Here is a 144,179-nt window from a genome sequence, read left to right as displayed (position 1 = left end):
ATTGGTAAACGAGATTTTTGACACAATATTTGTGTCAAACGGTATTGCTTACCTTAATATTGTGTCAGTAATCGGTCTAGGATGCTCGGAAGTCAATGCTGAAGAAAAACCTGACAGCCACATCAACTCAACTCAAAGAATCCAGAGCATCCGTACAAGAGCAACTGCTGAATCTAATTCATTGTATTGTAGCATGTATGTAACACTTCATACCCTACTGTGGGATGCTGATGCACATTTTTGGATGGGTAGCAGGCTTCAACATGGGATATAACGTGGTTGCAGAGGGCCTTAATATGACTTTGGCGGTGTGGCAGTAGGACGCTACACCAGCTCCCCGCTGTTACACCGCCAAAGCCATAATGCAACCACTCACCGGATACCAACAGGAATCTAGGTCAGGTGGTCCTGCGGCGGCTAGACCACAGCGGTGCATTATTAAACTCATATGTGAGCCTTAGCAAGGCACCACAATGGGAACACCATTATACTGTCTAGTCCATGTCATGCAGGAACTGGGTGTACATGCAAACAGGGGGCACACCATGTGCCCCTCTGCATGCATCCCTTGGCGCAGAAGCACCAGGGGGCCCTGTAGAGCCACCTTTGTTTCCTCACCACCACACTTTTCATGGCGGGCTCACCTCCATGAAAACTGTGGCAGTGAGGAAACTCCTAATATGCTTGGCGGTGCCACAGCGGCATCACCAGCATATTAGGGGCCTCAGACCTCTGTAAGACTGCCAGGGATTGCGGATTCCTGGCAGTAGCAGCGGTCCCATGGCGGTCTGCCCACCGAACTTGTTATAGGGTGGTCGGGCTGCCGGTGCAGCGGTAGCCGCACTGCCACCGTGGGTTTGGCGGTCCATCAGACCCAAACTCAAAATAATGCCCAGAGTGTCGTATATTTTGTGTTCTTATATGGGAAGCATTTTGGTGTTCTGCATGAGTGACCACGGAAGTGCTCTTGTCTTGTTTTGGTGAACAGCACCTATCAGTGTGATGGAGGAGGGTGCATGAGTGATAGGTCCGCAAAATGTAATTGTCATTATCTGACATTTATAATTTACTCTGCTGGCTCCCAGATATGTTTCATGGTTTGCATTATGCTCGAAGAAGGAATTTACCTGGATGGACTGTGTTATAGGAAGCCCAGCTAGGGGTTGGGGGACTAAAACATATAGGCTTCCTCATAGCATCAACCTAGCCAGAGGGACCGTGGGGTGTTTTATGCGTGACACCAAAAAAAGGGCTAATCAGAAAAGTCTCAGTAATCCATATGGCAACATGCGCAAGAGATACTATCATATGAATAAAATGATGCCGGAAGAGCAAGAATGGGAGTTGGTGACATGAGCAGTGGCCATGCACCTTTTTTAAAGGCAGGAACACTGCCTACCTCAGTACAAATGCACCTCATGTGCGAGGAAAGAAGTGAAAAGTCAAATGAGAAGACTCAAAGACTGCCTAGTTGAATACACCTCTGGGAAAACTGTATCAAAAGGTGAACCCGTTCCTTTTAGGAAAATATCAATTCTCATTAAAAACAAAAAATACTTTTTGGAATTTTGTGAGACCACTTTTTCCTTTTTAGGTCTCGCCTGAGCCAGCGCTTTAGCGCAGCTCTCGCGAGAGCTTTTGTAAAAGGGGGATCTGGAAGTGCAAACTAGTGCTTTTCAGGCCTCCAAATACAGTGCATGTGCGCCGGGCGCGCGCACCATTTGGCAGCCTGAAAAGCACTGCCTGATCACTTTCGCGGACACAGCCACCATCTGTCTCCTCCGTCACGGGTCATTAAGTTGCATTCTCCTCTGCCTCCGCCCGATCACTTTAACTTTCACTTTCGTGGCTTGGCTTGTTCTAGTGTTTAGTCTTCCGTTCTGACAGCACATAAAGTAGATATATAAATAGGTGGCAAATATTTAGCAGGATTATTACCGTTTGTCAACACTTAGATTTAACATCTTTCTGGTTTTCGAGCTGCTGTTATTTTGAAAGTGAACATGATAAAATTAAGCTCCAATTTGTTCGATACTAAGGCCGCATCAGCAAGATAGCTACCGGTTTTGTTTTTTGAAGGTAAATTTCCCACGTCTGGGTATCGGGTTGCATTTATCAATCCTAAACTTGCATGTTTCCACCACTAAGCTGTTATTTGTTCAGCTGGATGACTTTTCATTCCTTTGTCTCGGGTAAATAAAACCATGAAAAAAGTATCAATTTTATAGTTGGCCTGTTACTAGTAGCATAATATGCTTTTATACAGGACTGTATTTCAAACTGGCAATTGCTTTGCAAGCCTCTCGGACCCCCATCCTGTTAAGAGTATGATTCTTAAGGCTTTGGTTTTCTGTAGAACCCCAGTTTTGCGTTTAATTTTTTAAATTTCTCTTGGTAGTAAACTCAAACCCATAGATGTACCCCTCACCCGGAGATGGCTTTCTTGTACTGAACTGTAATTGGGGGATTATTGATGGCTTAATTTGTAGGCGTTATTTTAGATAAAATACTTAACCTACAGTGACTCTGGGGCATATGTATCAAACTCCCCTTTAGCGAATCTCAAATTGCGAGATTTTGCGATTCGCAAAATCAGATTCGCTAAACGGGATGTATAAAATAAATCGCTAATCATTTGCGATTCCTTAAAAATCGCAAATAATTCGCAGAATCCCGTATTGCGATTTCTTAATAGCGAAATTCGCTAAATAAGAAATCGCAAAAACGGGAATCTGCAAGCCTGGTGCAGGCTGATGACATCACAAACAGGAAACTGTAGTGATTGCCTGCACCTGCTCACCTGAGCCACACCCAGAGGCTGCTTGTGGAGTGTGAGGAGGCTTTCCTGGAGACAGCAACCAGCAATGGATCCCAAACAAAACCAGCAGGGCAAAGATGCAGAAAAAAGAAAGAGAAAGCACAAGTTTTCAGAAAAGGAGCAGGAGGTCCTCATTGAGGAGATGGTCTGCAGCCATGAGCTCCTGTTTGGGAAGAAGGCACTCAAAGTCCCAGAGGCCAGGAAGAGGAAAATCTGGCTGGAAATACAGAGCAAGGTGAATGCTGTTGGAGTCACCACACGCACCATCGAGGAGCTGCGCAAGCGGTGGTATGATATGCGCCAGAGGTCCAAGGAGAGGGTGGCAGCCAGACTCAAGGATGCCACTCAGACTGGAGGAGGACCATCCACTGCAGAGCAGCCAACCCCCCATGAGGAGCTCGTGGAGTCAACCCTCCTGCCTGAGAGCGTTGGTGGTGTGGCTGCAATCGACAGCTCCGACCCCTCATCCAGCAGACAAGGTAAGATGCATGCCAAATCACCCTGCACTCCTCCCCATCCCTTGCACACTCCCCCAAATGCGCATAGTTAACTCCCAACATGCCAATCCAGCCCAGGTCTTACAGCACACCCAGCAATGCATCATGGTACTCGTAGTACTGTGTCTGACTGTGTGTCCATGACACCATCACAAGTAAATGCAACATATGTGTTTTGGGGATCATTGAATAGAAATGTGTCAGAAGTTAGCCGTCAAAGATTTGTAACTTTATTGAGTGCCACATGCAGACAGTAACACAAACTCATATAGTCCCCTTTACATCCACAGCACACGCCATGCCACAAGAAGACAGCGCTGAGGGAGAGGAGCCTGCACACCCTGCGGACTCCAGCGATGAGACAGAGCAGCAGCCAATTCAGCGCAGGAAGCGCGCACATGTGCCCCCACTGCCTCCATTTGAGGATGAAGTCCCAGCAACAGGCGATGACACCGACAGGAGAGAGGGGAGTCAGGGTGTGACAGACATGCCCCGTCATGACGCACCAACACCAAGGCAAAGGGAACAGGCCATTTCCAGGTCAAGGCCACGGAGCAGCACTGCAACAGAAGGAGAAGGCACCGTGTTCTCCGGCTTGGAACAGTGCATGTTGCAGGAACAGCGCCTGCAAAGCAAGGCAATGCGGTCAATGAATCGCCAGCTAGGCCGCCTACATCAGGACAATCGCAACATGGTAGCGGCAATACGAGAGCTCTGTGCCACTTTGAGGGACACCCAAGCTGCCAATGACAGGGCTGGACGACGTGCCAATGCACGGCTACACAATTATACCAAGGCAGTCAACCGCCTCTGCACCACCACCAGCGCACTCACACGCAGAAGCGTAACCATGCAGGTGGACATGGCACATTGCTGCCAGGACATAGCGCGAGGGCTGGCGCAGGTGACCACTGCTGTGGAACAGCTGCAGACAGCCAATGCAGGTGGCAGCGCACTAATGGCCTCTGCTGAGAGTGAGGACACATCGAGTCGCAGCAGCATCACTCCAACCTTGCCAGGTGAAAGACGCCGCAGTGGCAGACAGGTAGCAGGCCAAGGGCGCACCATGGGGGTCAACCACCCTGGACGGCACCGACGGAGGTGATCATCTGCGGGGACACTGACTGCAACACGGGTGCATTAACCCGCTAAAGGCTGTTTGCCCTATTTCTTGTGCCTTCTCTGCACTGTGTGTACAACATGTGCTGGGGACAATTACAATTTCTTTCATGTTAAGTGTGATTAAACACTTGACACATCATCAGGCTTTGTAGTCTCATTTCCTCAATACTCACCTAAAAGTAGTTTTGTGTGATCTCAGTCCGTCTCTGGCGTCCAGCAGCTGCCCCAACTCCTTGTGCTGGTCTGGCAGGGGGAGCAGGGCGCTCGTCATCCGATGTGTCTGTATCGGTCACATCAATTGTGGTGCCTTTCCTCATTGCCATGTTATGTAGCATTGCACAGCTTGCCACGATTTTACAGCAGGTCTCAGGGCTGTATTGCAGTGCGCCTCCACTCTTATGCAGGCACCGGAAGCGGCTCTTCAGGATTCCGAAGGTTCGCTCAATGACACAGCGTGTAGATCTGTGTGCCCTGTTGTAGCTCCTCTCACTTGCATTTGCAGGATCCAGGTATGGGGTCAGGATGAAGTCGCGCACTGCATAGGCACTGTCACCTGCATGGAAAAAAACACAATAGGTGAGTCAATGTCCCCCCCCTCAACTGATGTAGTGGATGTATTGATGTGTGCAATGTATTTACCGAGCAGGTACCCCTCCCCAAACTCTCCAGCACTCAGACGTCTGTGTATTCCACTGTGTCGGAAGATGAAGGAGTCATGTGTACTGCCGGGGTATTTGGCTACGATGTCGGTGATGTGATACTTAGCGTTGCACACAATCTGTATGTTGAGGGAATGGTAGCATTTCCGATTCCTGTAGACATATTCAGTTTCTGCTGGGGGTGTGATGGCCACATGGGTCCCGTCAATGCAGCCGATGACGTGGGGGAAACGTGCAATCTGGTAGAAGTCCAGTATCGTTTGTTGTAATGCCTGTTGGGTGGTGGGGAAGTAAATGTGATGTGGGAGCCTCAGTAGAATTGCATCTAGGAAGGCATGGAAGAAGCGCGAAAGTGCACTCTGTGACACCCCACCAACCTCCGCTATGACCCGTTGAAAACTCCCTGACGCGAGGAGGTGCAGGGAGCACAGGACCTGCACATGTGTGGGAATTGTTTGTGTCCTGCGAGTAGGGTGCTCCAAGTGGGGTTTCAGCTCCTCAATCAGGTCCATTATGGTCTGTGGGTGCAGTCTGTACTTGTCATAGATCTCCTCTTCAGTGTTCTGTAACAGGGTGATGCGCAGCCTGAAGATACGTTCCTGTCTCATTCTCCTGTGTGCAAGGGCCCGAATACGCAGCCTCCTGGCTATCACGTACATAGCAGCCATTGTGGGTGTGTTTGTTGCATTGTGGGCTGGTTTTTGTACCTTGCACCAGTTTACCACCTGCAAGCAATTGGTGTTAATAGCGATTTCTTAATTAGCGAATTTCGTGAAATCGCAATTTGCGATTTTTTCATACATGTGTTTGCGATTTCTTAGCTAGCGATTTCTTGTTAGCGATATTCGCAACGCTAAGGAATCGCAAATTAGGTATTCGCTAGGAAATTCGCAGTTTTCTTGTTTCGCAGCCTAAGAAATCGCTAATTTAGCGATTTCTTATTTTTCAGTTTGGAAGTGTGTCATACATATGAAATAGCGAAAAATCAGTCGCAAACGCTGTTTTTTGCGAATCGCAGCGTTTGCGACTAATTTTTGCTTTCATACATATGCCCCCAAGTGCTTAATAGCATATCTTTCCTAATGAGACTGTTGCATGGAATCAGTCCATTCATGCCAAAGCCGGACCGAAATGCCTTACTACAATCCCCTGTTCTCTTAAGACTTGTGTGACAAATTGGCAATGCCCGTTTTCCGACCTGCAAAATGTGCACCCTGTACCGGTAGAAGGCAGCTGTGCATGACAATTTCACACTGGGGAAAAAAACTTCGAGTGAACGTTAGATTTATTTTCAGGATGTTCTCTATTGATGGCATAATTGTACATACAGCTAGCTTACTTGACTTGAACAAAGAAAAACTTTGTAGGGCACGGATCTCTGGAGCTCAGATTCAGTCTTGGACCCGCTGGCCTTCTAAAGATTTTGTACTCAGACCTGTTTTACTCTGGCGTGTTATTAGACTTTGCAAATAAATTATTCCTGTTGTATATAGCATTACCCCCATGTTACGCTCAAAGGCGACCTTAAACAGCTCATTTCTGAAAGGTGTTTTCCTACTCTACCTTTAATGTGTTTTGCCTACCACCTTCAGCTCTCAATTTCATGAAGAACTTTATTTATGATTGACTAGAACATAATTAGTTATCGACCATGACTTGCATACATGACTTTCTGTAATATAAACTGAGATTACAATCTGTAGTTATCTGGGTGTCATGACATCTCTCAATTCTATAGAGTGGCTGTACATCCTATAAAATCTACTTTTAAACTCTTCATGTTTATCTTCCTTTCTGAACTTTGTCCTCCTTTAGCCCTGCTTCCCCCCTCTTTATTCTTCTCTGTCTAATTTGGTACAGCTACACTACTTTTCCTCCTCACCTTCAAATTTCTTCTTGCCTTGCTGAGTAAGCAGTTCGTTAGTGCAAGGTTTATGCACTCTGTAAATCATGTGTAAGTGCCGCGCCCACTTGAAGAGTTTTGCTTATTTGTTAGTCTTTCAGCTACATATATTTTCCCCAGTATTTTTGCTCCCACAATTGTACCTTCGTTGTGTTCTCTGGTCTGGTATATTTATTTGTTATGATTTATTTGCATTGTTTTCATTTATATATGCATTGATGTTCGTATAATGCTTGCTTGTAAATTGTTCTCTGTTGTAAAGCACGGCAACATGGAGGTGACATTTTTGAACTATATATTGTTTTGCACATAAAATAATTTGTTGTGGCTTATGAGTGCTACACGCCACACACTGCTGCACACTGCTGCATTACTCACTGCTGCATGCTGCACGCAGCACACTGCTGCACGCTGCACAGTGCTGCATGCCTCACACTGCTACACAAAACACTGCTGCACGCCGCACACTGCTGCACGCCACACACTGCTGCACGCTGCGCACTGCTGCACGCCGCACACTGCTGCACGCTGCACACTGCTGCACACCGCACACTGCTGCACTCCACACACTGCTTTAATGCGAGTTTATGCTACTGACATTGTAAATGACAATGCCTTTTATTTGTTTTAAAACCAAAACATAAATAAAAGGCATTGTAATTTTACAATGCCAATAGCTCAAACTCTTATAAATGCGAGACCTATTGCATTGCAAATGCTTGTTTTAATCTTGTGATGTTTGCTATAAAAGACATTAACCCTCATTACGATGTCAGGCAACTTGCGTGAAAACGCCCGCAACACAAGCTCCCAGTATAAAGCGGCAGTTTGTAAACATCCCTGCACCGTGTGACAGGCACCTCATGATGCCTGCCACATGGTGCAGGGATGGTGAAGGGGCTCAATAGATGCCCCCAAGCCCAAATGCGGAAGGCCGGGGGAAGGGGGCCCTGATAGTGGCCCCCAAAGTCAGTTTCTGACAACCAATCTATGTCGGAAAGGCTGACCTTGATTGGCTATCGGAAACTGACATCATAATCCCGATGGCGGAACCGCCGTCCTTAAGGCATTATGAGGAGTTTCTGACTAACCGACAGGCTCCTTTAGCCCATCGCAAAGAGTTGGTCAGTCCCCTCCGACTTCTGCCTCCGACCGCATGCATCTTAATGCGTCGGTCGGACCACAGCAGCAGATGATGGTCGGTGCGACCGCTATCGTAATTAGGCCCATTGTGGTTTGAACAATTGGGTTATTGCATTGAAGGGCACCTGTAACAAAGTCAGATTATGATCACACTTTTACCAGATGGACAAGACAGAGGCTTTTCCTTATGCATGATTATTTCTAAATTATGATTATCTTCTGATCATATTGATTGCACATTTAAAATCTAATAAAATGCTTTAAAAATACATTAACATTGTAGGTAGTGACACATTAGTACAATCACTTTCAAGACCACAAAGTTCGCTTCTTCAGATGTAACAACATTTATATGAGGATAACAAGGACCAATGTGCCCCTCTATAGGCTACAAGGGCCTATCCACGCCAGATTTTTAGAATATCAAAGCCATCAATGTTCATACAACGAATCTAAATTTGAATCATTTACATAGGTAGTGGTTATCCTGTGTTCCTGGGTCAAGGACGGATCCCCATGTGTTAAATTAAGTCTAAGTTGTGTGACCAAAAATATGTTTTTACATCTGTAAACCTCTTCTCCAACAAAGAATAACAGAAAAATGATCTGCTCCTTATATCTCAGACAACAAAGATAGGTTTTTGGTTTCTGTGTCTTTGAGGATCCACAGACAACAGACATCACTGCAGTACATGCCAGTGTCACCTTCCAGTGGGTGCTTCAGTAGCTCATTGTAAAGCCTTCCCCAAAATGCATTCTAAACCCTCCAGTTCAGTCAAGAGGAGAGCTGTAACTTTCAGCATTTATACGCAAGCAAATTCACAAATTAGACGACTGTTCGTGAAGGTCTTCACGAAACAAGAGCCAAAGAAGTTGAAAAAAGTGGCCCCGCAGGCTTATGACTATGATTGGAACACATTTTGACTTTTTTGAAATTCTCAAGAGATTTGAGTACTCCTAGGAAGTTACAACTATCACAGTTTTCTAGAGGGACTTGCTGGGTTTGAGATGGTATGTAAATGTAAAAGGTGTACATGTAAATGAAAGTAAGTATAACACACAGAAACGAACCTTTCTAAACTCTTCCATCTGACTCTTCCCCTCCAAAAACCCTTTTTACTCATCCAAAAGCCTCCTCCTACTGCTATGACCTAAAAAAGAAATCCTTCACTCGTCTATCCCTCGACTCTCCTTTTCAATCTAAATAACAGACTAACATGTTCGCTTCTCTAATTCCATATTCTACTGTACTGATACACCACTAATGCTTTATGGGTTCCAGAGAAGCGTGCTGCTCGCCAACAAAGCGTTTCAACACCTCCTCAGACTTACAAGCGCTATATAAATGCAAACCTTTCTCCCTTTTTTACCCCTCCCCAACCCTTCTGAATCCAAATAACTGACTAACATATCCAGCACTCAAATTACTTCATATTTCACTATACTAATTTTCAACACTAATCCTTTATGGGTTTCCGGAGTAGCGTGCTACTGGCCAAAAAAAGTGCTTCAACACCCCATCAGGGTAGCGCTATATAAATACAAACCTTTTTTCCTCTTCTATCCTTCTGCTATCCTTCCGAATCCAAATAACTGACTAACATATCCACCACTTAAAATTTACGTGCATGTTTCTCTCTACTAATTCAACACTAATCCTCTATGGGTCCCGGAGTAGCGTGCTACTCGCCGAAAAGCGCTTTGACGCCTCGTCAGGAGTAGTAAGCGCTATACAAATGCAATTACAATACAATACAATACACAGTACATTTACACTTGTTAGTAGAGGTGAGCACAACAATTTTGCGAAAAGCAAAACAGGTGAAACGAGCCTTATGTTTTTGATTCGCCCGTAAAGCAAAACAGGGATACAGAAAAACTCCCAAATTCACTATATAGGTGGACCCGAGAACCGGGAGGATTCCATGGTTCATGTTCTTTGGCTCTTCCTATCAAAACGAGGTTCAGGGAGAGCCTCACACACTGCCCATGAACCATTCTGTTCATGAGGTTCAGGTATTTCTCAATACACCTCGTTTCATTAGAGGGAAACGCCCAAACTGCTTGGATTAATCGCTTCTTGTTTGTAACCATTTTTTTTCTGTGGTAGGCAGAAGCAAATTTTTGTGGAATTTGTCAGAATGGCCAAGAAGTCCTACTTGGTTGCTTATTTTTCATTGTGGAGAAACCCTCATCACCCCCATCAATTTCTTCCATATGCCTACCTGGAATAGCAATGTACGTCTGCCGTTGAGAAGAGTAAATCTGTCTTACTGATGCCTGATGTCTCTCATACTGCCCATCAAGGAGATTCCTCATATGGTCCTTCCGCAGACCTTCATGGTTTCTGACAATATCCGATTGACTCAGACTTCCCGGACACACATCACACCTCAAGATTAATTCAATGATATGCATCATTTGATTTACACCTACTAGTTAGCATCTCATGAGTTGTGCTATTTCACCCATAGTGCTAACGATGGCTTCAATAACAGTCGATTCTATGGGTGCTCGAATTTCATCGTTATAAATTATTTATGCCTTGATAAAGTCCCAGTAGGAGGGACAAAACACATTTCGGCTGCCTCAGACTGCTCAACCTGACCAATTTATTTGTACATTTATTTCAACAGCAATTTTTGGCATGAATAACATTTCTAAAGTGCATTGGGTAGAATTAAGACCAGATAATTCTGATGTTTTTTGTGCATTTACAAGGTGTGCTGCCAAACATTGGTTGTTTCTTGTGAATGTGGTGTATGTTCTGACCTGCCAAACATGTTTGGCATCTGTGGTAGTGTGTGGCATCTGTGGTAGGAAGGTGATGCAGTGGTTTTATTACCCACATCTAATTAATGACATTATTCAGTTACATTACATACAGGGATGGTATATCGATATGCGATAGCATTTAACTACTGCTACCATTGAAAAGTAAATCTTCGACAGGATTCATGCTGAGAATTTGCAAATACCCACAATCTCACAAGGTTGTGGCATTTCACCTGCTTTGGCGGGCTCAAATTGAGCTGCTGGTTACAGTTGGATTCCACCAGCACTGTTTTGTGGCTACTGGGGCTTATTTTTAATCATCAAACTTTGGCCCGCAGCAAAAGAGAGACAAGCATTGGCATAGCCAATAGGTCTCGCCTGTGGGACCTTATAAGTGTTTTGCCAGAGCGATTGGCTTTGTTAATGTGTTTAAGCTGTGTTGGAGAGCACTTGTGACTGCCTGTTTAGTAGTAAAATATTGCAATAGTTGGTGGTTAGAGGGGCTCCTAGAGCTTTGGGCCCCAGTGTCACTACACCTGCTGCACCATCTAAATAAAGCCTTTTTCAACTGCAAGTTAACTGCAATTTGACTGCCCGTTTAGCAGTAAAATATAGCAATATTAGGTGTTTAGAGGAGTTCTGACAACTTTTTGGCCCGGTGCCATTGCACCTGCTGCACCATTCAAATATATATAAAAACAAGTGTGGTTATTACCCTGTTTAACAGTACACAATTTATTAACCTGAGAAAGATGAAAGGTGGAGATGGCCCACCAGATTTTGTACTTGCTTTCTGAATGAGGAAGAGGCAGAAAGAGGAAGGGACATGCCGTTGGAAGAGAGGGAGAGAAAAACTGGAGTATGCATCAATAAAGAATTCTAGAATTTGCAAGAATTAGTAATAATCTGCAGAGGCAAAAGACATTAAAAATAACATTCGGAAGTACGAACTTGATCATGACAATCACTCAACTTTTCATCGCTCAGGATCCCTTTCGGGGCCTGTGAATACATGATTGCTGAAAACATATTTTAATCCAGGATACCCCGCATTTCTACACTCATGCGGAGAATCGCATTACGCGCACAATGATTTAGGAGTCACTGTAGGCTCACCTGAGGCATTGTGTGTACATTTTCTATTTCTACTGCTAATAGGGCAGTATAGGCTTCTCATTAACACCTCCACACCCCAGGATGAAGGTGTTCTGCAGGCTTGAAAGGCTTCTGGGGGCTTACTGGTGCGTCACTCTCTCCACAGGGGACCACAGGGCACCAGGAGGTTTGTGAACCAGCTCTCTGCATTAACAGTTTAACCAAGACCTCATTAGTGGATCCCCCGCAGGGTCATCTCTGGCAGGGAAGGGGTGTAATGGCGGACCTTGCGGAACCGCCAAAGCTGCGGTAAACAACATAGATTTAATGTAAGAAGCTCAGAGTACTGTATACAAGAGCTCAATTTAAAGACGTCACTGCAGAACAGCTTCTATTGCCTGAATGCTGAACCCAGCATTGTGGGCAGGCTTTGAGCACCTGGGGATGTGTTACACAGAGTGCCCCGAATGCACACTGGACGTGTGCACCTGTTTTGTGCACCCTGGGGCACTATGGTATTACAGAAGAGGCCGCAGATGTTTGCACGGTGATAATACGGACCGTGCTGATGCTGTATGCCTGTCGATGTGATCCCAGGGAGCGTGACCTAATTTGCATGGAGCCGTGTCCTAATGTCAGTGGGCGGATCCCTTGCCTCTGCAGACATGCCATATTACAAACAGTGGTGCAGAGGCAAAAAAACATCAGGAGGTGGACCACAGCCGGTGCACCCCCTCAGCGCACCGCATATGAAGGGGGCAAGGGGTTTCCTGGGACGCCCCCACAGCAATCGCTTGCAGGTGGGTGCAGTCATTCACTGTGCCCGCCTGCAAGGGAATTGTTGCTCCCCTTTGAAATAAAAGGTGGTCACCGGCTGCAATGAAAAGCAGACCAGTGGCTTCAAAAAGCCAGTCTGCCTTTCACTAACGCACTGTTCGCTATGCATTCACAAGTTTCTGTTCTGAACCACCCATTGGTTGAATAGGGCACACTGTTCCACTACTCATTGGTGGAATAGGGCACACTGTTCCACCACTCATTGGTGGAATAGGGCACACTGTTCCACCACTCATTGGTTGAATAGGGCACACTGTTCCACTACTTATTGGTGGAATAGGGCACACTGTTCCACCACTCATTGGTTGAATAGGGCACACTGTTCCACCAATCATTGGTTGAATAGAGCACACTGGTCCACCACTCATTGGTTGAATAGGGCACACTGTTCCACCAATCATTGGTTGAACAGAGCACACTGGTTCACCACTCATTGGTTGAATAGGGCACATTGTTCCACCACTCATTGGTTGAATAGGGCACACTGTTCCACCACTCATTGGTTGAATAGAGCACACTGTTCCACCACTCATTGGTTGAATAGAGCACACTGTTCCACCACTCATTGGTTGAATAGGGCACACTGTTCCATCACTCATTGGTTGAATAGGGCACACTGTTCCACCACTCATTGGTTGAATAGGGCACACTGTTCCACTACTGATTGGTTGAATAGGGCACACTGTTCCACCACTCATTGGTTGAATAGAGCACACTGTTCCACCACCCATTGGTTGAATAGAGCACACTGTTCCACCACTCATTGGTTGAATAGGGCACACTGTTCCACCACTCATTGGTTGAATAGGGCACACTGTTCCACTACTCATTGGTGGAATAGGGCACACTGTTCCACCACTCATTGGTTGAATAGGGCACACTGTTCCACCAATCATTGGTTGAATAGAGCACACTGGTCCACCACTCATTGGTTGAATAGGGCACACTGTTCCACCAATCATTGGTTGAACAGAGCACACTGGTTCACCACTCATTGGTTGAATAGGGCACATTGTTCCACCACTCATTGGTTGAATAGGGCACACTGTTCCACCACTCATTGGTTGAATAGAGCACACTGTTCCACCACTCATTGGTTGAATAGAGCACACTGTTCCATCACTCATTGGTTGAATAGGGCACACTGTTCCACCACTCATTGGTTGAATAGGGCACACTGCTCCACCACTCATTGGATGAATAGAGCACACTGTTCCACTACTCATTGGTTGAATAGGGCACACTGTTCCACCACTCATTGGTTGAATAGAGCACACTGGTCCACCACTCATTGGTTGAATAGGGCACACTGTTCCACCACTCATTGGTTGAATAGAGCACACTGTTCCACCACTCATTGGTTGAATAGGGCACACTGTTCCACCACTCATTGGTTGAATAGAGCACACTGTTCCACCACCCATTGGTTGAATAGAGCACACTGTTCCACCACTCATTGGTTGAATAGGGCACACTGTTCCACCACTCATTGGTTGAATAGAGCACACTGTTCCACCACCCATTGGTTGAATAGAGCACACTGTTCCACCACTCATTGGTTGAATAGGGCACACTGTTCCACCACTCATTGGTTGAATAGGGCACACTGTTCCACCACTCATTGGTTGAATAGGGCACACTGTTCCACCACTCATTGGTTGAATAGGGCACACTGTTCCACCACTCATTGGTTGAATAGGGCACACTGTTCCACCACTCACTAGTTGAATAGGGCACACTGTTCCACCATTCAGTGGCTGAATAGGGCACACTGTCCAAGTCTGTGCCCGGCACACCCAGTCGAAGAGGTATTGTTGATGACCTTGGTGCTCTTGGCTTTGCTGCTGGGTGATATCTACAATCAAGCTGCGAGAATCTAGCCTGAGAAGTGTCACCGCCTGCCACAACATTCGGCTACAGGTTCACCACTATGTGCACTGTGTGTGCTGTATGACACAGCAGTTGAAGGTGTTCCCTTTAAAATGAGTGCCCTAGTGGAAGAGGATGGAATGGTTCAAACAACAAAAACTTGTTTCAGCAGGGAAGCATGAGGAAGGTGGACTCTTTTCTTTGCCCAAGAGTTTGCCATACACTGCTTCCACAGAAGGCAAACTCTCTTCCACTGGGCCAGACGCAAAACAAAACAATAAGGTCCATGTTACAAGTTCTCAAGGAGCTAAAAGGATATCATCAATTCGAGAAACGCCAAGAGGAGCTGAAGGAGGTACTGTGAAGAACTATGTACAAGGCAATTCAGGAACGATTGGGGTGGCCAAGTTAGAATGGATGTTAGAGGTCAGATTCCTTGCGCAGTCGTCACTGGGGTTTCGACTGTGGCCTAGAGAATTGCTTGCTTGCATTGTGGTGACACACTTTTTACACGGTCCCTTGAGTAGGTGGAGTCTTCCCACGTTGCCTCCTATATAAACCCCGGTTAGCCACGAATCCGGTGCTTGGCTTTTGGTTTCCTGAACCCAGGTCCACGCCCCTTTGTTTCCTGCCTGAGCGTTTGCATTGTCCGTTAGAATCCATACTACGGTAGCGGTGCAAGCGGTGTTCCTGGTTGATTCCTCTGTGTTTTTGGCCCTGGCTATTGCCGCTAATATAAAGGCGGGTGAGGCGCTCCCCTTTGACAGAGAGGTTTCGGAGTATTCAGTGATTGCAGAGAAGACGCGGTGTGCCTTCTCCGGGCTGCGCGTTGCTTTATTTGATTCCTGCTACGCTGTGGTTATCCCCTCAGTCCCGTACAGCGTTATTCACGGCAATCGATTCTTGTTGTTAGTATAGGGGTAAAAATTACTATTCTAACTCCAGGGGGTGCATCAGTAGGGTAAGTGTTGGATAGTATAGGGGTAAAAATTACTATTCTAACTCCAGGGGGTGCATCAGTAGGGTAAGTGTTGGATAGTATAGGGGTAAAAATTACTATTCTAACTCCAGGGGGTGCATCAGTAGGGTAAGTGTTGGATAGTATAGGGGTAAAAATTACTATTCTAACTCCAGGGGGTGCATCAGTAGGGTAAGTGTTGGATAGTATAGGGGTAAAAATTACTATTCTAACTCCAGGGGGTGCAACAGTAGGGTAAGTGTTGGATAGTGTAGGGGTAAAAATTACTATTCTAACTCCAGGGGGTGCAACAGTAGGGTAAGTGTTGGATAGTGTAGGGGTAAAAATTACTATTCTAACTCCAGGGGGTGCAACAGTAGGGTAAGTGTTGGATAGTGTAGGGGTAAAAATTACTATTCTAACTCCAGGGGGTGCATCAGTAGGGTAAGTGTTGGATAGTATAGTGTAATATTATGCGTTGTAATGGTATGCGTTGTAATGGTAGTATGCGTTGTAATGGAATGCGTTGTAAAGGTAGTTTTTAAAAATGCGTTGTAGTGTCATGCGTTGTAATGTCATGCGTTGTAATGGATTATGCGTTGTAAAAAATGCGTTGTAATGGTAGTGCGTTGTAAAAGTTGCATTGTAAAGGTTGTTCCCCAGATCCCCCTGAAGAATGTAACGCGTTCATTGATTTGGTGGTGAAGTTGAATCACCGGGTAACAGAACGAAAAGGAGACAAATCCCGTGGCTCCCTAGCGCGTTTTTGGATAGTCAGAGGAGATAAAAAAGAAAGTAAGGATCCAAAAGATACTAGCGAACCAATGCAAATAGGTGGAATGAGAAACCCATTGACGACAGAAGAAAAAGAGAGGAGACGAAAGCAGAACCTTTGTTTATACTGTGGCAAAGGGGGCCATTATGCCAGAAGTTGCCCTGCGAAAATCAGTCCTGGTAATAAGATAGCAGTGAGTAGTCAAGAGACAGAGTACCCGAAGGGAAACTAGAGAACTTGAAGAAGAGCGAGACCGTTTCTTCAAGTTGTTCTCCAGTTAAGGTCTCCTATGATGTATCCAGTGTTAACGCCCCTGTAGCTCGGCATTTTACTATACCTGTTACGCTCATTGTCTCAGTACAGAGTCGCAAAACACTACCCATCCTGCTTGACTCAGGAGCTACGGGTAATTTTCTTGACATACAACTTGCTCGCACCTTGAGAATACCTTTTCTTCCCAAGAACAAACCTAAACCCATTCGAGCTGTGGATGGAACCGAGTTGTCTTCTGGGTTAATAGCTCACCATACACCCGCATTAACCATGGTATGTAGTAACGGGCATTCTGAGGACATCGTGTTTGATTTAATTGATACTCCCAATTTTGGAGCTATTCTTGGGGTGCCTTGGTTGCAAGTTCACAACCCGCAGATAGACTGGAATGCACGGAAAATCACTTTAAGATCACCATACTGCATGTTGCACTGTTATCAAGATGCTCAAGAGTGGGAGACCCCTTTATGTTGTGCCCTAGAAGCTCCCGAAATGGAACTCCCTTCAATGTATCATGAATTCCGTGAAGTATTTGAAGTGGAAAAGGCGTCGGCCTTACCTCCACATAGGAGTTATGACTGTAGGATTGACTTGATTCCTGGGGCAGAGTTACCGGTGAGTCGAGTATATGCCTTGACGGAGCCTGAGACGGAATATCTCCAACAATACATCTCGGAGATGTTAGAGAAAGGGTTTATCAGACACTCCACCTCTCCTGTGTCGTCCCCCCTCTTCTTCATTCCAAAGCGTGAAGGAGGGTTGAGAGCGTGCCTCGATTATCGCGCCCTAAACAAGGTGACCATAAAGAATAAATATCCATTATCCCTCATTTCGGTTTTACTGGATCAAGTGAGAGGGGCTAAGATATTCACCAAGCTCGATCTTAGAGGGGCATATCATTTGATACGCGTCAAGGAGGGGGACGAATGGAAAACCGCCTTTCCTACGAAATTCGGTCTCTTTGAATACTGCGTAATGCCGTTTGGCCTCTGCAATGCCCCTGCGGCCTTTCAGTTTTTTATCAACGACATTTTGCGTGAATATCTTAATCTCTTCGTTATTGTGTACATAGATGATATCCTGATTTTTTCTAATTCAGAACAAGAGCATGTGGAACATGTAAGAAAAATATTGTTGAAATTGAAAGAGCATTGTTTATTCGCTAAATTGGATAAGAGCACCTTCCACAAGGATCGAGTAGAATTCTTAGGATTTGTCATTTCGCCTGAAGGAATCCACATGGATCCAAAAAAGATAGAAGCGTTGGTCTCATGGCCTAGTCCTACCACGGTAAAGGAGGTTCAATCCTTTATCGGGTTTGCGAATTTTTATAGACGCTTTATCGACCATTTTTCAGATCTGATTGCTCCTATCACCAGATTGTTGCGTAAGGGTACCGTCTTTCACTGGTCCAGTGAGGCAGAAAGTGCCTTCTCTCAGCTCAAGAATAAGTTCACTACAGCTCCTATCATTAGTCATGCGGACAACTCACAACCGTATTATGTAGAGGCTGATGCATCACAATATGCGGTGGGAGGTGTCTTGTCTCAAAGGAACCCAACAACGGGCCGATTACATCCTGTGGCATACTTTTCTAAAACACTTCTTCCAGCGGAACAGAACTATACCATAGGAGAAAGGGAACTCCTGGCCATAAAATTAGCCTTTCAGGAGCGGAGGCATTATTTGTTGGGTTCTCCACATACAGTTACTATCTATACAGACCACCGTAATTTGCAATTTTTTAAATCCGCTAAAGCATTAACACCAAGACAAATGAGATGGGTTTTATTCTTTAGTGAGTATGATTTCGTTATTACCTATCGTCCAGGGCCACAACAAGGAAAAGCTGATGCGTTGTCCCGTTTGGGAGCTGACAAAAGAATTGTTGACCTTGAGCCTCCCCCTCTCATTCCTTGCCATAAGATTATAGGAGTCAGTGATAGGGACAATTCTCCCACTTCCTTCTTGAATAAATTACTGACAGCCTATGAAGACATTTCACCTCTGGAATGGATGAAAGATCCCCTGCACACGATAAGAGAAGGCTTATATCTCCATGAAATGAAGATTTATGTGCCCTTAAAAGTTCTACAACTAGAGATAATCAAGTGGTGTCATGATAACTCATTGACAGGTCACCCCGGGAGTGAGAAGACCATTCAACTTTGTCAGAGATGGTTCTGGTGGAAAGGGTTAAGTCAAGATGTGCAGACGTATGTATCTGCGTGTCCTGTTTGTGCCAGACAAAAATCGGTGCGAAATGCTCCTGCAGGATTATTACATCCTACACACATTCCTCCAGTCCCTTGGCATACGTTGAGTATGGACTTTATTACGGATTTGCCGCCTGTGCAGGGTTACACTACCATTTTAGTGGTGGTAGATTTGTTCACTAAAATGGCCCACTTTATTCCTTTGAAAAAATTACCATCATCCAAGGAATTGGCACAAGTGTTCATAGATTACATTGTTAAATTACATGGGATTCCCTCGGTGATCATAACGGATAGAGGTGTTCAATTCATTTCCCGTTTCTGGCAAGGTTTATGTACAACTTTAGGCATAGATCACAGACTGTCCACAGCCTATCATCCCCAGACGGATGGACAAACAGAAAGAACAAATCAAACCCTAGAACAATTCCTTAGATGTTTATTGGCCACTATCACATCCAATTGGGTTAAGGCTCTATCCTTAGCAGAATTTGCATACAATAATTCCACACATTCTTCTACTGGGGTGTCTCCCTTCTTTTTTGCTCATGCACATCATCCTCGATTCCTCCCTTTCCCAGCACCCAGTCATTTAGACAATATTCCTGCAGTGCAACAACACCATACCACCCTACTAGAGATTTGGGAAACTGCCACCAATGAATTAAGAAAAACCAAGGAAGCCATGAAAATACAGTCAGACAGACACCGTCGGCCTGCGCCCGATTATCAAGTAGGCGACAGAGTTTGGTTGTCTACTAAGAATTTAAGATTAGCGGGTCCAAAGAAGTTACATCTCCGTTATGTGGGTCCGTATAAAATCCTGAAATTCATCACTCCTGTGTCCCTTAAACTTGAGTTACCAGAGGACATGCAGATTCATCCTGTCTTCCATGTCTCTTTACTCAAAGAATACAAACCCCCTCTAAATCCTGAACAGCCACCTCCTCCTCTTTTAGTGGGTGGGAAAGCAGAATATGAAGTTAAACGAATCCTAGATTCCCGTAGATTAAGGGGTAAACTACAGTACCTGGTTGACTAGGTGGGTTATGCACCTGAAGACCGCTCTTGGGAACCTGCTGAGAATGTCCACGCCCCTGTCTTAGTACGAAGGTTTCATGCCCTCAATCCCTCCAAACCTCGACCTGTAAGACAGCCTTTGGGTGGGAGAACTGTTAGAGGTCAGATTCCTTGCGCAGTCGTTACTGGGGTTTCGATAGTGGCCTAGAGAATTGCTTGCTTGCATTGTGGTGACACACTTTTTACACGGTCCCTTGAGGAGGTGGAGTCTTCCCACGTTACCTCCTATATAAACCCCGGTTAGCCACGAATCCGGTGCTTGGCTTTTGGTTTCCTGAACCCAGGTCCACGCCCCTTTGTTTCCTGCCTGAGCGTTTGCATTGTCCTTTAGAATCCATACTACGGTAGCGGTGCAAGCGGTATTCCTGGTTGATTCCTCTGTGTTTTTGGCCCTGGCTATTGCCACTGATATAAAGGCGGGTGAGGTGCTCCCCTTTGACAGAGAGGTTTCGGAGTATTCAGTGATTGCAGAGAAGACGCGGTGTGCCTTCTCCGGGCCGCGCGTTGCTTTATTTGATTCCTGCTACGCTGTGGTTATCCCCTCAGTCCCGTACAGCGTTATTCACGGCAATCGATTCTTGGCTATGATGTTGATAACGTTGATGTGCTAGTGCATTTCCCTAAATACCCGAGCGCTCGCCTTCCACTCTAGACTCCCTACGCGGGCGCGTTACCTTTTATCTCTGTAGTGAGATACATTGTTTCCTTTCACCCGTACCTTCCCAGTACAGATAGAGTTGGTGCTGGCGCGGTTGCGCTTGTAGACTCCCTGGGAGAGTAGTCAGAGACTATAGCTATCACGCCTTTTTTGACCATCGTTAGGCGTCATCACTAGTCCCCAGTCCCTTCCCACACCGCTGAGTGTAATAGTTGGTTTACTCCCTGAAAGTTTGTTCTACAACCGAAGAGACCTACCGAGTGCTGACGCTTTGTTCATAAGCGTGATACCTGCCTTCCTGCTGAGTCATTCAGATCCTCTTAACACTTTAGGAGATGTTCAGTTGGTAAGAGACCGTGTGTGGTGTGTCATACATAACGTTAGCACTTGTAAATCTCTTGTGTGTTTAGTACTAGGGGAGGGGGGCAAGGTTAATTAATGGTGTCTTCCTTGTTCTTTCTGTAGGTTGTCCCATTCTGTTCCTGTGGCCAACAACCAACTGGGGGTTCCATACAGCTGCCTTCACCTTACCGCCCCACATCTCCGTGGGCTCCTCTGTGGGTGAGCATTCCATTTGCATATGGCTCGCCCATAGCGGGGCTTTAGGAGTGTGGGGACTTCCTCGTCGCTCCCGTGTATTGAGCAAGCAGTCATCGTGGTGGATCGGCAACAATGGACACATTCCACACAGTGGCCCTGATAAAGCAAGCGAGGCAATATTTTGGGAATTGTATACTCCTACAAAGACAAGAGGCCTACATGGTCAAGGTGAAATTTGGAAGGGAGTTCTCATACAACAAAGTGTAGATTCCGATGCCATCACATGGACGAAATCAAAGGGGCTTATTTACAAGCCTAGCACGCCACTTTGTTTTACGTTTCGGTGGCGCACTGGGCTTACCCATATGTACGAGGCCACAGAAAGCCACTCTGTGTGGCTTTTCGTGGCCTCATAGATATGATGTAAGGCTACACAGTGCAAGTCGATGCGTTGCCTCACAATGCACCAGGGAGGCGTGCCATGAGCATTCCTGTGGGTGTTTCCTCTCAATGCCCATGGTTTTTGACACATTCCCAGATTTGCAACAAACCGTAATTTTGGGAATGTGGCAAAACCCTGCGCCTCCCCACGGGTGGCGTAAGGGTTGTTTTTGTGAAGGAAGGTGTCCCTTCCTCCACAAAAAAAACCCCTAATTTCAACGCAGACACCCTTGCACCATGGTGCTAGGGTGTCTGCGTTGGCGCATGGCAGCCATTTGTGCACCAGCGCTGATAAAGAGGATAGGAATGAGCCATATCTCATATGGCATAAGGCAGGAAGCTTTGCCGTGCTGCCCTGCATCAAATGCTGTAAATGAGGCCCAAGGTCTTTAGAGACAGATTATATGAGAGAAAGAAGCCACCAATAGCTAATGGAAACCTTTTCCCATCATTTTCAAATGGGTAGGGAAACAACACTCTTCAGTATAATCTGAAGAATCATGTACCATTCTTGGCATCAACGCTGATGCCTACAGAGGGACTTCTTAAGATAAGAGACCAGCATAGCAGGGGCAAGGGAAAACAACAATTACAACAGTCATTACAATGCACTACCTTTACAATGTGGGTGTTACAATGCGACTGCATTTACATCGCATGCCATTACAACGCAGACATTACAACGCATGCCATTACAACGCATTATAAGGTAAGTAATGGAGTTTTTTTTGTTTTAAGGTGGGTTTGGGTTTGGGGGTACATGGGAATAGTAATTTTTACTCCTACACTATCCAACACTTGCCCTACTGTTGCACTCACTGGAGTGGAAATAGTAATTTTGCCCCTACACTATCGAACACTTACCACACTGTTACCCTAAAAGTATTTTTCGTTGTAAGGGTATGCGTTCTAATGGTATGCGTTGTAATGGAATGCGTTGTAAAGGTAGTTTCTAAAAATACGTTGTAATGGCATGCGTTGTAAAATCATGCATTGTAAAGGTAGCTGCGATGTAAAACCCGCGTTGTAAAGGCATGCGTTGTAATTGTTTGCGTTGTAACGTCATATATTGAGACGAGAGAGGTTGCTGGAAGATTCCATTCACCACTATAAAAGTACCCCAGACTCAGCTGAGGACCATGAAAGCAAGAGAGTAACTTTAACATCCACACAGAATGAGTGAAGACAAACCCCCAGTATTCTGATCCGAGGGTTGGAGGGATAGCTCTGCTTATATGCTTTCTGGAACTGTGATGATGCAAACAACAGGGGAAACCCGTAAACCCAGTTGAGACCTGAGTGAATTATTATATCAAATAACAATGTCTCACAGGGTAACAATAAAACAAATAATTCATAACTTGAAGACTGTGTATTAATACACAGTCTCTAAGTAGTTTTGGTGCTTTTTTCAAAGTCCTCTTAATTATTCTGGAAATATATTCAAAAAACATTTTTCGGGTGCCATATGCTCTTTTTTTCATTATAATTAAGTTATTATTACGAATTCATTTTTGTATTGTTACCCAGTGAGACGTTGTTTGATGTTGGAACTGTGAGGCAGGAACTCCAGCTATCCTATATTCATTCAAGGCTGGGATTAGCAGAGTGCCATCCGTGCCGAGATGGAAAGAGGCAAAGTTTGTTGCCATTACTACTGCAAAGTCTTTAAGCGCAGGATTAGCACAGTGCTGTCCACGCTGAGCTGTAAAATGACAAAAGCCTTTTACCACTCCAGGCACAGTATCACAGCTCTGGTCTGGTAAAATATCATCAAAGCCAACCTGCAAGTGCATTGCTTTGACTTACACTGGGTGCTCGCTTGTGTTAACTCTGAAGAGTACCAGTCCAGAGTTACAATATTGTGCCTGGACTGGTGAAAGGCTTTTAGTCATTTTACAGCTCGGCATGGATGGCAAATAATAAAAAAGAAAGCTTACCTGCTGGGTGCCGGTCGCCAGACGCCACCTCGCCTCTGACGCAGGGGCTGCATAAACGATTGAGGGCTCTGCCTTAGGGGTGACAGGTGGCTCCCTCCACGTTCAATTTGCTGGCAAGAGCAGTTTCTGCTCACCTTCATCTGTTTTGTCCCCCCCCCCACTTTTTGCCTAACAAACTTTCCTGAATCGGTGCCCTGCATCTTTATGGCGCAATTCCTCTCTGAGCACGACTCCTACAGGGAGGACAGTGAATTGCCAGAATAACAGGTGGAAGAAAGACTAGTGGAGGCACTGGACAACTCGGTGTAAGAGTCAGTAAGGTACATTTTCACAAAAGTCGCGCAACGCAGCGCAACCCCCCGCGAGGCAGCGCCGCGTTGCGCGACAGGGAGGGAGCAGGAGAGCGCCATATCTTCAGAGATATGGCTCACTCCTCCCCTTTCACTTGCGCCGGCGCTGATTTCAGCTGCCCTGCGCCATGCACACACCTTAGAGCCGCAGCGCTAGGGTGTGTGTGTATGAGTCCAGCATAGGTTTTGTACAGGAAGGGTACCCTTCCTGTACAAAACACTATGCAAGGCACAATGCAAAGCTTTCCCCACTTTGCATACGTGTTACAGACTGCAGCACGCATGGAAAGTCGGAAAAGCAAGGAGAAATTAAAACATTTCTCCTGCTAGCGCCTCCTTTGAAGGGACGTTAACTTTTGGCGCAAAACCATGTTTACAAACCTTTGTAAATATAGTTTTGCATCAAAAGGCATCGGCGGTTGCATGGGAACGCCCACGTACCACCCATGTCACGCCCCCTCAGCGCAAAGTAACGCAAAGCAGTGCTTGGCGCTGCTTTGCGCTACTTACAGGGTAATTTTCAGCGCAAAACAAGTTTTGCGCTGGAAAGAAAATAGCAAAGCAAAAATATGCACTGGTTAGTGTCACTTTTGTAATGCTAAACCAACGCATACGTTTTGAAAATCTGCCCCAGTGAATAGAGCATTAATTTGACCACTTTGTCCCTTTGTACAGCCCACGTGCTGTAGCAGGAGAGAGCTGAGCGCGGGGTCCTCGTTGGATCCTCCTCCTTTGAGACAAGATCGACGGAGCATGCTATCCGCAGAAAGGAGCATCTGGGTGGCCACACACTGAAGCGCTGGAACAGATCTCTAACTCCGCTCTGTTGGACCATGAATATGGCATACCAACAGCGCTGGGCCCTTTGAGGTCTTCTCATAGGACAGATCCTTGCACCGATGACCCTTCCTCTCAGTCTTCCAGGTCTGAACATTCTCATGATGAATCACTACCCTCAGCTTTTCAATGGAAATGCAAATGTCAACATAGGTGAGCTTCCTGCGGGGATTCAGAACAGAACTCTGGATTTCGATCCAGATCAATCAATCAATCAATCCATTTGTAGCGCGCACTACTCACCCGTGAGGGTCTCAAGGCGCTAAGGGGGAGGGGCATATGACATCATTCACCCACGTGTGGCAGAGTGGGCCCCCTGCCCAGAGGTGGCAGATTATGTCCAGGCCTGATGACGCAAAGGTTTCGAAAGAGAGGTGTGCGCAAAACTGTGTTTTGAATACCCTAGACTATCTCTCCTGGGTAAGGTTGCTGACTTTCCTGACCCATATCCCAACATGGCGGCATTTCTGAAGAAATATGTCAGAGATCCCAAAAAGGGGATTGACCACACATGGCGCAGTTGTTAGGACAAACTACTGGACCTCTACGGTCTCTTACCAAAATTCTGGAGATGGCGGTTCAAGCCAAGGAGACAAACACCCCCATTGATAACGTGTTCTGCTAGGTTGTGCCTCCTCTGCAATGCCAAGTGCCATTTCGTTGGAAAAACACAGGTCCCTGCTAATGTGGATTGATCCAAAACTGGCTGAATCAGCAATTTTGGAGTCGGGGCCTATTTGGTGATATATTTATAAAAGATCTGGGGAAATATGTAGCCACTTTCTCTGCGTTGGATAATCCCATCCTCTTTAAAAATGTTTTGAACACCAGGCATTTTTGCAAGGGTCAGACGCTTCAGAGGTCATGCACCGGGTCATGGTTTCTAGCAGGTTTCTCCCCAAGGTTACACCGACAGAGGAAGAAGAGCAACTTCCTACTCTGGCTCAAATACCTTCTACTCCTCCAGAGCTCTGGGGGGCAGTGGGCACTCCCAGAGGAGTAACTATTATGGGGGAAACTCAACCTCAGATTCCTCTTATGCAGGTAAAGATCATTCCATGTTCTGATGTTATTCTGGAGGGCAGAGCCAGGCACTTTTTGCGCAATTGGGAAATGGTCACGCACAATGCTTGGATTTTTGACACAGTGCAAGGGTACAAGCTGGAATTTTATGGGACTTCCAAACAGGGTTCTCTCCCCTCTCCATTTTTCTTAGACAGAAAGTCATTTAATGGACTTCAAGATCCAAGAACTTTATCAAAACGGAGGCGGTAGTCACACTCTCCAAAAATCCATGGGCTTTGTCAGCACTATATTTTTTATGCAGAAGAAAGGGGGAGACTTCCACTTTGCTCTCAACCTCAGGCCATTCAATTCTTGGGTGGTCTTTCACCACTTCAAATGGAGGGTATTCCTCTTCTTCAAGACCTCTTGCAATCAAAGGGCTGGATGGGGCGACTCCACCTAAAGGATGCTTACTTGATGGTTCAGATTTTCTTCCCTCACAGGAGATTTCTCCAGTTTTACTGGCATCAGCAGTGGTATGAATTTGCAGCTCTATCATTTGGCTATCCTTAGCCCCTTGGTGCTTCACCAAGTTTTTATGACCAGTAGTGGAGAACCTCAGAGAGAGAGGGGTGAGATTGACTGTCTCTCTAGATTACCTTCTTATCATGGCCCAACACCAAGACACGGTCCTTCTTCTTCTATCTTGGTCCATTCAACTTCTCCAGGACTAAGGGTTCATCATCAATGTCATGAAGTCTCTCTTAGTTCTATCTCAGTCTGGAATTCCTAAGGATACAAGTAGATTCAGTCTTGGCACACCTCAAGCTCTCTCTCCCAAACATGGTGTCCATCAAGAATCAACTGAGATGAGCTCTCGCCTCTCAGATGATCTTGTTGCGGATATTAGCCAAGTTAGTGGGCCTTCTAGCGTCATCCACCCATGATATATTCCCGGGTTCTCTCCATTATCAAGCTTTGCAATGGCTCTATCTATCGATCTATTCAGAACAGATAATTTTGTCGGAGGAAGCCAGAAATTAGATCTCCTGGTGACTGGATCACATAGATGCCTAGAACGGCAAGGCCATATTCGCCAACCTTTCTGAGGTGATCATAGAGTCTGATGGCAGAAGATGGGGCTGGGGTGGCCCAATTGCCATGGAAGGCAGATGGTCTTCAGTAGAAATCCACCTCCATATCAGTTGCCTCGAGCTTCTGGCGGGATGCTTTGCTGTCAAGACATTGTCTCCTCGCAAGATGAAATGTTACATCCTTCTTTGGATGGACAATACTTCGGCAGTGAGGTACATCGGCAAGCTGGGGCGTACACTTGCGGCTCCTAGCTGACATTGCCAAGGATTTCTGGCATTAATGTCTGAAGCATCAAATAGCAGTGACAGCAAAATATTTTCTCGGTCTGATAATCATAGTGCCGGACTGGAAGTCTCAGTTCCTTCGCAACTCCAGCATCTGGGGACTTCACCCTCACATAGTCAGGACCCTGACTCAGTTGTAGGTGCCCTGTGTAGGTGATCTGCTTGTGTTACATCTGGATGCGCAATCTGATATTTTACAGTTGGAGTCCGATCCCCCTGTCTATGATTCTAGATGCGTTTCTTCAGTCGTGGACGGGGAACTTTCTTTCTTCCATTTGTGATGATTCAGAGGGTTCTCGCCCAGGTGTGGTGACAGAAAGCGGAGCTGATTATGGTGAATCCCTAATGGAAAGAGCAACCGTGGTTTGCGGTGGCGCTATCATGTGCCATACCGGTGAGTATTCTGACCTGCCAGGACATTCTCTCACATCCAATGGGGCTTCGTCAACCACTGATAATGGAGGGCGGCTGCCTCTCATGGCTTGGGGGTTTCAGGAAAGGATGGCAAGTGGCAGGCATTTAATTAAAGACGTTTTCTTCCTCTCCCAATCTTGGGCTCCCAGTGCCCATAAAAGACATGCTACCGCATGGTGATGATCGGTTTATTGGTGCGGTGAGTGGAGTGTGGTTTCCTTAGTGGCAGATTTACAAATAATTGTTAATTTCTTCTCCTAACTTGCTGTCTATGGGATGGCTTACAGGATGGTCAACAAATTCCCCTCTACCATCTCGGCTGGGCATCCCCATTTAGCAAGTAAACCAGTAGGGGAACGCCCGTTGATTTGCAAACTCCTTAGGGGTATCAGGATGGTTCTCGCTCCCAACCCTAAGTACTCGGTCTTGTTGGATGTTCAATCAATTAATCAATCAGGATCTATAAAGTGTGGCAAATCACCTGTGAGGGTCTCAAGGCACTGGAGTTGGTAACTTCTTCGCAGGGAAAGCAGTGAAAAACAATGCAAAAGCAGTAGGAAGCACTCAGAAAAATCGTTGGAAAGGCAGTGGCTTAACATAGGCCCCCGCAGCCCCCAAGCTCCAGCGGCACCCTCAGCACAGTACCCTGACCGAAGAGTTCCTGATTAAGCCCAGAGGGGGGCCCTCCATGTACCTTGCAGGGGGTTCTCCTCATGTGTCATTACGCTACTGGGGAAAGGATGGAGAAAGCAGTAAAAACGCTGCAAAAGCAGGAGAAAGCGATGAAGGAGAAACCTGTGAAAATCGAGGCAAAGGCAGATGAAAGCACTCAGAAAAATGGGGGAGAGGAATGAAAAAGCAGTAAAAAACAAGGGAAAAGCATGAGAAAGCATTCAGAAAAAGGCAGAGAGGAAGGAGAAAGCAGTAGAAAACAAGGGAAAAGCAGGAGAAAGCATTCAGAAAAAGGCAGAGAGGAAGGAGAAAGCAGTAGAAAACAAGGGAAAAGCAGGAGAAAGTGCTCAGAAAAACAGGGAGGAAGCGCAGCGGTGCAGCAGCACGGGAGAGCTAGTCCTGAGGCCTTCTCAATGGTGTCGCACTGCGGTCTCCATTAACTACTTCCTGGGAGGAGGGAGGGGTGCCGGGAGATGTTGGACAGGGCTAGGTGAGAGCATAAGATGAGGAAAAAAACAAGGAGAAACAGTGAAAAACAAGGCAAAAGCAGGAGAAAGCACTCAGAAAAACAGGGAGGAAGCAGAGTGGTGCAGCAGCACGGGAGAGCTGGTCCTGGGGCCTGCTCCATGCGTTCGAGCGGCGGCCACTATTAAGTAGGTCCTTGGTGAAGGGAGGGGCACTGAAGGGAGGTGAGTGAGCTACGCTGGAGCGGAAGATGAGGATATAAACTAGGAGAAGCAGTGAAAAATGAGGCAAAAGCAGGAGAAATCACTCAGAAAAACAGGGGAGAGGAAGGAGGAAGCAGTGAAAAACGAGACAAGAGCAGGAGAAAGCAGTTAGAAAGATGGGGGGAAAGGAAGGTGAAGGCAGTAAAAATGAGGGAAAAGCAGAAGAAAGCGCTCAGATATACGCAGAGTAGTGCTGCAGCACAGGAGAGCTGGTCCTGGGGATGTTGATGTGGTCCTTAAATGTTTACGATCTTGGTCTGTGAATGTAGATCTCGCAAAGAAGCCATTGTCGGCTAAATTGACTTGTGCCTCATTTCATGGAGGTGGGTGTCAGATGTAAAGGTTCTGGACATAGCAGGTAGAGTAATTTCACCCCGGGGAGTCTTTTCGGATTTCTAACAGTACTAAGACTAATTCACGTTGTGTAAGCTATGCAGCATTTCCAGACAATCAGAAATTGGGTGGTTAAATGTCTTAAAGCTTATGAGGATTGTAACCGCGAGCTTCCCAGGGACCAGTCTGGTCAGTTATTTATTTCACTCCAAAAACCTTTGTGACCAGTTTCTTCAGCGACTTTGGCCAGGTAGGTCAAGTGGCTTTTAGCTGAAGTTGGGATTGATGTATCCGTCTTTGGAGAGCACTCAGTTCGACGTGCCATGGATTCTAAATTATTCAATGGGGTCTTGGTTGGAAGACATTATGGCAGCTAGGGATTGGTCCTCTGATTCGACCTGTAAAATGTTTTACCACAAACCTATAGTGGATGTAGCTTGGTTGATGGTGCCACAGTTTTAAACAAGCATATCCGAAGCCTCAGGTCCTAACATAGAATACAAATTCTTCTACCTAATGTGTCAAGAATTTTCAATCCTATTAAGGACATGGAGGCGAGGATTATCCCACCTGGAAGTTACAATGGCATTATGTGATTCAATTAATGATGACTCATATGTTGTTATGATTAGTTGCCCACCCGTTGATTGGTTTCTTCAGTTATAATAAGGTTGTATGATTGATTCTCTTGTTTGAGAAGCACAGATACCAAATTGACTTAGACATTTTCTGGGTAACGTTTGCTGAGTTGCAAGGATAAAAAAATGGAATGGTGTTCCTGGATTCCTGGACGTCGAGATGAATGTCTGGAGTTGGTCAGCTGTTTGGAGTTGTTCCTGGATTCCATGTTGGAGACAGGCCATTGATGCTTGGTTGGAACTGTGTTATATTTTGCAAAGAAAGAGGCAGGACTAAAGGTTCATGGGATTTTAAAAGGGCTTGTGGGTCCTGATTGGTGGGGCAGTATTGATAACAGACAAATGTCTCATGGGAAATGTAGTTTATATGTTTTTTTCGGCTTAATGTTGTGATTGGCTGCTGTGTTTTCAGTAATAAAGAAAGAGAAGCATAACCCTCGCCTCTGTGTCCTTAATAGAACTGAAAATTCTTGACGTGATAGCTAGAAAAAATGTATGCCTCAGCGGGCTTCAACAGGGGCGGGTTTTGCATGACTTGGAGTTTGCATTGCTTATAACCTGCTCCTGCAGGTCAATGCACAACGTTTTAGTCACACTCTCTCTGCCTGCCAAAGCGCTTTCTCTATTTATTTATTTATGCTTTTTTATATAGCGCGTCATTTACCCAGAGATACTTTACCCGGAGCGCTTTACAATAAAGCGAAGTTAATTGCATAAGGAATGAGAGTAGCATGGAGGTACGTACAACTACTTATAGGTACCCGTGGGGAAAGTTACAACTTAACAAGTTATAGATACATTCAATATTATAAAATACAAAAAGGTGGTGCAAATAAGCTAAGTTACAAATAAGGTTAGTTGCAAATTAACGAGTTACAGATACATTATAGATTATAAAACACGAACAGGTGGCACGAATATGGTAATACAAGTACAGAACAAACACAAAATGATGATGGATGGAGCGCTAAAACTTTTCAGACACTCACCCCCAGTCACTATTAGATCTGGGTTAAATCCATCATCGTTCTTCTGCTCACTTCACCATCCCAGTTCAGACCCTGCCATATGCAAATCAGTCTTGACCCTGTTCCTCATGGGAACAGTCCAGCCTGAACTGCAAGGTCAGGCCCTCCCTGGACTGGAAACAAGCATCCTGGGACCGGTTTTGGGGTAACACCCCGCATCAGCCAGGCTAGCTTGAATACAGCAGCAAAGTGAGCAAGGGACCCACATCTGGGCTTACCCTGCCAACTTAGGGTGTACAAAGCTGTTGGAGGGAGGACCACCGGGGAGTCGGAGGGACTACTCCGGCACCTTCCTACCGCCAAGTTATAGCCGAGCACCGCTGAGAAGCCTCCTAGGAGAGGTCCTTCTCCTATAATCGTACTAGGCCCAGTAACACCACCACACAGGACTCCGTGTCAGTTGCTTAACTTGGTTCTTTATATATCAAAAAGGAGCACGTTCAATATGTACAGTGGGATCGAGAGATCCAGCAAGAGTCTCAATGTCTTTGAGGGAATAGGGTAGCGGGACAGTCTTAGTACCAACCAGGTACGGGAGGGCTCTGCGCCAGACCTTGGATGCTGGTCTCAGAGCGGCTCGGACGTGGGGAGCCGCGACGGCGTCAGCAGGGCTCGGGTGGTAGTTCCGCTTGGGTCGAGCCGCGACACAGTCAGCAGGGCTCCGGTGGTAGGTCCGCTTCGGTCGAGCCGCGACGAGGTCAGCTGGGCTCTGATGGTCGGTTGCAACAAGGTCAGGCCGCGACGGCGTCAGCAGGGCCCCAAGGTTCGTGAAGGTCTTGTAAGCATGAGGGAGCCGCGACGTCGTCAGCAGGGCTCAGCAGGTAGTTTCAGGAAGAGTCTCTTCTCCGTAGGGTCAGCCGCGATCCGATCAGCAGGGCTCTTGACTCCAGGATACAACTGACTTCTTGTTGTCGGGTCGCCCCAGATATAGGTCTTGAGCCCTTTGATGTCCGGACCCTTGCGCCCAGGAGGGCGGAGAGGCCGGGTAGGGTGCGGCCAGACGCCCAGCAGGAGAGGCGCCAGGCCCCAGAGAGCTGTGGGGCGGTCGCACCTAGGTGTGGAAGGACGGTTGGGGGTCCCATCGATACTGCCCTCCGCCGGGAGTGGGAAGGGCTCACGTGGTATCCCCCGGGCCAGGGGTGGGCGCCTCGATGTCGGGCCTCGCTGGGACCGAGGCCGGGTAGAGCAGGGTCACCAAGGTGGTCACGTGGGGTGACGTGTAATCCAAGATGGAGGGGCCCCGAGGTGCATGGGACCTCGTGCAGCTGAGCGAGAGGGAACAGGACCACGTCACGAGGCCGGCTCCAACACGCGTCCCCCCACAGCTGAAGGCAGGGAGAGTCACCCATCTTCTTGGGGGTTCTCCTCGCCGAGGCGGAAGAACCTGGACAGGCCGTCAGCGTTGGCGTGGTCGTTGCCGGGCCGGTGTTCCACGGTGAAGTCCATCCCTTGAAACGAGATGGACCATCGCAACAGCTTGGGGTTCTCGCATCGCATTTGCATAAGCCACCGCAAGGGCCGGTGGTCAGTCTGGACCCTGAAGTGGGTGCCGAACAGGTAGGGCCGGAGTTTCTTGAGAGCCCATACCACAGCGAAGGCCTCCCGAGAGGGAACAGGACCACGCCACGAGGCCGGCTCCAACAAAAGCAAACACAATAAGATGATAGACGGAGCGCTGAAACTTTTCAGGCACTCTGCCATCTTAGGGTGAGCAAGAACAGACTTCATATAATTCTTTGAATTTCTGGAATCCGATTGTTTTCAATGGCTGCTGTGAATTTTGTGGTAAAGAAAGAGTTGCATAATCCTCACCTCCATGTCCTTAACACAAATTAATAGAATTTAGAATTCTTTAAGCAATTATAGCTAGCCCTTTTAGGTTCCAGCTCTAAGAGGGCACGCATGCGTTGTCTCGAACCGAGACATGGTGTATCTACATCGTGGGCTTCTGCTCCACAGTCTTGCCATTGGCTGGCTTGCGGGCTTGTGGCTTTTGCTGGCTTCCCATTTGCCAAGGACATGCATAGGGCATGCCTCTTTCGGTTTTTAGCCTTGCCCGAGCCACCGCCCCAACTAGTGTTGAGCATACTCAGTGGTCATTATGGGGCTTTGTTTCAGGACTACTTTTTTACTGGCACCGCACTGATGCAGGGCATTCTCGTGGCCAGATGTTGCTTCTACTTCGGAAAGGCAAACATCTTGCTTGGCAGCCGCGGTCCATGCAGGTAACAGCGGTGGAGCCATGTAAGGGGGGATTCCGAGGGACAATGCCGAGGGAAAATTAAATAAATAATTAATTTTCTCTCTGCATCGTCCCTCAGAATCCCCCTTTACATGGCCCCACTGCTGTTACCTGCACGGCCCGGAGCTGTTGCCTGGAGATGTATTTGAGGGATAAAATATAGAACGATAGATGGTTAATTCATTGTGAGAGAGACAGCAGTTCACAGGCACACTGACCACCGATGTTCGGGGATCTAGTAATGACGTGCGTGCTTAGGAAGTCACTAGATAGATTGCATAGTGACCCTGCCAGTCGCGTGCACTGTACCTCCGGTGACACGCCGTGCCACTGACTGGAATGCGTCTTAGCTCAATTAATCCATTGTACACTGGAAGGCTGCAAAACACAACTGGAAGCATTCCACTTATCGAGCTGTCGGAGGCTCTGGCAACCTTTGAACTCCCTGGTTCATTAAACGTAAAGAAAGATGCAACTAAGGTCCGACGGGCTGTTTCAAGTCAAAGGTTGCTAGATTATCATCTCAAACACACTATGGCGACCAATGTGTAGTGTCGCGGTCTAGTAGACCGCGCACTACGTAAGCATGCAAATGCGCGTGGTGGCCATTTTGGGACGCTACTGCGCATGCACGAGTAGCGCGAGACGCGCGAGGCGATATTACAGCGATCGGAGGCTTAGGCCCAGCGCTCTTAGGTGTTACCAGTACCTAACCAATAAAGAAAGGTTAGATCACTACTTTGGCTCCTGTCCTTCACTGGGGGGAAACCTACAACTTTACAGTGGCGACGTGGCTGGGACGCAGAGGAACCTGAAGGACACCCAGGGGAGGTGAAGCCCCCACCAGCAGGAGAGCCGGAGGAGACGACGTCCTACAGTGGCAGGTACACCAGGGGGTCACAGGACAGACACCAGGACACCGAGAGAGCGCGGCAGTGGCAGACAGAAGCCAGAGGGAGGCACGAGAAAAGCAAGAGTGCCGACCAGCTGCAAGGAAGCGTGGCAGGCAACCCAGGGCGAGATATAGAAGAGGCCCTGGCGGAATCAGGGAGGAACGGCGCAGAAGGTACTGAAGAGGCCCAGACGACAAAGAAGGGGAGAAGGGACGGAAGCGCCAGGTAGTCCCAGAAAACAGGCGGAAGCCAAGATGTGCGCACAGGCGTCAGCACTAACGACGCCGGTCCCGTTCCAACCAAGACCAGGGGAGCCTCAAATGAAATGGGAGGACTGGAGAGAATACTTCAAAAATTACCTCGAAGCATTGGAAGACGAGAATGAAGAGGCGTTCTCCAGCAGCCGGAGGAAGAGGATACTCTTACATAATCTGGGACCAGAGGGCATACGAGTATTCCAAAACTTAACACCGGTCACCCGTCCAGCAGCGGACAGTGACGTGTTCAAACACGCCATTGAAGACTTAGACAACCACTATCGCCCCGCAGTCTGCACATCTATCGACCGCTACAATTTCCAGCAGAGGAAGCAAGAAGCGGGGGAAACTATAGACTACTACGTTGCGGCACTGAGGAAGCTGGCGATAACGTGTAAATTCGGAGCTCTACACGACGAATTTATAAAGGACCAAATAGTAATGCACACAACAAGCAAGACAGAGCAGGATAAATTGTGGGCAAGTGGAGATGCTATGCTAAAAGACGTGATAGCCATCGTGAAAAGGGCAGAACTGACCAAGCGCTGCGCAGACGCAGCGAAGAGAGACCATGCCCCGAGACCCACGATGAACAAGGTGGAGGACGCCGACCAATATGGAAGAGGAAAACCGGCGCCAGGAGAAAAAAAGGGAACGTACAAGGGGAAAGGAAAACCGGGACCAACGTGGAAACAAGACAAAGAAGGAACGTCGAAGTGCTACAGGTGTGGGAGCCCGAACCATGCGGCACATGACAAACGATGTCCCGCCTTCAGAGCAAAGTGCGCGTTCTGCGGCCTGGTCGGCCACTACGAGAAGGTGTGTCACAGGAAGTGGAAACAGCGCGCAGTGAAATACGTGGCGCAAGACCTAGGAGAGGAAGAAGAGGGTCAAGAGGAAGACGACGAGGTCCTTTGCGTGGAAGACCAAGTACTAGGCATTGACTGCAGAAGGTCTCGCAAACCCCAGTGCGACATCCACATTGGAGGAGTGGAGATCACCATAGTAGCGGATTCGGGGTCCTCCTACACGATTGTCCAAAGATCAGTGTGGAATGCGAAATTTTAACCGAAAGTAGGCCCACATCTGGAACCGCCCGACATACGACCGGTCACCTACACGGGGGAACCTATCCCAATGGTTGGATTTAGAAGACTGCTCTTCCAGTTCAAAGAACGCAGCGCCCAGTGCAAATTGTACGTTGCAGAGAAAGGACCCTCGGTCCTAGGGTGGATGGACCAAGGAGAATTGGGAATGCAACTGAATCCTGGAGGAGACACCCAAGTGTTGGTAACGTTAGAAGGAAAATGGTCCAAGGCAGCGGGACTGCGAAGCGAACACCCGAAAATATTTGGGGACAAGATAGGGAAATTGGAAAAATTTACCCACAAAATCGTGCTCAAGGAGAACGTCCAACCTGTCACACACAAAGTGAGGAACATACCGATCGCAGTGAGAGAGGCAGTGCAACAGGAGCTACACCGACTGGAGAAAGAAGGGATTATTGAACCCATCGATAGCGCGGAATGGTTGGCACCATTAGTGGTGGCCATGAAACCATCAGGCAAGGTGCACTTATGTGTGGACCTCAGAGAACTCAACAAATGTATTGTGGTGGAGAAGTTCCCGCTACCACGCATAGAGGAAATGCTGGCACGAACAAAAGGAGTGAAATGGTTCTCCACCATCGATCTAAAGTCGGCGTACCACCAGGTAGTCCTGCACCACACGAGCAAGAAACTGACGTCATTCATAACTCCATTCGGGTGCTATCAGTTCTGCCGCATGCCCTTCGGTCTGGCATCGGCAGCGGCAGTCTTCCAAAAGCTAATGGCCCGCCTGTTCAGGGACATAGAGGGAGTACAATACTTCCAAGACGATATCCTAGTGATGGGGAAGGAACAAGAAGACCACGACGAGAAGCTGGTGGTGGTACTTAGGATCCTGGAGGAAAACGGACTAACAGCAGAGTGGGAGAAGTGCCATTTCGGCATGTCATCAGTCACCTACCTAGGGCACGAAATCGGAGAGAATGGAATAACACCAAAAAAAGGGAACGTGACAGCCATCTGCGATGCTCCTCCGCCCGCCACCAAGGAAGAAGTAAGATCCTTCCTAGGGATGGCGGAATACTACAGTAAGTTCGTCCAACACTTTGCCACGAAAACGCACCACATGAGGTAGCTCACGAGGGAGAAAACAGCTTTCGCATGGACGGAAGACACGCAAGAAGAGTTTGACACAGTCAAACGAGAAATCAGCCAGGCTATCCTGTTACAAGGGTACGATCCCCTAGGAAAATCGATATTGATGACAGACGCCAGCGAAAAGGGGTTGGGAGCAGTGCTCATGCAAGAGAGACAAGACGGCAAGAAGGAGACGATCAACTTCGCGTCCAGGTCACTAACGAATTCAGAACAAAAGTTCAGCGTGATTGAGAAAGAGATGTTGGCCGTAGTATGGGCCATGGGGAAGTATCGCCCGTTGCTGTGGGGCACGCGATTCCTGCTGAAAACGGACCACAAACCACTAGTGAAGGTACTAACGTCAAGCGGTCATGCCGGCGCGACACCCCGCATAGCGAAGATGACACTGAAACTCTTGGAATATCGCTATGATGTGGAATATATACCAGGCTCAAGAAACAAGATAGCTGATTATCTCAGCAGGGCGTCAGCAATGGAAAGTGCCACCAGTGGCACAGAAGAAGATGATGAGATGGTAGCCTTGACTGATGATCCGGAACGGGCAATAGGCAGGCGAGAATGGAAGGACGCGTATGGAGCAGATAGAGATCTGGAAGAAATCAAGAAATGCATAGTGCGAGGGTGGCCCGATAGGAAACAACAGAAGCCCCAAATTCGGGAATTCTACGAGGTCAGGGACGAGTTGTCGGTGGGGAATGATGGAGTGTTTGTATACCGAGGAAACCGAGTAGTACCACCAGCGAATATAATACCATATCTTTTGACTATAATACATGAGGGGCACCTGGGAATCGTGAAGACTAAAGCAAGAACCAAACAAACGTATTGGTGGCCAGGTATGGATCTACAGGTGGAGAGACATGTCAGAGACTGTGTGCAGTGCCAAGGAGCTGACAAAATCCTGAAACCTATGAGACCTGCTCTAGGAAGGTTTTGCTTTACCGGGAATTGCATTTTAAAACCTTTTAGCTAATCAGGAACTATTTTTAACTTACTTACTGAACTTTGATCCTACGGTGGACTCGGGGGGCACGGGGACGAAGGCTCTGCAGGAAGCGGGGCCGCCATTACTGCAGCACAAAGGTCAGCGGTCTAGCGCCCTGACAGCCTATTTAGGGACGAGCTGGCGCGCGCGCTGCGCTGGCGCGCCGCTGGTGCGCCTAAGGCAAGCCCGTCTGCGCCCGTCCGCGCCAGTCCAGCGCCAGGCACCAGGGACCCTGCCAATTTCAACTTAACTGTCAGTCCGGCGCTCAGGTATGATTCTGTTGCCTTGCGGAGGCTTCGGAAAGAGAGGTACCCCTCCTACTGTATCTGCCTCCGTCCAAATGATTTGCCTCTCACCGCCCCGGACTACTGTCCCGGATGTCTGTCCGCTATCCCTAGGATCCTAAATCGTCCTATTGTCACTAAAGGAGTGAGGGGAGGAAGGGCGAAAATCGAGAAGGATCTCTCGTTAACATGTATTTTGGTTAATGCTAGATCATTGGTCAAACACAGTAATGAGTGCGCTAGACTTATGGAAGATCTTGAGGCTAAGGTAGCGTTTGTCACAGAAACCTGGACCGACCCGTCTGCGGGGCCAGATATGGTGGCGGCGACCCCCCCCCAGATTATCTGTACTTTACACAGGATAGGCCTCTTAGGAAAGGTGGAGGCTTGGCGGTGATTTATCATCACTCATTTAAAGCCTCCTTTCAGTCTATACCGATGGCCACCTGTGAAGCTCTTTTTTTCAATCTAATGCTCACGCCTCATCAATCTTTCAGGGGCTGCTTAGTCTACAGGCCACCAGGAACCAGAAATGCTTTTCTGGCATCCGTCGGTTTGCTCCTGGAGAAGGGGCTACTCTCGGATGCATTTACAGTTCTAGGGGACTTTAATTTTCATTTGGAATGTACGGAAGATCCTGACACTAGGGCCTTGGAGGAACTGATGCTGCCTTTAGATCTTAAGCAGCAGGTAGTAGGCCCTACGCACAAGGGAGGTCATACGTTGGATGGGATTTTCTGTAACCAATGTAATATACACTTTAAGAGCCTCCTTCCCCTGGCCTGGTCAGATCACTCCGCTGTCCAATTTGAAATCGTATTAAATAATCCAGGTAAGACTCTGTCTGGATACAAAAATAGGATAAATACTAGAAGCTGGAATAGGGTGAAGGGAGACCCCCTGGTCAAATTGCTGTCCTCTTCAGCGGTCGGTACGTCAGGCTGTGGAAATTTAGCTTGCAAACTGAACATTATCTGCGCCATCTTGCCTCTCCCCAGCGCCACGCACAGCGAATGCACGACCACCATTTTAGGCACCCCACTCTCTCCCCGCTCATTGTCAATCGCCAGCGCGGTCCCCTTGGCGCTGCGAGCATCCCCCACGCGCTGGCCACCCCCGCTCTCTCATACAGGCCATAAACCCTCTCTTTCTGCGCGGCCCTGCTACGGAACCACTTCCGACCGACAACCCATACATGGTCATGCCTCTCCTTTGATAACCCCCTTCCTCTGCGCCCCATTGTCTGAACTGGTCCCAGGCCATCACCTAGCCCTGCGGATGCAGTTTATTGCCCCTACTGTAAGGGAAACACCCCACATCAAAGGGATTACAGTAGATCAAAGCCCCTACTCCCTGAGACCCGACCGGTCACACACCCCCCAGGAATTGGCGGAATACCCTGTTGCGCAATAGCCATCTCCTACTGTGGATGGGGTGGGAACTTCTACTGTATCTATGTGTGGGATCGGATCTGAACCGGGGCTTCAGGGGATATTTCCCCCGTACATCAAGGGAATCTCAAGAATGTACTATGTGTAATAAAGCAATAAACCAGTGTATAAGAGACCAGGTCTCAGAGATGCAGTTAGAGCACCTCGTGACGATACCTTGCTGTCTGATCTGATGTGTTCTGCTCCGACGGAATAAAACTTTGTTTCCTGCCTTCCAGTCTCCGGCGCCTGCCTCTTTTATTGGTAAATTATCGAGTGGTATGAGAGGCGATTACCGCCGGGCAAATACTTGAAAGGTTATCGACTGAAACTGCCGCTACCATTTAACAATTGGCGTCCCAAACGTGGGGCCCATCAGCGACACGTGGATCCAGTGGGAGAGGTCCCGACGACAGAGTGAACGACTGCAACGATCGGGAGAGCTCCTGCCCAATAGACCCTCGTCTGGCAGCCGATCATCCGAACTTCACTGGTTCCGAGCAGACCTCTCTCGAGTGATCTACGGTCCTGACTGGGAACCATCAGGAGTGCCGCGGCAAATACGGAGAGTAGAGGACGATCGGGCGCTGGAGGCGGAAGACGAGAAACTGTCCACGCGGTCCGGGTAAGGTCGTGATACACGACAAATTGAGAAATAATTGATTGATTGTTTGAAGCTTTGGAAATTCTAGTATTGCTCATTGATTGTTCTTTTTGAGATATTCGCTGTCTACAAACGGGGAGGAGTAGAAATACTCTCTCTCTCTCTCTCCCTTTGCAGATAGTGAAGGGTAGGTAACGCAGACTTTTGTCCCCGTTGAAACCCGTCGTGCCTATCTTTATCTCCCCATTGATTGATTGTCCGAACATTGATTGTTTTGAAGAATAGTGCTTTTTGAGATATTCTCTGTTTGCAAATAACGTAGAATAGGAATATTCTGTCTAGTCTTTGCAAATAGTGAAGGGTAGGTAACGCAGACTTTTGTCCCCGTTGAAACCCGTCGTGCCTATCTTTATCTCCCCATTGATTGATTGATTGATTGTCCGAACACTAGTTGTTCGATATTGGTTCTTTGGAGGTATTCTCTGCTTACAAATAACGAAGAATAGAGATATTCTGTCTAGTCTTTGCAAGCAGTGAAAAGATAGGTAGTGCTGACTTTTGTCCCCGTTGAAACCCGTCATGCCTATCTTCTCCCCACTGATTGGTAGTTGGTTCTGCCCGGACCGCTTATTAGAGGTGAACCACCCGGCTCCACTGGAAGGCACCCCTAATAAGGACATGTTCACTAAATATGGACTAGTTGCCGTAGCTTATAGCAAACTGTGGCATAAGTATACCAAGAAGGACCCCGAAAGTCAGTGGCCACTGATGGGATCCTTCGACGACCATAAGATAGAAGCGCTAGAAATAGCTCTGCGTAGCAATAAGACGACGCCTACTATGCTTGACAGTATTGGCATGTGGCGCAAAGAAGCGACGCAACGGAAAAAGAGGGAAGAAGTAAAAGCAGAAAAGGAATTACGAAAGGCAGCTCACCTTGCCGCTAGAAAGTTAGAAGAAGACATAAAGGAGAGAAGGGAAACTAAACTAAGACAGGAGCCCGAAACCTCAGGCCAGTACGCTGTTAGGACCCCTTCTTTGCTCTACCCTGAGTTGTCCTCCAAGCAGCGAACGAATGACGAATTACTGTTAGGTCCCCCGATCATTTACATGCCCCCTCCGTATGCACCCTCCCAATCAATAGTGCAACACCCACAACCCCCGAACACGAGCGAAAGCAGTACAGGGGCCTCGGCCCTCACGGCCTCCGCGCCGGCTGAGCCTCTTGTGCCGAACCCAACGTCGACTACAACGCCAGACGACCATGAGATAGGAAAGAAAGAGTCCACCAGAATGAATCGATTAACTAAGGATGAACGAGCAGGAATTGACAAGATAGTAGGGACGCTGGTGGAGCGAAAAGAAAGTGAGGAGTATATAACAGACGTGTATAACTCGTATGCCGACAGCCGCAGACGACACTTCGTCGTACGGCTCTGTTATCACGCCCTGAATGCATACGAGGATAGGTACCACGATAAAGGTCCCGAAGGCTTAGCGGCCCTATATAGGAAGGTAGACATTGGGGAAGAAAGAGAGGGCGATGTAGCGAACCTCTTCACTCGTACACTCGAGGTCTACCGACACCTTAAAGAACATGGACAGACCACCAAAACAGAAACCCCCATAGCAACTAAGCCCCAGGGAGGAAGGTCCGATGCCATGATGCCCATTAAAGAAGCTGCCCCCTACTGGGTCCCCCCACGGGGTCAGGGAACACACGACGACATCAACCACCAAGATGCGAAGGGAAGGGTTGTATATAACTGGGTCTACCAGCCGTGGGACCGGCAAGATATTTTGACCTTTAGAAAGACTCTACCCGACTTGAGAAAGAACCCGACTGCCTTCTACACTGAATTGGGTACAGCCTTAGGCTCAACGATAATGACGTTAGCAGATATCGACTTGTTCTTTGGGCTATGCCTGCCGGCTGATGTGTGGAAACAAATCCGGAAAGTTGACCACGCTGAGCCGTTCGGATATACCTGGGTACAACTCGATACCATAGATAAACAGCGAGAACCAGGACAGAAACCCCCGAAGGCCATCTTAGAGCTCCCAGACAAGATTGTACAAAAGCTGAAGACTCTAATCCCAGAAAGAAAGGTAGACTGGTCGATAGTGACGGCTTGCCGCCAGAAACCCCAGGAGGATGTGTCTGAATACTTCTCCCGATTCGAGACTGTGTTCTCCGATTACAGTGGCCAAGACATGACCACCGCAACCGGACATCACCTCTTTGTCCAGAATTATGTAAAGGGTCTGTCGCCAGAAGTTTCCCAGAAACTACAGACCAGCGAGAGTAGTTGGGCAGCCTCCAAACCCGCAGCAATTCTCCAGATGGCCCAGTACTACGAAAACCAGAAGAACGAGAACGATAGGGCATCAGAGAAGAAGAAAAAGGAATTAAAGGAGAGGGTGATGATAGCACAGTTGCAAGGGGTGACCATAGGAAGGGAACCCCCAAAAGAGAATTACCAACCAACCGCCCCTAGAAAGCTACCCCCTAGAGACCATACACCTACACCCTACAACGGACGGAGAGACTTAGATGGGAATCAATGTGCGTTCTGTAGAGGGTTCGGACACTGGAAGTCCCAGTGCCCGGCCCTTCTGGAAATGAACAAGAATAGGGACCCCAGAGACACAGCCTATGACCCCAGAAATAGAGGACAGGGACGAGGGCACACGAACAACACCATCAACGACAGGCCAGGCAGACCGAACACCTTTGATCGCCCCCGACAAAACCAGTATCAGCAGTCCGACTACGAGAGCACCCAGGACTTCGCATAGGACCGCCAGGGACAAGGGAGGGATCCAGTCGAACTCCGTGTTGACCAGCAAGGTCCTTACGTCACCGCTAAGGTCTTGGGCACAAAATCTCCATTCCTGGTAGATACTGGGGCGACACGTAGTGCGTTATCTAAACGACTGATTCCTAGGGCACCCTTGTCTGGCTCACACGTAACCTCAATAGGCTTTGACGGAACGCCCTCCACTAACCCCTTATCAGCACCAATCTCCTTTGACTTAGAAGATAACATCACTGACACGACCTTTCTGCTCTCCTCCAACACCCCCGATGCTATTATGGGGCTCGATTTGCTAAAACATTTTCGAGCCACCATCAGATGCTCCCCAGACGGAGTTCGAGTCATCCTACACGATAACCCAGATCTATCCAGACCCTGTCACACACGACGTATGCTCTCTATAACCGATGCTGATACGTCCCTACTCGACACATTACCTTCACATCTATGGGCTAAAACCGACTCAGATGTAGGGCGCATGGTGATCGACCCGGTACACATAACCGTCCGACCGGATGCAGTGCTCCCAAAGCTTCCACAGTATCGGATATCACCCGAAGGCGAGAAGGCATTGGTGGAAATCATCGAGTCCCTGGTCGAGGCAGGAGTGGTAGAAGAAGTAGTCAGTAATGTTTGCAACAGCCCTATCCTACCCATTGTAAAGAAGCAAGGCGAGGGGGATGAGAAAGCCTACCGTTTCATTGTTGACTTGCGAGAGGTTAACAAAGTAGTCATACCCCAGTACCCCGTAGTCTCAGACATCACCACCATCCTCACCCTGATTCCATCTACTGCCACCATCTTTACTGTTATTGACCTCAAGAACGCATTCTTTTCCATCCCCATCCACCCAGACAGCCGCTACCTGTTCGGCTTCACCTTAAAAGCCCGTTCGTACAGATTCTGCAGGGCACCCCAAGGCTACACTGAGAGTCCCAGTATTTACAGCCAAGCCCTCAAGAGACAACTGGATGCAGTCCAACTACCCGATGGAGTGGTGTTGATACAGTACGTCGATGACATTCTTTTGGCGGCCGACACCACTCCTCTTGCCGTCACAGCCACCATTCACCTCCTCCGCTTCCTTGCGGAGAACGGTCACAAGGTCTCCAGAAAGAAATTGCAATTCTGCCAGCCCCAGGTAACGTATCTAGGCCACCTACTATCCAAAGACGGGAGGAAACTTACCCCTGACCGAATTCAAACCATCCTAGAAACCCCCGTTCCCAAAACTCAGAAGCAAGTACGATCCCTAGTGGGCCTCACCTCCTTTTGTCGACAGTGGTTGCCAAACTTCAGTCTTACCATAAAGCCTCTGCTTTCCCTGCTGGCTAAGGATGTCCCCTTCCCCCTCCCCTGGACACCTGAATGTCAATCCTCCTTCAAAGAATTACGAGACGCCCTCTGCTCGGCCCCAGTCCTAGGAACCCCAGACTACACTAAACCTTTCTCCCTCTACACCCACGAAAGGGAGGGGTGTGCGTTGTCTGTCCTAACCCAGTCCATAGGCCCTAAGCAACGCCCTTGTGCCTACTTCTCTGCCACTCTCGACCCCATAGCCAGAGCTTTGCCCGCCTGTCTTCGAGCAGTAGCCGCCGCTGCTGTCTCTATCCGACAAAGTGAGGGGATCGTGCTCTCGAACCCCCTCACGGTATTGGTACCCCATGCTGTTGACACCCTCCTGAACCAAACCAAGACTCAACACCTGACTAGCGCACGACTGACCGGTTATGAACTGACTCTGCTTGCACCCCACATCACATTGAAACGATGCACCACTCTGAATCCAGCTACACTACTGCCTCTCCCTGACGCTGACCCCAATGCATCCCCTATACATGATTGCGTGACCCTCACCGACGAACAAACCAAGAGTAGGGTTGACCTCCGGGATACTGCCTTCCCGGACCCTGACGGAGAACTGTGGGTGGATGGCTCATGCATCAAGCTCCCCGATGGCACCACCTCGGCTGCCTATGCAGTCACCACAGCCCGAACAGTTGTTGAGACAGCCCGCATCACACAGCGATCCGCACAGGCGGCGGAACTAATTGCTCTTACACGAGCTTGCATCCTGGCAGCAGGGACAACCGCAAACATTTACACAGACAGTCAGTATGCCTTCGGGGTAGTTCACCACTTTGGGCTCTTATGGAAAGAGAGGGGATTCTTGACTTCTCATGGCACACCCATCCTGCATGGAGATCCAACACAACCCTGGGAAAGGAACTGCTGTACCCCGGGGAGGGTTTGGGGTCCCCAATCACCCCTTTGAAGTCCTACAAATGGACTATGTCCAGCTAGAAAGGTGCCAAGGTTTGAAGTATGTACTCGTCATTGTGTGTGCCTTCAGCAAGTGGGTGGAAGCCTACCCAACCCATGACAACACCGCTATGACTACCGCAAAGGTACTACTGAAGGAATTCTTCCCCCGATACGGCCTTTGTCGAATTTTGTGGAGCGACAATGGCCCCCACTTCGTAGCCGAAGTTATCCAACTCATCTTAAAAGGGTTGGGTGTAAAACAGAAGTTCCATGCGGTTTTCCATCCCCAATCTGCAGGCCTGGTTGAACGACACAATGCCACATTGAAGCTTAAGATAGCAAAAATAGTCGCCACCACAGGGCTAAGATGGCCAGACGCTCTCCCACTAGCCTTGCTATCAATGCGTTCCACCCCCACCAAACACCACTTAACCCCCTACGAGGTCGTCTTCGGGCGGCCCATGAACCTTTGGACTGCACCAAAACCAACATCCATCCACGACGTCCCGGACGTCCTCATGTCTGATTATCTGTACAATCTAACTAAAACGTTGTCTATCATCCACCAGCAGGTGCTGCACGCCATTCCCGATGTTTCCAGGGGCCCCGGGCACGACATCCAACCAGGTGACTTCGTCTTAGTGCGTAACTTCCAGCGCACCAAGAGTCTGGAGCCCCGGTGGACGGGCCCCCTGCAAGTCCTGATCACCACCCGAACAGCTCTTCGAGTGGAGGGGAAACGCAATTGGCTGCATGCACACCACTGCAAGAAGATATCACCGACCCTGACAACCACGGACAACGTCACCGCCCAAGAGGAACTCCTGAACAAAGACCGACCATCCCTGAGCCGCTGCCCGGATACAGAGACACTTGAATTGATTGAATATCCCGATCCCACTGTGCCATCCAAAGAAGGGTATAACTTGCGACGAAAGGAGAGAACTTCGGCTAAGCAGACCACAGGCTAAGTGGAAATCTCAGAGCGGTAGCCTAGTCACTTCAAAGGCCACCAGGAGAGAAACTAAGCAAAATCTGTGGTTCTGCCCGCTACCGAGTCTCTCGAAGGTGATGGAAGCGCCCGACATGAAGGTGATGGAAGCAACCGGACGTCCGAAGATCCCCTACAGAAACCCAAAGACTGACCGAATGCACAGCTTTAAGACTATAACACTTTTTATTACCCTTCTCTTTTGCCTTCTCCTCATGGTCACCTTCTGGATCATGGAGGAGAACACACCCGCTCATAAGACATTGCTGACCACCGTTCAACCTACCACCACGAAGGAGCACCATCTGATCTCACTTTCACCCCAACTCCGAGAAAGGCGTAAGGAGTTCTGGAATAACTCTTTTGTGCAGTTGCTCCACCAACACAATCTTGCCACCAACGCCACTAACTGCTGGATCTGTGGATTGCTACCGCATGCCACTGGGCACTCAATCCCTTTCATCCCTTCACCTTTTTCTGTCCATGGTTCCTGCCTCGCCTGGCTGATCCTTCTGCAGGAGAGCTACAAGGACAATGCCACTTCCGGCAGAACCATGTCACACTTCTACCATGGGTTCTGGATGAACAAAACTGGTAGAACTTCCGCCCTCTTCTGCCCTCTGAGATCGAACACTTCCTTTCACATGGACATCCCTGCCAAAGAACGAGTTGAAATGCAAGTGTTCAACAATCCAGCCAGACCCACCTTCTCTTACCTCCGAAAACGGACGGCCGCCACCCTAACAGTGGCCCTGTCCGTCATCAACATCACTGGATCTGTATGCCTCGAAGGCCTGGGGGCACAGCTGGTGGGCCACAGCTCCTGCCTCATCACCCGAACATTGGATTCAGTTGACCCACCCTCCTTTGTTGCCTCCCCGAATATGTACTTCGTCTGTGGTACTAAGGCCTACACCTGGCTCCCGAGAGGTTGGGGAGGCACTTGCTACATCGCCTTTGTCCTTCCTCCGACGTATGTGGCCCCAGCAAACCATCACCGACAGAAACGGGCCAAAGACATTGTACAGGCCGACTCCACCGGAGCACAGTTCATGGACGCAGTCAAAGGCCTTGTTCCACTCTGGGGCCCAATGGCAAACAGCCGTGCCATCCGCCACTTAACCCAGGCAGTCGAAACGGCAATGAACATTACGGCTGGCGCCCTCGCCAACAACACCGCCGAGCTCCAGGCCGTCCGCTTAGTGGCCCTTCAGAACCGCCTCGTTCTAGATGTGGTTCTGGCTGATCGTGGAGGAGCATGCCGCATCATTGGATCCAGCTGTTGTACCTACGTACCAGACAACTCACCCTCAGTCTACAAAGCAATTGAACACCTCCACAGACTGTCCACAGAGGTCCATCAAGAGCAAGAAGAATGGTCGCTGGGGAGTTGGTTTTGGGACGCTATTAAAAGTTGGGGATGGAGGCTGTTTTAATTTATCCTAATACCGATTGTGATACTATGTGGATGTTGCTTGGGGATTCAGTGTCTGCCACCTTTATGTTCGCTTTTTATGAACTGCATCTGCCCTAAGACTTTGAACTTTGAAACAGAGCGGATGAAAGCCCTTTATGAGGTGGAGGTCCGTAGTATTATGGGGATAAATCCGAACTAGACAAGCTGGCGAGATATGTTAAAAGGGAGGACTGTGGAAATTTAGCTTGCAAACTGAACATTATCTGCGCCATCTTGCCTCTCCCCAGCGCCACGCACAGCGAATGCACGACCACCATTTTAGGCACCCCACTCTCTCCCCGCTCATTGTCAATCGCCAGCGCGGTCCCCTTGGCGCTGCGAGCATCCCCCACGCGCTGGCCACCCCCGCTCTCTCATACAGGCCATAAACCCTCTCTTTCTGCGCGGCCCTGCTACGGAACCACTTCCGACCGACAACCCATACATGGTCATGCCTCTCCTTTGATAACCCCCTTCCTCTGCGCCCCATTGTCTGAACTGGTCCCAGGCCATCACCTAGCCCTGCGGATGCAGTTTATTGCCCCTACTGTAAGGGAAACACCCCACATCAAAGGGATTACAGTAGATCAAAGCCCCTACTCCCTGAGACCTGACCGGTCACACCCCCCCCAGGAATTGGCGGAATACCCTGCTGCGCAATAGCCATCTCCTACTGTGGATGGGGTGGGAACTTCTACTGTATCTATGTGTGGGATCGGATCTGAACCGGGGCTTCAGGGGATATTTCCCCCGTACATCAAGGGAATCTCAAGAATGTACTATGTGTAATAAAGCAATAAACCAGTGTATAAGAGACCAGGTCTCAGAGATGCAGTTAGAGCACCTCGTGACGATACCTTGCTGTCTGATCTGATGTGTTCTGCTCCGACGGAATAAAACTTTGTTTCCTGCCTTCCAGTCTCCGGCGCCTGCCTCTTTTATTGGTAAATTATCGAGTGGTATGAGAGGCGATTACCGCCGGGCAAATACTTGAAAGGTTATCGACTGAAACTGCCGCTACCATTTAACAAGGCGATGTGGATATGGCCTGCCACAATTACACAAGCTGGCTGCAGGACGCCTGTGATATCGTTGCCCCTATAAAAAGTTTGCGGCCAAAGAGAGCACTGCCTTCTGCTCCATGGTATTCACAGGAAATTAGAGCCCAAAAGCTTATCTGCAAACAGCATGAACGCAGATGGAGGAGTAATTACAATGAATCTGACAGAAAAACTTATAAATCCAGCCTTCTGACATATAAACAGGCAATTTTCAAGGCGAAACAATCTTACTTTGCAACACAGATTGCAGACTCCAGCAACTCCGCTAAGGAGCTATTTAAGACAGTGGCCAACCTGGTAGCCCCAAAGCCATGCCCAGTTCAACCCAGCCAACAGCTGTGCGAGGACTTGGCCAAATTCTTCTCCTCAAAGGTGGAAACCATCTTTGATGTTTTTAAAAAGAAGAATTTCTGCAGCCCGGAGACTAGAGGGGAGGGTCCCAGCCAAAAATACGTCTCCTACCCAACACTGGCCAAATTTTGCTCAGTGTCCTCGCTAGACACGAAAAAGATCCTGCTGGAAGCTAAGTCCGGATCACCTTTTGATCCTTGCCCTATTAAGGTGGCCAAATTAGCTGCGGGTCCGATTGCTGAGCAGCTTTCCAGGCTATTCAATTTGATGTTTGAAACGGGACTGTTTCCTTGTCATTGGAAATTGGCTTCCATTCTCCCATTAATTAAAAAACCCCATCTCCCGAGCAGTGACCCCAACAGTTTTCGCCCTATAGCCAGACTTCCGCTTCCAGCTAAACTCGTGGAAAAGGTCATGAATAGACAACTTAGTCTTTTCCTGGAAGATTCCCAAGCACTTCATTCCACGCAATATGGTTTCAGGTCAGGCCACAGTACGGAATCGGCTCGAATTAAAGCTACAGAAGAAATCAGGGAAGCAGTAGATCAGGGCGGCAAGGCAGCGTTGATCCTGCTTGATCTGTCCGCGGCCTTCGATACGGTTCACCACTCTACTCTTCTGAATCGTTTAAAAACCTGCGGGATTGTTGGGAAAGCCAGGGACCTTATTAAATCCTTTCTAGCCGAAAGAAAACAAGTGGTGACCTTGGGGGACTTCCATTCGAAACCTTTCTCAACACCATGTGGGGTCCCTCAGGGGTCCTCACTCAGCCCCACTCTTTTTAATGTGTATGTTAGTGCGCTGGCACCCGTCATAGGGTCCTATGGTTTTGGCATTACCTCCTACGCAGACGACACGCAAATTGTAATACCACTGACCCCAGGGGGAGAGGTGGACGTGGAACTGCGACTGCGGGAATGCATGGTGGCTGTGAGCAGTTGGATGTCCCTAAATTGTCTGAAATTAAATACGGACAAAACTGAGGTTATCTTGTTTGGCAATTCCTCCAACTTTTGGACCCCAGCCTGTTGGCCTAACTCCATGGGCACCCTTCCAACTCCAGCCACCCAGGTTAAAAACCTCGGTATGATATTGGATGATAAACTTACCATGGAGCGCCAAATCAAAGCATTAACATCTAAAACCTGGTATGCCATCAAAATGATGAGGAAAGTGCTTCCTTTGCTCCCTCAAGAGAGTAGGCATACCGTGGTAAGGGCCTTAGTTACTACAAGACTGGATTATTGCAATGGCTTATATTTAAATGCTCAACAAAGCATATTGAATAAATTACAGACCCTGCAAAACGCTGCAGTCCGTCTGCTGTCAGGCTCTTCCAGGTTTTCCCCGGTTACGCCAGAAAGAAGATCTCTTCACTGGCTCTCTATAAAAAGCTGTATACATTTTAAGGCGCTGGCCATGGCATTCAAGGCCTTGCATGGATTAGGCACGGACTTTTTAAAGCAACGCATACACTGGTATGTTCCAAGCAGATGCCTTCTGTCGTGACCCGGAATCCTCAGGATCGTGCGTTGCTCAAAAGGGGTCCACCTCTCGACACCCTCAAGGTCTGATTAGATATTCACAGACTCAGTGAGGTGGTCCAGTGGGGGAAGGAAAGGATGGGGACAGCAGGGAGGGAGACCTGAAACGAGAAAGAAGAGAAATATCAGTACTCCCCTCCCTACAACTCCTTCTTGCTCAGTCCCTGCCCCTTCCCACTCCTAGCGCCCTGGCCCTACCTGTAAAGGAAAAGAATGCGCTGCGCTGGTTTACACCTACAAGACGTAGGGAAGCCTTCTCTGAGATCTGAAAGAAAGATATAAAGTGGTATGAGAGTTGTCACCCACCCAAGGGCCTCACTCGCACTAAACTGACAATGGCAGAAGGGGTGGCAACGTACCATACACTAGAGGCTTCTGGCAATACAGGGGAGCGGATGAGCGAACCTCCAGCTCACTCTCAAACCCCTGCTACAATGACAAGAAAAGAAAACAGTTAGCCTTCTGGCCTAATGCCTAATCTCTGTCTCCGGAATCACACACTGGTTTTTTGCATACATATTAGCATTACTTCATGAGAACATGTTGGAGCATACCCAGCGTTGCAATGACAGAGATTTCAGCCTCAATAACAAAGTTTCCTGCTAGAACGGAATTCCTCTCGTAATGCAGGTCACATGAACTACGTCCTTTCTCCCCGCAAGAACCGGTTCGCCAACGCGGGAGAAAGGCGCACAGGGAGTACTGGGAAACGTAACCTCACGGAAACGATATAGGATAAATATACTACGCCTTTTTCTCCCCGCAAGAACCGAGGAAATATCGGTTCGCCAACGCGGGAGAAAGGCGCACTGGGAGTACTGGGTAAACGTAACCTCACGGAAACGAAATAGGATAAATGTACTACGCCTTTTCTCCCCGCAAGAACCGAGGAAATATCGGTTCGCCAACGCGGGAGAAAGGCGTACAGAGATCACGGGGAAAAAGGAACCTCAAAGGCTACCAATGGTTGCTTCGCATGGAAACCCTCCTGGGAAACCGCCAACGAAGCAACGGAGAATACCACGAAGGTATGGCCACAATACCTGAGCTGAAGAAGTCCTCTGATTAGAAAGCGCGGTGCCACAAGCACCCTTACCCGCCTTCTGCTCGCTCTTGATTCAGCTCCCGGCATGGAGTAATCGGCACCGTGAAGGTGTCCCGGAAGCCCTATGTCTGCTTCCGCTACCGTGCGTCATGACGTCACCGCCGTCTGCAGCCCGCAAAGGCTCTTGGGGATTGTAGTTTCTGTATCTTTGGCAGCGCTCTCGCGCGGGTCGTCAGTGTTCCTTGGACCCTCCTGACATGAGCCCTGACAGTACATCCCCTTCCCGAAGAACACTGACAGAGGCAGGGTTTCCTGGGATAACGTAGATGAAACAACCTGACACACCGTGGGGCACGAACCCCTTCCGCTGGTTCCCAGGAGTTCTCCTCATCACCATACCCCTTCCAAGCTATGAGATACCACAACTTAGTGCGGTGGATCTTGGAATCAAGAATACCCCTGACCTCGTATTCTTCTTCCTCGTTTACCACCCCCGGGGGAGCCCCCTGATTCCTAGCTGAACGCGCTGGTTTTAGCAAAGAGGTATGGAAAGCAGGATAGATTCGTAAAGAAGAGGGTAGATGTAATTTGACCACTACGGGATTGATGAGTTTTACAATGCGATATGGACCAATATATTTGGGGTTGAAGATGCTGTACTTTTTAAAGCGGATGTTTTTGGTGGAAAGCCAAACGTGGTCTCCTATTTTATATACTGGCCCTGGGCGTCTGTGTTTGTCCGCATATGCTTTATATCTCCCTTTTGCTTTTCTCAACCTGTTCTTCACGAACTCTAGAGTTTTCTGAATGTGTCTAACTCGTTCCTGTACTCCCGGGATGTTTCCCGCTTTCCCAGGGTGCAAAAAGGGGATAAACCGTGGATGAAACCCGTATGTGCAGAAAAAAGGGGAAACCTGAGTGGAACTGTGTGTTGCCCCATTATATGCAACCTCTGCTAACCATAAAGAGTCTACCCATCTTTCTGTTGTGCGATCGACGTAACACCGTAAATACTGTTTGAGTGTTTGGTTTACCCTCTCCGTCTGACCGTCGGTCTGGGGGTGGAAACTGGTGGAAAGGTCCGGAGAGATTTGTAGAGTAGCACACCATTCTTTCCAAAATTTTGCAGTAAATTGGGGCCCCCTGTCCGAAACCACCCTCCGAGGCAACCCGTGTAACCTGACTATATGTGTCAGTAATAACTGTGCTAACTGACTGGCGGTGGGGAGTTTTTTACATGCTACAAAATGTGCCATCTTGGTCAGGTAGTCAACTACTACCAGAATCACCGTGTGCCCCTGATCACTGGGCATGCCAACGATGAAATCCAGGGAGATGTTCTGCCAAGGACCTTCTGGAGTGGGCAGGGGTTGTAACAGTCCTGCCGGACGGGCGTGAGAGGCCTTCATTTGTTCACAGATCACACACTCCTGGACCCATTGCCGTATGTCGGCATGAATCGAAGGCCACCAAAACTGGCGAAGAATACGTTTAGTGGTCTTTTCAACCCCGGTATGACCAGCGCTTGGGAGAGAGTGACACCAGCGAAACACTTGTTTCCGGAGGGTGTTGACAGGAACCAACAGCTGTCTTCCCCGAAGAGGTAGCCCGTCTTTCATTCCCCAATCTGAATGTTGTGACAACCATGACTTCCACTTGTCCGTTGTCATCGTTTTTGCTACGCTTTGTAAGAAAGGTTCGGTAACTGTAGTACATATGACCTTGCTTGGGTCAATAATGGTTTGTTTGAGCGGTTCTTCCACGATCTCGGAGACGGATTGTCGCGTTAGGGCGTCTGCTTTTTTGTTGTCCTTTCCGGGACGATAGGTGACCAGGAAGTTGTACTCTGCGAAGAATAGTGTCCACCGCAACTGACGGGGTGAGAGATGTCTAGCTGCCTTCATGAATTGGAGATTGCGGTGATCCGTGAACACCGTTACCACGTGTTTGGCTCCTAGGAGGTAATGTCGCCACTCCTCAAAGGCGTCTTTAATGGCTAGAAGTTCTTTCTCCGCAATAGTGTAGTTGCTTTCTGCAGAGTTCAGCTTGCGGGACCGATAGGCCACAGGGTGTAACTGACCCGTCGACGGGTGGCGTTGTGACAATACCGCGCCCACCGCATAGTCAGAGGCATCCGCCTCTACGATATATGGTTGGTCCGGGTCCGCATGGACCAACACTGGAGCCGACACGAACGCCTTTTTGAGTTCCTCAAACCCTCTCTGGGTTTCTTCTGTCCATTGAAAGGGGACCTTCTTTCGCAACAATCGTGTTAACGGGGTTGCCAAGCCAGAGAAATGCCCAATGAACCTCCGGTAGAAGTTGGCAAATCCGAGGAAACATTGGATATCCCGAACGGTCTTGGGGATGGGACAATCTTTTACTGCCGCTATCTTTCTTTCTGACATCTCCTGGCCGTGGGGAGTGAGCATCACCCCTAGGAATTCGACAGTGGAAACACTGAATTCACATTTGCTAATCTTGCAATAGAGGTGATTCTCCTGAAGGGTTTGCAAGATGGCGCGCACGTGATGTACATGGCTCTCCACAGAGGGGGAATATATGAGAAGGTCGTCAATGTATACCACGACGATACGATCAAGATATTTGCGAAGGACGTCGTTTAAAAAGAACTGAAAGGCCGCGGGCGCGTTACACAACCCAAAGGGCATGACGAGATATTTGTATAAACCGTACCGTGTTTTAAACGCGGTTTTCCACTCGTCGCCTTTGCGCATTCGCACCAAATGGTAGGCCCCTTTCAGATCCAGTCGGGTGTAAATGACGGCCTTCTGTACTTGTTCCAGGAGCACCGGTATTAACGGGAGAGGATACCGGTTCTTGACGGTAATGGCGTTTAACGCCCTGAAGTCTATGCACGCTCTTAGTTCTCCGTTAGCCTTGGGAATAAAGAACAACGGAGAGGCTGCAGGAGACATAGAATTCCGGATAAAGCCAAGGGCGAGGTACTTGTCCAAGTATTGTTTCAGAAAGGTGTTCTCCGGCTCTGTCAAGGCATATACTCTCCCTGTGGGTACCACGGCTCCCGGGATTAAGTCAATCTGGCAGTCGTATTGCCTATGAGGAGGTAACCTTTCAGCCTTGTCTTCGTTGAACACATCTTCGTACATATGATACGCCTGGGGTAACGTAACCGGGTGTTCCGCAGCGGTGGCTACATGGTGGACGACTGCCAGCGTCTTCGCCGGGCGGAGGTCTTGGGGGAAGCAATGCATCCTACAATAGTCTGATGTAAAACGCAGTTCTTGGTTCACCCAATCCACGAGCGGATTGTGTTGTTGTAACCAGGGCAACCCCAATATCAGTCCGTATTGTGGCGCCTGGATGACATTAAAAATCAGTGTTTCGACGTGTGCCTCTCCTAGGCATATTTCCAAGGCTTCCGTCTGAAACCGAATTGGTCCAGCCTCTAACAGTTTTCCATCTACTGCATAGACGTTTTCTGGTGTCTTCTTAGTATCAAGGGTTATGCCTAAACGAGATACCACGGTCTGATCAATGAAACAACCCGTGGCTCCAGAATCCAACATGGCCGTCTCATGGTAGGACTTTCCTTTTACAAATAGTGAGAGGACCAAAGTGAAGTGAGAAGTAGGGATCGGTGTCTTCGCACATAAGGAAGGGATGTACCACTGGCTTAAAGAATTCCCTTCTTCCTTCCTTAAGCACGCTCGTTTCCCTGGGGTTCTTCGGAAGTAGCCGCGAGCTGTTTGCGGGGCTCTGCGCGGGGATTTTTGCTTCTTAGGCTGCATTCCCTTATAAAATGCCCTTTCTTCCCACAATATATACACAGGCCTTTCTTCCTCCTGTAGTCCCTCTCTTCACTCGTGAGGGCAGAACGGACCGCGCCTACCTCCATAGGTTCCGCTCTAGTAGTTGGTGTTATCTCTGTACTACGGGGAACATCCGCCCTCCACGACCCACGGTCCTTTCTTCTAGTGTCCACCTTTCTTTCGCTGAGTCTATGATCCAAGCGGAGGACCAAAGATATCAGCTCTTCGCAAATAGTTGGCTGGGGGTCAATTTGAGCTAAGATGTCCTTCATCTCCTCCCTGAGCCCTCGATGGAATACTGCCAACTGCTTTACTTCTGGCCAATCAGTTTCTGCGACTAAACGCCGGAAATCGTTCAGATACGCGATAAGATCGCGATTCCCTTGCCTCAGTTCTAGAAGATCTTTATCCGCCGACAGAGTGGCCGCCCGGCGGTTAAAGGTTTTCTCGAAATCCCTGATAAACTGGTCCCAATCATATAATAAGGGATCATCGCGTTTCACCAAAGGAACTGCCCATTGTGCTGCGTCCCCTGCCAAGTAAGAGATCAAAAAGGCTACTCTCGCATGATTGGAGGAAAAGGCCTTAGGTTTGCAAGAAAAGTGCAACATTATCTGCGTAAGGAACACTTGAACCTTACTCCCTTCTCCATGGAATCTTTCCGGGGTGGCTAAGGGGACTGGGGTGGGGATCTCTACTACTAAAGGAGCCGAATGAGAGGCTCCAGGGCTCCCGATACTAAAAGGGTTTCTTTGAATTCGGTCTACCGTGGCCTGTAATGCCGCGGTTTCCGCTCGGGAGGCAGCTAACTCTGTTTGGACTAACTGTAAGGCAACGAGGACGTTTTCCAACGTCGCCATTGTACCTATCAACCAACGCACAACCGGGAGGATAAGAAATCGTGGGCCGATTACTCTGTCGTGACCCAGAATCCTCAGGATCGTGCGTTGCTCAAAAGGGGTCCACCTCTCGACACCCTCAAGGTCTGATTAGATATTCACAGACTCAGTGAGGTGGTCCAGTGGGGGAAGGAAAGGATGGGGACAGCAGGGAGGGAGACCTGAAACGAGAAAGAAGAGAAATATCAGTACTCCCCTCCCTACAACTCCTTCTTGCTCAGTCCCTGCCCCTTCCCACTCCTAGCGCCCTGGCCCTACCTGTAAAGGAAAAGAATGCGCTGCGCTGGTTTGCACCTACAAGACGTAGGGAAGCCTTCTCTGAGATCTGAAAGAAAGATATAAAGTGGTATGAGAGTTGTCACCCACCCAAGGGCCTCACTCGCACTAAACTGACAATGGCAGAAGGGGTGGCAACGTACCATACACTAGAGGCTTCTGGCAATACAGGGGAGCGGATGAGCGAACCTCCAGCTCACTCTCAAACCCCTGCTACAATGACAAGAAAAGAAAACAGTTAGCCTTCTGGCCTAATGCCTAATCTCTGTCTCCGGAATCACACACTGGTTTTTTGCATACATATTAGCATTACTTCATGAGAACATGTTGGAGCATACCCAGCGTTGCAATGACAGAGATTTCAGCCTCAATAACAAAGTTTCCTGCTAGAACGGAATTCCTCTCGTAATGCAGGTCACATGAACTACGTCCTTTCTCCCCGCAAGAACCGGTTCGCCAACGCGGGAGAAAGGCGCACAGGGAGTACTGGGAAACGTAACCTCACGGAAACGATATAGGATAAATGTACTACGCCTTTTTCTCCCCGCAAGAACCGAGGAAATATCGGTTCGCCAACGCGGGAGAAAGGCGCACTGGGAGTACTGGGTAAACGTAACCTCACGGAAACGAAATAGGATAAATGTACTACGCCTTTTCTCCCCGCAAGAACCGAGGAAATATCGGTTCGCCAACGCGGGAGAAAGGCGTACAGAGATCACGGGGAAAAAGGAACCTCAAAGGCTACCAATGGTTGCTTCGCATGGAAACCCTCCTGGGAAACCGCCAACGAAGCAACGGAGAATACCACGAAGGTATGGCCACAATACCTGAGCTGAAGAAGTCCTCGGATTAGAAAGCGCGGTGCCACAAGCACCCTTACCCGCCTTCTGCTCGCTCTTGATTCAGCTCCCGGCATGGAGTAATCGGCACCGTGAAGGTGTCCCGGAAGCCCTATGTCTGCTTCCGCTACCGTGCGTCATGACGTCACCGCCGTCTGCAGCCCGCAAAGGCTCTTGGGGATTGTAGTTTCTGTATCTTTGGCAGCGCTCTCGCGCGGGTCGTCAGTGTTCCTTGGACCCTCCTGACATGAGCCCTGACACCTTCGTTCAGAAAGCACTAAACAGGCGCATGTTCCTCGAATCAGGAGGGCCCGATGGGGAGGCAGAAGTTTTGTTCATGGAGCTGTTAGGGCGTGGAACTCTCTTCCTCTCTACCTTAGATCCTTGCCTGATTTATTGTCCTTTAGAAAGGATCTCAAGACTTGGCTTTTTCTGCACGACTGATTCCCTTCATTATGGACCCCTGACAGGTTGATCCTCAGGACTTCTAGATAGCGCCAGGACACCTCCGGGTATTTGTCGCGCTTAATAAGTTTCAATAACATAACATAACATAACGAACCCCAGTAATCCCTGGGAAAAAGTGGCAGTGGACATCTTGGGGCCGGTGCTTGACAACCAGGGTATTCCCAAGTACATATGTGTGATAGTGGACAAATACTCAAAGTAGCCAGAGGTACACATTCAAGAAGAAATGGACACTGACACAATAATTCGATTCCTCACAACGGTATTCCTCAGGGAAGGCATCCCCAGAGCCATAATTAGCGACAACGGACCCCAATTTACTTCGGACAAATGGACCCGATTTGCAGAAAGAAATGGCATCCGACTCAAACATACGTCGGTATATCACCCTGCCAGCAACGGCCAAGTAGAAAGGTTCAACAGGGTGATAATGGGCTCCATACAGGCAGCCATCTCCAGGGGCAAAGACTGGGAAAAGGAGGTACAAGCACAGTATGGGCCTACCGCATCACCCCCACTAGCACGGGGTACAGCCTGTTTCAAATTTTACGTGGAAGGCAACCCTTCACCAAAGACAATTTTGCGTGGAAAGAGAAGACAATCACAAGCAAATGGTCTCCAGCAGTGGTGCAACACAACCTGGAGAAAGCACAGAAGATATATACAGAACATTACAACCGCAGAAAAAACATGAAAGAGACAGTTTTGGAAAAAGGGGAGTGGGTTAGAGTAAAGTTGGCAGTGCTCAAGAGAAAGGGAGACAGCAAATACTCCCCACCCCTAAGAGTGGAAGAGGTGTATGACCGAGCGGCGCTGCTCAGTGATGGAAATGTATGGTCCCAAGACCGCATGGCCAAATGCAACAAAATCCTACAGTGGCCCCGCGAGGACAAGGAAGGAGTGACATCACCAGAGGACACGAGGAACGAAATAGGAACTCCGAATGGAGAGAATGAAGAGAGTATGCCTGAAGATCATAACAGCGAGAGGGAAGAACGAGAAGGACCAACTATGGAAGAAAGGACCCGGGAAGTGGGCGAGAAAGGAGGAAGAGAAGGAAAAGGTACCCTAGAAGGAAGAAGGGGAAGCCCTGTCGCAGAAGGGGGTCGAGAAGGACACACTACCCCGGTAAGATGCACCTGAGTTGGGCGAGCGGTGGTGAGACCATCCAAGTTTAAAGACTATGAACTGGAGTAACAGACTATGAACTGGAACAACACTCTCAGTCATGTAATTAGTTTTGTGTGATATAAAAGGAGGAGATATGTAGTGTCGCGGTCTAGTAGACCGCGCACTACGTAAGCACGCAAATGCGCGTGGTGGCCATTTTGGAACGTTACTGCGCATGCGCGAGTAGCGCGAGACGCGCAAGGCGATATTACAGCGATCGGAGGCTTAGGCCCGGCGCTCTTAGGTGTTACCAGTACCTAACCAATAAAGAAAGGTTAGATCACTACTTTGGCTCCTGTCCTTCACTGGGGGGAAACCTACAACTTTACACAATGAGGCATGGCACCGACAGAGGAGAATGCAGAGTGAATTTGAAGACCTTTGGGTAAAGTAATAAAACATTGCTCAGTGGCCCCAGGGAGGTACTGGGGCCTCACGTGTGAATTATCCTAAGAAATATTTATATTGGAAATCAGCATGTTATCTTATTTTAATTTGTGAATTGTGCATGCACAAATGGCATACTGGTTAAACACAAGAAGCGGTATTATAAAGCATTGTGTGCTTTGTAAAACTGAAAGTGCTTCTTCAGTTATCACTGCTGAGTGTAGGTGCTCTATACCTCATCATACATGAACTTTTTCACTCACCCTTGCACACATGCATCCTTTCATACACCCATTGCCTCGTTCTTACATTCATCCAACCGCCCCTCACAGTAAAATAAACACACAAACTCAACAAGCACTTTCAAAAATACAACGAAAAAAATGAAAAGTCCCCTCTGTTTAGGTCTCGCCTGGCGTTAGCAGAGCACATGAGCTGCTCTCGCCGTGCGAGGGCCTTTTGGAAGTAATACGGATTCCAAAGCGTGCACGCAGACGGACAGAAGATGTGCACGCGTGGCGTGGGATTACACGTGACGTCTCTGCACAACGCATTCATGGCTCGCTTTCACTTGTTTCGCTAATTGCTATTATATTTGCTATTATTGCCCAATACTGACTTAACAAGCATTGAAAATGCAATAGGTCTCGCTTTTAATTAAGTCAAAGCCATTTGCTTTGCTAATTGCTATACAATACCATTAGCAAAGCAAATGGCTTTAACTTAATCAAAGGCGAAACCTATTGTATTTTTAATGCTTGTTTTTTTAGGTCTCGGTTCTAAAACAGTGCACATGCTCTGTCTCGAACCAAGATACGGTGTAACTAAATCATGGCTTTCTGCCAGGCCATAGTCTATTGAACCTTTACAAAGGAGGTTCCACTGCGTGGTAAGACATGTGGCTGGAGGGACTGTGGGCGCATGCAATTCTTTTTTTTTCTGGAGTTTTATATAGCGCAAATTTGATCCGAAGGTATCGGGTATCAGAGAGGTTTACATGAGCACCAGTTTTGTTACAGACGGCCGCATTCATTTTTGTTAGGCACAGGAAGATTAAGCGATTTGCCCAGAATCACAGGAAATTGAGAGTCATTGCCGAGACTCGAACCCAGTTCCCCAAATTTGAGGTTGACCACCCTAGCGGCTAGGCCACATCTTCTCCCCAGTTGATGATGGCATGCCTGCCGGTGGTTCCTGCTGAAATACTCTGGTATTGCCCTGCGCTGACCTCCTTTTCTTTCTTTTTGACTTTTTCTCCGTTTTTTTCTTTGTTTTACTTTGCTTCTGTGTTTGATGGGTTATGTCTGTTGCACATGCGCTATGTTATGACTGCTCGTTGTTTCTTTTCAAGGGATGTTTGCCATTGTGATTGCTCCTGCTTCGACGACTATGATGGGGTATTCTTTCAAATGGAGGGGATTGTATATATAGGGGTTGGGTGGTGTCGGTTGGGTAACAACGGGCTTGCCTGGCTTGGTGAATGTACGGCCGGTTTGCTCCGGGAATAAACAACTGGATATATCTTACTGAAGTTTCTTGTGATCCTTGCTGCGACTGAAGGTTACAATTTCCAGCATTTTCTACTGAATCCTACAATGTCCTACCTTTTTTTTGACTGAAGGTTTTGTTGCGCCTGAGGGACTGTTTTGTAAGAACAGGACTGACAAGCTAACTTTTACATTTTTATTAAACACATTTAAACCAAAAGAAGGAATTCAAAATCGACAGAAGCAATCTGGTGTCCTGCTCTAAAACTACATTGTCAACTTAAGCCAAGCAAATGGGAAAGGATAAATACAGGTCTTGCCTGCTCTAGCACGAATACAAAAACATTGGCAAAGCCTAAAGGTGTCAACATATGGCTAAAAAACATTCACATTTAACAATACTGCCAAAAGCTCATAGCTCTGCAGTTGCCGAGACCTATTGGCTTTGCCAATGCTTGTTTTCATTGTTTCACAGTACTAAGGGATGTGCTCATAAGACGTCCACCTTGTTGCCTGGTAACGCGTCACGCCATTCACGTCCTTCTTTTGTTTTTTTTGTCTGTATACTTGTAGTCTCTTTTCTCTGTCCACGGCACTCTGTCACTGACAGCAGATCCGCGTGGCCCTGGCCTTTGACGTCATCGCGCGTGGCCCTCCGGCTTCAGCTAGACATGGCGGCCACTGTAGCAAGTCGGGGAGGGAAGCGCACGAGTACCGGGGGCCGGGGCCCGGCTGAGCAGGAGGAGGAGCAGCCCCTGCAAGCCGTGCTGGTGGCGGATAGCTTCAGTCGGCGCTTCAGCCCCGTGAGCAAGGACCGGGCTCGGGTGAGTGGAGCTGGGACAGGAGGATGCCAGGCACATATGGTGGCGGGTACACAGAGCACTGAGTTTAATTGGGGATTTGGGCTAGAACTTTAGCTTAACGTGAGAGGGGCTGGGAGAAGTGAAGTCCTGGTTGGAGGAGCTGTGAGAGGCGCAGGAGATCCCGCCCAGACCTCTGCCTGTAGGAGATAAGGACTATTGCAAACTTAACCCTTAAGAGGCTATATGAGTTTGGGATTCTGCAGGGCACCTGGGCTACATTAAAGCTGCTCATTATACTACTAATCTGTAAACTTTAAGATGCTCAAACACAAGGGATGCTTTTGTTTGCGATGGAAGCTTGCGCTGCTGCCTACAATGTACCAGTTCTGTGTGTTAGAGAACCTTGAGCTGCTAACCGACCTCTACCCCTACTGTGTGTTAGTGAAGTACTGTATAGTCTGGTGGCTATACTACGATTGGTGTTGTGTTTACTTGTTTACACTTGCAATTCTTTGTAGACTTCGGCGCCTTTCACTATTTGCACCGAGAGTTTTGTCTCTGTAGCCTGCATTGGCAGGTGGTACCTCGCACAAAGCTTAACTGTGCAGGAGTTGTCTTGCAGCCACCAGTAGTGTGATGAATGTTTTGTCTACATCTTTTACATATTTTTTAAGAGCATACACTTAAATTATTCTGAGGCCAATATTTTAAATGTCTGACATGCTATGTTTTGTCTTTTTAACCCAAAAGCGCGCACACACACTTGCCTCAACTTGAATAACTGCATGGTCCTCTTGATTTCTTATTTGGTGCAACTTCACGCAAATACACTGATCCATGCGTCAGTGTGTAAGAATTTAGGGTTAGGAGTAAAGATGCTCAGCCTCGTGCTTGCATCTCTCCCCTACAGTAGGATGTTTTATGTATGCCTCTGGATGTGGTTGCCATTTACATTTTATGTAATATAGTTCTTATCAGACCTCTTTATATAAAGTGTTCACTTTTTTACTCTAATATGCTTCCAAAATGCCTGTATACCTGTGTTTCCAGAAAAGTAGCAGCATAATGTTATCATGCGTATATACTTAGTTAAGTAAATGCGAAAAGGAAGCACCGACTCTGCCCTCAAACCTTTGATGGTACATTAATTGATTTGAGTGCATTCTCTTCATATAATCAAATGGCTGTACCCCAAGAAAGCTACTTAAATGGACTACCCCTGCAAAGTTTAATGATTTGCTGCTCATTGATTGTACAGCTCTTGTTTACTATCCCATTATATAACTTGGAATACTTCTGGTGTAATCTCCACCCCCCCCCCCCCCCCCCCTACATCTTGATCTTAAGGATTTCATGATTATCCTATTGACTGCTGTCAAACCAACCTGTGAAATCCCTGAGATATGTGAGATTGCCTGCTTTGCACCTTAGTGCAACAACCAATAAAGAAACCATTGTCTGTCAGCTTTCTTATCTCTTCATGCCTGTTATCTCATTTACTAATCAAGGAATCCAACCATTCACATGATGTGCTCATTACATGTGTATGTTCTGCTTGCAGGTCCTCCTTCCGCTGGTCAATGTGGCATTGATCGATTATACGCTTGAATTCCTTACGGCTACTGGAGTCCAAGAGACCTTCATTTTTTGTTGCTGCATGAGCCAACAGATCAAGGAACATTTGCAGTAAGTAGTGCTTCTAGTACCTTCATTCTCAGTGTCATATTTGTCTTGATGATCATGTTTCCTCGCTGTTCCCCAGTGCTTGAAATGGGGCCAGAATTGGATGCAGTGACCCAGTGCTGTATGAGTGGAGATCCTTCAGAAATAGTTTTGTGGTTGTAAACCAGACATGTTCCTTTTCTCAATTATGTCGTACTCGAACGCATTCCTTTTGTAACTTAAGTAGAATCCATGCACACATGATTCATGAAATCTGCGCCTGATGTATATGCCTTCCATTAATTTGTGTACAGTGAAGTCTGACTAAGGTTTCCTATTCCCCACACGGGCAAGATTGCTTTTGATCCCTCTTTAAGGAACTGGTCTGCAACTTTAGGTTGGAAGCTGGCTTGACCTTTCCTTTAGTTCCATTCAGATGTCTGCAACTAGTTGACAGATACAGAGGTGTTGGCCTTGATAATTCTCAGTCCAGGTTTTGCCCGCTGGGATGTCATTGGCATCACACTTCTAAGGGATGACTGGAAGGGCTCCCTCATGGCCTCCTTTCAAGACCTTCGACAAACTTATTCCCTATCTGGAACACAATTTCACAAATACCTTTAATTACGGCATGCGTTAAGGGTGCATGTTCCCCCAGACACACTGATTCCAGAATTAAGTCCGTTGGAAGCAAAGACCATGATTAGGGCACTGGGTAAAGGGGGAGTGTCCCAGATATGTCACACACTTTTCATTAACACCCCAGACACCTTAGCGACACTCCAAGCATGCTGGGAAGGGTGGCTTGGTCCTATAGAAAATGCAGACTGGAAGGCGCCTTGATGGCCTCTAGGGTTCTGACAATGTCATCAGGTCTGTGCCTGGTGCAGACCTATTATTTGCACTGTCCATATCTGTCCCTCGACAGACTCTATTGGGCAAAATTGTTGCCCAGCCCCTCATGCTTTCGCTGCTGCCAAGCACCTGCGGATTTCTTCCATATGGCATGATCCTGTGATCGCATACAGCGATACTGAAGGAGAGTAACCGCTGAACTTGTCATGGCTGTGGGCCTAGAGTTTGAGCTCTCTCAGTTGGTGATATTACTGGGGTGCTGGAGGGAGTGGGGGGAATTTGGGCGGACCGGGCATTTTTGGGGACAGTCTTGTTGGTGGCCAAGCGAGATATCGCAGCCCAATCTGGCCCCCCTACGCTGGCACTGTGGAGAAGGGGGGTGGACTGGTGTGCCAAACAAGAGAAGGCGGTCTACGAGGCACTGGGTTGTCAAGCTAAGCATGCCAAATTATGGAGAAAGTGGTTTGAAGAGGGGGATATGGACTCACTTTAACAATACTCTTGGGAGGAATGTGTTTAAATGACTGTATCGGGCTCTTCCTACTTCCATTGTTAATGCCTGTAATGACTTGGGGGGCCTTGTACTGATTGCAATGTGACTTGTTTTAAAAGTACGGAAAACATAATAAATATGTTTATCAAAAACAGAATTCTAAGTCCCAGTTTATGCAGTTGTTTATTAATAAGAGGCTGAGTTGCAGGTTTTGGTTCAGCTAGTGTAAGGGAAACCGGTGTGAAGATGCAAGCTGTTTTCGAATCGGTTTGGCAGCTTCCAAAGGCTTTACATAGACACTTACACATGTTAGCTAAGTCTTACCCAAAAAGGAAGTTGTATGTATGTTTGTTATGTAATTTTAATGTGAAAGTGCAGAGAGCCATAAACGTTTGTCCCTGAGAACTGACTTGAGCTGTTTCTTTGAGAAGTAAAATCTAGACCTGAAAGTAGAGAAAATGTAAGCTGCTTTTTTCACCAGCAAGGGCGTATTTCTTGTACTTGGCAAGCACCCTTTGTAATATTGCATAATAATACATTTTGATTGAAGGAGAATCTGTCTGACGCAAGAAGGGAGGTTTTGTTGTGTTGGAGAGCACTCTAGAGCATTCGTGTGAGTAACTCCAGTTTGCGCAGGATATAGGATATTTCATCTGTCAGTGCATTTTCTGACTATTTGGAAGGGCTCGGTAAATGAAGGGATTATGGGAAATGTTTTTTGGTTCATCATTTCTGTATATTTTGGGGTTGGTCAAAAAAAATTGCTCACTGTGTAGGTGGTTGACATTATCCCATACCCAGAGGCACTGTATTGTTGTGAAAGAAGTTATTGGATTAGAATTAATACGTTTTTTGGGAAGAAAAGATTGAATGCCATCATATGTAGTTTGGATTTCATTGACAGGCAACAGCCAAGCAGAAAGCCTAACGTATTTAAGCTTATTTAACTTTCTGTTACCTTGTAATTTCTATTTCCAAGGCCTTAGTTGGCAGTTAGAGCACATAGGCCATCGTTTTAATTTAACATTCTCATCTTCTGAGTGGTCTAAATAAATTAACAATGGCATCAAAATCTGATGGTTAATTTTAATTTGTGCGACGCCTGTACTACGTTATTTATGAAACACACAAAAAGTGATGGGAGAAATGCTTGCAATTTGTGTAACCACTGGCAATCGCTAGGGGTAGCATCCCAACCCATCGTTCATTTGCCCATCATGCCACCTCAGTTTGGGCCCAGCCACGTGGAAACCAGTCTTGACCCTGCTCCAATAGGAACAGTCCTGCCCGAAATGCCAGACCAGGCCCTTCCTGAACCTGAGTACAAGCAACTCAAGACCGGTTTCACCTTGATTGTGAATCTTTTGTCCGCTGTAGCTTTATTCCAGTGGCACAGTTAGCACGGGACCCGCGTCTACGCATTCCCGTGCCACTTAGGGCAGTACATCAAACACACAAAAGGTGATGGAAATGAATGCTTGCAGTTTGTCTAACTCATGGCCATTGTTTATTTGCCCACCATTACTACATTGCCCTAATCTTTTCAAAGCATCGTTGTCTCACAGTATGTAGATGCCCTACTCTGCATTTGCCCTTTTGACAAAATCTGATTAGAGCTTATTTGATGGCAGAGTCATCCAAGAAACTTGATGGATGTGTGATACTCTTCACAACTTGGTGTTCTCTATCACCATCAAGTAGCCCCAGCTGGTGCCTTGTTAAAGACTTTGGTTCATAGCGGCCATTCTTGATAGTTCTCTTGGGGGGTTCTGTCTTCCACTGGAGACACATGAAGGCAAACGAGCTCGAGCACGCTGCATCCAGCACTTTTGAATCTGAATGGTCTATGAGCAATAATGGTTGAGCGATGATAATGGGATGTGAATAGAGTGAGGTCCAGAACTAGTCAAGGTGCTTGATAGTATATTGAGAACTGTATTTTTAAGGAATTATTTGGTACGGAGGGCAGAGTGCTCTTTATGGAATTGTTAAGGTGACATTGTCAGTAGATCCTTACCCCTGTCTTAGGAGAATAAAAACAGTGTGTGATGAACAAACATATTCCCAAAGACGGTTGAACAGGAGACATTGGTAGAAGGTGCAGTAGATGATCAGAAAGAATATTACTTTTAGTATAAGCACTATTTTGAAGTCTGTTCCCTAAAGATTTTTTCGTAACACGTGCCACAAAACATGTCAGCTGAAGTGTTTAGATCATATAGCACTTTTGGAAGACAAATGTGTCATGGAAAGAACTATTACTTTTTGCCTGGAAGTTAGTTAGAAGATTGGAGCAACGCATGATGAAGAAAACTTGTTTGAATAAGTGCAAGGTACTCTGAACTGACATGTTACTGTTCGATTATAACTAAAACTATCAAAAACGTTCTCTAAAAATAAACCTTGTCATGGTCATTTATACTCGCCCTTCCCCAAATCACAGAAATAAACTCTTACATCCTTTTAGATAACTATTGTTGGATTGAGAAAGATGATAAGGGGTTCTATCTTTCTCGGAGGGGTTGAGTATATGCAAGGCCAACGACGCGCACTTGCATTAGTGTGTGTCATTATATCATAAGAAGACTCCAATACTGAGATCTTTCACTGGAGAAGGTATAATCACAAACCACTATCTATGATCTCCTTCTTTTTGAAGATGGTCATCCTGGTAGTTTCGAGGCTACTGGGCCTAATTTACTATTGCATTCATGCTGCTGCTCTTTCCTGTCAGAAAATCCATTGTGCAACTTCATCTGACCCTGCATTGGCCTCGTCTTCAAGAACAACAGTTCACGAAATCCTCATTCTAAAATGGTGTTGAATGGCCGCTCTAAGACAACTGTCTTTGTCATAGGGCAGTCTTTCAAGCCATTCAAGTAACAAAAAACAACTCTTCTTGAGGTGGGGGAGTGAACTGCCTGGTCCTGAACTTCCGGGCCAGTGTAGGAAAGTGCCTCTTTTTGACATGGTCACCCCCACTTTATACCTGGTATCTGATGCAATTTTGACAGAAGTGCAGTAAGTGTAAGTCCCTAGTAAATGGTACCCCTGGTACCTAGGGCAGCGAGGCTAAACAGGGCCCCTAAGGGCTACATCATGTATTGTGCAGCCCTAAGAGACCCCTCAGCACCATCATGCAAACTTCCATTGCAGGCTGTGTGCCATGGTGCAGAGAAAAGTGAAGACGCAACATGACACACCTCCTGTGTGCCATGCCTTCAGACAAAGCATGCGGTATAGGTAAGTCACCCATAGAGCAGGCCTTACAGCCCTAAGGCAGGGTGCACTATACTACATGTCTGGACATATCTGCATGAGTAGATATACCCCTGTGATGTCTAAGTCGATTCTTAGATATTACAAGTGAACAGGGAAGCCATTTTTGAGAACATGTGCTGGACAGTGGTGTTTACGAGTTCCCCAGCTACATGATGTCTTCATTGAAACTAGAGATTTTTGGTAGCAAACATCTTGTATTAATAAGCCAACACTGATTCTAGTGGTGGATTTATTAACACATGCACCCAGAGGGCAGCTTAAAGGTGCCCCTTGACAACCTACCGACTACCAATGTACTTGCTAATTGGTGCAGACCAGGCTGCCACCACAGATAGGTTTCTGAACCCCTGCAGGTGAGAGTCCGTGCTTTTTGAGAGCAGAAACAGTGCTTGATCCTGCAGGATGTGTTGTCACCGAGAAGTGATCAGCATATCGAGGCAGGAGGCTTCCAAGTTCTCTGTCGCCTTTGATATGCGACCCAAGGCATCCCCAGACAGAGGAAATGCCAACCCCTGGCCTGGGCCCATTTGGTACCAGGACAGGCAAGAAAATGAGCTAATCAGGAGGCGTGTTCCCCCTTAGGCTAGTTCCACCCCCTTAGGCTAGTTCCACCCCTAAGGGGGGTTACCTGAGATGAACCCAGAACTTAGAATTTCACCATCTTGTTTTGGCAGAATTGGGCTCACTGGCTCAGGGTTATGCCCACTCCCCACAAAAAGTGGTTATATAGTGGGCGTAGACACCCTAAAGGTAAGTAGCCAATTGGCTACTACCTGCCACTCCCCATAATGCCACTTAGTTGAGTATTTGGGGGCACCCCTGATGCCAGGAAACTTGATTAGACCGATTCAGAAGAAGGGGCCAAAGAAGAGTCGCGAGAACTGAAAACTTGGTGTGGACTTTTGGCGCTAAACCCTGCCTGCTTGCACCAGTCTCGACAATCGTGACCAGTGACTCGTCCTGCAGCTGAACATCTTCCAAGAACCCCGGGAGACTGCCAGCCCTTCGCAATTTGCCAGCAATCTTCTTGAAGTATCCTGCAGGGAGGAGCTACTCCCCTGCAGGCACCGAAGAAGCAAAGTCCAGTTCGAGTTGCAGTTCCTTGGCCAGCCCGATGCTGCAGCCCCCCAAGAAGGGGTACCTGTGCTCCTGAAGGCTAGATTTGTCCCTTCATCGAGTCTGAGGACACCATGACCAACCGGAGCCGTACAGGACCAATACCTGGTGTACCAGACCCATTGCAGCAAAGAGATCCTGTGAGAGTCCGGTACGACTCCAACGAGTAGCTCGGGAGCTACTGGTAGCTCACCAGTACCTTCAAAGTAGCTCTCAAAGGAGAAGTCAAGGTCCGTATCTAATTCAGAGAGTAGGTGCCTATTAAAGAAGGCAGCACTGCTCATCTCAAGACCCTCAGAGTGACAGCCAGCTAAACCTATGGCAGTAACTCATACTAACACGCAAGCACACAGTATGTCGGCCTGTAGGGCCTCCCACATGACTGTCTGTATCCAATCTCAATATAACTACGCCACAAGGAGACTGATCATGTTGTAGTCCCTGCTTTATCAGTCACAACATGTGCATGAACAGTGGACCTTAAAATAAGTATGGCAGCAGTAGCCTGAGCAGTAATCGGCGCTTACGCACCAAGGTGTGGGACTGCAGGAGTCACAGTGAAAATGTGTCAGTTGGGTGCAGGATCCGCCCAAGACCAGAGGAGATCAGGGCATGACCCAGACCGGAGCAAATTAAGAGACTCTTTAGTATTTATGTGCATCCATAATAAACACTATTGCTTCCTGAAAGCTACGCCTGGTGTCAAGGGCCAGCAAAGGTGTATGGTAGCCCCCATCATAAGGGTGTTATCTCTGGCATAGTTTTTGCCATTCCTGGCAGGATAGTGCCAATAGCATAATAATGGTCATCCTTATGTATTTGGGGTATTCTTGGTCTAGTTGTGGTTCACTGGCAGCCATCATTGACATACTAAGAGCATGACTCCCTTTACCTATTCCTGGCATAAGAATGGTCATGACTGGTATATGGTCTCTGCCCGGACCCATATGGTTTCCAGCCTTGGCACAACTGTGGCCCTAGTATAATGGTGGGCATTACTGGCATAATGCAGGCACCGTGGTGCTATGGTTAGCATCCCTGGCATATGACTGTAATCCCTGGGTATTCAAAGCAATCTGTCCATTAGAGGCACTTGTATATGGGACTAATTGATGAAAATGACAAGCTGATGTTTTGGGATTGTGCACTTTCTAAAAATAAAAACCGATATTTCAAAGCCAGTTTTTGTTTTCAAAAGTGGGTTTTCTTTTGAGTTAATTTACCCACAGTAGAAAGTTATACCTGATAGAAAAATTTGCATTTTCAGAAACTGATGAATGATTATTCAAGCTGAGGTGGGGAGACCTCCTGCTGTGCTTATGTCTTTTGTACTACAGCGAATGTCAAGATTTGAATGTTGCTTCATAAGTCAGCTGGAGGCATTTTATATTGATGGAGTTTTCCCCGGAATGTCCGCTGGTAATTGCGCCTGGAATACTTGGGTGGTCACTACTGATAATCCTATTTAGGGTGGTTATAGTGTAGTCACTATTTTACAGTTATAAAATTTGCTAGTAGCTCGGAAAGACTTTCCTTGAGCAGAAGTAGCTCTCACTACAGAAAAGGTTGGAGACCCCTGCACTGTATCGAGACCGTGCAGCCATTGAGGGATGTCAGCACCACAGAAACCCACTTCAGGAGTGGCCCAGCAGTCCTGATCTTTGCACCCTCAACCAGCGAGACCGACCACCGTGAGGACCTAGGACACACAGAGCCCAGCCGACCTATCCACTCTGCACCTGAGTGCCCCAGCCCGGGTATCAATGAACCGGCTGTGCCCCCTTTCTCCCAGGACCCTTGTGACCTGAGCCCCCATTGGGAGCTCCCAGACTTGTCCCCAAGTCACCCTCTGCAGCCTGTTTCTAAGAGGCACCCCCTTTCTTTCCACCGGCGTAGCGCTCATAGCTACCAACTTAATCAGCATTTCTGCACTCGGATGCCCCAGGGCAGGTAACCGGTAACTGCTGGTTGTACTTTGGACCTTGGCCCCCTAAGTCCTTATGAGACCCACACAAACCGACTGTAAATAACTATGCAACATATCCCCTTTCTCCCATAGGAAAGCATTGCTGCATAAAGATGCATTGAATTGAACAATTTATTTACCTGTAAAAATTCATATTTAAAATAGTGCTTACTTGATAATGAAGTTCTTGGTATCAAAATGTATATAAAAATCTGAGTTATTTTTAAAAATTGGTCTCTGATTTATTCTTGTGTGTCTTTCAAATTCAAATAACTTTAGTCGATCTGAATAAAAAACATAGATCATAAAAGTACACACATTAAAATAATTTTCAAACAATAAAATCTAGGGGGTAGTAAATATACAAGGTATTTATACTGAAAACTCTTGTCAGTAGCAATTCACATTTGACCGTTCCCCATAAACCAAAGTTTAAGTAATTAGTGCCACCGACCAATAAAATAAACACAGTGCGAATTCAAATACCCCGGTTATCTAAAAAGGTCCCATAGTATAAACAAATGGGGAGATAAATTACACATAAATTAATCTCACAGCTATTATAGAGCAATAAAAACCAGTTTAAATATATATACTACTAGAAAAAAAGTCATCATTAACTCCCTACTAATGACTCTTATGTTCAGTTCTCTTAAACACGGGGTATAACTAAATCGTACACCTATCCAATAAAATGGACACAGTGCAAATTCAAGCATCCCATTTCCCTGCAGAAGGTTCAAGATACAAACAACCAGGAATTCATTTTATATAAGAACAACCCTCACAATCATAGGGAACCATAAAAACTAAATGTGAATGAATTCATCGTGAAAAAGACCTACTACTTAAAGGTCTTCTTTCAGCAGATTAAACTAAAGAATCTAAGAGTAACAGCAGCAGGGTAGATGGAGAAATAGGGCCATATGTATCAAGCCTTTTTCCCGTTTGCAAACGGGCAGATTCTCAGAATCGGCCCGTTTGCGAATTGTAAACAGCCTTTTGGGATGTATCTTCCCAAAAGGCCATCACAAAATAGAGAATTGCAAAATGTGTGATTCTCTATTTTGCGAATGCATTTAAGGAATTGCAAATTGCGATTCCTTAAATGCAGTTCTGGAAGCACCAGAAATTTACTATTTGGCCTTAAGGAATTGCAAATTACCACCAACTTCAAGTTGGTGGTAATTTGCGATTTTCTTTAAAACGGCACTTTTTTGATTTTCTAAAAGTGCCATATGTCGCCCATACATGCCCTTAGGGCATGTATGTGTGCAAAATGTGCACACATGCATACTTCAGGTGTGCCACAGGGTGTCCTTTTGGCACCCTTGAAATTGCATTCTCAATTTGCGATTCTCTAATTGGTAATTCCAAACTTGAGGATGTCTTCGCATTCATTCTTATGGGCCTCCTAGCCCATAGGAATGAATGGGAAGGTATTCCTTAATTGGGAATCTCAATTTGCGATTCGCAAATAAGGAATATGTAGGATTCGCAACGTTTTTAGCAAATCCTACATACATTGCATTTTGCGATTCTCTAATTGCGATTCGCTAAAAATCGCAATTTGAGAATCGCAAAACTCTTTTTTGATACATATGGCCCATAGTATCTACAGGTCCCAATTATAAGAACTGTCTCCTTCGCCTGCAGGCCCAGAGAAATGAAGCTACAGCAAAGCAGACAAAGGAATCGTTTAGCTTTTTAAAAAAATATAGAGCTGGGTGACACTGGCCAAAATTTATAACGCTTTAAGAGCTGTACAATAGATCTAACTCTTTGTTCTTTACAAAAAATTACAGAAAAAACAAACATGCAGGTCAAATTGTCTCTGCGATAATTTCTCTGAGCAAAGTGACAGATCTTTAAAAGAATACTTCTTCTCATGGAAGCTCCGCATCAGCGGAATTAAATTAGCACAGTGCCTCAGAAGGATAAATCTATGTTGTGAATTTCTTACACTTGTGTGTCTCTCATATATTTCCTCTGTGAGTACAACAAATGCTTAGCACTGCTCTGATCAGCCTAATCTGCTCTCCCAATCTACCACAGAAGCGAGCATTTAGTGTTATCGTTCTTGCTTCTGTAAATCAATAAGGGTTGCCTGGACTCTTTACACACAGTACCTCGTTTTGGTCCACAATATTACAAGCCAGCTTCCTACTGTCAGTGGTTGAGACACATGTAATTTCACATGTACCGTCTCTAGAGCTGAAAGCCATATAACTGGATCTGAAATTGTTTCTTCAGCGTTTACTGGAATAATTGACATTTTCACAGACCTAATTGGGAGGGATAAAGACTTGCATACTTTGTCAACTACATGTTCACTTGTAGGACGTGGTGGTTCAAAACATGGTTTTCCCTAAGGCTAGTCATTCGCAACAGAAGGTCAACATTTAAGAGGATACCCTGACCAGGGTACACCATGCTTGTCAGAAGTGGGTATTGTTCAGCTATAGCCATAGTGAGGGCATGCCAGTAGAACTGCATCATTTGCATACTGCAGGAGGGTTATACACCTTCAGCGCAACCAGGAAGTATTTGCTGGAGGTAGCAAGAGAGCATTTTCTAACCTAATGAATACATTTTGAATAAGTTGTGATGACAGTCTCATGACTGGCTCCTCACAGGGTGCTAAATAAATTTGTCAATGCTCTCTAGCTCTCCTTTTGGTCTGCAAGGATGATCTTGGCAGGTTTACAGCTCGCACTGTGTAAGATAATTCCACATGGCTGCGATGCCTTGTTTCCAAATGCGGGTTCGGGTGACCATCAAGATAACCAGCATGTATTGTACTTGCCTTTCCTTATCTTTCTTGCAGGAAATCAAAGTGGTGCCGCTCAACTTCACCAAATGTGGTGCACGTGGTGACCTCTGAGCTGTACCGATCACTGGGCGATGTCCTGAGGGATGTGGATGCCAAATCCTTGGTGCGTTCTGACTTTCTGCTAGTTTACGGCGATGTGGTCTCCAATATCAACATCTCCAAAGCTCTGGAGGCGCACAGGTAAAGACTTGTTACTTCTCACAAATTGTCTGTATTTCCAATGTATACCGTGCCAAACCTCATAAACTCTTGGAACTGAACAATGTATTCAGTGTGTGGGCAGTACCTACAACGCTTGTTAAAGTGAGGCTTGATGCCACTGTTCCTAGAGTGGGACAACTTGTACCCTTTCTGAGATCAGGGCTGCATGAAGCAACCTTTCTGGGGTGGGGCTGTGCACAGCCTTTCCTAGAGTCAACACTCTCTTAGAACAGTACTGTGCACATCTTCTGTTAGAGCAGAACAGCAAAAAGTCTGCCATAAAGCAGAGCTGTGCTTGGTATTTGTTAGAAGAGGGGAGTGAGTAGGCCTAAAGAAGACTAGTACATGTTCTTGATTCACAGAAAACTTAGTTGTAAAGCCATCATTATTTAGATTTGTAGAGTTTCCAAGAGTCAGGGATGTGAAAATCTAACAAATGTTTTTATTGGGATCTTGGAGTCATGTCAGTTTGTGAAGTACAGGTTTACCCAGTTGGCCAACAGGGGTAGAAACTGGTAAAATGTAACCATACCAGAATAGCTTTAGTTGATAGTGTGCTTTGTAGTGAGACTTCTCTTTCAGACATAGTTTGGACATACAAAGCAGTTGAGCACAAAGCTTCTTTTTCCTACAGTCTTTGCTAGTCAGTAAGTACCAATTTTAGACAATAAAATGTCTTAAACACAGCTTTTTTTGTAATTTCTTTTTGCTTGGATTGGTAAGCAGTATCAGTTTGCCGCATTTCGGTGTATAATGCTGCTTTTGAAAAAGTCAAATAGTTCGAGCATGCAAGTCTAGATCTTGGTGTCGCATGTTTATGCATAGGGGCACAGATAGCTACAGTTACTTTAGCTAAGGACTACATACATGCAGTAACCATGCCTTGGAAGAGAATATCTTCAAGACAACGAGAGAGCCACTTCTCACCCCAATACAGTGTCCAAAGCGCAAAAACAAAACATCAGGGAACGAGATCTGTCCTGGGTGTAAGGCTTGTTATAAATGGCACAAAAGGTACGCCATTTTTCTTTTATAACGTGGGAGTATTTAATATCTTTATTACAAAATATATCCACATAAAATAGCGTAGGCTGGTATCGCAGGCATTTTCACCATAAGCATGGAAAGAGACCCAGGACCCAAACGTGTTGTTACTGTGTTCCTGGTAATTTTACATCTTTGGTAATAGTTGTTTGTAGCATAAGCTGTTCGTCTTCTCGCTTCATTACTGTGATTATCCTTTTCAAGCATTGAGCTCCTTAACTTATCATTGCACACCGGTGCAGAAAGGTTGCTACGTCAAAACTTTTGGCTTTTTTTTCTAAAGGATCACACCATCAGGCCATTGAGTGTGTTTGATTTTGGGGTTAATGTCCTTTCATACAAAATTTGGTAATTCTTTCCTCTTATTTTTTAGGACTCGCCGTAAGGTAGACAAGAATATTTCAGTAATGACTATGATATTTAAGGAGGCTTCACCAGGTCACCGTACCAGGTGCCAGGAGGATGATGTCATCACTGCCATGGATAGCAATACATGCCGTGTGCTGCACTACCAAAAAACTCGTGGACTCAAGCGCTTCGGCTTCCCCATGGTCAGTACTAAATACACGAGAGTGGAGCTGTAGTGAGAAGATTCAGAGTCACGGGTGCAGAAGGGGAAATTACGTAGGTTGGGATCTTAGCTAAGCCAACGCCTGCGATATGTTTTAAGACCCAGAATTCTGAGACCCAATTCTGTAGTTTGAAAACTTGTAATGACCTTTACCAAAGTTATCTGAATTGAGTCTTAGTACATATAAACAGCCTTTTGATGAATTTGGCACCGCGCCATACACTGTGCTCGCCTACCCTGCCAACTTAGGGGAAACAAAGCAAAAACAAAGGGACCTAAAGAACGATGATGGATTAAACCCAGATCTGTGACCGGGGGTGAGTGTCTGAAAAGTTTCAGCGCTCTGTCTATCATCTCTTTGTGTTTAGTTTGTTTGCCCTAAGATGGCAGGGTATGCTCAGACGTGGGTCCCTTGCTCACTTTGCCACTGGATTCAAGCTAGCCTGGCTGATGAGGGGTGTTACCCCGAAACTGGTCCCAGGATGCTTGTTTCTGGTCCAGGGAAGATCTGGCTTGGCAGTTCGGGCTGGACTGTTCCCATGAGGAACAGGGTCAAGACTGATTTGCATATAGCTGGGTCTGAACTGGGGTGGCGAAGTGAGCCAAAGAACGATGATGGATTCAACCCACATCTGTGACTGGGGGGTGAGTGTCTGAAAAGTTTCAGCGCTTCGTCCATCATCTATTTGTGTTTGCTTAGGCAGTATTGGATGTCATGTATGTAGACCAGCTATATGACGCAGGCCAGGTTATAACATTTAAAGAATGTAATCAAACATACAGTGTACCGAAAAGTTCTTTCTCCATTATAACTAACCTGCAACCAAAATTCTTATGACTTGGGGGCACAAGACATAAGAATTGCTGACAGACTGGGCACCCTGGACTGTATTAGCCAAAGGACAGGGTCACAAAGCAGTCCAGCTGCTCTATAGGGCCTTCACCAGATATATATCTGTGCTGGGGGAGTAAGTAAATTTGGGCCCACTGGGAGGAAGACCTACAGATACCCCATCCGGGTATAGATTGGGCCAACGCAAGGGAATTTGTAAGCCGATTGTCTAGAAAAGCTTGATTCAGATGCATCGAATTTGGTTTTCTCAACCAGACTCCAACATACCTTAAACAAAACAAAAGCTTTACCAAAACACTCAGTGCACCTTCCCCAGTTGTAGGAATTGCAACACAGGGTTCTTACACTTGGTAAGGGCTTGCCAGGCCTTGGAAACTATTGAACAGGGGTCTCAGTTACACTATCTACCCTAATGTGAAAGGCAGGAATCTGTGCTCCTAGAGTCTGGTTTGATGGGATTGATGGCATGCCCCAGACACCTGAAGCCCAAATGTAAATTTTATAGATCTGACTGTTTTGTTGGCAAAGAGTCAAATAGCGCTTTTGTAGACTGTGGCTAAGCGTCCTGCAATATCACGATGGGTTGTAGAAACTAATTGCTGGACACGATACAGAAATTAGGGTATTTAGGAGAGCCAGTAGGACAGGGGGGACACACAATTATTGATGAGTAGGAACTCCCTGCTCATGCGAGTCCCTATGGGGACTCTGCAGACATCGTGGCATTTCATATGCAAACTCATTAGAGCCACTAGGTTACTCACATCCATTGCACTACAATGAATTTCTGAGTGAGAAAGAACAAAAACTACTGGAAAGCAACACAGGGGTGACCAGAGACTGACCAGCGAACAAGGTGTGAATATGCGCACACCATGGGAGCAGTAAGTCATTGTTTTTTGGGGGGTTCTGATTATTTTATTTTCATCTTCATGTTTCTTATGTTTGGAATTTTATAATGGATGTGGCTGCTAGAGGAAAAGTTAGGTTGAAACTTGGTAATTTGGAAAATTTCAGATTGTGTATGTGGGTAGAATACAAGCCGGCCTGTAATACTGCTGCATGGATAAAAAAAATCAATAAAAGAAGAAAAAAAAAAAGAAACCAGGGACATACAAATGACTTGGCACAACTCGTGCAACACAGACTTTTGTTGAAAAGCTAATTTTCCTAATTTTTGCGTACATATCTAGTTCAGACACTAATGCCAAATTCTGAATGACCAAAAGGCTGCAGAACTGGTAATCTCCAAAATGGAAAACTTATGAGAAACTGTTTCAAAGTGGGAGTTTATCTGTTCCTTGTTGTGATCCACAAATATATTACTTTTACATTGCTTGTAGTTGTGGTCTGAGCATTTTAGCTCACTACTGGTAAATTAGCCTTTCCCGCTCGCTATGTAGTTTACTATAGAAACCCAAGAGAAGTGGAGCTGGTGTCCATGATTTGATGATCAAACTGGCACATCAATATGTAGTTGAGGGCCCAGACAAGAGTCCACAATGGTTGAATTCGAAGTATGTTATCTTTTTATATATGAGACACTTACAATATTCATTTTTTGTTTTCTAGAGTATATTCCATAGTGGAGCCGGAGAAGTGGAGCTGCGCCATGATTTGTTGGATTGTCATATAAGCATCTGCTCTCCGCAGGTGAGAAATCCCTGGTTGGGGCACCAGTCTATAGGGACATTGAGTTGGTTCTTTTATGTACTTAAAGTGGTGATGGGGACGGGAGGAGGTCTTTCTGAAGGTAATGGCATACTTACAATTTTCAGGAGGGAAGCAGGTGGTTAGCGTCTATGGTATGCAGTAGGTTGTTAGTAGCAGCATCAAAGAACCAAGCATTGGGGCCGGAGACAGCGAAGGACAAACCCATAAAATTGCAGATAACTATGCTGCCTGCTCTGAAATGGGTTATTTAATCAGCTGCCAAAATAAGGAGTATGGAGTCTTTACTTGCAGACCACAGTGTTGCTGTAGTGGGGATGCCAACTCTTTGAGTTGCATTAGCGACCGTCCTAAATCACTGGTTCTTCCTGTGAGTTAAAAAAACATGAAATGTCACTTTTTTAGAATGACCCGTATACCCTTTGCACCTTTTCTTATACAGGTAGCTGAGCTGTTCACTGATAACTTTGATTACCAGACGCGGGATGACTTTGTACGAGGGATCTTGGTCAACGAAGAGGTAAGTACTATTTTTGTTGTGCTCCTTTGCATGATATAGAGTAGGCCTGAATGCAGTAATTGGAGGATGCTTTCTCAGAGATGTTTGTATAGCAATGCATCTCCAGCAAGCTGGTGATCATCTTTAGATTCAAGTACTTGGCTATCTTCACACAACATGCTGGTTGTTCCAAAAACCTGGAGCACACACCTCCTAGCCTCTGTACTTTATTATAGTGAAGCGCATGAAATGGGTCCTGAGACCTTGAGCAGGACTCGATAATACAGCACAAGAAGGTCACTTAAAAGGTAAGACTTTGAGACTTGACGAAAGGCCATAAAATCTGGATTAAGTGAATATCTGGTTGAAGAGAATAACACAGATGTGGAGGAGCTGCAGAGAATACCCGTTTGGAAACCCGGTTCCTGGGGTTTCAGGGCAGTTGTAGGTTACTGAGCTTCTTCGGGAATCCTTTACTATGCCTGTGGCATGCAGTATTACTGGACCCTGGACAACAAAGTACTACCCTTTAGTGCATGACTCTCTCATGGTAGCTAAGCACAATGGTCCGAGGATTACTCATGGATTTGGGGCACGTTAAATATCTGGAATACATTATGACTTTTTAATATCAATTAATAATTGTGTGTTCAGAAGGTGCATTACTTTAAAGGAGAAAGGTACTTTATTGCACACAAGAAACCTTTACATAATCAAAGAAAACAAGACCCCTCTATTTCATTTTCCAGGTTTTTGTTATGTGCCTAAGCACTGAGCAAAGAGTTAAAATCAGGGGCCTGTGACAAATGTTTTTTAGTGGGCTCATTATGTCCTTGTTCCAAAAGTACAGTCAGTCAAGGTTGAAAGCTTTTAAGAGTAGGCTTTTTTCTAGACCTGGGTCACCAAATACTGTCATTCAATGCACAAGTAAAAACTGAAGACAGTGTAAGTGCAGGGGAAGGCTACTGGCTCAAATTCAACCCTCCCCAGAACCACTAGGCAGATTTGGATGTGGTTTGTGGTTCTGAACTTGGGGCCCCCTACTCCACCTATCTGCCTGATGCCCCAAGCTGCAGTTTGAAGCTGAGATATTCCTCAAAGTCTTTGGATGCAAGTGGAAGACGCGCACAATCTTTCTAGCAGTGCATCCGGAGGTCAGCGTTGAAACAGGTTCATCAGCAGACATATTAGGTGATGACTTCCCTTGCACAGATGATGATAATTGCATCAGTATTCTCAGCCAACACCTTAGTGACCTTGTATCCTGATACAGCACCGTTCTCGCCACAACTCCCGGCAGTCCTCCCAGGTATATGGGCTCCTGAATTCGACTTTGATGCAGGCAGTCCGCTGCAAGGCCTAGTGCCATGTTCCACTGCAGGCAGGGCTCTTCTCTCACAAGACTACCCAACAGAACATGATGCAGGTGGCGGTATCCCCAGTCTCACAGGAAGCTCTCTTGCAAGTTTGAATTTGGAGGACTCCTCCTCTCACAGTGGTCTTGGACACTGTATGATCAGTGCATTCAGGGGTTGTGCATAACTTGTGCCTCTCCTGGATTGCTCCTCCTTTTACTCTGTGCATTAGGTATGGGACCCCGATCAGCCAGCATCTGATAGATGCCAGTCAGGTAAGGATATGGATGAGGGGACTTTTGAGCTTTCTTCAAAACTCCTTGGCTGTTGCGGTATGGATAGTCCAACTTTTTGCATAAAAAAAGAAACCTTTGCAGCACTCAATTGCATTTTTATGAGTTTTTGCTGCATTTTGTTTTATAACAGATTTTTTTGGGTTTTACCAAAGATTCTTCGCCGCATAGGCTGTAATGTACATACAGGATGTTGGCATGAATACACCCAGTAATGTAAACAACAAAATAACTTGCCCAGTTGATCGCACCCAAGTACCATATAGCGCCATGCATGTCCTGCAACAGATTAAGCATTGGTCACATACATCATTTCCTTGACTTGCGGCTCCATATCTATATTTCTCCCTCAAGAAGGGAATCGGCAGAGCCAACAGGATCCAAGACAATTCCCCTATAGTCGAGTCACCTCTGCCAGATTTTGGAGAGGTTTTGGGGACACCCACTCGCCTGGTACACCACAATTGCTACAGTGGTTCATCCCCCTTTTCCACACAGGGGATGGAGGAACATTAGCTTTCCAAGCCCTAGATATATATCCTTTTGCCAGGGTGAGACCCAGAAACAAAAGCAGCCATTCATATCTATTCACCCCATGCCATTTGTACTGTGAAGAAGAATCTGCTTTGAATCCAGCGGGATTGCCTGGAGAGGACTTCCCTCAGGCAAGACATCACGTCTCACCGGAAACCATCCAGCGCTGTGCATCTCCACAATGTATGAATGAAGGTACCATTGTCCACCCTGCAGCGGAAGCATACTGGGGAATCAATCACTTGCATGCGCCACAAGCGATATCTTGTGTAATAAGCTCTGTGAAGGTATTTTACTTGTATCAGTCGGAGGTGGGCTGAAATTGCCACCTCTCGGGCGCCCCCTTGGCCCCCATCCTGTCATCACCATCTAATGTGTCAATATCGACTTCCCAAGCCGCTCTGAGTGCAGGCAATGTGAACTGTTTGTGACAAGTGGTTGATATATTTTTGCTATTTTATGGGCGCCCAGATCCCCAGGAAGATCTTGCCTTCAAGTGGATTAACTGGCTGTGGTGCAATTGTTATTCATTTTGCATTTCTTGGAATGATTTCAAGACTGTGCCCCACATCACATCCACAAGGGTGGAGATTCCAATAGTTTCCCACCTTCAAAAACCTTCTAGCTGGGTCACTTGTTTTAGAACATTGTCCTGCTATAGTGACGTCCGCTCTGTCATTTGCCCGCCACCAACCCATCTGCCGCAGGGAGCGCCTCCACACGTTTAGGACCACCTGTGTTGCAAGCGGAAGAGACCCCATCCCCATCCAGATTACAATTTCTAAATAAGAGAGTTAAATTCCTTTATTGAAGATGCTCCCAGGTTTTAATGTCAAACCTTCATTTATTATCTAAGCATAGGTGCACCCTGCTGTCAGGTGATTCTCTGCATCTAATCAGGGTCAAATCAGCTGTCGCAATCTCATTTTTTCCAGATGTAAAGCATACCAAAACAAGCTGAACAACATGTGTGGTACAATACAAAACCCAACTACAAAACCCAACTACGTCAAATCAGACCCACATCGGCTGTCTGCATTAAGACCGACCCAAATTGAATCTTAGCAGCTAGTGACTTTCATCTGCTGATCTGGAAGACTGATTTTGGTTGTTCTGAAAATAGTTGCAAACTGTGTTCCAGAAAGGTGAAATTCTACTTGGGATCTGCGTTCCCCCAAAGGGATTTATGACTTTCATACTAACCAAAGATGTCCTAGTAGTGTCCCTCTCCCTCACTGGCCCCTGGCTCCTGCCTTCCAAAAGTAGACATTGGTCACAGCTAAGACATCAGAAGTATTTCAAAATGAGATCATGAATCACCCAGGTTAATTCATGTCTTTAGCTGGTTCCTGGCTAGGAGACCTGTAGGTAATCTTTGCATCTCCAGAGCTTTCATGTCTTTAGCTGGTTCCTGGCTAGGAGACCTATAGGTAATCTTTGCATCTCCAGAGCTAAGACCGCTCTGGTCACTGGTTTGAGACACTTTTCCTCCATGCTATTTGCAGAGCTAACGCCTGCTACAGATCTTGATTTTTGTAAATCCCAGCATTGGTTAGAACATAGTTTGGTCAGGTGATATAACAGAGTGTGTTTCCATGACCTTTTCTGGATGTGACTGCTATCAGCCTCCTGTTTAACTACTTTGAACTGTCTTGGGGTAGAAGGTAGTGGTTGTAAGAGTGAGCACACGGTACACTTATCTTGGAGTAACGTTTGCTCTCTTATTGTTGGAGTCCCACTAATCTTAAAAACCCAATTTTCGATCTTGTTGATCTGAGATACCACACTCTAATACCTTGTGTTTTAAAAAAAAAATGCATTGTATTAGGTATGGTCTGCAACACAAAGCTGATATAATATCAAGTAATCACTTGTTAATCTTTCCTTACTTGCTTTAGCACTTTTACCATTGTCCACTAGGTGGCACTGTTCTCACACTTGGTTGAAGAAAATAGGACAACGCACAAGTCGAGATGCCACAAGTGTGTAATCTCATCATTTGCATTAGATTGATGAAAGTACTGTAGACCGAGCTTGTGGTAGTGTGTGAAAAGAGCAATGAGTATCATAGGCTGCATAAAATGAGTACTTATTACCAGAGAAATGTTGCAGACAGTATGATGCATTAAGAAACATAGTAGTAACTGTGCATTAAGTGTTTGTGAGAGACCCGTTTACTGTAGAATAGGCACAATGTTTGTAGTTGTGCTAGTATATGGGTATTTGGTTGTGCAAGAATGAGCACAACATGTGTAAAAAGGTAAATGTTTCTTACGTTGTGGGGCCCACTAAGAAAATGTGCCAAGGTTGCGCATATGGAATCAGATGTGTTGGACAGCCTAATGATGTCTGGGAGAGAAGAGACCTTACCACGCAGCTTATTGTAATGTGGCAGATAATAGGAAAGTCTTGTATTTATACAGCGCTTGGTTCCACTAATGTGCTATTCTTTGAGTTAGTCGGGCTGTTTGAGGCTCAGAAACCTGAACCAAGCACAGTGCAGCATGCATCACTGCACCTTCATGGCCTCTTGCTGAGCGTGAGGATGGTACTGCAGGCATTGCATGAGGTTTGATACATAACCTGTAGCCGAAAAACGACCAAAGCTATAGGCTTCGGAGTTATTAATAGCATAGGGTAGCAAGGTGGTTGTTTTACAGGTCCATGCATATTCTGCAGACTATGCATGCAGTATTTTGTGAAAGTCCTACACAGTTGTCCTCGAGTTGATTTATCTTTGTATGTGGCAAACGCACAGCATACAGTATTGAGATGTGATACAGTTCTTAAGTGTACATCATTACAAAAGAGAATTTTCTGGTGTGCAGGAGTAATGTGAAATAAAGGTTATGGCTCTTGGTTGTCTTTTCTCGCTAACTTTTTTTGTGCTGTGTAGATTTTAGGAAACCAGATCCATATGTATGTAACAACGGAGGAGTATGGTGCTCGGGTCTCAAATCTCCTAATGTATGAGTCCGTGTGCTCTGACATTATCCGGCGCTGGGTGTACCCCATAACCCCAGAGATGAATTTAACAGACGAGGAGACCCAGCGGTACACTCACTCCAGGCACAACATCTATCGTGGGGCAGGAGTGAGCCTGGGGCATGGCAGCGTACTGGATGAGAATGTGCTTATCGGACACGGGACAGTCATCGGATCAGACTGCAACATAACAAATAGCGCGATCGGCCAGAACTGCATCATCGGTAAGCCAGCAGCCTGTTAGAGCCACTATGTTATTTCTGATTCACAACAACCTAGTTCCCAAAAACATCAAAACTCTGTTGTTAGATCTGGTTTGCTCCATTAAAAGCTGTGGATGATTTACCTTTCCAGAAAGATTAGCACTATTTTGAAGCCCATATTTGTTATTTTTTTAGCATTGCAAGACCTATTGATGTATGCCAAGAATGTCTACGGGCTTGGAGCCCACCTGTTGATTACAGTTGGTTGGCTTTCCTCTCACTCATTTGCCTGCTTCTTACAAGTGTCCCAGTTTGTCAGTACTGTTTGTCCTTCCCCTGGTGCATTTCCTATTTACCATCTTTTTTGATTTGTTGGCATCTCTGCTTTCACTGCTTGCTTTTCAAGTACTACTTTTTAGGTCGAGCCTAGGCAGCGCTTGCACAGTCTCTGTGAAACATGTTGTATATACTTTGTGAGCTTACAGCCCACTCATTACTTTTCATTTGTTTCTTTGAGTTTCCTTTTAAAAACCTTGCTCCCAAGTGAACAATGTTTGCTATTTGTCACTCCTTTCCATGCATTGGTCCCTCCCACGGAGCACCTCCCCATTACTTGTAGCCTTACACTAATCCCATTTAGAAAATGTTTTTGGGACTACTTTTTTCCTTTGATTAACAGCGGTTTTCACAAGTGCTCATGTTTTCACTTGCTCCCTTGTCTGCACGAGCATTAATGCACGCAAAGACACCGTTTTCTTAACGCTGGCTTGTGCGGGCTAAAAGCCATACCCTTGGCTCTTTCAGCCCCTTTAGTCCCCAGCTCCAAGCAGCGTGCAACTGAGAACGTGTCCCTTAACCCACTGATCCATTAAACAGTAATACGTTTTGAAAATCGAATACTCCGTAATACTCTAGTAATCCATAAAGTTCTAATACTGTGTAATATTCTAACTCTCTGTAATACTCTAATACTCTGTAAACGCAAGCTTGACCCTATCCCAGCAAGACTAATCCTGCTAATTAGACGCATAATTAAATCGTTGCAGAAAAGGATTGTTCTACACCACTGATACTTCACCCGCTCTCTCGGTCTCTGTCAGGTGTGTAGTTCTGCCGCAGTCTCACTGCTCCAAGCCCCCGTATTGACAGGGAGCGCTGCTTGTACCCCTGACTCTGCGAAGGGTGGGTGGGCCTCAGGACTGTGCCGCAGGGGGTCGGTGAGATCCACTCCTTCGATATCGGGCTTGCTACTGGCAGCCCGACAGCGCCTCCTGCTACCCGACCATGCCTTTAGCTTGAGCTCTGACATTATTCATTGAAGCGCCTCATGATCACTGTGGCCCCAAAAAGCATGCTATTAGCAGAGCTCTTCTCCCGACATCAAATTTACATTTCTTCAGAGTGCGTCATTTATGCCTGCAATATGCTGTACGACTGCATCAGGGCTGCTGCATCCATAAGGCAAAGTGCCTCTAAATAACACCAGTAGGTGGCACTAAATTTCAAGACTAGACAAGGGTCTGTTTTCTAATAACATTACTGCGTTGTTTTTTTATTAATTTACATATTATCTGACATGGTCAGCTGTTCTATTCTTTAGTCACCGTTCCAACATTGGGGTACCTTTATTTTAAAGCTTTCGAGCGTATTTGGAAAAATGTCAGTTTTGGTTTTTTTTGTACGTCACCAGCATCAAGTAAACCGACCATGCACATCTAAACCATTATACTCCAGGAGACACAAAGGCAGGAGCACAGATGCGATCTTTCTGGGACACGGTGTAATGTTCTTATAAATGCTTTATACAGAGTGTCTGATAAAGTGTGTCGAGCCATCTTTCCTTTAATAATAGGACAAAGACAAAAGCTTTCACATGGATACGCACTGTGAATCAATATAGTTAGATTATTTAAATCAAACCTGCACATTATCATCGATCAGCATGGCATCATAACCGGTGAGATGAGGGAACGCCACTTTGCACTCAATTGGTTCACCTGTATATATATTTTTTTAAGACACGCACCATTTGTTTTCCATTGAGGTCCCGGCACTTGCACACTGCTACCAGGCTGCTTGTTTAATTGTGTTAGCGCTCACACACACATATATTTTTATCAATTTATCTTTCTAAAATGCTCATATGCCACATTGGAATGGTAAATTAAAAGTGGCAAAATGACTGACTGTGTGTTATGAGGGAGGCACACATGCATACGGCAGGCATCTTGGAATGGTGAAACCCCTTTTTTAGGTGTTCCAAAATGGCTACAACAGGCATGCATGTGCCTACATAGTGACATACTGGCAGCTGTTTTTTTTTTTTGTTTGTTTTATTCACTATTTTGGCATGGCCAAAGGCCGATTTTAGAACAGTAAACTAAAAATATACAGTAAATTAAAAATATATATATATCCAAGGAGTGCCAATGCAAAAACACAGTGGCATAGTCAGCACTTCCCTTTTGGATGCGAGACCTATTGGTTTTGCCAATGCTTGTTTCTTTTGTGTTAAGCACTCAGTAAAAGTGCCTGTATTTTCAAACTGTCTCCCTTGTGTACTTCTCTCCCCCTGTCCTCCATGTAGCTCTCTATGATCTGTATTCTTCTCCTTGTCCCCTGTTGCACTCGCCCATTCTCCCCACTTCTTCCTCTCGCCCTCCGTGTTACTTCCCGCCACCTATGCCTGCCTTCTTTCTCCAAAATGTTGTTCCTCACAAGCACCCTCCATGTTGCTTTCTCCCAACCCCTGTGTTGCTTCTGCCCATAGTTGCGTCTGTGTCTCTCTTGCCCTAGTTCATGTCGCTTCTGCATCCCTTTTTGCTTCCTTCTACCCCGCCCTCTTCTGTGTTGCTTATGCATCCCGTGTTGCTTCTGCCCTGTTGTTTCATCTCCCCCACCCACTTAAGAAGAAAACGCTTTTGCACATTTTATTTTTAGGTACTCACCAACTCGGAACGGTGACTAAAAAAAAAAAAATCTATAGAAACGGCACCTATCTTTGTTGGTGCGTGCATTAGTTGTGCGCACATTTTGCTTTTTAAAAGAATGTGTGTGTCCACATTAAAGGCTCCACTTTTTTTTTTTTTTAAACTAGCAATGCAGCTCAGCATCGGAGATGCTGTGCAGCGTAGCTAGAACCATTAGCAAAGCCAGAGGTTCCTGAAGTGCGACCTATTGGCTTTGCCAATGCTTGTCATTACAGTCAGTATTCCAGTCCCCAAGCAGGTGTACAGGTACAACATTAAAACGAAAATTGAATGGTTGTGGTGCATTTGTAACTAATGGTGACTGAGAACATAGAGGGAATGAGCGCAGCTCATTAAATGTGAGCTTCGATGGGTGTGAGAAGTGGAGGGTAAACATTGAATGGGGAGGGAGAATAGAACTTCTCAATAACGTGAGCAATTTATGGGTTTGGTAGAGCAAGAGCCCGAGAGAGGAATGACTCCCAAGAAAGGTAAAACTTGAATGGAGTAATACCAAGCAAGGAAGACCTAGTTAAATGCAAAGGAGCAGTGTCGGTGGGATATCTGAGTTGATATGACAACAGAGAAGCTTTCCAGGTGAAAGCAAGAATCTTATGGAGAGATGCTTCATAAAGGATGGCTAAGAAAGGAAGGAGGGAGCAATGTGGCTTTGCAAAAGCTGTTAATATCAATGATCCTACTCTTTCGTCTGGCAGGTAATAAAGTGATCTTGGACCGCGCCCATCTCTGGGATGGTGTTCACTTGGAAGATGGCGTCATCATCACGCAGTCGCTGGTTTGTGATGGTGCTGTCGTGAAGAAGGGAGTTAAATTAATGCCTCACTGTGTCTTGACTTCCAAGGTGAGCTCTTTTTATAGTTCTCTTTTATATGTGTGTCTTTTTGGCAAAAAGATGCTAATGAACTGGTTTCTTCAATAATATCCATTTTGTGATAGCAGCCTTCAATAAAGACAAAATGTCTTTATTTAGTAACTTATATTTAATACCAGACTTCTTGAAGCGTATTTACTATCTTTCAGATGTCCTTTTGCTATTTGATTCCTTATCTGATTTTGAATACTGTCCTTTTATCACTTTAAAGAAATCCCTCTATCTCTATTAGCGTGTTCAATATCTTGATCTATTTCAGTCTTTTGAATATTGCTTGCTTCACAACCAGTTTGTGGTGTCCTAGAGTTGTACATTTTTTCTGTACCATTTCTTTCACTTCAAGGATCTCCTAGCAAGGTTTCTCCCACGCTTGGCACCCCTCGTAGGAATCCTGTGTCTTTCAGTTTCTCTTTGTTGGGCAGTTTTTCATTTTTCTGAGAACTTTACCAAGCCTTGGCTGAGGGATGTTAGCATTTCATCATGTATTTGTTTTGCAGCCTTAGCATTTAAAACATGCTGTGCAATAGAACATTCTCATTTCATAGGGCAGTCGCTTGTGACAATAACACAGACCAGTAATGCAGATGATCGAGGTGTGGGCAGTGGCGCAGATCTTGTGGGACGATGAGTGTTTAAGACAAGCAACATACATATTAACATATTTAATATATGCGTTTCTTGGGCCAAGCATGGTCAGTGGGTCCTAGAAAGATACAATTTATATTGTGTTGGTCGTACTCTGTTATTGAGCAGTTAATATTTTTAAGTCAGCCTCAAGAGAGGGTAGTGAAATTCAAGGGAGGAGCGTTACCTTGGAGGTGACCAAGCAGGCAGTGTTCCTAAAAGTGGGCTGTGCACGGGATTGTGCATAGTGAGCAGCTGACGGGTGGCAAGCAGATTTTGGCAGGTAAAGAAGGCAGTGCAATGATGAGTTGCTTTGAGCCAGCTAGGAAGGCGCACTTGCTCTTAAAGATCCCTTAGGTAATAAATTCCACATGCCAAAAAACGTTAATGCACAAATTAGGATTTCGCAAATTGTCCTATACATTCCTGGAAATCTTCAGGCTGTTTTCAAAATGAGTAATGAACCTGGTAATTGCTAAATCTGGTAGTGCCATTTCGGTCCACTCCAATCTAAAGGCAGGCATTTGATTTGCTTAACGTTGCTATATTACTCGTATTCAAAAGCTCCAAGTTTTTGGTAGGGAATCCCCTCATCCTTTTGCAAACTTGTCTTATTTATGGAAAGGAGTGTCTTGATCCCCAAACAATTCTTACCTGTATCGAAAGACTCGTAATTGAAAGTTTTTTTGTGATGTTATTGCAAGTCTGTTCATGCTATAGCCTGTACAAATGTTATCCAAAGATGTTCATAAGTGGGCCAACATTCAAGTGCGAGTCAATATCCAAATTTGTTTCCCAGGTTTTAGTCCAGAGCTGAGATTTAATAGATTTCATTTGCAGCACTATTGACTACTAGGCAGTGAGTCATAGGAATCTACCCTAGTGCTCTTTGTGACGAGTACTGCTCTGGGACACGCATTGTTCAACGCTCATTTTGATTCCGACAGACGGTGAGAGGGGCCAGACGCGACTAACCCTGGCAGAACGTAAAACTGCTTCAGAAGTCCATCTGAGCCTTCATGCTTCGGTGAGGGATTCCAGACTCTGAGCATACGCATAATAAAAGTATGGAAAACTATCAATCTACCTCTAAATGGAAAAAAATACTTTATGAATGGAGTTTGAGGCATCTAGACTAGACTGATCTACTCTAGCCTTGGAGAGTTAGCATTAAGTGCATTGTCTCACCATTCACACATGTAGCAACACCCAGAAACCCGTTGCCAAACAGTGTACACTATAGTTCATTTTGGCTGGCATGCCTGTCAAAGATACTAAAAGCTCATGACCAGACAAACTGGACTAGTTTTTGAGAGCTGATATGTAGCTAGGAGATCACCTTAAAACCAAGGTACGTCTAACTCCAGTAGCATCTAGTTAGCACGGATTGTTTTAAGTTGGTGTTCAACACTGAAAAGATTAACAGTGGAATGATAGTCACATTAGTATTATAAAAGCTGTACGTGCTGTTAAATTAGTTTTTCAAAAAAGCCACCATCATATCCAACTTCTAAAGTTGCTCATTCTGAAACATGTTGACAGCATTTTCGGACCATTAGATGGCTCTCCATTTTGGCATTTCTTATGAATTGCAATCAACAACTCATTCTAGATCTCTGGTCAATATATTTATGGTAGTCATCGGTTTCTAGGCTTGGAATTGATATGGGGGATTTTCTGGAATCAATAGATTTTGGGCTGCTTATTTATATTGTTTGATTGTATCACTTGAAATAATTTAAACATTAATTAAGTACTTTCTATACAAAAATGAAATGTAGCATAAAATGTAACTTGTTCATCACGATAACCTACAAATCCATTATTTAATAAAGCTATACCCCCAACATTAAAATATCCTTACTAATAAAAAAAATCCTACATAGTATAGTGTTTGCATCATGCACAAGCCTGCTTTCCTCCTGACCTCCTCTCCTCCTGCTCCAGGATACAAAATGGTGTCGTGATTAAGAAAGGTGATCTAGTCAATACAATCATTCCTATTATCCAGATTGGCCAAGGTGTTTTTGACGCACTACCAGTGATCAGTAGTTTCATAACTCAAACCAGAACAATGTGTAATACAGTTTTGTTCCCCACGAAGCACATTCGGCGTAAGCGGTCTACCTTCTCAATATTATGCCATGCTTGGGAATGGAGTGTGCCCAGCCTGTATGTTATGTATTGGACTGTCTTGCTTTAGTGTCGTGCTTCACTGTAGTTACGGCTATAGTTGCTTATGACTGTAATCCCTAGCATACCGCGCATAGAAGGGTTTCATGTTCACTGATCTAAATTTAGATATTCAGTGGTTAATTTAGAGCATGCTCCTTGTAGAATTTCTCCCTTGTGTTAAGATGACCCAGTAACCCCTAAAAATTATGGTGCATTTCATCTCAAATATTTCAGTGCCCTTCTCTTTTTCTCCCTTAATTAATAAATGCAAGAAGTCACCTGTGGATGGCCCAGATGGTCTGACATACCTCCCAGTTTTGAGAGAGGGCTCATGATGAATGTCTTTGAAACAGATGGACAGGCTCAAATCCACCATACAGGGCCTTCTACTTTATCAGAGTTCACATCTGTTCAGTCAGCCAGATGGCTGTTCAACTATAACAGGTTCGAAACATAGGCCTATTTAGATTAAATTACCCTCATGTCTGAAAAATGTAGTCAGGCCAGATGCCGTTGCTGCAGTACTGTGCCTCTTGGCAGCCACTAGTGGTTTCCAAGTTAGTTATGGTCTGCTAGGCTAGCAAGTAGGTATAACTAGAGACCATTCCTACCTTGGCTGCTTGAAAGTGCCATCCATAGCTGGTACTGTCCTTACCAAAACACATGAATTTGTGTTTTTACACTTTCACAGAGAGCTCGTTCAATGTGTATCTCTCAAAATGGTCCAGTCGCTTCTATAAGATCACCAACGTTGTTTCTGTCGCCACCATGTAATCTGCAACAAGGAAACAAAAAAGTGATTGTTGGAATGCTTGAATGAAGCCCATACTCTGGATATTACACTGGATGCATTCCTGTTCATTGTTTTTTGGCAACTGTGCCACCTCAGACAGTAACCAGCCATATGTAAACTAGCCTTAGTCTTGCTCCAATAGGAACCCTCCATTCCGAACTGCTACGACTTCTCCAAACGGGAACATAAACCATCTCACACGGGTTTCGTTTTATGTGGACCTCTTCTGTAGGGCGCAGCTTGAGTACTGTATGTGCCATAGATTAGGGTGACTAGATCTTGAACACCAAACACTATGATACCCCACAAACTAAAGTAGGAATAGGATTTTGCATCAACCAGGAGGCACAGAATGACTTGATTAACATCACTCACCAAAATAGAAAAACAAAGACCGTGAGGCACAAAATAAATGAAATGTAACTTTTGGTACAGTCTTTTTCGTGTTAATTTAAGTTGCATTCTACTAAGAACTACTACCGAATTCTGTACTAGAACACCAGAAATGTGGTTCCCCCATATTCATTTGACACCCTCTCCAAAAACCTGGACATGTACTAAATGTTCTGAAATTTGCTGAGCAGGATGGTGAAATATTGGGAGTGTCCCACTAAATCTGGGACGCCTGGTCACCCTCCCGTAGGACTCAAGCTTCACCCTATCGATAAAGTCCAAACGGGTCATAACCACACTGGGATTGCTTGTGTTCCCTGTCAGAGGGGACCTGGCGTGGCAGTTTGTGCTGGACAGTTCTATTGGAGCAGGCCCACAGCTGATTGCAAGTGTCTGGATTCTGTAGGACGTTGCATGGTGGGCAAACAAACCATGAACTGGAATGCGGCCCAAGTAGTTTTTTAGTTTTTATCAGCTGAAAACAAAGCCGATCTGGTTTCACTTCCCAGCTTTGGGGAAAAACGCCCCTGCTCCTCAACTAAGTGAGTGATCAAAATGTTGAAGAGTGGAGGGCCAAAACTCAACCTTGCCTTACTCCTGTAGTACTAGATAGTGGCCTTAACAACGTCTTAATATCTTTGACCAGGACCCTTAGTACATTGCCTCTGATATGCGATCCATCGAATGAGGTGTCCTCAGTGTTAACATGTTGTTCTATTATTAGGGGCAAGTCAAGAAATATATGGAGTCAAAACATATACTTTTCTACAGGACGGGGTCGCCTGCATTGTGCATAGTCGACATCCCATGCCCATGTCCTGTTTTGATCTTTGGCAAGATCCATTCCTAATTAACTCAGTCCATCACATGGGCTTGCAGAATATCGGTGAGTATTTTACTGAAGTAGGATACCGTTTACATGGATTTGCTGACCGTCTGCCACTTTTTATAAATGGGTGCTTGCATGGCCCCTTTCAAAAGATCATGGAAAGGGGCCAGATTTGTATCTATATATAAAGAGCGCCAGACTGCTTATTTTTATAATTCCATTTTCTAGAAACAAAAAACATTCATAGACTCGCGGTAGGAAAGCATCACTGACAAATAGGGTTCTGCTGTTTATGATGAATATTTGTTTTTGAATTTTTGTGGTTCTTTCCAACTTGGTCTCTTTGTCATGTGGTTGCCAGAATAAGCAAACAATAACCTCCCAAATAGCTCCGCTCAAGGAGTGGGAGTGCTTTTTGCAAGATCCATGTTAAAACTGCAGCCCACGCAGTGTAATCCAGGCAGTCGATTCTTTCTTTCTAGGTCTGTTAATCGCTTTAAATTGAGTTGGGTAGGAACAGTTATTGGTAATTAACACTTGTATTTACAGTGTTGTGAAATGTTAGCAACCACTATATAAAAGTCAGCTGTGTCAGGCGCAGTTATAGAATATTGTGCAATTTGAGGCTTTTGATAGCGGCGTATCACTGCAGTGCACTGCTGGTCTTCTCTGGTGCCCTCTCCTTTACCCCTTACCCAAACAAATACCAAAAGGTTGACCCAGTGGGGCCACAAAGCCTACTACATTTGAAGCTTCCTGCTGAGGATGGCTAATGTGGCTGCATGTGCGGCCAAACACAAGGTATTTGAATCTGTGTACTACCTTTATTTCTGCTTCAGAGCATCTAAAATAAATGGTAACAAAACAGCATTTTAAAAAGCAGAAAAAACTGAATCCTTTCTAAGGCACAAAGATTGACTTTCATGTTTTTCTTTTCACAGCTAAGCCCAATTAAACTTTAAAATGATTTAAAACAACATTGCAGCTGAAATCTTTGCTGTGTTTCCTAAATGCAAGGGAAAAGCATGTATGAGGGAGAACAATAATGCAGCCAGGTAGGGAGCAGCCCTAGAATGCTTGAAACTAAGACCCTGCTCTTTTAAAGCGCCAGCATCTTCCATGTCCGGTTATGTTTTGCACTGTTTTTATGGAAAAAAAATAGGGAACCTTGCTGTTTATTATTTCACTATCCAAACCATGAAGGCGTGGAGTCTGAGAGTAGTTTATAAAGATTCCTGTGATGCAGAGCAATGAGTAAAAGCCAGACCCCATCCTTTCCGACTGCATCATAAGATCATCACTGATCGTCATAAACATTAGAATAAAATAGCAAGAATTATCCCAAATCCCATAGCTTGCAGGCCAAAGGATGGTAAAATCTCTTAACGGAACAGCGGGAAAGTCTTAGCCAAATGATTTGTTTAGAGCAGCTTTACCCACAGTGGTCTTTGTGATGCGAGTCCAAACAAACCTGCTTTGGGAAAGTTTGAGAAGATCTCTAGGTAGATACTCTGCAGATAACTCTGTCACATTCTTGATCCAGACTCCAGTAGCTTGTTTCACTCTTTGGATCACCTAGCAAAACTTACTTGGTAACTTCTAGCACATTACAATATTTCGGAGGATATACTACTTGTAAGAATGAAAATCAGTTCTAATAGTTGACAAAAACATTGACCAGACTTCATAATGCCTTTTGGTTCTGTCTAAATACATCTTTCTAAAATGTAGAGACCAGTCCAATAGTGAAGCTGGATTTTTAAAGTACGCTGACAATTAAATTGTTAGATTAACTTGAAATTCTGAGACTACTTTACAAAGTAATGAAGGATGATTGTCATTCCCAGCCTTTTTGAATAAAAGAATTGAGTAGGGTTCCTGAAGGTGAAAGGGGCTGAATCGTGCTAACCGTGCGGCAGATGTATTTGAAATTAAAAATGCATTTTTTCAAGACCAATGCTTCAATGAAGCCTAATACATAGGTTCAAACGGAGGCGTCGTCAATTTGAAAAGAACCACATGCTCACAAACAGGTCTAGCTTTAGGACTCGTACATTTACCATTTTTATAAATCTGAGATGCACATCCTTCCTTCGACTACCAAGACAATAAATTTAGGCCCATGACTTTAATGGAGATGGTTACAGAGGTGCTTGAGTGAGGCTTGGTTATGGGCATAGAAACTTGTGTACCTGGTTTGTGTTATGGGAAAAGTAAAGAAGTAAAAGCTTTGAGACTCTGAAGTAAATACTGTAACTTCCTCATGTTAACAATGGAGAGCGGTATATACGGGGGATACTTGCCTCATCCCTCGCAAATGTCACCTTTTATCCTCTTAAAGACTTGAAGCTCCACACCATCATTTTACTCTTCTTCATCTCTCTTCTTTGCTTGCCTGACATGACAGGATTCCAGCGTGCCACAGAGGAGATAGAACAGGCTCAATATGCCTTTATCCAAAAAAGCAGGAAGAGCAAACTATTGCCATGGCTGCTAGGGACAGTGAACATGACTGGTGGTCGCTGTACTGGCAATATATCAGGGTCAGAGCTCTTAATGGCAGTAGGTCCTGGTGGTAGCTAAAGTATTTTAGCCTTGTCCTTTTTGATCGTGCCACTTCACATCATATTGACTTGGGTGGACTTGTAGACCGTTTGGGCCTAGCACACACCGTGCAGGTCATTCTGTCTCTGAGAACTCACAACATCACTGTTGCCTGCTGTATAATGCTCACATGTTGCTTATATAGTAAGGGTTATGTCTGTGTGACTGGAGCCCCAGAGTATTTTGGTGTCTGTTCCTTGCTGCTGATGTTCGTGTTTTTCTTGTTTGAATGGTAAAGTTTCCATCATGTGGGTGTATTTTGACCCCTGAATTTTCTGTGCAACGTCTTTCCGTGTCCACATCCTGGCCAGACCACGGTAAACACACCTATACCAGAATGTGGATAGAATAACCTAATTGCCCAGCCTCGACATTTTGGCAACTGCTGCCACTTTAAAGTATACCCTCTAACTCCTGTGTCAGTAGCCAAAGGGTAATATAATACAGATCGCCAGTAGACTACAGCGAAAGGATGACTACATCCTAATTACACAGTTGTAATTGCGTTATTAATGCTATGTGTTTTGGAGTAAATAAACATGGCCTCTCTACTCAGAGTCTAGGTAACAATGGTCGACTGCCTCATTTTAAAGAAACCAGCCCTCCAAGATCTTTGCTAGCTGAAAGTGGAATTAAATCTCTTGTGTACCAACTTAAACATTCCAGACCTAGCCAAACCTGAGATCAAGCAATGGAAACATGATTTTACAAGCAATGTTTAACTGTAGGAACCATGGAGGGAGATCGAGCCAGGTTCTTGGATTTTAACTTTTGAACTCGATGTGTCCTGAATATAGGAACATCCCTACTCTGGCAGTGTTCAAGAAAAAGTGAAAGTGAGGCTGCTCAAAGCTGCTTCTCCTTTTTGTCAGAATAGCTTTTGGAGCAACCATCAGCCTCCCCAAGTAAGGGCAGGACACCCAAAAGAGTGTAATAGTGACCTTAGCCACGAGCATGAGCCCCACGGCTGTTGAAGAGGACAGGGCTAGTTAAGATCTGCGTTGAATAGGGGTGTGTGTGTTTGTGTGTGTGTCTGTCTGTCTGGTAGATCATAGTTGCACATTTACCCCCTCATAGCATTAGGATTTTACTGTCCTCTGGTTGCTGACACATTAAGCATTCCCTTCCCTTTGGAAATCACCACTGCTCTCACAGTGATGGTAGAAATGGAGGAGGCTGAATAAATGGACATGACTTTGGAACATAGCTCTGTTTTCTTCTTAGGCTGAGTAGATCCTGCTATGACTTTGTGATTGACCTGTGCGCCTGTATGTGTATAGAAATAATTAAAACCTAAAAATAAACATTGGCAAAGTCAATAGTTCTTAGTTCAGTGTCCTAACCATGCTCGTTTAGTATATTTCAGTAAGACAAGCAGGAGGCATCGAGTGGTAGTGAATATAGAGTGCTGTAGTTGTAAACTAGTCCCTTAAGCTGCTCAATGTAAATTCAAAGTGGACGTGAAGGGATACACTCCTCGCCTGGTTGAGTCAAGACATGATTGAAAGAGTCTCAAGCCATTGGCTGAAAGAGTCTGGTCCAAGAAAGCCAGTGGTTGAAGGGGACAGGACCAAAGTCTGACCTGTGTATATTGTTTGCAGTGGGTCTGTTTGACAGTTCCACAGTCGAAACCAACACTTCCAGAGAGAGGTTGTGTTTGAAAGCAAAGGCTTTGAAACAGACTGCTTCTGTACCTGATTTAGAAGAAGGAAAAATAATCTAGCTTCATAGCTACTCCTTTTCTATCTCTAATCCTTACACATGGTCTTCTACTTGTTACAGAGTTCGTTTACTGATCTCATTCCTTCTCCCTTATAAGAGCGGGCTACAAAGGGAAGGCATTTACGGTGTTAGTTTACCTGATACAGGCAATGTATCATTTTTGCATTGAGGACTAACTGTTTGAAACTCTGTCAGGTGGTAGTGGGACCAAACACCACACTTCCTGAAGAAACTGTGATTTCACTGCACCACCCAGAAGAAGAAGAAGAAGAGGATGACGACGAGTTCAGTGATGACAGTGCAGATACCAAGGAGGAGAAGACCAAGTTCAAAGGTGAGGCCCGTTCGGTTTCACCTAAGGCAGGAAATAAGTGAGCATACGCAGATCAGCGCAGAGAGGCAATAGAAAGTTTTTGTTAGTGGGTGTAACATTCTAAATGTAGTAATGGATTTTATGTGGTGCAGCACTTATGCATCTGATGAAGGGAAATGCTAAAGGGTTTGAGATGAATTTCATGTGGTTCATGAATGCATCCAGTTTTGCATCTTAGTGTGGGAATCGCTGAAGGAGAGCTTGAGATAGACTTTATAGGGTGAAAGATTACAATCACTCCTTGGAAGGATATACTGACCTTTATTCAAATTGAAAATTGCGTTAGTCATAATGGATCAGTTGCCTTATTCATATTTTTAATAGGGTGCACTATAGATAATGTAAAGTCATGCGCTTGGGTAACCTGACCATAGCAGTTGTTCATTGGTGTGTTGTAGTGGAGAATGAACAGCTTGTGCTTTAGTTTGATATCAGACAAGGAGCACCATGTTGCGGACTCCTTTTCACGCCTACTTTCCCCAGAGTTATTCCTGAGTATGGGGTGACTTTCTTGAGTGAGATGGACATCGCATTTTCTCATTCTTATACCATGCTTTTCACTTTATTTCCACAGTACTTACACAGCTTTCTATTTCCTGGCAAACAACAGCACTCTCCCCAGTTACATCCACTTAGCTATAATAGGAGTGCATTTGTGTGCCCACCACCCCCATTTTCCCTCTAGATTGTTGCTACTGGAATTGGACCAGCTATGCCGGATGCAGCAGTTTTCAGGTGATACGGGAGGGTTTTCTCCTAAAGCGTAACTTCTCTTCCAGCTTACAATACAGATGAGGTTGGATTAGAAGGCAGAGGTTACACCTGGAAAGCTGCAGATCTCATTGAAGACGAGGAAGAGGACGAGGACGATGAAGCATTGCGGCGGAGTCTCTGGGGTGAGTTTACTTTTTCTGTGCATACTTTCACAAATTCGAATAAAGTGTGCTTCTGCATTGTGTCATTGGGCGCCTGTGAATTTTGAAGTGTCAGTATGTTTTTTCACGTCATTTAAGCATGTGTCTTTAGGCAGAACTTAATTGAAGAAATCAATTCTTACCACGTATTGAGCTTCTGGATAGCACAAATTGGTTACATCATTGCAGTAAGGTAAAATTCACTGCACACACGTTCTGCTGTTTTTTGTTAAAATCTTCAAACAAGCAACCTTTCCTGCCCTTCCTGCCGTCTTTGATTTCCCTGCTTGACGTTTACAGGTGTAATTTGATCTCTACTTGTTATTTCCTATCCATAGCACTTCCTAACTGGCAATCTTAATTTGAATTTAGGTGACCAGAGAAGAGTGCTTGACTATCCTTGCTTTTTCAAATGGGGCAAGCAATCGAACATACTGAGAAAACTGCAAGTTTTGTAGGGCTTAGCTGTGGCAATCCTTTAAAAAATGTGTCTACTTTAAACATTACTCAAAGTATACCAAACATTTATCTGGTAATAGGCATACAGTACAGTAATGGCCAGATGTACATCCGAGATGGTTTCCAAAGAAAAGTATTGTGTTCACATAAGCATTCCCAATGAAATGTGACCGGACCTTCTCAAGCTGTGTGTCTGATATCTAAAAGGCCGGGTGTGGGTTGATGTTTAGGAAGCAATGTCACGGAAGCGATTCTGCCATGGCCCTCCAATCTTTCTGTTTTTATGTTGAGCTCCTTAGGTCTGGGTATCTCGTCCTCTAGATGGGAACAGTGGTACATACCTTGCATCCATTCCTACAGCAAGAGTGTAACCTGTGATCTGCACTGTTGTGCAGTGTCCATTTTGGCTGTGAGAAAGCCTATTGCTGTCAGCGCGCAGGAGCCTTCCAGTCCCCCACTCCCTATCTCATCAGTATGGCCAAGAGTGCTATCTTAGCAGTGACGCTGATGGACCCTCCCACTACTGCAACAACGAAGTGTTGCATTTGTGACCAATACTGTAGGATTTCGCACATTCCCACACGGTGTAAGAAGGTGCCATTGGCGATGCAACATGTACAGTTCGCATTTTCGTCTGTGCACATTCTGTGTAACCTCTCTGGGGGATCATGTTTATGGAGGTAGTTAAATTTTATGGGGCAAAGGCGGGCTCAAATGTCTATTTGGTTGGCCTCGATATTCACCTTTCGCCAGTAGTCCTCATTCTACAATAACTGGATCCTTTTCCGAGCTAGCGTAAAGGGATTTCAGGGGCATTAGCTACTAAAGAGCAGCATCGCTAGAATATACCTCTTTTTCCAAGCAGTTCCAGAGCCAGTTTGGCAACTAGCGGGTTAAACTCTGGGAGCGCCACTAATCTTTCCCAGTAGGGCTCTAAAGCATGTTGCAGCTGTTGGAACAGAAAACTGCCATTTGTGTAGAGAGAATTCTGCTTTCAAGTCTTTTAATGATTTCATGTGGATCCCATCCCAGATGCCTTCCAGTTTGGCAATCCTGATTTAATCCCTGGCCATGAAGCCCTATGAGCTAGCCAGGCCCACTGCCAAAGGGGGTTTTCTGTCTGGTCCTACAGTCTCCGCATATCCATTTCATGGTCTTTACATGCGCGTAGTGCGACTTTCGTGACAGCAGAAACTGCAGCGGTGATTCCAAACAGATCGAATTCTAGCCTGTGTACTAGGTGATTGTGTAGGAAGCTGGCTCTTTTTATAGTATATCAAGAAGGGATATACTGTGCAAAGAGTCCAGGTATTCTGTTATAAGTGGACTGGGGCTCACTCTAGCAATCCCAAGGTGCTGTTCTAGGGCTAGTGTGGTCGAGCAGCCTTGGGCTTACCAGAGAGGAGTGTTAGACATCTGCAAACTAGACACACGGTCAATAAATTATGCACACGACTTAATAAGGAGATCCACACCAATTTATAAAAATAACACATATCTTTATATATGTTTAGGAACCAAAGTCGATACAATCAGGTAAGTACAATTTGCAAGAGAATTACTTTTTATGTTTAATAAAGTCGACACAGTGCATTTTTCAGAAACTGCAAAGTTATCCTATAGGAGGAAAAACAAGTAGGGGATTCAGGTAGAGTACAGCAACTTACGAGACCAATCTCCTGGGATTATGGGGAGTATGGGGCAAGGTCCAAGGCAGCACCAGCAGGCCACCTCCAGCGGCTCTAGGGTGGCCAGGTGCAGTGGTGCAATACAGCATTGGGTGCCCAATGTTAGACTATGGGGATCCGTCTGCGTGAAAAGATGCTGCAGGTTTGGACCTGGGGGCCAGGGCGACCCAACCAGAGGGATCAAGTCTTACGATGTTAGGGAACATGGGGACCCTGTGTTCCACTTCTCTTTGGGCTGGGTACAGAGGGTCTTTGAGGTGTCGGATTGCTTCGTCCAGGAGCACTCACGGTTAAGGGGGCCTGCACACATATGCTACAGGTGACGTCAGGGAGTTCACAAGGGGCAAAACGAAAGTGGACTCTGTCTTCTGCGGGCTTGGGAACCACGCTCACGCCATTGGCCCACTTTGACTCGGGTTGGGGGGCCCGGGTGCAGTGGTGCTTTGCGGCAGTGGTTTTTGGCCGGTCTGGAGTCCCCACGGTTCTTCTTGGGGTGCCTGCAGGATGCAGGAGAGCAGCTCTGCTGCTCCTCTGGAGTCTCTGGGTCTTTGTTGAAAGCAGTCTCGGGTGCCAGGATTTAGGGGTGTTAGGGGAGTGTAGGATAGTAGCCAATGGGCTAACTACCTTTGGGGTCTCTATGCCCCCTATATGACCACTTCCTGTGGGAAGTGGGAATAACCCTGTCCCAGAATTCCTAAGTTTGCCATCACCAAGAGGGCTAACTTTGAAAAGTCGCATCCACTTCAGATAGACAACCTTAGGGATGGCACTAGCCTGAGGGTGGACACGCCTATCTGACTAGCTAATTTTCCCACCTTTTTCTGGTGCCAAAGGGTGGGCGGCATCCTCTCTTGTGAGGAAAGTCTGAGTTGCATAATAAAGGCGGTAGGCTCTTTGAAGCTCCCCTGCCTTGGAATCCTAATCTGCAGGCCATCCTGCGAGGGGGGGCTTGAACCCCCTCTGCCCGAGCAGGCTTTGTTTCTCGCCTCCTGAGAGCAGAGGCCCTCACCCTTGGGGGTCATAAACTTGTCTCTGGTGGCAGGCTAGCAAAAAAGTCAGTCAGCACACCAATAGCGGGTAGGTTTTCAGGGGGCACCTCTAAGGTGCCCTCTGTGTGCATGTATTAATAAATCCAACACTGGCATCAGTGTGGGTTTATTAATAAGATGTTTGTTACCAAACATACCTATTTTCAGTGTAGCCATAATGTGGCTGGGAAACTCGTTTTCAGTAGTGTCCAGCACATGCGTTTAAAATGGCTTCTCTGACTACTTGTACTGACAGTAATGGAACTGACCAGTACAGGGGTATATCTGCTTATGCAGTTACGCCCTCACATGTAGGATAGTGATCCTGTCTTAGGGCCATAAGGCCTGCTGTTAGGGTGACTTGCCTATACTGCATGCAGTGTCTGTAGGCATGGCACACAGTGATGTGCGACATGTCGTGCTTTCACTTTTGTTTGCACCAAAACACGTAGCCTGCGATGGTAACCTTGCATGTGATGGCGAGGGGTCCCTTAGGGTTGCACAATTCGTGCTGTGGCCCTTAGGGACCCTCTTTAGTACCTCAAGCTCTAGGTACCAGGCTACCATTTACTTGGGACTTACAGAGGGTGCTAAAGGTTTGTCCAATTGGGGGAACAATTGTACATTTTTAGGCAACGAACACTGGTACTGGGGACCTGGTTAGCAGGAACCCATCACACCTCAGTCAAAGTTGCATCTAATACCAGGCAATAAGTGTGTGTGTGTGTGTGTGTGGGGGGGGGGCGGTACTTTTTTATTATTCAACATTGCTGCAAATGGGTGCATACAAATCATTTTTTTGAGCAGCTCTTATCTCTGTAAATGTGCCTTGTGATCAGGTTCATGGGTGGGAGTATTCAGGGACGAGCCTGAACAATGAACATCGTTAACAGCAGCCGTAGCTTCTTTGGAAGTTTCCCTCTCGTCACTTGTCTTCCACATCCACCCCTCCTATGAAGCAGGAAATTATGATGGGAAAAATGTAACATTACAAAATTACTCTGATACACAGTGTCTCGGATGAGATCACATGCCCCTTGTGGTGCAGGTCCCTATTAATGTTTTTTTGATTTTGCTCAGGCCTGACACTGAATCGAGATGAGGAGAGTGAGACTGAAAGTGAGCAGAGTGCAGGATCGGAGCAGATGGACAGTCGCACGGTGTCCCCTCAGTTGGATGATATCAAAGGTGAGCACCGAGGGGCTCGTTTTCATGCATAGCCACCTTCAGAGGTCCATCAGTGGACAGGTACTGTTCTGAAGATGAACCTCACTCCTGCTTCTGGGTTACATGGTTGTACACAGACTAAAGTGTGGTTTAGGGCTTTTGAATGAGAGTGTGTTTAGACTATTTTCGCAGTCCTTACTGTGAAACGGATATTGCTGTATTCTGTGTGCATTTGGAAGCCTGAATTCAGGTTTGTTTAGAGATATTATGTATTTGCGGCACATAGATTTTCCGCATTGCACAGTCTAGGCCTATAAGTGGTGCATTTTGTCATTAAAAGCTACTGCTACCCGTTCTGTTTGGTTTTGTGCACTATAGGCAGATTTATAATGATCAAGATACGAATATGGCAGAATGTATTCCTTCTTGTTATGGTGAAGAAGAAACACATAATTTTAGTAAAAAATTGAGGCTTGATTTCTTTGCCCAAGTCCAAAATTGACTCATTTTAGTACAGCACAAAATAGCCACTCAGGCATTTGCAGTGAGGTTATCTTCATCACCATTGTTTGATCAGTGCTCTAAAAATCCCTCTTTGTCTAAAAGTACGGTTGTGTAATTGTAATATGCTCTTCACTGAAGGATGATATTTCAGGCTATAAGGTGATGCCCGATGATTCCAACCCGGTTAAATCAAATGGCATTTGTTGAGCATAACAACGTCACCCCTACGGGTATCTGGACGCTGTATCCGTCAAAGAGCCAGGTCTTGAGTCTCTTTCTGAAGTCTTTCAGTGAAGGGGCTGTACAGAGCTGGAGGGGGAAGGTCATTCCAGGTCTTGGCAGCGATGTAGGAGGAGTGGCCACCACTGTGACTGATGTGAGGGGTGTATGTGAGGGCGAGTAAAGAGAAACGCAGGTGTCTAGAAGGTTGGTGGAAGTTCAGTCCGTGGTTGATGTAAGCAGGTCCTAGGTCATGGAGGGGTTTGTTGGCGTGCATGAGGGTCTCGTACTGGCATCTCTTCTGGATGGGGAGCCAGTGGAGGTCTCAGGTGGGGGGCGATGTGGGTACATTTGGGGATGTCAAGGATGGAGTCTTCTGAGGAGCTGGGTGGAGATGCCGGTGTAGTCAAGGCGGCTGGTGACGAGGGCCTGAGTAACGGTCTTTCTGGTGTTGGTTGGTGGGATCCATCTGAAGACTGCAGAGCATGCGAAGGGTGTAGAAGCAGGAGGAGGCGATTCTCTTCACTTGTTTTTTCATGGTCAGTAGGCTGTCGAGGATGATGCAGAGGTTGCGTGCATGTTCGGTCGATGTTGCTTTAGGTCCAAGTTCTCCGGGCCACCAGCTGTGATCCCATGCGGAGGTGTTCTTCCCGCAGATCAGTACTTATGTTTTTTCTGGGTTGAGTTGGAGGCAGTGGTCTTTTATCCATTTGGCTACGTTGGTCATAGCGTTGCAGAAGTTGGTTTTGACATTGAAATGGTCCTCAATAAGTGAGAGGATCTGTTGAGTGTCGTCTGCGTAGGAGATTATGTTGAATCCATGGGATCTGACGATGTCTGCGAGGGGGCTCATGTAGATGTTAAACAGGGTGTGGCTGAGGGATGATCATTGTTGTACGCCGCATATGATGTCTTTGGGTGCGGAAGTGAAGGGAGGCAGTCGGATCGTTAATAGAAATAGTCTCCTCTCTGTGGCAAACAAAGTATCATTTCTGTGCACAAATCTGTGTGTGATATTTTACTGATTAAAAACTTTACAAACTGCTTAGTGTTTTTTTTTCCAGACAAAACTGAACTGTGCAATAAAACCTGGTTTGTGTTGAATTTTTTTTTTGGTCACTACATGAGCATTTGGAACGTCACTTTTGGATTGTGATTACAGCCCATGACTAAAATGCGAATAAACAATACTTTGATTAATTCCTAACAAATATAAGTCTGCACAAGATTTTACCTACTTTACTACTGCGTTCTATATGATGGTTCTTTACTTTACCTTTTAAACAAAGACTCATATTTTCATGCTTCTCAAAAATCATTCAAGTGAGTTTTTCCTGGCTGACCGGCACCCAGGAAGGTGGCTGGATAGTCGGGGGTGGGGGGGACCCAAGAGAGCTAGAAGGGGGGGGGGGGGGGGGGGGGAGGTCCCCTGGTCGCAAGTGCAATCCCCCATCACGTCCGGGTTGGTACCGATACCATAATTAGGCAGATGCGGCCAACTCGACCTGTAGCTCTTGGGCTGCATCCATATTGTCTCCTGTCACTACACATGAGCCCAATCAAGTGCTATTGGTTTTTTCCTCAATCCCCTATATTCCTCACGAGCAAGTGAGTTCTTCCTTAGAAGCATTACAAAAAAAATCTTGCAAATCAACTAAGAAACAAGGGAATGCAGCAAAGTCTCACGCTGAAAGGTATTGTAAGAGGTTAAGCCATCTATAAATAACAGGTATGTGTTCCTAGAATCATCAACCTAACAGTCGCATCACCATTTTAATTTTGAGCTCCTTATCTTTCTTAACGCAAAATGCAATTTTTAATTATTAATTTTAATAATTGATCCCCTTTGCACTAGATGATGAGAGTAGATTCTCATTCCTAAAATAAGTGAAGTGTGGTTTTGTGGATCAAAAGTGTGATCCGAAGATTTCTATGACACAAAATGGAATCTGTGGTGTTTGTATTTCTTCAAGATTTGCCACATTTCCTCAGCTGTGATCATGATATCCTGTAACTTTAAAATGGCTACAAAGAGAAACATCCAGTTCTAGGTTCCAAAATCACCACCTTTTTAGGGGATCTACATTACAGCAAAAAATGGCAGGAGAACAAAATAATTGCGGAGAATTCCGTGGTTGGTTCAATGAAGCTGCTACTACTAAAACATCCTCTACAACAAAATTAGTCTTTATTGATCCTCAGTTTCTCTTGCAAATGCTCGCTAAGCCCCTACTTTTACATCGTTCACTGCCTTAAACGTACCCCTCACTGTACATTTAACTTCAACCCTTGCCCTTAATCAAACTCTAACCCTATCGCTCATCCCTCCCCTAACCTTCTTCCTTACACCAGCCCTAAATGCAAACCATAATCAAACTATTTTCCTTACTTTAACTTACTTTAACTGCAGGACAAATCGCCTCAACCGTTGTAATAACATACTGTAATTTTCTTAGTAATAAACTTCTGCTGTGGTGTTTGGGAGATAGATATATATATATATCCACACAAAAAGGTTGCCCTTGGAAGTCGCCACACAAGGAAGGGTATAAGCACAACACGCCACAGGCAGCAGGGTTGGTCAGCATGCCACAAGTCTTTCAGACCTGGCATACGCGTTTCGTGCATATTCATGCTCTTGTTCACTGGCTGCATTGACGAGGAAAACGGGCTGATGGAAACAGTTGCTTTATTAAATAACAAACCCCGCCCTAGTAGGCGCACGAACCCAGGCATTATGGTCACAGTAGTTCGTGTGCACTTCCACCCACGTGTCGGTGTGAGTCTGGTGGTGTGTGGCTCCCCTCATGGGCAACCTTTGTGTTTAAAATTGTAGCGGCTTGCTCAGCCGCGGGGAGCCCCGACGCCGGATGGTGGTCCCGAGTGCAGGGAAACTACTGCCACTCTTTGGGACTGACAGAGCCTCGCACATGGTGATATTGGAGACGCACACCAGCGGGATGTTTTTTAGCCTTCCGCCTGATAGGGGATTTTATCAAATCGAGTGGCAGGACTGGGGCCACTGGGCAAGAGAACATTCAGAGTCCTGGGCAGCAATTTGGGACTATCATAACCAGCATGCCTCATTGACAACACCCACTGGGACGGGACTCGTATTAAGCAAATAAAGCAGCGTTCTTTCAAACCTGTTTCCTGCCCCTCTATGCCAGTGATCAAGAGCTGTTGAGCTCGAAATGCGTATGGCGAATGGAATGCGGAACGCTTGTTGTGTGCACTTCCACCCACGTGTCGGTGTGAGTCTGGAGGTGTGTGGCTCCCCTCATGGGATATATATCTCTATCTCTATCCCACAAGGCCCAGCAGTCACAGAAAGGTCCTCATGAAGAAACCACTCTTTGACCTGAAGAGGTCCAATGACTGAGGTTATTGGTCAATATATTCTCTGGAGTGAACACCCTTTGCATGCTTGATTCTAGTAGTCCAAATTGGCTGCACTTGAATAAGTAGCATTGACAGGAATCCAAACATCTGGTAAAAACCCTGCAACACTGAGGTCTTTGACCCTCATTGAACATAATCATAAGCTGAATTACTGCCTCATGCAAATGTGGAAATATGTTTTAGGTACCTCTAAAGCACACATCGAAAAACATCTGTGCAATGGTATCTAGAACTACAGAACACCAAAGGATGACGTCTTCGTTGTTGCAGGCAAATAACCATTGTAGACTGCTGTGAATACAGCACCTCTGGGCAAGCGGGAAAGGCTTTTCTCTCCTAACATCTATTTTGGGCGAGGAAGCTAAAATGTGGGCACCATATTGCAAAAAACCGCAATAAAAAGCAACTGTTTTGCATAGCTGATTAATGTAGCCCTTGCATTACAATACAATATTTTGCAAAACGTAGATAACCTTGCCACATTTGCATAATTTCTTTTCCTTAGGGGACATGAATAATTCTATTTCTTGTTGTGTGTGCAGAATAATAGAGCTGTAATGTTTTTTTCCTGAGCAAAGGAGGAGGATGATGTTGGGGTTGTGTGGAATTCGTGGGTGGGGAAATAGATGTATAGAGGACTGGGGCACCGACTGATTCACATCCTAATCTACCAAATGGTTTGATCCGTCCTAATCGATGTTCTTCTGGTTCCATCCCACATGAAGGGATCAAATATGGCAGCAGATTTAAGCAGGCTTAATCTTGCTTCAAACAAGTGTTGCTTTTTTCCCCCCTTGTTTTAAAGAACCGTTGCTTTCCTCACACAGACTTTGTTTTCACATGTTTGGCTTACATCTGGATTTTGGACAAACGTTTTGGGAGATGCTCTACTAGACTGGCCAACAACGCCTTTCCTATATCATGCTTCAGAAATTCTAGTGACCCGTTGGCCTGCAAAGAAATTGATTATCCCATTTTGTCATGCATAATTTTGATTCTCTCTTTTAGTGGGCCAAATGCAGAGCAATGTCCTGGTGTTAATTTAGGTCCTGAATCTTCTTTACCACGATGAGATTATACTTTTCCCTCGTTTTTGTTGCTGAGAGCCATGTTCATGAAATTTGGCTTCTCTGCACCTGGATATTTCAAAAGAGGGCTCCGCCATAAAGTCTGTGGCCCCAAAATGTCAACCAGGAGGCAGATGAGCGCAGTTGTTTTAGATTCTGCTGCTTGGCTTTTGATAGTAGCCTGAATTCGCTAGGAGGCTCTGTAAATGGCATGTTGTCCCGCATCACTTTTCATGACTGATACAGACTTGTGGAAGATTTTTGCAACATCTGCGAGCCATTACAATTTGTGTCATACACACCTTGTTAAATATTCAGCCTAAGAGAAATATCGCCCTCCTCTTTGGGATTTACGTTTTGCTCTAGCTTTTCTCATGCACGTAACATTGGAGTCTGGGAATTCTTGTTACAGGTTTGTTAAACTGGAAGTTTCCTTTTCTGAGGACCATTTACCACCTACCGTGGGATTACCGCAGATTACAAAGAGGCAAAACCTACTAAGGACAGTTTGATAGCCTTGTGCATGCCTCTTCATTTGGAGAAAGGGGAGATTAGGCTCATCTGAGACTTCATGCTCATTCCACCCAATCAAATGCTGCTGTGGTGACCTTCCAGAGTCACTTACAATTCTGACATTTTCATGACTGCAGTGCGCCTTCATAGATATTATGTTACTCTTTAAGTCCTCCTTCCAGACTTGCGCCCATTAGAGAATAGTGACTCCTGTACATTTGCTTTTCTGAATCACCTATATAAATAGTGTTAGGTAGTGAAGATGCATTTCTAGAGTGTCGAGCAATTCTGAACAAGTTCAGAGGGAATCGGGTTAAGAGTCCTAAATCAGTATGTATATAAATTTTCTTATGTATGTTATTGAACCCTTTCTTCCACTATGCTGATGTGGAGGTTATCCGTTTCTTAACAACTCTCCATTGCTTTTGTAGTTTTCCAAAATGAAGTGCTGGGGACATTACAAAGAGGCGTTGAGGAAAACATCTCCTGCGACAACCTTGTGCTGGAAATCAACTCCCTAAAGTATGGTTTACTTATGACTTCTCCGGCTGTCGCCTCTTTCCATCTGTTCGAGTTATCTCTTTGTTGAGTGCCTGACATGTACATTGAAGAGGCTTTTGTCCAATACATTCATGCCAAAGCAAACAAGTAATAATCTTCTCATTGTCAGTCTGGGCTTACTTTTGGCACCTGCCAGTTGAGGAAAGAACCCACTATGTAAGGAATTTGAAGGTTAGATTCCACACCGAGGTTAGAGGTTATTTGAACGCCACTCTTTGCTCTGATTTGACAGTATGATTTTTGGTTACTCAGTAGTCTAACATTCTTGGTTTGTTAATAGTGCAATGGTTTGAGCTGTTTCATTTCCAGGTGACACAACCAGCCTCATTGTTCTCCTGATCAAGTGCACCTTTTGGGGTTTTAGTGCACTCTTAACTAACAGGGCTGATTTTTTTTTTTTTTTTTTTTTTTTTTGCCCCCTCTGAGGGATGGGCCCCCTCTTTTAAGGTTTTATTTTGAGGGCTGAGCGATGAATGCCTACTGTATATGATTCCAGTATCGTCTTTTGGCCTTTCTTAAATTGTCTTACATAGACACCAAACCAGCTAGGAGCATTACTGTACCTTCCCTTCTGCCATCTAATCTGTTTCCTCATTCTTTGGGTGTTTGAAGCGGAATTACATTGATTTGCTGTAGAGTCATTGCTAGACCATGTGCAGTTAAAAATTGAAAGTACAAACATAATTGGCAGATCTTTTTTTAGGTTTGATTATTTTCTTAAGCCTACATGCTTCCTCATAGTTTCAAAGGGCTACGTAATAAAAGTGTACAGTTTCAGACAATGTGTGTTTTGTTTAGCTTTACATATCGCTGACCAGGCTATGTTATAGGAACCATTCAATAAGCAAAGTGTTGGCAAGTCGAATAATGTGTTTTTTTCCTTCTAAATAATCTTTCTTCTCCTCGTAGGTATGCCTATAACATCACCCTGAAAGAAGTAATGCAGGAACTCTGCAAGGTGGTGCTGGAGTACCCCCTGAATCAGCTGGACGAGACACTCGATGCAAGCCAATACACTGCAGCACTGATCCCAGTGAGTGACTGTAGGAGATTTGTTTCTGTCTGAATCCCAATACTTTTTGCTTTTCTATTTTTCATCTGCAAAAAGTACGGCTTTGTCTTTTCTGTCAAATCCTGGTGCTTTTTATGTAAATGCCCCCCACCCAATTGTGCCCTGTCAATCTATGAAGAAAGAAGCAATTTTAAGCATATCCCTGCCACAGGTTACAGTGTAGTGTTGGGATTTTAAAAGAGAAAATACAATCGATTCACTGGAAGAAATCATGTGTCTGCTGGCACTTTTAGCAGCCATTTAACACATTACTTTTGCATAGCGTTATCAAAGATATGATCCCATTAGGTGTATATTTTTAATTAACTCCAGTTGAGCCCCATTTTTTAAAACTATTTCGGATGCAATGTTTGTCAGGGGATTTCCTGACTACGGTATTCTGATTCCAAATCTATTTCATTTGTTCACGATAGACGTTATGTAAAACCTTGGTTGTTGTCCTGTGGTATCTTTGTATGGCTGATACGTAACAGATGGAATAGCAGGCAAAAGAACATACCGTAACAATTTGTTATTAAATATCTTTAGGATGAGGTTAAAACTGCCAACTAGCCTTAGGTCGCAGTACCAGGAAGAATGAATTCAGGCCTATGAATTGCGTTCAGTTTTAAGAGGTTTCCTGAACCAAGGTTGGAGATATTAAATGATTTTGCACACAAACTGACAACTGAGACACCGCTAAAACCTTAAATAAAACTTGAAATTCCATTTGAGGGCTTTCAAAAGTATATTTTAAAAGTACATATGCGATATCTAGCCATGCCAGTTTATTTGTTAGTTTCCAGAGGATATATTTGTATGTTCATTTAATTAATTATTTTGGGTATTTCTCAAGGGCAGACCTAGAGAAGTGGAGCTCATGTCTTAAAACATAACAGAGATGTACTTTAAAAGGGTGTCACTTAAACAAAGTTTAACAGCAGACGGCTATATACATTCGTTCAACAAATGAACTTAAGGGAATGCTTGAGTATAACCATTGTTTGTAGCAAGGGAGCATAATCAGACGTCTTAGGGGTTAGATAGTGCAGGTGGAGAAGAAGGTAGAGGCCTCTTGTTAGCTCGATTTGCAGCTTGAACAGGTGAATACTCAAGTGTTTGAGAATGATAGGATATTTGCATTGAATCTAATGGTTACAGGGATCTAGGCCCACTGTCTGGATCCTGCACGATAAAATACCTGGTCTACAGTAGGGCTTTTCTTTGTCTAGTATGGGGTATCATTTCACCCGAGTCCTTCTCTTAACTTCTTTGATTTGCATTCTGTCCTTTAGATATGGTGTAAACCTAAAGTGGAGAGCTGGATGGGGTTGTTCGTGCTACTTAAGTTATTCCTTGGGTCTAGGGAAAGCCAGTGGAGTACCATTTTTAGTTGTGTGGCCAGATCCATTTTGTTTGCTTTGGAGACCAGGTCTGCTGCTTTATGTACTATGGTATAGAGAGGTGCTGTGTTGGGTTTGGGCAGGCCTGAAAATCGAGCAGTGCCTCCTTGTATAGGAGAGAGTACAGAGGCTTTGACTGCTGTCCTGAGGTCTGCAAATGGGATGAATGATTCGATTTTTATTAGCAAAGATTTTTGAAAGAAATCAGATTTTATCAGATAGTGACATGTACATTTATATCCAGGACGTTTTTTAGTGTTGTGGTGTTTGTCAGACTACGAGGCGTATCTTACAGTCCTCAGCATATTGATGCATTTACATTTTCTTTTCTTGTACTATCGTAACCAGAGGTTCCATGTAGAGCATTAATAGGTGTGGGAAGGAGATTCAACAGTGTGGAACGCAGCCAAATAAGGGATGTGTTTAGGATTTAAAGGAGTCTCAATCTTCAAATGGATCTTGATGTGAGGAATGACTAGACCCAATCCAACATCGTATCTTCTGCTCCCATTGTTGGGGAGAGAGTGGTCAGTAGGGAATTACAATTGGTGGTATTGGATGCTGCCTACATATCAAGCAGGGTCAGTAGATGGATACCTACATCCTCCAGGATTCCGAGGGTGCGGTAAGGATTTCAGTGATGGCAGTTTCAGAGCTGTAGCACTTCAGAAAGAGAACGTTCTGTTTTAATAACTGCCTATCCAAAGACATATTTGCTTCTTTTTTTTCCAATTTCTTTTTTTGGGAGCCAGTTAAGAAAATCTGTAAACAATTAGCAGGCTACAGCCTTATAAAATATTGAATTTACTATTTTTTTAAACTAAAAAGGAATCAAAGTGATCAGATGGGTGGAAAACCTTCAAATGGTAAAGAACTGTACTTTCCCTTTAAGCACCTTAGTCTGGCATCTGACCTCTGTCCAAGATTACTGTGGGGGGTCATTTTTTATGCTCTGCTTACTTGGATCACCTAGACACTTGCCTTTTTGTTTTTCTTTCTATTTTCCGTCTTTTGTCACCCCTATGACACACTTTGTTGTGGTTCCTTGTTTGTGTATTCACAGCTTTACAGGTCCCTCACTATTTGAAGTATTCATCCTGTGGGAAAAAGGAATCCAAATAGGATTCACGTATCCTAACAGTCCAAGTGTTGGAGAATATTAGTCTGCAGCATGGCACTATCCAAGCCTCTCTTGCTTAACATCCCCCAACCCCTCATCAAGATGACCTCAGTAAAGAGAATGCTTGATTTCTTTGCCATTCAAGAGCAAAGTCAGGAAGAATGACGTCAGAGAATCCAATGCCATTTAAATACCCTTGGGCTTTGCTTTTCGATTCCTCGGCATCCAGTACATTGAGGCTGGTTGTTCAGTCACCATTAAGGCATTGGCTGTAGAGGAATTACCAATGGAATTGGCATCAGCAGGCCTATTCTTTCAGAGCCTTGAAGAACAAGGAATGTGCTGTCAATAATCCTAGGCGTCAAGCTGGTCGTCTACTTGAACACTCCAAAAAAGAAATGCCACTTCTTCTAGTTTTCATCTGCAAAACATATGCCCTGGGAATATTTTCCAAAGCATTACCACCAAAAACACCTAGGTAAAGGAAGAAAATGCCCCCAAAGCTCCTAGAACAAGATGCACACCTAGAAACGTTTTCACAAACATTCCCTTCATCTTTGCCCTATGAAGCAACGACACATTCTCATAGAGATTGGGCATCAATGCAAGACACTACGACTCTGTGGTTATGAGGGACCTACTCTATGACTTCTTCAGTGAGAGCCCTTTGCACTGTTAGTTTACATTTCCACTTATCACATGGCCCTCATCAGGAAGCCACAAAGGCAAAAAAAGGTTCTCAACTCTTCATTTGAGATTGAACATTATCTTCAAGACTCTACAGAACAAAACAACCAGACCTGTGATGCATTTGGGGGAAAAAAGCTCCTGTGACCCATTGTAGGTCTATTCCTCACGCTAGCTTTGGCATAGTTTGCCGTTCTGCATTTAATCATAAAATGTACATCTACTAAGCAGGATCCCTCATATTGTTTCAGGTTGGATCAATAAGCAAACTTTATTATAAAGGGTAGTAGATCTCTGGGTCTGCGTTTGAAGACACGGAAAGGAACTGATGTCAGTGTGCAGAGGTGATGCTTATCAGCTACTCCGTTCACCACTTTGCATGGAGTTAAGTCAGCGTGGAGCCCCCTGGCGTCACCTATCTGCATACGGGAGCACTGCTTTATAGAGGGTTTCCTATTCAGCCAGGCATGTGAGGATATTCTAAAGATGAGGAGTTTGCGGTTAGAAAGAGTATCCACCAGAAAAACCATTACCAAAGATAAGTAATGTGCTCTTTTGGTTCAAAGTTCTTCCATTGGGTTTGAAGCTGGCACAAGTGCATTATCCAAATGCCTGGCAGTAATGGCATGGTTTGTCAGTAGAAGTCACTTCTCAGTCTACCTGTTTGTGGATGACTGCCTGCTAAAAGCAGACCTCTGTAAGAGTTCCAGATTAATGAAATCTTGTCTGTTTAACACTAATTGCTTCCAGCCTTGGTACAAGCAGTTCAATATATAGACACTTTAAAATTACAAACAAAGCAATTGTGTATTTATTGGAGCAAAGGTGATATGCTTTCCTGAAGAAGTCTTCTCTTTGTCGTTCTTATGCTCATCAGTATCTTGCCAGATTCTTGAATCTTCATTATTATGCCTGGAAGTTTTCAATGAGACCTCTGCAACAGTGCAGAAAGGACCAGTGGAGCCTGATCACGGCAGCCAGATAAATTGCGACCGCTCTGCTATGTCTGCGGTGGCTGTGGAAAGGAGGAGCTTTTTTCAACCATGCACGAAAACAATCAACCTACCCAAATATGTTGGTGCTAAAATGGTTCACCTCTCAATGAAATAATGTCCCCCCTTGTTGGACTGATTCAGACAGACATTTCAAAAATACTGTACTACTCGAACAAACATGAGATGGAGGATTCTGACAGGGGAGATGTAGATCTTGAGTAATTTTGTATTTACTGGGTTAATCCATGCAATACCACCCGAGTACTTTTCTACTACTAATATGGACTCCTAAGGATTTTGTCAGTGTTAGAGATTCATTCTGCCAGTGCCATCATCATGCACGCCCCATATAAAGGACATGCTTGACTGATGGCACTAACAGAATGAATCTCGTTGCATCTTATGCTTTTGACTAATTCCTCCTCCAGATTCCCTTTTCTCCCACTCATTCTTCCGTCATTCCTAAATGCTTACATTCCCACAATTCCCTATTCATACATGCATTTCACCTCTCCTGTTGGTCGTTGCTTTGTTCTCTTTTTCACTTCTCTCCTCCACACTTCTCAAACATCTTCCCCCATTTTGATCTTATAACATACCTCTTCTGATCACCTCCCCCCCCCCCCAACCAAAACCAAACCACTCTCCATTAGTTATTGTCCACTTTAGCCCTTTGCTGCTTCTCCTCCCACTTCCACCTCTTTCTTATCTTGGGTTTAAGAAGTTGGGAGAGGAGAGGAATTGGCCTAACGGCTAGGGGTCAACCTCGAATCTGGGGAACCGGGTTCGAGTCTCGGCAATGATGCTGAACATCCTGTGATTCTGGGCAAATCTCTTAATCTCCCCGTGCCTAACAAAAAATGTATGTGTCCTCATGTAACGCAACTGGTGCTATGTAAAGCGCTCTGATACCAGATACCTTCGGGTCAAGTTCGCGCTATATAAAACTTCGTTAAAAAAAGTGATTTTCTACAGGAGTCCTCCTTGTGTGACTGGTTTATGATCAGATTTAATGTTCAGCTCTGTACTGCTCTTTCATTGTAAGGATAATAATATTCTTTATTCGGAGGTAATCACATCCATAAATGATACAATAAAAAGACAAAGACAAGCCCTAAAACAATTAATCAGAACAACTGTGTTTCAGACTAAATATTGTGCAAAAAAGCAAAATCCAATCAATCATTAATACATGCAGTATTTCTAGATCTAAATTCTGCTCTTAAGAATGTTGATACTGCAAAGAGCGTATAATCATTAGGCAACAGCTGCAAATACATTAAGGCAACATAGGCTTGCCTAAAACTCATCGATTTTTAAAAGAGGTTTAAGATGTATTCTCCTAGTATAAGTAAAATATTTACATAAAAGTACAACATGTAAGGTGTCCTGTGGAGACCTATTGCCGCAACCACAGGCGCCTCTCATCTCATCGTGTATAACAAAACCAGCCGGCTGAGCTAAAAGATGGTGAAGCTGGTTAAATCTAAAAAATCTATCAGAGGCATTTCTCAACCTGCATAGGTAATTCTCCCTGCGCTTTACTGATTTTTAGGAGAGCGTGCCCCCTCACCACTGGCTTGGTTAGCTTGGTGTTTTCACGGGCAGCCATGGTGTGTTTAAAAAGAGCTCCTTCACTATACTCAAGTCCTGGGGATTCACTGAGTCAGGCTTAAAAAAATTTTTGCCCTGCCCAAAGCAACAGACATCTCTTTAATATAGCGCAACCAGGGGATTTTTAGTGCATGGTCTAGTGATCAACAATCTGATACAATCAGTCGATTGAGGGCCAACTTGTTATTAGACCAGATTTTCACCCAACAGGTATGGGGTTTTACTGCCACCATGTCCGTTCTATAATTGACCCCTAGTTCCTCTTGAACGGGAAACGATGGAGTGCCCTGTGGGACCTTCAACAAACATGTGGGACCTTCAATTAACGTTTCAGAAACATATTTTCTGTCATCTGAAGTTTGTTGATCGCTATATAGCCCCACACCTCACTTCAGTACAAGGCTTTGGATATACAAAATGACTGGTAGAACTTTATAGCCACACCCGGGGTCCATGTACTTAGTCTGTGGGCATAGCTAGCAATGGCTCCCATTGATTTGTTCATATCGCATACCTTCGCCTCTAGCAACTGTTTCCAGTTCAATTTCTCGTCGAATAAAATTCCTAGGTAATGAAAATCCGGGACCCTAGCTAAACTATCGGCACCTTCTTTGAATATTTTAGAGCGGGTTCCCCGGGGGCCAACTTCCAAGAAGTACAACTTTATGAAGTTGTCCAACAAGTCCAACCCGCTCATAAAAGCTACAAATCCATCAATCGGGGCCTCATGTCCCTCGCAGTGCATGCCACCAGCACCGCGTCATCAGCATATAAAAGAACTGGAATTGCTTTCCTGCCCACTCGGGGACAGTCTGTCTGCAAAGATGTCAAAGCCACCTCTAGGCCGTTAGTATATAGGGTGAATAAAAAAGGGGCTAAAATACACCCCTGGCGTCCCCGCCCTGGTGCAATTAAAATAATCAATGGTTCCCACCCCATGTGAGTATCTAACTGCGACTGTAGTGTGGGCGTGGAGGATCCTCAATAAATTTACAATAGCAGGCTCGATCTTCAAGGAGTCAAGTAGGGCCCATAGTTTTTTTGCGATTCACCCAGTCGAAGGCCGCGGTGAGATCCATGAAACCCAGAAAGAGGGCACCAGATTGAAAAACCGTGTATTTAGCAATTAAGTAAAGATTCAAACATTGCTCCGTGGTTGATTTTCCCTTGTGGAAGCCATACTGTGCGTCAGATGATGTTAAATGAATAATTGAGTTGGCCCACTCGGAGAGCCTGTTAAGTAAGACCCCCGACAGGACTTTGACTGTGGAGTCGATAAGCAAAATGGGGTGGTAACAATGGGGATTATTCTTGTCCCCCCCCCCCCTTCTTGAAGATCGGCACAATCATGGGAGTAGGCCATGACGATGGTAACCTATTCCTTACAGCTGCATTTAACTCCCTCATCAGAACAGGGGCCCACACATCAATGTTGTCCCGAAAGAGATCCAGTGGAACCCCGTCTGGACCCGGGGCCTTGCTCCGGGCCACTCCTTCAATACCCACCCTTACCTCATCCAGGGTGAAGATTATAGGAGTATCCGACTGAGGTGACCTTATCTCAGTGCCATATCCCACACCTTTTCCATAATTATAAACTCCTTCATAATGGGCAATCCAGTCTTCCGCGGTGATGTGTTGACATAGTTTCAGTGGACCAGAAAAACAGGGTCTATTTATTACTTTCCAAAATAGAGTACTATCCTGCGCTCACTAACTTGAGATAATTCTTCTCAATCCTGACCCTGTAATGTTCGCCTCCAGCCCTTGATGGCCGCTTTATAAATGGTGCGACAATCAATCATCCTCTCTCTATCCCTAGGTGTCTCTTTCAGGGCCTTCGTTAGGAGGCGAAGGGTCCATAAGCACTTATCGTCAAACCATTTTGGATGGTCGGGGATGGAAACTAATAATAAACTGGCAGTTGACTGCGTTATGGCAATGAATTAATTAATAATCTCTTCTTCCGATGCTAATGGTTCAAGGCAGGTTTGGATTTACCTTTCTCTAGTTTTACAAAGAGAATCATTAAAAGCCTTAGGATCTACTTGCGCCCAACGAAGGCGTCTCCCCTGATCAGTTACAGATATTGAGCCCTCAGATCTACTGGGGGGGCTTCAACTGACTAACCACCCTTTCAAGCATTAGTGTCAAAGGATTGTGGTCGCTATAAGGGCTACGAAGGGTCTTAAAACCGAGTGATGACTCTCCCAGCGAGGCAGTTGAAAGGAGATTTCCACTCTTCATTATCGTTTTGATTGTATAGCCCGCTGAAAACCTGCTTAGGTTGAGTTGTGCTTTATAAAGTTGTGAAATAAATATGGCATTAGAAAACTCCACAGTAGCACACTTAACCTTGGCTGTCGTGCCCTGAAATGGGAGTGTTTTACTTCAGTCATTCCTGAACGAGCGATGGCTTGAGTTAAAGCATTTATGTAAGAGATGAAGAGCTCCTGTGTCCTCAAGTGATAGCGCTCAGCCAGCAACATCAGACCTTTCCCTTGGACATGGTTATTGTAGGGCTCCCTTCTTTATCTTTATTCACCACTAAATTTGCCACAAGTTCAACAGTCTGTGAGTTGGTAGGAATTCACTTTAAAGACCAAATGTTTCTAACATTATTATTTTACTAGATTGACCCCACCAATAAGACTTGATCTCAGAACTTTACTTTCCTCTGACACTGGTTGGTTCGGCTCCAAACCTCCACAGTTCTAAAAAGTTAAACCATTGTTTCTTGAAAAGAGTCCAGATTTCATTCTGTTTAGTGGTAGACACCATTTTCCCTCTGAAATAACAGCTTCTGCTGCTAAACTTGGATCACACTAGATAACACTGTCCGTGTTTATCCAGGCTGGAGTGATCCAGAGAAAGTTTGCTTCACCATGTATAATTCAAATGATTGACAATTTAGCTAGATGTTGTTTAGAAAAGGCTACAAAACATTCATGTTCCTTCCATTCCTGTACCTAACATCTGTGAAACTTGAAAAACCACAAGCTTACGTACTGTTCTCAGTTACATATAGTGCAAAGAAGTTTCTTGCCTTCCGTTAGAGGAAACACAACTGTCTAAGCAACTGTTCATTTTTACACTCTTATATTGGAACTAATTGGTCGCCTATATCCCCTCTGGGATTTACTTTTCACTGCCAGCTCGTAGGATTGTCTTTCTATACAGACTGGTTTGTTTTTTATTATTTTGGGTATTTTATATAGTGACCATATTTCATGTATTTTATTTTTGGGTTGATGCATAATATGATCTTGTTCCTAATGTGATAATACCGTAATACATAAATATCTAAATACATGTGGTGGATTTGCAGAATTTAATAACGTTTTTCTAAGACGTGTTGCTAAAATCTCTAGTCATGGACTACTTCATAGTTTTTTCAGTCTGTCGAGGAATGTTTAATATCCAGTTTTTAACTATTTAATAACTATAACAATGTCAGAGAGCTGGATGTTACATGTGAGTAGCATTATTTTCTGAGTAAAGTTACCAATACAGAGACTGATACACTTCAAATTCTTACATAGACTATATCGTACCCCCGTGGCCTTCCACAAAATGGGCTTAACTTCAGATGCGTGCGGTGCTCTGCGCCAGATGCCACGTTTATACACTTGGCCTGGACATGCTCAAAAGTGGCCAATTACTGGCAAGCAGTGTGCTTGGTCATCAGCGCCATCACCTCCAACCACATCATCACATAGACCTGCTCACATGCCTACTTGGGTATGTTAAAGAGATCCTTGATGCTAGTTCCCGATTAGTGGCCATGCTGCTGGTACTGGCCAGACGCAGGGTGGCGATCCACTGGGGTCGTAAACCAGCACCATCGACCAAGACTTGGCTCGCTGATGCTACACACTGCCAGACATGTCTGACTGAACATTGGAACCTAATGCCTCTTGCGAGCCGGCCACAGGATATTCAGGGCCCTCTGGTCACATACCTCTGCCACCTAGACGACACTGATGCCAGCCCAAAATCCCCAGTGGAAGGTGCCCAACGTACACTACCTTAAACCGTCGTACAACGTCACAATGGGAATACACACACTTCCCCTATTCGTGGTGGCAAATACCGTATACTAGGAACCGCCTCACTCATACCTGCATAACTTGCAAAATGGCCGGTCACACTATATACCCCTGCTAGGCTTTTGTTGTAAATGTATACTGCCAACGTACCTATGCCAAGATGTACTGATTGAATGCTTGTACTGTAACGTGATTAAAGTTCAATAAAAAGTTTAATAATAAAAAAAACAAAGTTACCAATACAGATGTATAATTAGTTTGTCTAAAAGCAGAAAAGGTTTGGGGTTGATCAAGGGTTCGACTCTTACCGCCATCTTACTGGCTTTTCTTAATTCTTGAGAATCTTCTCGTGCAGAGGACTGAATAAAATAGTAAGTGGGAATGTAGTCGGTTATCTGCCATAGTAACTCTTGTATTTGTATTCCTTCAGCGCTTTCAAACATATGACCCTTCTGCTCCATAAGAGAAATAAGCCCTCCACCCACACGTGATGAAAAGAAGGCTGAAGGGAAATGGGAGGCCTGAGAGTAGTGGGAGGTTCTTGGGTGTCGGAGTGCTATGTAGCTGCCCGGAATTATCCAGTAGATGGACTTTCCGTGTGTATACTGTAGGAAAGTGGCTCTATATATACTGTTCCCAAATAGGTACGGTGTGTATAGAGTCCACAGTCCACAGAGGTTTGGCAGAGGCGAAAGTTAGATATAACCTTACTCTCTAAAGTGGTAGCTTGGTCGAGCAGTAAGGCAGTATCAGAGGACAGTGTAAAGCATTTGTTGTACAGTCAGCAAATGGTCTCACACACTCAAGAACTGAACTCTAGGCCAATGGTTTGTATATAAAAATATATGGTTGTTTTATTTTAGAACCAACAATAGGTATCAAAATGTACTTTCTCAGAATGAGATGCTTTAGTTAAATACTTTGCAATAGGCAATTGACTTTTGAATGCAATAGTTACAGTTTGCTGCAATAGGCAACACAATTTCAAACACAATAATACATTGAGCTCAATGGGAATTTTAAGTTATATGCAATTAATTACTTTCGGGATTACTTTTCTAACTCCAGGACTGGATCCTAGATTCAGTCCTGGGACAGTTCTTGGAAACAAATGAGTAAATACGTTTTTGTTACTGTTGTGATTTTTAAGAAATATTTTGCTATTTTAAAAGTTGACACTTAGGAACTTTTTCTAATCAAATTACCAATGTTATCCTATGGGAGGAAATTCACTTAGCAGGTAAGTGAGGTTATGGTTACTTTTTCTAGGTCAGTGTTGGATCCTGGATCCAGCACGAGTGTGTACCACCTGTAAGCAGTTGAGAAACTGCGTTTAAGTTATACAGGCGATTTTTAACAAATATTTATAAGTTTGCAAAATCGACACTTAGAAGAAATTTCACAGAAAAAGTCAATAATTTCCTATGGAAGAAAATTGAGTTAGTGGTAAGTATGGATGTAAGTACTTTTCAGGGTCAGTGCAGGGCACCAAGATCCCACACTGAGATCTCTCCTAATAGCAGGTGAGTATTTCCGTTTTTTTTCTCTGTTGATTTTAGGTGAATATTTTAAAGTTTAGAAACTCCACACTTAGAAGAAATTTCAAGAGAAACCAGTAAATGTTACCCTATGGAAGAAAAGTAAGTTAGCGGCTTTTGGGTAAGTACTCGACTGGCAGAGTTAAGGTTCTGGGCATAGACTCAGGGATCTCCCAGGGTCAGGTAAGTACAGTTATTACACCCTCAGCGGCACAGGGGCAGCCGGGTGCACAGTGAGTTAGGCCCAATGTTATCCTTACGGAGCCTTTAAGACTCCTAAGACAAATCTGCAGAACTAAGGAGAGAAAATGGCGCAAGTCTTGGGATCCGTCCGACAGAGAGGACCATAAACTGTCGTTACGTGAGTATAAATTGAGAGTTATTAAAGGGAAGCAAGAGTATTTCTCCAGTTTGACGACCTCTCTTCCTCCATCTAATGAGCTTTTTAAGATCGTGGACTCTTTATGCTCTCTTCAGATACCCGACCCAGTTGTGGCCTCTCAGGAGCTGTGTACTAACATCTCCGATTTCTTCTTTAAGAAGATTTCGGACATTCATCTGGCTTTAGAAAACCAGAGGAAGTTGTTGGATGAGTCCTCGCTTCTGAATATCAAAGCCTCTGAATCCTGGAGAAAAAATTCTAATAATTTTTTCTCTCATTTCCCTTTGGTTACACTTGAGGGGTTGAATCTTTTGCTAGACAGGACTAAGTCCGCCTCTCATTTAGATCCCTGTCCTTTGAAAGTTTTAAAGGAATGCAAGGATACTCTTTTACCCCCATTGTTGGAAATTATGAATGGGGCTTTGACCCAGGGTATTTTTCCCTCGGTCTGGAAAAAGGCCATAGTGAAGCCTCTTCTCAAAAAATCTTCCCTTGATCCCGGAGTGTTAAAGAATTTTAGACCCATCTCCTTGTTACCTGCTCCCGCAAAGATGCTGGAAGTCCATCTAAACCTGCATCTATCCACCTTTCTTGACTCCTCTGAGTTTTTGGACAGCTCTCAGCACGGTTTCAGGAAATTCCATAGTACTGAATCTGCCTTGACTATGGTGGTTGACAACATTCGTCATAAGGTTGACCTTGGTCAGACGACGATTTTAGTCTTGCTTGATCTGACGGCAGCGTTCGATACCCTGTCTCCCTCTACCTTAACATCTCGGCTGAGGGAAGCTGGGGTGGCAGGACCGGCTCTAAGTCTCCTTGACTCTTTTTTACATTCCAGAGAGCAACGAGTCATGCTCGGAGAGTTCCTGTCCCCTGTTAAATCTTTGCAGTGTGGGGTGCCACAGGGTTCGGCATTAAGTCCGACCCTTTTTAATATCTATGTGGCCCCCCTTGCTAGATTAGTGAGATCACAGGGGATGGAGGTAGTGTCCTATGCCGACGACACGCAAATTATGGTGTCTTTAGCCCATTCGATTGGGGAATCGGCATCTGCCTTTAGGTCATGCATGCAGATGGTAGCTGAGTGGATGGTTCTGAATTCATTAAAACTCAATGCCGATAAAACAGAGGTCCTGGTCTTTGGCAAGGACCGGGACATTTGGTCTAGTGAGTGGTGGCCTTCTTCTTTAGGAATCTGCCCCACTCCCTCTCCGGCAGCTAGGAATCTTGGTGTTATTTTTGATTCCTCACTTTCCATGAAGCTCCAGGTTAATAGGACCGTGTCTACCTGTTGGGGAGTCATTAATACTTTGAAAAAAATCTTGCATTATTTGTCCCCTCAGGCACGTAAACAGACAGTGATCGCCCTTGTAGGCTCTAGGTTAGATTACTGTAACGCACTATATGCAGAGTCTAACAAATATCTTATTCAGCGCCTCCAGCTGGTGCAAAATGCAGCGGCTAGATTTGTTTTGTCTCTTCCTAAGGACGCTTCGGCGACACTAGCTAGGAAGAACTTACACTGGCTTCCGATTACTTTTAGGATCTCTTTTAAACTTCTTTGCCTCACTTTTAGAGCCCTGCAGGCTGGCCCCACAGATGCTCTGGGATCCTTGCTGACCCGTTACACTCCCAGTAGGCATCTCCGGTCCTCAGATTCTTTTCTGTTGGCAGTTCCTCGTGCTAAGAAGGTCAGATGGGGGAATAGAGCTTTTTCTATTGCTGCACCTCTTCTCTGGAATAATCTCCCTTTGGAGATTAAGTCGCAATCCTCTCTTGCCCTTTTCAGGAAGGCTCTCAAAACTTGGTATTTTATAAAGGCCTACCAGTAAGCTCTTTTTATTTTAAGTCAGTTTTTTCATCTGGTTAGGCGCCTTGACGCCCAGTGGGCTAAGTTGCGCAATACAAAATCATTTTCATTCATTTGAGCCTTCGGGCGCTCAATGGATTGCAATGGATAAGTTCAGGGGCGAACAAAGGCTGCAAGCACGGGGACGAAGATTCTTCAGGTGAGACCACCACTTCGAGAGGTAAGTTGGGTAGTTGGAGGATAGGTAGGTACCCAGGAGTTGGGCACAGGGGGCCGCAGGGCGCCGGGTGCAGGGGTGCTGTTGGGAAATCTTACCCTCTGTTGATCGCTGTTGGAGGGGGGTCCCTGGTTCTGAGGCTGCAGGCGTCGTCAGGAGCGTCGAGGTGGGTCCTTGGGTGATGGATTCGGGGTCACAGTCGCCGGGGGGACGTCATCAGGGTCTTTGTTCACTCCAGCACAGGCCAGGCTTGGCGGGTGCAGAGTGTGCAGGGTTCGTGGTTCCTGGCTGGTGCCAGGGGTCAGTTACTTGCCTTAAGCAGTACTACTGCTCGTGGGAGTCCCAGATGCTCAGAGTCACAAGGTAGCCAGGTCCTCCGGGGTTTGTGAGGTTGCTGGCCACAGGAGGTGCCGGGATTTAGCAGGGGCGGGTTCGAGGGTCGACAGGCCGGTAGGGCTGGGGCCACAGCAGTTGGTGTCTTCCTCTTGTCAGCAGCTGCACGGCAGGTCTTCTTTCTTCTTGATGATCTTTGCAGTTTCGGAATCTGGAATCTAAGAAGGAAGGTTCAGGGTGCCCCTAAATACTAAATTTAGAGGCGTTACAGGTAGGTAAAGGGCAGGGACCACTGGGTCCCTGTCCTGGGGTGGGTACACCCCCTATCCTGCCACTCTCCTGTGGGAGGGGGCCAGTGGCCTAGTCCTGATTGGGCAGGGCTCCCCATCTTCAAGATGGCGAGAGCCCGGGGATGTGCTTCACCTCGCCTCCCCCACCTGAGGGGTGGGGTTGGCAGCGGCTGGCACACCCCCTGTCCTTCCTTGGGGTTTCTGGCTAGTCTTCCCGCCAGAGAGGGGGTTTAGAACCGGTAGGGGCCAGTTGCTGGGTACAGCAAGTGGCCTGGAGAAGCTCACAAAGGCAGCATACCTTTGAAGCTTCCCCTGCACATCCTGGGGAAGGAGGCCTAGCACCTCGCCTAGGATGTGCTTAGTGGCAGGCCCAGGAGTGCGGATGGCTCCCTACCCAGGGGTCCTGCAACAGGTCTGCTGTGTGGCAGCCTAGACCGCCCCTCCGACCAGACTTGGATTGTAGGTTAGGTTCAGGGGGCATCTCTAAGATGCCCTCTGTCGTGCATTGTACATTAATTCCTGCACTGGCATCAGTGTGGGTTTAATGTGCTGAAAAGTTTGATACCAAACTTCTCAGTCTTCAGTGGAGCCATCATGGTGCTGTGGCGTTAGTGTCGACGATCTCCCAGCACCATATACTCTTAAATGTCAGCACTGCACTTATAGTACCCAGGAATGGACCTAGGTACTGTAGGGGCACAGGGCTCATGCTCCTGTGCCCACACCACTGGCATAGGGCACCCAGCTAGAGGGGTGGCTGATGTATGCCAGGGCAATGTATGTTGTGGGCATGGCACACAGGGATGTGTGCCATGTCGACTCTCTGTTTTGCTCTATACCCAGACACTCAGCTTGCAAGGGCAGTGTGTTTGTGTCAGGGTACAGGGCCTCTAAGGGTGGCACAATAAGTGCTGCAGCCCTTAGGGGCCTTCCCTGGTCACAAGGCCCTGGGTACCTAGGATACCATTTACCAGGGGCTGACATGTGGCCAGGGTCTGCCAAATTGGGTTTTAGGTTTCAGCATAGTTTTTAGGGAAGGAACATAGGCCCTGGGCACCTGATTGGCAGGAGCCCAGGGCACACTCAGTCAAAGTACATTCCGCAAAACGTAGGGGCATACCATGCAAGAAAGTTGGCACTTTCTCACATATAACCAAATAGGGTGTTAGACTGAGTGAATGATCAGAGTGTCAGTCAATTGAATTGGAGGTGGGGGGGGGGGGAGTAAGTATCTTTCACACATAGTCACGTCAAAGACATTGTGAGCAAAGCCAATTTTGTGATGATGCACTAAATTAGTCCTGCTCTAGATCTAACCAGCTAGCAGGAGCAAAAGCAGTGCTTTCTCTGAATGTTGTGAACTGCCGTGAATCCTCACTAGTCGCTTGCTCATGTAGTGATGAATACCTTTTTCATCAGGCTGAATCTCTATCCAGCAGTGAAGGTGATGAGCATCTACCCAAATTAAATTGTGTGATCGAAAGGAGTAAGAGGAGGCTCAGAACATCACCCATTGTCCTTGACTTAATACAGAACCTGAATAGGAATAAGCAGTAACTGGCTTAGAAGGCTTTATTCCATTGACTATTGCAAAGATCAGACGTCCACACAGTCAACACATCTTCAACTTGCTCCCCCCCCCCCCCTCCCCCCAAATGGACCCATTTGTTCAAGGGATGTTCCTGCAGTTAACCTAAGCGGTCGGATTAAGAAAAAGTAGATTATCCTTTGAATTCCCTGTTTTACTAAACTCCCTAAACTCTCGGCTAATGTCTGTCTGCTGAGGTGGCTGGTGACATCCTTCCTTAGATGCGTTTCATACATGTGCTTTATCTTTCAACAGCTGCTGAAAAGGTGGGCACCCGTGTTTAAGAATTACATAAAAAGGGCTTCTGATCACCTGGATACGCTGTGTGCGATTGAAGAGTTCTTTCTGGAGCACGAGAGCCTGTGGGCCTCAATGGTCAAGGTAAATACTGTTTAGGTTGTTTTCCTTATTTGATGCATGCGCGTTTAAAGCTAGACAGATAAATAACAGTGATATGCCATGCGGCACACCTTACCCTAATACACTCTAGCTTTTTGCATGCACCCAACTTACAGGAAGTGTTCATCTTGATTCCCCCCTTATGCCTCCAGTTTCATAACTGTGAGTGACTTTGTCATGTGTCCATTTCTCAGCTATCTGGCATTGCCTTTAATTTATTTTCTATTTTATTTTGTGCACTTTTTTGCCTTGGGTAATCTGATCCGTCAGAGCATGAATGCAATCATTTGAATACTTTGATCTCATAAAGCCAAAATTGGAGCATTCGTTCTCTGTAATAGAATCTTCCGTAATATTCGTAATGCAGTTGTCGCTGCAAGTATCAGATTCCTCTTTGCCCAAATGTAATTTTAAGGTAGGGTAAAAGGAAGGGAGCTTGATTCAGTGGGAACCAAAGATTCCGGCGGTGCTTCATTCAGCTTGGGATGACATTCTCTACAGTGATTCTATCAAGATTCCTAAAAAGATCTTTGAGAAAAGATCAATCAACGTATCCCCCATTCGCCTGAGGCTAGGCAAGGTCATATTAGCGCGTTCTTTTATTTTAGATTGCAAGTGACATGGTATCTATAAATGTTATCCTCCAATGGCAGAGATGTCATTTCACTCATTCCTCAATGGAGCAATCCTAAAAAGGCAAGGGTGGCCAAGATTGACCGTGTTCAGGCTGAGCAGTGCAAGGCCGAATAACAAGCATGTCCTCAGTGGAAGACGTTTTCGAAAAGCATTTCTGTAACTATTCAAACTTTTGCATCATGCGCCCTGTGATTACTAGCAATTGAATGGTCATGTTTTCCAGCTCTGAAACTTCAGAAAAGTCTTAATTAGCTCAATAAATCTTTTTTCTTTTTTGTAGGTTCTAATGACCTTTTACCAGCAGGAAATCGTGGCCGAGGAGATGATTGTGCGCTGGTTTTCGCAGACCGATACCTCCGAGGAGGGCAAACAGCTTCGCAAACGACAAGCAGTGAGTAACAATAGTTATCTTATGAATGGCGAAGGACGCTTCTATGCATATCAACAGATTATGGTTGTGCATCTCTCTGTGCTCATATTTATTGCAGGGCATTTTAAGTGTAGGGCTTGCAGAAGAAAAATATTGTACACCCCCATCGAAGAGTCCATTTAAGAGTGTACTGATAAGGCAGTCAAATGGTCCCTTTATGCTGAATTTAAGTGTGCAATCCCTGAAATGAAATAATGAACTAGAGACTTATTTCTTAAAAATGTACACGGTTATGCTGTAGCAACAGTATATTTTTTTGCATAGCTTGTCTGTACTGGCCTGATGATGGAATCAGAATTTTGAAAAGTGAATTCTCTAGCCTTTGGACAGAACACCTAGAGTTGAGCTTTAGAAAACCACATTGTTGTGGCTGCTTGTGTCCGTGATTGGCTAACTCTGATAGCAGTGTGTGCAGAAGTGCAAGAACTCAATGTATAGATACATTCTAAAAGAAGTTGAAAATGTAGGTGTGAAACCAAGAGGGAGTGAATTAATTCATCCTTTCTTATCAACAGCTTCAGAAGTTTATCCAGTGGCTTCAGGAGGCGGAAGAGGAGTCTTCAGAAGAGGATTGAACAGAAGCAGCAATTCTTCTAAAGCTTTGGTGATAAATTTGGCCTTGTAGGACGACTTTCAAACTAGATAGGCAGAGCTTATAAGGGAACAAGTGTCCGGAGCATGGATCAAAAAATCCAATGCAAACAGTGGCCCCTACCGTGTCAATAAGAGGCAGGATGAGGACTCCATCTGAAATGGAAGTGGCTTGTGGAAACTTACTTGCAAAGCTCCCAAAATCAGAGAAGAAAAGAAGCTTTTAAAGAACTGTAGTGTTTTACATCCATATCGGTCACTGCCTTCTAGGCCTTTAAACTAAATGCTTGATCTGATTTCATCAGTCAAGGCATTTAATATGGTCCAATTTCTTTAGTTCTTGTGAAATATGATGATGCAGGATGTGTTGCTCACTAAAAGCATCTTGAAGTCAATTTCATCACATTATTGAAATCTCCTAGAAGGACCTTTCCAACTATCTCGGATGGATTTCAAGACATTACGGCACATGGTAACTGTTGAAATATAATCCTTTCCTTCTGGTGGTTAATTACAAGCTGTATATTTCAGCACCACAAATACATTACCAAACAAGGATTTGACATGATGAAAATCTTTATGGTTACATTTAACATTTCCTACTTGTTTGAGCAAAGGCGTGGCTACCCCAGTTTCAAACCCGTCTGCATCCAATGAGTAAATACGATGATGACAATGTGACCTGAATTCCCAGTGCTAATTAGTGAGATTAAGTGTGCCGGTAGCTCACCTTCGATATAGCAAGAGGCCCTGTGGATCACGAGAGTAAAAAGATAGCATCCCCGCCTCATTTATAGTACATGCGCTGGAGAGACCCTTGAACTCCTAGCCCCCCAGACAGTTTCCTCACTGATACGTAGTATTGGTTTATGCGTTACCCAGAATTTTAGCCTCTTGAACAGTATTACCCATTTATCTTGTGTTCATTCTTAAAGTTTCTTCTAGAAACTCTCTCTGACAAGAACTATTGTAGCATTTACCAAACCTAGGTCCCGCAAGATCATTCAGCGGTCGCAGAAGCCTGTGATTGCTCATGTCCTGTGTTCAGATCAATAGGTTATAACTCATTTAGTAATTCTTTTAAATAGCGGCATCATGGTCATTGCACTGTATACGAAAGGAACATCGGGTCATATTAACTGACATTTTAAGAAACCCTGTAAATTTCCATTTTGTGGGTTCTTTACAAACCTTCTTACACTTATAGCATTTTGTTTACGTTTGTGAAACCGGTTTATATTCCATTCAAATGTGTTTCGGTGCCTTGAAAGTTGTACTTAATTTTCCTCCCTTGCCTTCTTTTTCATTTCATATATAATTTCCAAACTCTGGCTACCCAAGCAGTAGATACAAATGGTCAAAGCTTGACAGGCCACCTGGAGGCAGTGAGCGGTGGCGTCTGGGCGATTGTGCAGGCCGTAGGATTCCAACACACTATGGATGTTCTCTGTGTAATGAAGACCCACTGGTCTCTGGACGTTACCAGCTCCCTCTTCTTATCACAGTCCTAATGGCATGGCGATGGACAAAGCACAAACAGTACATTTTCATCAGTGAAACTGTAGTGTCCAACCGTCAAACACATGATCTGAGAACAACAGATCCAAACTCTGATGTGGGACGTGTTTTCCAGCAGAAGCTTATATTGAAATATGGAAATAAATCGAGGCCCACAATTTAGGTACTAAACAAACAAATTCTACACCGGGCGCCAGGACCCCTCTTGTTGCTCTACCGTGAATGAGCTGAGACAGGCATTTCCTTGTGCATAAACTATAATTGTGGCTTGGTGTTGCATAATCAGTCTCCAGACGTTTTTTATTGTGCGACCTGGCCAAGAGAAGCAATAAGTGAATGAAGCTGCCCTCTCCAAGTAACTCCTGACTGCCCTTCCAGATGTTTCAGCTATAAAACTCTTCTTTTTGGAGAGACAAGAACATGGCTTTGGAAAAACCACATCCTTGTGCAAATTAAATGTGTGTAATAAATTGGGCACAAAAGACTGAATTGGCCTCACACTAACTCTTACAGATGGGAAAGTTAAGTAAGCGACAACTTCAAAAGGCCTCTCCTGTAGTTGAGCCTTAAGTACAAGTTGGGAATCCCGAAGCAGGAAATGGGGCCCGACTGGAGCAGAATAGAACACTTTGAAAAACAAATGTGTGCAGTTCGCCCCTCCACCCCTAGTGCTATTGTGCAAAGGCTGCAATGGCATGGATACTTCCACCGAATCCTCATAGTTGGCATGGCATGTGCCAACAAAACGCTAGGCTTTATCATTGATGTATGTCAAGAATATAGGCCAGGCTCTCTTCTGCAAGTATAGGTTTGATCTATCCACGCCGAGAAACATAGCGTACTAACTCGCTGGGTACCAGAGATGTTGTGACAGGGGTAAAATCCACTTGTATGGGGGAACCCGTGCCATTCTAGGCCACAAACCGCTTCACCTATTTTTGTGATTATGTGAGTACTTGGCAAGGCTGAGATTGGTCTATTTGCTAGGCCTAAACCAGGGGATCCCCGGACTGTGAACGGAATGATGAAAGAGCACATCCTTGAGAGAAAACAGGTAGGAGGAAGAAATATCTTGCCTCCTAAACATTCTCCAACACCAGGAATGTATGAGGCCCTCGGACATTAAATAAGCTGCTGTTCAAACTGTATACTAGATCACTGGAGCGAGCCTTCTGTGGCCGTTGACACAACCTGTAGCTACTAGTTTCTGTATGTCTGAACCAATACTACCTCGCAGACAGAAACAGGTCAAATGACATGATTATTGCAGAGTACCTTGCTTGCCTATCCCCAAAACCTGTGAATTAATTCTACAACTGCTGAATGTAGGAGAGCCTTGTGTCCGACCTCTGAGGAATAACTGGAACTAAGGTTGTGGCTAGCAACTTCGCATCGTAGACAGCATGCATTTCAACCCTTAACCACTAACCATGTCAGCCTTCCATGTAATCTGGAAAACTACTTCAGAATCTTCAGTCAAGTTCTTGGGTTTTGAGGGATCCACGATTGACCAGGCTCCTTTTATTAATGAAGGACTCGCACATGGTTCTCTTCATACATGTCCGACAACCACAGAGGGATTTAGAACTGAAATGTGATCCTGTGTAAAGTGCAGACGTTGATCTTCGAGTCCAAATTAAGGTGCATACTTGCCCATCATTCCTTGCTCACATACTTTTAACAAACCCTTTAGACCTCCTATTTCTAGACATTGCCCTCCTGCTCAGACTTCAGAGAATTGGTTTACAAGACTTGTGTCAGCCCATCGGAGTCAGACTGGCATACTATATGATCCTGATCCAAATGATCTGAGGGAACAAACTGCAATACTAAAAAAAAATTACATGGCTCCTTTCTAGAAACATTTGGAGCACATTTTGTGTCTGGTGGTCATCTAATCAGTACATTTTCAATGCCTTTTTAGAGGCACAGAATCTCAAACAGCTATACCTTCACAAAACTGCATCTTCCTGTTTGTTTCGTGGGGGAAAGCCATGACAGGAGAAAACACATGCTGCTCACACACCGACTTCTGGTTTCGGAGTATGTGACCGGAAGACCGCTTCAGCTGGCTCCCTCAACAGATAAGAAGGTTTGAGGGGCCAAGTGGTGGTGGGGAATAGAAGCTTTTACGCCCAAGCTCAAGCGGTGTTTGAATTCTGTTTCCCATGCTGTTCCTCAGCTGCTACAGCAAGCCCCTGTGTTTTAGTAAAGCTTATAAGCTGCCTTAAGGAAGTAGCACATGTTGCAAAACCAGTGTCCCAGCCGAACAGTGACCCCGTTACTTAAAATGAAAATTGATAACGGATTAACGCATTCCGGTAACGCTGGTCTAAGAAGAACTGAAGATCGAATTATTACAGAAAAGGAGGCGCTACTTGCACTCTTCTTTATGAAAAGTGTAAAATGTGGGCCTTACTTTTTGCTTTGGTTTTTGAAAGTGATATAGGTGCCCCATTTTCACGCTTGGATTCCGCTTCATGCCTTTACTTTGGTACGGAAGAGGGATGAGGTTTTAACGTTGTCAATCAAGTGAGCAGTATCTGGGATTGAAGAGGGCACAGGGTCAAACTCTTTCACCAAATTTCAAAACCTGTAAAAATAAATTCTCTCCAAAAAGTACATTTGAATTGTATATGTGTGCATACGAATATTTATTACTGGGACAAATAAAAAGAATATTTGAGTATCTCTGGGTGTGCAAGAGTATATTTCTAATCATAGAAAGTAGAGTTAAAAGAAATTTGCAACTGAAATTGTAGTGGATAAAGTCCAGGATATGAGACCTAGTGATTTTAAATAAAAAACCTCCCTGTATCAAGAACATTTGAGATATTCATTACATGATGTTATCCATTGAGTGGAGAGTCAGAAAATATTGTTTGCCAAACAAAAGCCAGATAGTTTCCAGTCAACATAATATTGGGATTTTATTTTTTCAAAGATATTTTTTGCAGTGTTCTACTTAGTAATTTTATTCTTTCCAGATCCTCAGCGGCAAGTTAACTTCGGGCATGAGATCCTTACAGCATTTTTTATTAAGCACATTAATATTGGGAGCTTTGAACTTATCGATTGATAATCAAATGTACTAAATGGTTTCAGTTGCATTCCAAGGTTCTGTGATAACTGCCTGTTTCTGATTGCTCACAAGTTTGCCAGAAATTAACAGATTAGAGTAAAAAGTGGCACTATCCTTTGTATCTGCCCTGCTCATATCAACTTTCTCAAGGTGCCAGCATATCCGTCTTGCAGAAGGGGTCATGGAGAGTGGGAGACCACAAGTCTTTGCCAGTACAAGGAGATGGCTGGAGGATGACCTTGCGCAAGTGGAGGCTTCCCATCACCTGTTTCCTGGTAGTGGAGCCATTGCTTGCAGGGGTAGGCCAGTCACAGCAAAGGGATATTCATAATAAAGGCCCTTCCCTCATGGCAAGCACTCCACACCCTGAAACATACAAAAAAGTGATGGATGGAATGCTTGAATTAATCTCAGCCTCTGGTAATTACTCGGGCCGCATCCCAGTCGATCTTTATTGTGCACACAATGCCACCTATAAGCAAATCATCCTTGACCTTGCTCCAGTGGGAACAGTCCAGACTGAACTGCCAGGCCCTGTCACCATGAACTGGAACACAAGCGACCCAGGACCAGTTTCCCCTTGATTAGGGCTCATTCGCCAGGTACAGCTTTGTTCCAGTGGCACAGTGTACACAGAAACCACGTCTGGGTATACCCGTCCCACTGAGGGGCAACCCACTGAAGCTCTCACAAAAATTGATGGCTGGAATGTTTTCCCGTAAAAGGTACGAAAGGTAATAGACTGCAGTGAACCGCATATTTGCAACACAGAATCCAGCAGCATTTACTCAAGATTCTTCCTTTGTGCTTAAACTTTGCCACCGCTATTCTTTGATTTAAAACCAGGATCCTTTTTTTTTGTTGTCTCCATTGCAGTGGGCGTCATTCCACACACAAACCCTGCTTCTCCGGCATTGTATCTTTCATAGATTTGCCTACTTGACTTCCCAGTGTGATGACACGGCATAATCTCGCTACAAAGTGTTATATCCGCGGTGCATAGATATGTTATAAAAGGGACGCCGTCATAAAGATAATATGATAATGGTAGGATTGTAGTATCTGTGAATAAAGGTGTGTGTACTGTTGATGCAATTATCTGTTAACTAAAGATTGTATCCTTTTTACTACTAGAAATCTTGGATTTATGCCTTTATTCATAGGTGCTAGAGTCAAGTAATTAGAGCAAGTGCACACAGTAGGTTTTCAGGTCAGCCCATCTCAGGCATTGACTTTAATGCATTTTGATTTGCTATTTCTTGAGTGGGATTATTAGTCTGGTTGTCTTGTTCCATTAGTGTTCCCATTAGGTTTGAGTGATGAGCATCAAGTTCTTCTTTTGTTAGAATAGAACCAGTATCGCCTGAGATATGTTTACTTCTCTGATGACATGACATTTTAGTTTCTCATTGATGGCATTTTTGCTTAGGAAGCTCCACTGTTTGGGTTCCTTAGCCTGTCCTAAAGACACAGTGCTATTCACTAATCACCCTTGCATGTTTATTTGTCTTACTTTGCTGTCACAATGACTTGTTGGATTTACAGCTTTTTTGGTTCACAAAGTTAAGAAGTGTTTGTGGCCCTTTGGCAAATGTCTATATGCTGTATATTTTGGGGTAAAATATCTTTCTGTTCAACATTTACATCTCAAACCAAATGTTCTGACTCCTCTTCATAAGGCTCTGTTTTTGAGGGTTCAGATATTGCTTCATTGTTAAAGTTTCTTTCAAAGACATCTGGCTGCAACACAGTCTCCCAACTAGTACGGAGTACACCAACAAAGTCAGACTAGGTGACTTTACCAGTGTTTGCTTTATTATGTGTTTTGGGAATTTTTTTCTCTTGCTCTCCGAAGTCAGTAGGCCTCGGAGCGCTATTATTTGACTGTATACCTTCTGACTATGTTTATTTTTATTTTATTTCTGTGATGAGTCAAAGCCTTGCAGAACACTGCTTTCGTTATTTATGTTCAATTTAATTTTGTTATGGTCTACAATCTGTGAAGGCTTGTCACTGTCTGGCCAACATGGCCATGCAGAATATGCAGACCAAAGAGCAAAGAACCTGCCATTTATTAGGTCACGCCTGACCCAGCGCATGCGCTGGTCTGGCGAGACTTTTAGTAAGGGCTTCAAAAAATGCTACCATGGCCGGCCTATAGCTTGCGTGCATGAGCGTGGGCGCGTGCTTACGAGCAGAGGCGCCATATGGCTTTCCTCGTCATGCTCGCTGCGCTTGATCTCGATCACCTTCACTTTCGTGGCCGCTTTGATGATGTTATGTTAATAGGATTTCTATAGTGCAGCGGTTACCCTAAGGTCTCCTGACGCTATGAGTTGCATAGCCGGAGGAGGTGGAAAATCATTGAGTAAATGGCCAATTCTTCAAACCCTTCCTAAACAAGAGAAGACTGGGAGCATTCCTCAAGAAGAAAGGCAAATTATTCCAAGCCACGGATGCACTGGCCGTAAAGCTCCTGCCACCTCAGCTGGCCTTTTTAACGAAAGGCGTCAAGACTTTTTTCGCGCTAGAGGACCGAAGGGTCCTAGTAGGAACATACCATCTAAATTTGTCCTGCAAATATTGTGGGCCAGACCCATTAAGGGCCTTAAAAACTGTACAGAGTGCCTTGAAGCATACTCTCTGCTTCACAGGAAGCCAGTATAGCCTAACTAGCTCTTTTTTTACGGATACAAATTTCGGGGTACCTGATAAAAGCCTTGTATCAGCATTTTGAGACATCTGCAGCCTGTTGACCAGATGTAGATGGGCATTCAAGAGAATGCCATTACAATAGTCCAGTCTTGACATGACAAGCACCGTGACCACCGTCCTGAAGTTCCCTTCCGAAAGGTAAGGTTTAATTTTCCTCTCATCCTCAGTCCCGTCTCTGCCTCTCTTCTCCTTCCCAACTCTCTCTTCACATCCTTTCTCTCACTTTTCCATCTCTCTTCTTCATACTTTCTTTGTTACTGTCACCTTAACTGTTTTGTGCCTCTATCGCCAAGTTTTCCACCGACTCTTTTCCCTTTGTTTTCACCTCTCTCTCTCTTGTGCATTCTTCCCCTCTCCGCCTTAGCCCCTGGGTCTCATTCTCTCGCTCACACGGCATCTCTCGGGCTCTTTCATGTGAGGACGAGGGGTCAGGGCGGGGTAGTGCACAGTAACATTAGTAGGCGGTTCAGTGCGAAACTGGTCAGAGACTGGTAATAAACTCGCTAGACATATTCAAGCGTGTTCTGCAATTCCCCGGAGTATGAACAACAAACACTGCCATCCTCACACGGTTTCAGCCTTTTAAAAGGAAAGGCGGAGTATTTTATTTCGATTTTGCAATCGTAACCTCCGCTGCATACCACATAGCAGAACATCTTGTCGTTTTGGTTGTATGAATGAAGCTAGGTGAGTAATTCTGGCAGTTGCAACAAACATTTTTCCTGCCATATGATATTACAGCAATGAAAAGCGCACTCTTGCTTCCTCATTCGCAACAAAGTCTGACATGATTTTATTTCCATTATTCCGCACCCTTTTATGGACTATAATAATTTTAAGATTTCTTCCCCTGCCGTAAACCCGGTAAAATCAAAATGAATGTAAGAAATGCAGTTTATCATTTTGTTAGGAAGGGTGTGATTACTGTTTTTGAGTGATAGCCCAAATGTCACTGGTGAAATGTGTACAGCAGCTTGGTGCTTCTGTGCAGGAGTATCAGCAGTAGTTTCCCTTGGTCGCTGCTAGCAATAAGCGAGTAACATCTGCAGATCAGTCTGGAGAACTGAGGGAACAATCATCTTGTGCACATTTTTGGATATTTCACAAGGCACCTCGAACCCAAGCAGTTTACATTTTAACAGCTTCTTCTGTTGCATTGCCACATAAATTATTCCATTTGTGGAATGCGGAAAGCAGCAGAGCTAAATTGTAGAGCAAATGCATTTATTTCATTGAACTTATTTCACTCTTAATTTAAATTGTCGAAGACACCAAGGAATTGGCAGCAGAGTTGGAAGTTTCGAGGCTTATGTAATAAAGTAGAGTGTTTGCTCTGGCTTATGTCATCAGACGTCAGCATTCATATGTTGCCCTTTTGCTTTGTACTGAGAGCGCATCATGCACTTCTCTTGCAGAAAGAAATGCTGCCCGCGCGCCGGCGTATGTTAACACAAGCATTGGCATAGCCAATAGGTCTCGCGTTTGGGACCTTATAAGTGTTTCGTTATCCAGCACAATATCCTTGGTGCAACAACATCAAGTGTTGCATGGCTAAACACTTAGAAGGTCCCAAAGGCGAGACCTATTGGCTATGCCAATGCTTGTTTCTATTTTCTTTAGTGTTTGTCAAGGGCTACTATATTAATAATGCCTTATTCAAAGAATGATTTAATGAATTAAGCCTAGTAGTAAAACAGTATTTTTATGTTTTTCTCTCCTTTTTCTACGATGCTCTGTGAGTAAGCCATGCCCACACATACATTTATCCACCATGCTATTAAAAAAATGTCATGTTCTGCATGGGACCTTCGGCGAATGTGCCCTTGTTCTCTGCAGTTCGGGGCAAACAGCTACTCTGTCCATCCTCCTCCACCAGTGATATTTCGGGTAAAGGAGGACACAGCAGACACTTCAGATACTCTCCATCCCGATGTCATCGGGGCTCCTGCACTCCTTGTTTAATATGTGGCGGTGGTTGCAGCTGGTGAGCATCAGCACTCAATTTAGGGGACCAGGAAATATTTTTCATCAACAGACCCAGAGCAAGAGAGACGCAAAACTGACAAACAAGCATTGGCCATGTCAATAGATGTGGCGTTAAAGGAATGTTGCATGTTAATGTGAAGCATTGCAAGTAGATAGCAAGGGAATGATCTGCATTTGTGTTGACGCAAATAACTGTAGAATAATATTGGTGTTGGTTAAAAGGTCAGGTGACATTTGCACTTCCAAGCCAGACCTAAATATCTGTGTAGGTTAATGACTGTTCTCTGACTATCTGTGCTGCTGCCTAAGAAAAACACCATATATTATTTAGTTGTCCAAGACACTTTTAATAACTTTACAATGTCATGTGTGTGCCCCAGAAAGTTCGATCTCAGACAGCTGGATAAATAAACAAACTGATCACAGATGTGTGGAGGGCAAGCTCTTTTTCTGTGGAAGCACACAACTTTTGCCCAATCAGAACATGTACTCCCGGCTCCCAACATGTGGGCGGAGCCAAAGCCACTTTCTCTGATTCTCATTTGTCTTGCGACAGCTGCGCTGTCCAGCCAGGCAATAAAAAGGATGAAGAGAGCGGTAGAAAAACAGCAACAAAGGGAAAAAGCACTGCTTCAAAAGAACATGTACCACAGAGGTAACTATTAAAGAAGTGTAGGGTGGAGTATTGAAAGTAGGCAGCCTGGTATTTGACAGTACCAGTTGTAGGTTCCTAGGATAAACTCCAGGCTCCTGAACTTAATAATTTTATTTTAAAAAATTAGGCACTTGCTAAATCAGTTTGTCGACATCTATACCACCTATGAACCATTATTTTGTTTTAAAAAAGGATCTTGCTTGATTGCATTATTTAATGCTGGTGGTGCTTAAAGTACTGTGAATGGAGGTGGAAAGACTGCTGTGAGCTAGTGCTTATAGAATCCTCCGCCCCACCTTAACAACATGGATCATGTAAACCATGGCTTACCTGTACTCCCTTTTAGTACAATTCCAGTAGGTATTCCTGTTGAGGAGTCTGTGTATTGAAAACTAAACTGCTGTGATCCTTAAATATGTATCTGAATTTTTACCAAATTTCATCTCTCATTGCAAGTTTGTTCTTGTCTTCACATCCCTCTCCATACCTTTAATCTCCTGCCCATTCTCCTCTCTTTCAAGGTTCCCTGGAAGGCAACTAACATCACTGAATAATCAATGTGTCCCCTGTGTCTTCTCTTGAACCTCGTTTGCCCTATCCGTGGCCTGATACATCACTTTCTGATCAATGTTTTTAGAGTGGCCAATGGTGAAGTACTGGTACTGCTATTGAGTACCAGATGATGACTTGCTTCTGTACCAGAACCATCCTTCACCTCACGCCCTCCTTCACTCGCCACTGTCTTTATTGTATGTCTTGGACCCTCTATCTTCTTGCATAGAAAACTGCACAAATTCCATTGAATTTGGAAAAAGAAAGCCTTTGAATAATGGCTAATTAAGTTATTCTGTCCCTGTGCTTTCCTTCATCAGGTAACTGCACCCAGATTCACATTCATGGATGCTTGCTGCAATCCTGATATTGCTAAATAATAAACCCAGAATGCTTTCACGACTACTCCCCCAGATAGGGATTTTAAGAGAGTGGAGACTTTTGGGGAAAAGGGATTTTTCTTCCTCAAGTTTGGCTCTCCGGTCTTTCAATGCCAGTTGCCTTTTGTGCCGTTATTCTCACACATTCCAGGATTCTGTCACTAAAGCCCTCCCTGTTGCCCGGAAGGTCTTTGTCCTGTATAACCTAGGCCACACAGGATGGGCAGGACACTGCTAAATTTGCCATCATTTGGGGTCTGTATACCATTGATTCCATTGGGCATGCCATTGGTACTAGTGTTGCAATCCGTCACTATGCCTGGTTGAAAAAGGGTTTCTTGGGTAATTAATCATTCCTTATTGACATGCTCTATGATAGAAGTCACCTTTTTGAGACTAAGCTGACTCTGCTCTGGAGCTCTTCAAAGAAAGAAGACCCGCAGAGTGCACTGTGGGTTTGTCTGCATGCCATGCCAACTGCATTATCCCTTTCGAGCTCTCCCGGCTCTGGTGGGAGTGTTCCATACAGAGAGCTACTTCAGCCTCAGGTGGGTTCCCAGTCGTTTCAAGACTGTGGCACCCACCTGCCCTGCTGTCTGCGACTGAGCACTACTCAGTCTGCCGCCCACCTAACCCCCACCACCCCTTTCCTGCTGCCACACCTACCACACTCCTTTAGCATTCCCTTAGTGGAGCTTTGCCATCCAGTTGGAGGTAGGATTCAACTATTTGAACCAGACTGGCAGACCAGAACAGGTGGTTTCTTCAAATTGGCCAGAAGGGTTACGCTGTACCCTTCCTGTCCACTCCTCTGATCCTTACACATCCCCGGAATGATTAACAGAGGATCGTCTGTCCATCTTACAACAGGAAGTGCAAACCCTTTTAGCCAAAGGGGTTATAGCGAGGGTACCTGCGTCGGAAATGGGTCGTAGTTACTCCTGCTACTTCCTGATGGCAAAACAGGACGGTTGCCTCTGTTAGTTTAAACCTGCGTCCGCTCAGCACATTTCTTCGTAAGAACAATTCAAGATGCTCTCTCTGGCCCAGGTATTGTCTACACTCTAGATTAGATGGTAGCGTTGGACCTTTAACATGCATATTTACAAATCCCGTCCTGCAGGCTCTCAGACGCTGTCTGCAGTTCAAGATGGGGCAGGAGGATTTTCAGTTGGCCTCACCAGTGTCCCCTGGATAGTCACGAAAGTAACGGTGGTGGTTGCGTTAATTCTTTGGAGGTCAGGTATTCCAGTCTTCCTCAACGACTGGCTGCTTGAAGGTAGCCTTGCCCCAGGCAGTCGTTTGCCCATCTCCAGCTGAAGGCGAGCCTGTTGACATCCTTGTGGTTCACTATAAACAAGCTGAAGTCACACCTGACTCCTTCATAGAAGAATCCTTTCATTAGTTCACACCCACCTCCTGGGAGGCATAGCTTTGGCATCTATTCTAAGGTGAGGAATCTGTGGTTACTTACCTTTGGTAACGCCTTTTCTGGTAAAAAAAAACTGACTGCAGATTCCTCACTGACCCTTTCATCCTCCCTGTTCTGTGAACTGGACTCTTTTTACATAAAAAGATCTTAACTTGGCAATCTGCATATTACCACAACCTATCAAATTATGTCTCCCCATCTGTGAGCGCAACAGAAGACTCAAACTGTCAGAGCGCGTGAGTGGTGCCTATATAGGCCTGCATATGTCACTTCCGGTACGCAAAGCCACCAGTTCCATCTGCCGGCATGCAAGGGTACTGCTTTGAATTTTCTGGATGCAGTCTGGTGCCTGGAGAGTATTCTAAAGTGCGGAATTTGGAGTTAGATAATCCCCACCAGAAAAGGCGTTACCAAAGGTAATTAACTTTTTACTTTCAAATTCTGTCCTTTCAAAGTACCGGAGACAGGTAGCCTCCGTACTGCTGCCAGGGAACTCCCCATCAAGGTTAGTAATACTTATGTAGAATACACCCTGCCAGAATCCTGGATTAGGCGCCTCCACACGATCGGTATTTGAGAATTCAGTCCCTGAGGCACAGGTTCAGATACTGCTCCACTGATTGTCACCTCGGTACTATTTTCTTTCAGGACTAAGAACTTGCTTCTGAAAGTGTCATGGTTCGAGAATATCAAGTATGTCAGGGTTTTGACCCATGTTTGTACAGTTTGAGCCAAAATGTCCACCAAGACTTAACATTGTAAGACTTGCTTCTCAGTACCACAATTCCCTTCGTAGTTCTTTGAAACCAGCCTGCCGGCAAACTTTTCCTCTCCAGTTGCGTAGAGGATGCTCGCAAAATATTGCCTGACACTGCATCAAAAAAAGAGTTCCCTTGAGCTATTCCACAAATGTGCCTGGAAGTGTTCATGGGCTCAGACTGAGTTCTTTTATGAGGGGTGCGATAGGCTTCCATTCATCATGACACCAAGGCCCTTATCTGAAAGATATACCTAAAGTGCTGGGCTCATCTAAGATGAAAATGCATGCAGCCTGGGGGTGATCCCAATAGTTGTCTGATTTTTGGAATTCATGTGCCTCAGGCCTATAGAATGCCTGATGCCCACAGCTCCTCTGGGAAGGAGAAGCAGCCCAGACTTCTCTAGGAAGGTGATGTTGGAAACGTAATGCTCATCTCCGAAGCAGGTACTTGAAGCTCAAGGCTCCTCTAGGATGGAGATGCTGGAAGCCAAGGGTGCATCTCTGAATATGGTGTGTGAAGCCCAGGGCTCAGCTCAGAAATTGCCTAAGCCAAGGTCTTCTCTTGGATGACAACCCTTGAGCCTAGTGCTTATCTTGGAAAGGGGTGCTTGAAGCAGACGTTAATCTCAGACTGAAGCCTATAGCATATCACGAGAGGAGATGCCTGAGGAACCAGAACTCATCAAAGAGATACAGGAAGCACAGGGCTCATCATTGGAGATGTCTAACGCACAGGGCTCATCTCAGACTTGCTGAAGCCAAATGCTTCTCTAGCAAAGAAATACCTGAAGACCAGAGATCATCTGAGATACGTGAAGCCCAGTGCTCATCTCTGAAGGAGACGCCTAAAACCCTGGGCCCATCTCTGAAGGAGGCGCCTGAAGCCCCGGGGCTCATCTCCTGCAGGAGATGCCTGAAGCCCCGTAGCTCATCTCCTGCAGGAGAAGCCTGAGGCCCCAGGGCTCATCTCCTGCAGGAGAAGCCTGAAGCCCTGTGGTTCATCTTCTGCAGGAGAGGCTCGAAGCCCCTTGGCTCATCTTTGCAGGAGAGGCCCGAAGCCCTGGTGCTCATCGCTGCAGGAGATGCCTGAAGCCCCGGGACTCAACTCTGCAGGAGATGCCTGAAGCCCTGGTGCTCATCTCTGCAGGAGATGCCTGAAGCCCCGGGGCTCATCTATGCCTGAAGCCCCAGGGCTCATCTCCGAAGGAGGGGCCTGAAGCCCGGGGTTCATCTCTGAATGAGGGCTTGAAGCCCAGAGCTCATCTCCTGCCGGAGATGCCTGAAGCCCATGGTCTCATCTCCTCAGGAGATGCCCGAAGTGCCGGGGCTCATCTCTGCAGGAGATGCCTGAAGCCCAGGGGCTCATCTCTGCAGGAGATGCCTGAAGCCCTGGGGCTCATCTCTGCAGGAGATGCCTGAAACCCTGGGGCTCATCTCTGCAGGAGATGCCTGAAGCCCAGGGGCTCATCTCAGTAGGAGATGCCTGAAGCCCAGGGGCTCATCTCTGCAGGAGATGCCTGAAGCCCCGGGGCTCATCTCTGCAGGAGATGCCTGAAGCCCCGTGGCTCATCTCTGCAGGAGATGCCTGAAGCCCCGGGGCTCATCTCTGCAGGAGATGCCTGAAGCCCCGGGGCTCATCTCTGCAGGAAACGCCTGAATCCTGGGGCTCATATCTGCTGGAGACACCTGAAGCCTGGGGCTCATCTCTCTCCAGGAGACGCCTGAAACCCCGGGGCTCATCTCTGCAGGAGACGCCTGAAACCCCGGTGCTCATCTCTGCAGGAGATACCTGAAGCCCCGGGGCTCATCTCGGCAGGAGATGCCTGAAGCCACAGGGCTCATCTCTACAGGAGATGCCCGAAGCGCCGGGGCTCATCTCTGCAGGAGATGCCTGAAGCCCAGGGGCTCATCTCTGCAGGAGATGCCTGAAGCCCAGGGGCTCATCTCTGCAGGAGATGCCTGAAGCCCAGGGGCTCATCTCTGCAGGAGATGCCTGAAGTGCCGGGGCTCATCTCTGCAGGAGATGCCTGAAGCCCCGGGGCTCATCTCTGCAGCAGATGCCTGAAGCCCCGGGGCTCATCTCTGCAGGAGATGCCTGAAGCCCCGGGGCTCATCTCTGCAGGAGATGCCTGAAGCCCCGGGGCTCATCTCTGCAGGAGATGCCTGAAGCCCCGGGGCTCATCTCTGCAGGAGATGCCTGAAGCCCCGGGGCTCATCTCTGCAGGAGATGCCTGAAGCCCCGGGGCTCATCTCTGCAGGAGATGCCTGAAGCCCCGGGGCTCATCTCTGCAGGAGATGCCTGAAGCCCCGGGGCTCATCTCTGCAGGAGATGCCTGAAGCCCCGGGGCTCATCTCTGCAGGAGATGCCTGAAGGCCCGGGGCTCATCTCTGCAGGAGATGCCTGAAGCCCCGGGGCTCATCTCTGCAGGAGATGCCTGAAGCCCCGGGGCTCATCTCTGCAGGAGACGCCTGAATCCTGGGGCTCATATCTGCTGGAGACACCTGAAGCCTGGGGCTCATCTCTCTCCAGGAGACGCCTGAAACCCCGGGGCTCATCTCTGCAGGAGACGCCTGAAAACCCGGTGCTCATCTCTGCAGGAGATGCCTGAAGCCCCGGGGCTCATCTCGGCAGGAGATGCCTGAAGCCACAGGGCTCATCCCTACAGGAGATGCCTGAAGCCCGGGGCTCATCTCTGCAGGAGACGCCTGAAGCCCGGGGCTCATCTCCGAAGCAGATGCTTTAAACCCAGGGCTCATAGGTGAAGCAAATGCTTTAAACCCAAGGCTCGTCTCAGAATGGCCCAAGCCCTGGGCTCATTTATGATAAATATTTAAATCCCAAGCCACGTGTACCGGTTACCCATAAAGTTAAATGAGAATAAGCTTGATAAAAGTTTATATTTTTTAACAGCATCGTTCATTGGGTATGAAAAGGGAGGCAGTTGTCAGCCAGATCAGTTTGGCCTTTAATTGGATTAACAACTCCAAATTGCTGTTGTTGACAACTGATGTACTGAATAAATAGTCAATTACACAGGGAAATAGTTGGACACAATTCCTACCCCCCTGTGCCACAAGCTCTTTTTAATTAAACTATATCGCGGCCAAATC

At 45.7% G+C, this 144,179-nt stretch overlaps 1 protein-coding gene across 1 annotated transcript; it reads left to right on the top strand.

The window, feature by feature from the left end:
* The first annotated feature begins 61,350 nt into the window (after positions 1-61,350).
* On the top strand, positions 61,351-132,197 carry EIF2B5 (eukaryotic translation initiation factor 2B subunit epsilon). Its single transcript, XM_085635611.1, has 16 exons — positions 61,351-61,561; positions 63,102-63,226; positions 73,742-73,927; positions 75,366-75,543; positions 77,989-78,069; positions 78,530-78,607; positions 83,665-83,977; positions 87,642-87,787; positions 97,153-97,291; positions 98,110-98,226; positions 102,500-102,607; positions 108,723-108,813; positions 109,762-109,885; positions 126,188-126,313; positions 127,248-127,358; positions 127,913-132,197. The coding sequence occupies exons 1-16, from the start codon at positions 61,409-61,411 to the stop codon at positions 127,970-127,972; spliced, it is 2,136 nt and encodes a 711-aa protein (XP_085491737.1). The 5' UTR covers positions 61,351-61,408; the 3' UTR covers positions 127,973-132,197.
* Positions 132,198-144,179: the final 11,982 nt, after the last annotated feature.

This window comes from Triturus cristatus, chromosome 11, assembly GCF_964204655.1.
Source record: "Triturus cristatus chromosome 11, aTriCri1.1, whole genome shotgun sequence".
NCBI lineage: Eukaryota > Metazoa > Chordata > Amphibia > Caudata > Salamandridae > Triturus > Triturus cristatus.
The sequence above is the reverse complement of the archived record's forward strand: the minus strand, read 5'-3'. Positions and strand labels throughout refer to the sequence as shown.

Excerpts from the sequence above, each read along its gene's own strand:
- EIF2B5 (XM_085635611.1), top strand. The coding sequence starts at position 61,409 with ATGGCGGCCACTGTAGCAAGTCGGGGAGGGAAGCGCACGAGTACCGGG. Across the intron at positions 75,544-77,988 it reads AGCGCTTCGGCTTCCCCATG|AGTATATTCCATAGTGGAGC; the intron begins GTCAGTACTAAA and ends TTTGTTTTCTAG. Across the intron at positions 127,359-127,912 it reads AGCTTCGCAAACGACAAGCA|CTTCAGAAGTTTATCCAGTG; the intron begins GTGAGTAACAAT and ends TCTTATCAACAG.